At 47.3% G+C, this 144,179-nt stretch overlaps 1 protein-coding gene and 1 long non-coding RNA gene across 4 annotated transcripts in view; one reads left to right on the plus strand and one right to left on the minus strand.

Annotated features, from left to right (window-relative positions):
* Positions 1 to 853: 853 nt before the first annotated feature.
* On the plus strand, positions 854 to 85,025 carry LOC146203680 (extracellular matrix organizing protein FRAS1-like). The gene is made up of 19 exons (XM_084588855.1): positions 854 to 916; positions 1,132 to 1,233; positions 14,180 to 14,342; positions 37,182 to 37,225; positions 37,692 to 37,782; positions 42,685 to 42,860; positions 43,467 to 43,550; positions 44,878 to 45,060; positions 47,628 to 47,742; positions 55,979 to 56,100; positions 56,671 to 56,818; positions 57,141 to 57,319; positions 67,121 to 67,403; positions 67,995 to 68,158; positions 68,989 to 69,095; positions 73,704 to 73,873; positions 76,908 to 77,107; positions 79,867 to 80,013; positions 83,226 to 85,025. Exons 3-19 carry the CDS (start codon positions 14,255 to 14,257, stop codon positions 83,643 to 83,645), a joined length of 2,721 nt encoding a protein of 906 aa, XP_084444981.1. The 5' UTR covers positions 854 to 916; positions 1,132 to 1,233; positions 14,180 to 14,254; the 3' UTR covers positions 83,646 to 85,025.
* A 56,136-nt stretch (positions 85,026 to 141,161) lies between these two features.
* Positions 141,162 to 144,179, minus strand: part of LOC146203681 (uncharacterized) — a 20,251-nt gene continuing 17,233 nt past the window's right edge. The window contains exon 3 of one of the 3 annotated variants that reach the window (XR_014702423.1): positions 141,162 to 141,351. This is a non-coding gene — a long non-coding RNA (uncharacterized LOC146203681). Of the gene's footprint in view, positions 141,449 to 144,125 lie in introns of those variants that run through there. The other 2 variants (XR_014702422.1, XR_014702421.1) reach the window with 2 other exon arrangements.

Raw genomic sequence — 144,179 nt, forward strand, 5'->3', positions numbered from 1 at the left:
GTGAAATTTGGCGGCTTTGAGCATGGTGTGCACACTCTCAGGGCAAATGGCAACTTCGTAAAAGGGTCAGTCGTGCATTTTACTTCAAACTTTATGTTCTGCATCAAGAGCCTGACCTATTCCCCTCACGGTGAGTCTTGTTCCCTCACCTATTGGAGTTGCATAGAAATGTTGCAGATAAACAGAAAATCGTGTACTAAGAAAGGATGCAAACCAAGAGAAAGCAAGCCCGGTCCGCTTTAGAGGCTCCGCGAGCATTTTTTCGGCTTCGCTTACTGTATAATAAACACGCCGGGCCCAGCACGGGACAAAATACGAGCTCGAGGTGTAAATACGTGCGTTCCAACCCAGCCGATCCCCTAGCCCCGGCCACGAAGGCTGGGAAAGGTGGTGCCTCGCCCCTCTCCCCGGCGCTCTTTCTCCTCACCGCTACCTTCTCAACTCGCGAGCCCGCTGAGGCCGTTTCTCTCCTCCGTCGGGGGAGAGGCAGCGCATGCTGGAGCGGCAGCGCAGTCGGGCGTTAGTGAAAAGCGCGCAGGCCCCACGGACCACATTTTGGTGACGCCGTGGTTCCTCACCGTGGCCCCCTGTTAAAACCACCATGCGGTATTCCCTCGCGCTGTCTCGCGCTCTCGCGGCAGCGTCCGGCGGCGGCAGGCTCGAGCCGTCCAGGAGCGGGGGTCCGTTCTTTTCTTTTTTTTTTTTACGAGCTTAGTCACACGGCACCAATCTTCCCCTCTCCGCGTCCTCCTCCTTAATCTCACGTGGGATCGCCGACTGGCGATGGCTGCGCCGCGTAGCAGCCGCCACCCGCAGCACCGACGATCGCCAGTCAGTCAGTCGTCACAGCGCGACCGCCGGGGCTGGACACTCCTCTCCAACCGCTGGGACCGCCGCTGGTGCAGCCCTCCGACAGGTGAGTACAGCACTGAACTGCAATCGGTCGCCTTGACGGGGGGGCCGTTGATTTAGCATGCCTTCCCGACGCGATACCCATTCTTGCATGGAAAGCTTGAAGGCTCGTGAAATCTGCTCTCTGTGAAGATTTTTGGTTCTCACTTAGTGCATGCTGACGCGTGTCGGAGCCTCATGGAACTTGAGACATCTGAACTTCCATGCCGCCACTCGCAGCACCGACGATCGCCGGACGGCAGTCAGTCAGTCCTCCCGACCGCCGGGGCTGGACACTCGTCTCCTACCGCTGCGACCGCCGCTGCTGCAGTCCTCCGACAGGTGAGTACAACTGCAATTGGTCGCCTTGGTGGGGGGACCGTTGATTTAGCATGCCTTCCCGACATGATACCCCTTCTTGTATAGAAAGCTTGAAGTCAAGATAAGCCTCGTGAAATCTACTCTCTGTAAAGATTTTTGTTTTTCACTTAGTGCATGCTGACGCGTGTCGGAGCCTCATGGAACTTGAGACATCTCAAGTTCCATGAGGCTCCGCTAAGGCAAACACTATGACAATTCGCGCGCTGTACAGCGCGCGAATTGTCGTTGTGTTTGCCTTTGATCTTCCTTTCCAAGGCAGTTTTCTAGCTACTTCAACTCCGCATTGTAAAATGGAAACGAGTGCTAACGAAGCATTATCTGGGTTCTGGGAGGAGTTCGCTCCTATAGAGCTGAGAACTCGGAGATAGGCCAATTCGCGAGCGGCATTGGTACATGGTGGTTACCTCACGAAGGCGTGCAATACATCTCTTCAATACAGAACGTAACCCATTTTTCAGGTTTCCATGGGAGAAAGTGTGAAATATCACATCAATGTGCTAAAATTTCGCTTCTGTCATCGCAAGCTCGGACGGCGTCGCTCGCATAAAATGATATCTACAGGCACGCCCGCATGTATACGAACAGAGCTACATGAAAATAAGGAGAGTCTGTCTTCTTATGTCCTGGCAATGCAGACCTTCATGAGTGCCGCTTTAATTGAAACTGAACCGTTGAATAAATTGGCGTGGTGTAGCTGTTCAGTGTCGCGCTATCTAGCGCCGATATGGTAGCATGCGTGCTTGTGATCAATTGCAACCAATGGTACGCTGGTACGCTTTCCGTTAGTCTAAGTGCGCCTTCTTCTGTTCACATCTTATTCGGCTTGTTTCTACGGGGAACGCTGGCATGCGCTGCGATAAAATGCTGGCCTTAGCTAGGCGTGACCTCTGCGCTTCATGTTCGGTCCACGGAAGCAATAAAAAAGAACGCTTATTCTAAATCGTACATGTAACGTATGACGCCGATGACAGACTTCCGAACATACTGCTTGATACCTCATCTATATGACTGAAGAATAGCTTAATGTTTGACGTATGCGATGTCCTTGGTATTAAGCAGGCAGTTACGACAGGCTTACTACTTACGTTTCTACTATTGTCTGTCCATCCGAACGGTTCAAGATGGCGGCAGATCACGTGATCAGTCGCTGCAACAATGACGTCATCGCACTACTTGACCACGAAGTGGCGCGCCACTATATTAAGGTGTGACGTCACCACAGGTAATGTCACACAACGGTTCAAGATGGCGGCATACTAAGTGATCAATCGCTTAAACAATGACGTCATCGCACCATGTGACCAGCAACGGCACGCCACCATATTGATTAAAGTGTGACGTCACACCACTCGCGCTCGCTCGCCAGACCAGCAGTTTCCCCCTAAGCTGTCATTCCGTTATAACTTTAACTAACTTTAGCCAAGGGTTAAGAAATGAAACATTTTAGGTAGGCCAGAGAAACCACTTGTATACAGCTGCCAGCCACCTGGCGCGCCAAAGGGAATTTTTTATTTTGCAATTACCTAATTAGCAGTTAAGCAAATTTTTCTAATTTACTAATTGTTGCATTTAGACAATAAATGGATTTGCGAAGTTAGAGAGCACCTTCTAAAACCCCATCCCATTTATTTCCGATAAATAAAGCGTTAAGTGTATCGTTTTTCCTAGCTCTAAAGAAAGCCCACGAAATACAAAAAATGTCACGTGACTGGCGCATTCGTGTGCCGCGATTGCGCTGCTCTCAACTTGCGTTTCAGTGAACGAAATCAGCTGGGGCCTTTCACGGCCGCAGCTAATTTCGTTCACTCAAACCACAATTGAGAGCGTCATAATCATGGCGCATGAATGCCCTAGTCAAGTGATATTTTTTGTATTTCGCGGGCTTTCTTTACAGCTCGCAAAACGACACACGTGAGGCTTGCTTTATCAGAAATAAATGGAATGGAGGTTTCAGAAGGTCCTCTAATTTCGCAAATCACATTTATGATCCAAAGGCAACAGTTAGTCAATTAGAAAAAAATACCTTAATTACTTATTAGTTATTTACAAAATAAAAAAAACTTCCCTGTGGTGCGCCAGATAACCGGCAGGTATATACAAGTGGTTTCTCTGGCCTACCTAAACGCTTCATTTTTTAACGCTCGTTTAAAGTTAGCTTGGACACCCTATATGTATAAGCCGGCCGGACGGGTACCGATATTGGGCCACTAAAGCCACCATTGCTGTCAAAATTGTGGCCTACCCGTTTGATGCAGAGGGTTCGGAGTGCTAGCAAACGATTTGGTATGATGTGGAACCAAGAATTACCAGTCGAGTTGAGACCCAGCATGTGCGAGGGATTCGCAAGTGACGACCTTTGGTCCTGAAAACCATAATCGAAGACGACCTTCAGAGGGCCGTGGCGACCATAGCAGTGGCCGCAGAGGGACGCCACTTCGTCGCGTTGAAGAAAGCGAAGCAAAATGTAGAAATTGCAAGTGTCATCATTAATGATGTAAAACATTTGAAAAGAAAATACCATTGCCAAACACGAAAAAAATTGCTGACAGTCTTCACTAGAACACCTGCAAAGGTGATGGGATTTTTTTCTTCCCATAACAGGTTTAGTCTTTGTCGGTATGAAGAGGAGGTAAGTCCAATCTCCTGTAATGAGACCATTCTGCATGTGCACTTCATCGTGTGCATTTCGTGTGTGGTATAGAAATAAAGAACGTCATGTACAATCACGCCGATTACATTCATGGTGAGTAACTAAGGGTACATTCAGGTTCCCGCTGGCTCTGCCTCGTGCGTGCAGTTCTTGCGATCTGCAATAGAATAAACTCAGATGAATTCATCTTAATTATAATTACATTACGCAGTTACATGTAGCCCGATCTCTCCCTGCAACTGCACCTGACAATCCATTAGGCAACTGCAGTCCAAACCACTTCATCACTCTGTGCCAATAGGTCTGTGGCAACATCGGACAAGTGCATGCGTTGCCATATTGTGGCTTTTGCTCATAGATTTTTCCTGCCAGTAGCATACTGCTATATATCGCTAGAGACAAGAATCTGAGAAAAAATTTGGTTCATCTCGGCTGTACTTAGTTAGCTTAGCCGAAGCTCAGTTGATGATGATTAGTAATTTTTGTTGGCGATAGTGCATCTCAGCCATGATTTCGCAGGACGAGTGAGTGCCGCCAGCTCTGCGAGACACACCTCAGCTGCGCAACCGCGAGGCGACCGAGCGCTGCCGGTTCTGCGCATCGCGGCGAGTTACGTGGTATGACGTTATGAACATATCCGTGCGAGTGAGCGTCGCCGGCTCCACGCGTCGCACCTGCAGCGGGGAGGCGTGGTATCACGTGATATGACGTTACGGAGAGACCTCCGCGCGAGCGCCGCCGACTGCATGCGTCGTACCTGATGCGGGGAGGCGCAGCGCGTCACGTGGTATGACGTTACAGACATCCGCGCGAGTGAGTGCCGCACCTGCATCAGGGAGGAGCAGCTCGTCACGTGGTATGACGTTACAGGCACCTCCGCGTGAGCGAGCACTCGTCTAACCTGCAGCGGGGAGGCGCGGCTAGTCACATTATAGAGCGTCGCCGGATCTGCGCAATGCACCTCTAGTAGGGAGGCGCGGTATCACGTGGTACGGCGTTGTGGAGACACCTCCGCGCTAGCGCCGCCGACTGCACGCGTCGTACGGTCGTACCTGCAGCGGGGAGGCGCAGCGCGTCACGTGGTATGACGTCACATCCGCGCGAGCGAGAGCCGCCGGCTTCACGCGTCGCACCTGCTGCGGGGAGGCGCGGCGAGTCAAGTGTTATGACGTTACGGAGGCACCTCCTTGCGAGCGCCACCGACTCCATGCGTATAATAAAGCGCCACCGCGAGGCGAGCGAGCGCCATCGGCTTCGCGCATCGCAGCTGTGTATCCGTAAAGTATGACGCCACGGACACATCGCTGCGCCGCTTGATGGTCAAAAGTTTGGCGCCAGATGACCTTCAGGTTGGACATGGAAGTAGAGCTTGCACACTAAAATCCGGCGCCATCGTTTTAATGGAAACGTCATGTGACTCATGATGCCATACGAGCCGACGAATCCACTCTCGGCCAGGTCGCTCGACCTTGTCACGTCATGAAAACTGTGCAATCGAGGAATTTCGTAGAGGAGTTGGCAGGTGGCACGACAATGTTTCGACATCATCCACAAGGTCGCAGCCTCAGCCGAAGATTATCACAAAATGCTTTGGAAGAAAGGCAGTTATGTTGAAAAGAAAAAAAAATATTGAAGGAATTTAAAAACAATTAGTGACGAAAAAAATCCAGAGAGACCAAAGTAGGAACAAACATGGATCCTAATGCTGTCACATTCCGCTCTTAAGGCTTGTTAAGTGTGCTCCAAAGTTTTTGAAGGCTCTCTTGGCAGTCACACTCATGCTTGTGTTGCAATAAAAGAGAGACAAAAGTTCGCCGTGTTTTGAAGTTGACATTTGCAATCGGTCTGTATCGTAAATATAACTCGGAAGATACTTGCGACAGCTTTATTGCTTCCCATTAGCGACTTCTTTTGCTGATCTTCGGTCGCGTGCACTCACCTACCCTCGACGTGCACACTTGGCTACTCGCTTAATCACAATGCCCTTAATTAGGGCCTTTTTAACCTCACGCATACTTAGCATACGCTCGTGAGCTACCAAATTAGATGAAAGAGTACGCGACATCTATATAAACGGCCACTGTAACCAAGCCTTACGAACGTGCCTATGTGATATCATAGGGCTTAGTGAGGTTAGGAGGCCGAATGAGGCATATGCTGTACTGAAGGATGGGCATGTACGGTGTTATCGAGGTTTACCAGACAGGCGACAACTAGGAGTAGGCTTCCTTGCCAGTTAGTATATAGCGGGTAATATAGATAAATTCTATAGTATTAATGAGAGGGTGGCAGGCATCGTTATTAGGCTTAGTAAGCGATATAAACTGAAGGTTGTACAGGCCTATGCACCTACATGTAGTTATGATGACCAGGCAGTTGAAAGCTTCTACGAAGATGTAGAATCGGCAATGCGAAAAGTAAAGACGCAGTATACTGCACTAATGGGCGACTTCAATGCCAAGGTAGGGAAAAAGCAGGCAGGAGACCAGGCAGTAGGTGACTATGGCATTGGTTCTAGGAATAGCAGGGGGGAGTTACTAGTTGAGTTTGCAGAGCGCAATAACTTAAGAATCATGAATACCTTCTCCAGCAAACGGAAGAACCGGAAATGGACATGGAAAAGTCCTAACGGGGAGACTAAAAATGAAATTGACTTCATAATGTGTTCAATCCCCGCCATTATGCAAGATGTAGAGGTAATCGGGAAAGTGCGATGCAGTGACCACAGGATGTTGTGGTCCCGAATTAGCCTAAATCTGAAGAAGTAACGCAACAAATTAGTAAGAAAGAAACCCATAAACGGCTTAGCAGTGAGGGGGAGGGCAGAACAGTATCTCGCTACAGAATAGATATTCAGCTCTAAACGAGGATGGCGACATTACCCTAGAAGCAATGAACAATAATTTCAGAGATATCATTACTGAATGTGCGGTAGAAGTAAGCGGTAGGATAGTTATACTCCGTTTCATACATCAAGTGCAACACTGCCAAAGCTACAGCTTTGTTGGCGCTCTCCGCATCCGCGATGAAAAATAGTGCCTTCTCTTGACGAGAGGAAATGATAGTTGCTTTGTCTTCATGCTTAATGCATCTTACATTTGCCATCAACTTCATGAAAAGCACCTTTTTTTTTTTTAGGGAGAAAGGGTCGGATTCGGTGAATTTGTATGTTTTTTTATGTCGTTTGCGTTCGTGCCGCGTTTTCTCTGCCCCGCAACCTTAATTGCCAGCTGTGCCCTCCACGCTGCGCATCTCTTTTTGAGAAAATGGTTCTTCGGTGCGCATTTTTTCAACAAGATCCGCACTGCGAAGATGTCTAGGCATGCGAAACAAGTTATTGCAAACGTGTATGCTCGGAATAGAGCCCGTTTCTGCAGGAACCATTCAGCCACAGAACGAGCGCGTAGTGATACTCCTCCTGTTTTTTTTTCTTGCGGGCTACTTGCATAGCTTTCGCTGCGTTGCACCTGATGTATGAAACGGAGTATAGAGAGGATACCGGTAAGCTTTTTAAGGAGACGAAAGATATGATTAAGAAACGCCAGAGTATGAAAGCTTCCAATCCAACAGACCGGATTGAATTGGCTGAGATATCAAAGCTAATCAATAAGCGCAAGGTGGCCGATATGAGGAAGTATAACATGGAGAAAATTGAGCATGCTGTAAAGAACGGGGGAAGCCTTAAAGCGGTAAAGAAGAAATTGGGCATAGGCAAAAACGAGATGTATGCGATAAGGGACAAGGAAGGCAACGTCATCACGAATATGGACAAGATAGTCAAAGTAGCCGAGGAGTTCTATACAGATCTCTACAGTAGCCAAAGTAGTCAGGACCGTATGGAGATTGGCGGTAGGGAAAAACAGTCAGACGTCCCACCAGTTACGAAGGACGAGGTCAAGAAAGCATTAGAAACTATGAAAAGGGGGAAATCAGCTGGAGAGGGTCAGATAACTACAGATTTGCTGAAGAACGGGGGGGGATATCGTGTTAGAAAAGCTGGCCACCCTGTATACGCAGTGCCTGATGTTATCGACGGTACCGGAACCATGGAAGAATGCAAACATTATCCTCATTCATAAGAAAGGGGACTCTAAGGATCTTAAAAATTACAGACCAATCAGCTTACTGTCTGTTACGCTTAAGGTATTTACTAAGATAATCGCTAATGGAATCAGGACAACCTTAGGCTGCAATCAAACAAAGGATCAAGCAGGTTTTCGAAAACGGTACTCTACTATCGATCATATTCATACCATCAATCAGGTGACAGAAAAATGCTCGGAATATAACCAGCCCTTATACATAGCATTCATTGATTACGAAAAAGCATTTAACTCAGTTGAAACCTCGGCGTCGTGATGCAGGCATTGCGAAATCAGGGGGTAGACGTGAAAGTGCTGGAAGATATATATAGTAGCTGCACAGCAACCATAGTTCTGCATAAAGAAAGTAACAAAATTCCCATAAAGAAAGGTGTTAGGCAAGGAGGCACAATCTCCCCAGTACCATTCACAGCTTGCTTAGAGGAAGTATTCAGATACCTGGAATGGGAGCAGTTAGGGATAAGGGTAGATGGAGAATACCTCAGTAATCTGCGATTTGCTGATGACATTGCCTTGCTAAGCAACTCGGGGGATGAACTGCAAATGAACTAGCCGGCACCTCAACGCTTGCAAATAATGATTGATGACCTAGACAGGAAAAGTGGAAAGGCAGGCTTGAAAATCAATATGCAGAAGACTAAGGTAATGTTCAACAGCCTCGGAAAGGAACAGCAGTTTACATTAGGTAGCGAAGTACTGGAAGTAGTAGGCGAATATGTCTACTTAGGACAGGTAGTAACCGCAGATCTGGACCATGAAAAAGAAATAAGAAGAATAAGATTGGGATGGAGCGCATTTGGCAAGCACTCACAGATTATGACTAGCAGCTTACCGGTATCGCTAAAGAGGAAAGTATATAACAGTTGCATCTTACTTGTACTCACCTATGGGGCTGAAACGTGGAGGCTAACCAAGAGAGCTCTACTTAAGTTGAGGACAACCCAGAGGGCTATGGAAAGAAAAATGGTAGGGGTAACATTAAGAGATAGGAAGCGTGCAGAGTGGGTCAGAGAAATAACTCAGGTTACCGACATTCTAGTGGAAATTAAGAAGAAGAAATGGGCATGGGCAGGACATGTAGTGCGCAGAGAGGGTAACAAACTGTCTTAGGGTAACAAACTGGATTCCAAGGGAAGGAAAGCGTAGCAGGGGGCGGCAGAAAGTTAGGTGGGCGGATGAGGTTAAGAAGTTCGCAGGGGTCAAGTGGATGCAGCTAGCACAGAACCGGGTTAAGTGGAGAAATATGGGAGAGGCCTTCGCCCTGCAGTGGGTATAGTCAGGCTGATGATGATGATGAACTGGGAATGCGAGGGTTTGATACCCATGTTACCCTGACTTTTCTTTTATATGCGCAGTTCATTTACTTTATTACTTGCATATCCTAATGACGCTTGTAAGATACGCAGTACGATCATCCTCACATATGGCAATAGCAAAATGGTGGTTGCCAGTGGCGGACTTGAGGTGGCTTGGGTTCATCGAGAAACTTTCAGTGCAAAAACCATGACCATAAAATCCCATTTCTTTGCCGATGAAGGTCCAAGGAATGCATTCGCACAGCCCATTTTTGAGAAAGAAGTTAGGTGCAGCGCTGGAGAATAAAAGCCAGGCAGGAATAATTCTCCGCGTCCTCCTTGAACCCACCTGCCATATGCTGCAGTTACAATGGAGGGATTGCCCTGCCGCGGTGGCTTCGTGGCGCTCGACTGCTAATCTCGAGGATGCGGGATCGAATCCCAGTAGCATTTCGATGGCGGCGAAGCGTAAGGCGCCCGTGTACTGTGCGATGTTAAAGAAGCCCGGCTGATAGACATTATCCGGAGCACTCCACTACGACGTATTTTAATGTCTGAGTGGCTTTGAGACTTTAAACCCTATCAGCCGAACAAAACGCACATACCAGGAAGCTATGGTCAGAGATGTATCATTGCAATCCCAGCCTCCGAACGCCTTTCATGGCGTAGAACTCCAAGACGCTGTCTCTCTCCTTCAAACTGCACGGAAGAGGGGAGGGAGGTTGAGAGAGGGAGCAAAGTTTCTATCTCATATTCCTTTTGTGAGTGACAACCTCATTTGTCGTGCCGACATACATGGCCTCATAAATCGGCCAAGTTCGCGCTGCGCTTGAAGAATGTGAAACATATTACCCATCCCCCCCCCCCCCCCCCTCGTTTTTTTTATCTTTCCAACTAACTTTTAATAAAGACAACCGCTGAGCCTAACCAACACTCCGCAGACCTTAAACGGCACTTAATAGATAACTCGCGAGGCAAAGCTGCGTAAGAAAACAAGCACAATGGCGAGCCATAAGTTGGCGCGGCTGGTTGGCGCTACGACGACCGCATTCGAGAGTCTGCGGAACAGATGCGGGCTCCGAAGCGCCCTTAGTGCCAGAAAGGCTTACAGCAGGAAGCACGTGAGCGCGAACATGAAGCCGAACGGCTGGGAAGCGTTGTTTACGTTCCCACGACTACCAACAGCTAGCCGAGGCCTCACCTCATCGCGCTTGCGATGAAGTCGTTGAGGCCGTTCTAGAGGTGTAGGGGCCTGAAGAAGATCGAGATTTTGCTTACACAAACGGCGCTGAAATACTCTGTACAGCTCAGTTTTTGCACGCCGAGAGCATGAACAAAGACAGCATGGCCATTGTGCGTAAAACATTGCGAAGGAAGGAAGAAAACCTGTTTGAAGAAGGGTTCTTCGTTGCATTCGCTGGGCCCGAACGATGTGCTTAATATGAGATACGGAAAGGCTGTCTTAAGTTTTCATTTCCGTTCTCCAAAAGCGCGGCCATCTGCTCGTTCAAGTGGTCGTCTCGAGACTCCCGATGTACAATTATTTAAAGAAAATTGCGTTCTGCTGATGAGCACAATACTTTCTACGACTGAGGGTCATGTCATGAGTTTAAATTTATTTGCTGCTCTACACCTTTGTGGTTCGTCTAGGATTCAGAAAAGTATGAAAAATGGTTAAATAATGAGGCATTAAAATTAATGGATTATTAAGAATGGCGAATTAGGGAACATGTCTGGAAGCGTAACTGCGAAAGCATGGTCTGAATAGAGTAGTAAATTAATAAGTAAATGCTAGTATCGTTGGATACTGTTTGACTTATCAATACATCATTTGAATATTAGGTTGCCTCGCCCCAAGGATAATCCTTTGCACAAAATCGTGCTGCAGATAACATATTGGTACCTTTGACAACTTATATTTGGCTTGGAAAAATACACTGGAAAGCTGACGTAATTCTGTGACTATTCGCGCGATATACTCGCTCTATTTGAGAAAGAAAAATTAATGAATGAATGAGTTTTTCCGTCAAGGCAGAGGGGGATCGAAAAAAAAAGTAGAAAAGCTACGGGGTTCGAGCCCCCTTTGTGCAATAGCAGACAGCGAGTATTTAGAAGAACGGTACTTCTTGATTCAGGAAGACACCAATTATGTAATATTTATTTGAATGTCACTATCGCGTTACAAAAAAAAAAAAAAAAAGTTTTTCAATACTTTGTTGCTTACATTTATTGCAGAAATTTTACAATCATTGAGATGTTTAACTTGTCAGAAGGCAGTACTGAAGCATTTGTTGACCATATGAAGAAGAAGAGAGGTACATTGCAAATTTCAAATGAATGCGTAGGGTGATTACGTACCTTCAGCAACAGATTTGCCATTGTCTTCAGTTGGCGCGCGTAATTTGAAATCGTATTTATATCTTTTCGCTAAATCAAATTAAGATTGCGAACAGAAACGAAGCCTAAATTTCGGAAAAACGGACTCGTTTGTGCGTTTGCTTTTTTATAGTCCATGGTAATGGTAATATGTCGTACGGCCTTTTTCTGCAAATCATGCATCTGGTTCAGGTTAGTGTCTGGCCCATACAAGAAAACGATAGTTTATGTGAGAAAGAAAGAGAGCATTGTGTATATTTAACTTGACTGCAAGCCAGTATGCCAAGTGTTCTCGACAGACTGAGAGTTATATAATTTGCGTGCTAGTCCCATGTCATACATTTACGAAAATATACACCAAGTGTGTTTATATCGCATCCACTATAGCTCTATGATCTTATCACCAAGAATAATATCTGCGCTTAACGTTGCACCTGAGTTTATAGGTGTAAAAACAACTGCTTTTGAGTTTAAACACCAAAAAGAATCGCCCTTGAGTTAAACTCCACTTAAGCCGATTAAGACGTTCGAAAGCACCGTTTGGCATGTTTTTGCTTGGCGGTTTAGCTCTCAGAGACTAGCTGAGAGTTTGACGAATTGTTAAACGTCTTCACTGTACAGCGTGCAATTGGAGATGCACATGTCGTCGGTTCGAATCCCTGATCGCAAACATGCCTCAAACTTGAATATAGCTGTTGGCTGCTAGATGAGAAGCGAATCAGCATGACATTAACCCTAAACGCCTCACAAAGAACGGTTGCGTCATCACTTAATATAAAAGAGGGGAAATCTGGCGCCACATGACGGTTCCGCGCGGCCGTCATTGATGCCGTATATGAGGAAATGGCGCGCCAGAGGTGATAGGGGGGCTGTCACAGGAGAATCTGCTGTGCATACCATCATCCCACTCGCCGCTTAGGTGGCTCGAGAGCGGCTGCTATGGCAACCACTGAGGCTGACGCAAGCAAAATTTTTGCTCAGTTCTGACAGTGGTATGAGTACTATCGCAATCAGTATGAGCTGAACATTACAACGGATCCCGAGACACTGCTTGCGTTGCCACCTGAGGCAAGACTGTCTGGTGCCGAGGGAGGGATCCTCCAGTGTTGGCACCATCGTCGAAAGCTGCAGTCGCACAACAGCGCTCGCCATCTCGTCGATTGGTAGATGTGCGTGCTGAACAACACGAATAAGTGGATTTACCGAGCTCGATTTCGGCGTCAGGCGCCGCTGTAATTCTGATAGGTGGTGCATCGCAACGCTCATAATAGTACGTCGTCGCACTGTCGCGGCGTCTGTCCATGACACTAAAACAATGTGCGTGCGCTTGGTACCAGTCACTGCCTCGAAGGCGCGCTCTCAAGTTCGCATAATTCCAGAAGCTGAACACACCTGGTTCCTATAACAGGTAATATTGGGAGCTTATTTCTGCTCTGCTACTTCTGTTTCGTCGTGCTGGTTGAAAGACCTGCGCGCTGTGCATATTTGACGTCTTTTCGAGACATCAAAATAGCATCCAGTTTGAAGGGTGGGTATTTGATTTTTTTTTTCCCCCGTTTAGACACTGTGGTTGTGTGTAGAGCAGTGGCGTAGAGGTCAAAACTCCGCCTCGCGTGCAATGGGGCTGGGGTTTGAGAACCGGTGCCGCGCAATTCTCCATTAGATTAAATAAATAATCCGGATGTCGATGGAATTTCCCAGTAACCAGGCCTGGGGTTTCGCCTAATACCGGTGACCAACCACAGCCGGAAGCGTACTCCCTCACCAAAATAGGATTCGGCCACTCTACTGTTGTAATTGGCCACCATCTCCTATATGAATATACGTACGAACTCCTGGCCCCCAGTCGACTGCGGAGCAACAGGCGGCGGTCAGATCTGTAACACAGCGAAGGGTTCCAATGATCTCTGGCTCTGGACAGGCCGCTATTGGAAACTGAAGCTGCAACGTTTAAGGTTAGAACCTTATATAGTGAGGTTAGTCTGTACTGTTAGAGGAATTCGCGGACACTGAATGGTATATCATAGGGCTTAATGAGGTTAGGATGACAAATGAAGCATGTACTGCACAAAAGGGCGTTCGCGTATTGTACTGTCGTGGTTTAGCGGAGAGATAGGAACAATAGGCGTGGAATCACTGATCACTAAATATACAGCTGTCTTTTCTAGATGGGTTCTATACAGCATCAGTGAGAGGGTGGTGTGGGTCCTAAGTAAGCTTAATAATAAGCGCTATAAATTGAAGGTTGGACAAGCCTACGCGCCTACATCTAGTCATGATGACCAGTATATAAATTGTATCGTACTGTTTGCACAAGGTCTAGGAATTGCACTATAGCACAAACACGAGAGAGGAAGGGACAAGACAAAGCGCTGACCACTTTGTCCTGTGCCTTTTTCTAGAACAGTGTCGTACCAACTCGCCCATTATTCTGCGCCAAAGGGGTGTCTGCTTACAGCTGCATTTCTCTCTCTTCATTGCAGCGGAGAACCTACAAGAAATTTCCCGATCCAGGGCAGAATACTTTCTTGCCAATAGTGGCTGCGCCCAGAAAAGGAATGGAGAGAACCAAGTCAGCGCAGCTTCAGCGCTCTTCCCTGGTGCTGTGGCTTCTGCTACTGACGGTGGAGTGCGGCCGCTGCTTGCGTGAGTTTGCTTTGTCTTTCCGCACCTCCTCACAGTAGCTTTTGGACATTTGGCTGCAGAGCACAAGGTCGCGGTATCGAAACTCGGCCGTGGTGGCCGCATCTCGGTTGGGGTGAAATGCAAAATACGCCTGTGTGCTATGCGATGTCAGGGAACGTCAGAACTCTTGCCTCCATCATCAAAAGCTATCGAATGAACCCAGTTTTCATGCGAAACTGAACGGAAGAGATTGAACCAAGCCCTATAAGCTGAGCGTGCAAATTGTTTGGAATCGAACTTAGCTAGAGCTGCGGTCCAGCTTCTCAGTGCACAGAGCCCAAAACTCATGCACATTTTTTAACATCTATTACCTCGAAACCAAATAGGCCCGAACATCGTCTGCAAATGAACGTGATGGATGAGACGAGTCGGCGACGTTTCTCACGACCCGTCTTATTCTCTGGAATCACGGTGGAAGGAACAAAAACCAGAGGCGCCTCATATATCCCAGATGCATTGCGAAAAGCGTGCCGAAAGTCATCACTAATCCTATATTGTGGGCCAAACAAGCCCCGGAGAAGTGGAAACTGCCTCGTGTAGGTGTGCATATTTCGGGCGCGGGATGGCTTCACGAACAGTGGCGTCGCGGCCTGTCTAATTATTGTTTCTAGAAATCTTCCATCCATAACTTTGTACCACTTTGGCAAGCAGTTTTTACGGTTACTTTGGTGGCACCGCTAATGTATCAGGCGACCATTTCAATCATTTCATTTTTCTGCTACCTGAACGCCGTCACTTTCAGTGAAGGCCAATTCCCAGCGGCATCTTGATCCGCGGTAACTTTAGGTCTGTGCGCGGCCAGCCGCCATCGTTGAGCTCCCATCACTGACAACCGCTCTTTGACGTGGCCCGGCTGTCCGTTATTGCGTTGCGGTATGCTGCTGTCTACGTAAAAATCTTCGTATTATGAGTTAGAAAGCATAGTTTGGTCCAAAATACATATCACAATCACTCAAAGGGCACCTTTTACTCTCATGCCATGTCGCAGTACTGGCAGCGCGCGAATAGGAATTTTAGAATAGAAGACCCAAGCTCAGGGGCCCCTATTAGAGGGGCGTAAAGCAGCCCCTCCGGTGCGTATTCTCAAGGATTTACAGTAAGAGGCTGGCCGCATACTGAATTTGTTTTTTCTCAAGCTTAATTTACGTCCGCGTAAGCAAAGAAGCAGTAATAAATAAATAAAAAAAACACATTACCTGAAATTCATTTGCCAGTACAGTTTCTTCTTTTTTCTTTCTTTTATTGCGTGTCGACTCAGAACTCTGAACATATCCTGCGCGTGGTCCATGGTGATCAAACAACACTTGCTCTCTAAGCGTAACAGTTGTCCAAATCCAGAAGCAGCCTTAAAATGTGCGGGGCTTTATTGCTAGAATTATATGGTGCGGGCATCATTAGTTTCGTTCATCATTAGTTTGCAGTGAACGCGAGACACAGTGAAGCGGCAACTACGAATCGGTGGTGAGGTGAGCAGGCCTTGCTTCACCGGGCTTTATTCGGACCTTAATCGGCATTTTGGGCCAGGCTTGGGTTAGCGTCGCTCCGAAAGGAGTTATCGTCGCTCCGAAAGGAGTTATCGTTCTGCGTATGCGCACTGACGGCTGTTCCCCTATCCTCTAACCGAGAGTGTCACACTATTCTAAAAGCTCTAATATAGGCAACCTGCTGGACCAAGCGTGCATTGTACAACTTTCAAACTGCCACTGTCACTTTCCCCGTCGGAGTAGGACGGGAAATCTGGGCGTTTGTTTCCGAGCCGACGTGTACACTCAGAAACTGGTACTTTCGTCCCTGTTTTCTGGTTATTACGAAATACACAAGCAACGGCAGAGTCAAACAACTGTTGAGAAGCGTGTCGCCCGGGGTTATATGAATGAACGCATGTTCACTCCCGTTATTATTACGTTCCTTTGTTGTTGTTTTTTTCACATGAGGGTTGTCATTTTGACTACCATCGAGACAATATATTTGCTTTTTCTCCCCCACACACTTACAGACAGATAGAGAGTAAGAGAAAGAAACCCGCTTTTTCTCTCTCTCTCGCTCTCTTACGAAATTCGCTAAATTTTTATGACACTGAGTGCGAGCACGCGTTCCGAAATGCGTCTGCCTTTCTTAGAATATCGTCGGCACAGTTCGATGCGCCACAAGTCAAGGGATAGACTGCTTCAGAGCTATACTTTGCGGATTTATGGTCATCTCTAGGCCTGCTAAAAACGCATTGCTCTGGGTGCACTTTTTTTTTTTTCTTCTCCTTCTTTGGATAGCGCTCTATGTGACGTTGCTACGTGTCATTCATCAGTGGTTCCGTGACAGTTCGACGAACCAAACTGTGTTACTGAGAAGGGCGTATGTAGTTGTTTGATAAAAAGCGGAATAATTTCCTATAACTTTGCCAGTTCATTGAACTACGTTTTGGTGTAATGTATTCCTTCAGCGGCAGCTACTGGGGCAGTATCCTAGAACATTTTTTTTTTCTTTGATCCTTTTTCCTCTTCCATTTGTCAGCCCCGCCATTGATATAGCTGAGTCACTGAGAGCTCGTTGTGATTACAGAACTAATTCAGGTCAATATCAAAAATACAATAAAACGATCCCCTACGCCTTCCTTGACCTCGCCGACTGTTGGCTTCTTTTCTTGCTACATGTCAGCCATTGTATGCTATGGGAGGCACCATTGAACGGAAGCGCGAAAGACTAACTCGGAAAAATAATCGTTGCAAAATACAGCTACCAATTCCTGCTCAAGATCGATACTGTGGAGCGACGACAGCACTGCTGCGTAGAGTGTCACATCGGGAATATTTCATGGCGAGTACTGCACAAAATGCCACGTCAGTACCCAAATCCTTCTCGGGACAACCGCTGTTGCCACGAGCGCTCGTCAAGCAGAGGCCTCAGCCCCAGTTTTAGACAACCAAATGTATTCCAACCAGTGCGCCTAGTTAAGCGCAACGTGTGCTTTTGAGTCGGCCACTCCGAAGGGTCAAACATAACTAATCAAGCTTAAGACCTTTCAGGTGATCTCTCACGAAGGAGTCTGTGGTCTTTCTGTTTTCATCATAACTGTACAGGAGAAGATATCACCTTGCGAGTTGTAATCGGAAAAAAAGAAAAACACTTATCTATTCTCTCTGAGTGCAGGTAGCGTATGCGCTCAAGTAGAAAAAGAAACAAAGGAACAAATTATTGATTGATTGAATTTGTCGTCAATATAAGAGCTTCATTAAGTTACTGAACGCATGTTGCGCAAATGAAACAGAAACAGAACCGTTCGTGGTCACTTTGGGTATATTGGAATTTGAATATATTATAATTTGGTAAAGTAATCAGCGGGCCGTTAGCCTCCGAACATTACTTTTCTTGTCCTACGGATTCTGTTTATTGGAACAGTGGTCCGGATTCTTCGTTCAGCGGCTTTGTCTATGTGGGGGCGGCTCTGTGTTTACGAAGGCCATAAACTACGAGCATTTCGTGATGCGTTCGTGCCCGCGTAAAGCCAGACCGCGATGTGATATCCCCCTCTGGGACCACGGACTTTGAGCGGAAGGGAAAAACCCGCACTAAAGCGTACGGAGGTCACGTAAAGAAGTGAGGATATCCCGCGTGCCGAGCTTGAAAACACGGCGAGAAAAGAAACCCGAGCGCAACCGAGCGAGAGAAGAAGATCGGGAGAAAAGTTTTGTTAGTTGTGTGGTTGGGGCACCTTTAGGGTCATATCGAAAACTGTGGAGCTCGTACGAGTGTGCTCTTCGTAGTGGCTGTCGGCTGGCATTCTTCAGGTTTAATCGGATTCCAGTAGCTTCTTACAACTTCAAAAGATTGCCTGCTGACAAAACTTTCGAGCCGATTTAGGCGGGCGGTAGGTTTCGATTTGGAATTCGCCGGTTGCCAATTAAGCAAAAAAAAAAAAAAATCGAATATTTTGTAGCCGTAGGTTAGATGCGAAAGGCGACCATTAGAGATATCTAGTGAGCGTGAAGACGAACAGTCCACTGCACCCTTCGTGAGCTCTGCTGAGAGTTCTGAAACGAATCACGTAGAACGCTAAAGATCGATTAGCGTGGAGTCTGGGCGTGCGCACATGCAAGTGCCATTTTTGCGTGGAGAATGGTTCCAGTGACCGCCTTTGACAACGGTACTTCTCCCGACTCGTTCTTGTGCCTCGCTAACATTGGTAGCACCTTTCTCTTTCTGACGATGATGTTTGGTTCTAGCATCTTGGCCTAACAGCATCACATCCAGCGGTTTTCTGCCTACCCTAAGATCCACCTTAGCAACTCACTGCCGAGAAGCCGAGCACGAGAAAGCTTGCACTCATTGGAAACCGGCCGGGCAAACCGGGGGGGGGGGGGGGGGGGGGGGCATTTTCTCTCGGTCATTCCGTCGTCCGTCTTCCTTTTCGTTCGGTGCACTTTGAACTACCGAAGAAAAAGAGCGTGAAAGCCGGGCTTTGCGGTGGTTCCGCGAAAGGCGCGAATTGACTGCCGCCAGCCGTTCGACCTACAGGCCGCGCTGAGTCAAGTCATTGAGCCCCAGCGGCCGACGATAACAGTAATCATAAATAGACCACCATCCAGCAGGTCGAACCGACCGAATGCTGCCGGAGCTGGGGGCCTGCAGACCCCCTTCGCGAGACCGCTGAGAGCGGAGGTGCGAGACCAAAGCTACGGGGAGCTGACAGATGACAACGGCGGCTGGAAAGCAAAGGGCGAGGAGGAGGCCTTTTCGCAATCGCTGCCGACCCGTACTTTGTCCCGCGTGCCGCTGTACTCCGGTCTCTCAACAGGCTGGTGGAGGCAGCGAACACGGGGTGATGAACTAAAAACGAGAACGCGTAAAAGATTTCAAGAAAGAGGAGTGAAGAAGGATGATGTAACCGCACGCCGTTGTATACAAGCAGCACGTCGCGTCGCGCAGGGAACTCGGGGAGCGGAGAAACATAAGGCACACGACCGAGCCGCTTATCCTGATTTACGGGGGCGGGGAAATGGTGTCCGTGGGAAGCGGCAATTCGTGACCGATTCTTCTTGAAGCGAGAGAGGAGTGCCGACACGTGCCCGGTGGCGCTCTCAGTACTCTTCGTACTACGAACAAAATTAATTTACAAACACCAAAAGGGACACGATTTGTCACTCGCCAATGGCAGGAAACCACTTCTTTACTTTTTTGTTGTCGGTAAAGGGGCGAGACATAGCGACTCTCAATGTCGCTTTCTCTGGCTCCGTCGAAATGCGTGCAGAGAGAGAGAGAGAAAAAAAGCAGGCGCCTTTAATAAATGAGTGTGAACGTCAACCACGCCTTCTTCTCGCGACTGCGTAAGTCGCGCAGCTACTCGATACAATAACCTTCTTGGGATGCTAACTAAGTACCACTCACGAGCACCTAAAAAGCGCACCGTTTCTGCACATCCGCTGGAAAGAAGTGAGTATTCTCGCTGAACCCTGGCGTTTTAGCCAAGCACGAGACAATAGCGCTGCGCTCAAGTGCGGAGATCGATTCGGAAAGCGATTTGATCCATAAATAGCGACAACCACATATACTTTACTGATCCTCTTCTGATAGCAAGCTGATGCGCCGGGTGACAGCAAAACGAAATTTCGTTTATGAATTAAAAAAATACTGTAGGATCCAATGGTTGCCGTGAAGACCGCAACCGAATAAAGTGTTAGCTCGAAAGGAGGCTTTTCATTGGAGGTTAGTTCGCTCATAAGCGGAGTCATCAACTACTGTTCTCTTACACTTGTAAGCCAAGTTGCCGTGCATCGCATTAAACAGCTACACTGGACGCCTAGTAGATGAAGGGTACAAAAAGCATATCAAATTGTCTTCTCCGCATCTGCTATCCGTGCGAGTGAATATGGCCTGGAGATATTTGTCTGGCGCATGTGGGTCAAAGGTTCCCTGCGATCAGCATATGCGGCACTATAGTGGCGCAAGAAGTGCCTCCTGGGAGCACGCGAAGAGGAGGCACCCTCCGCATAACCTCCGCCAGTCGATGCACGCCGGGAACCACGCCACTTCCGCGCAGCGCCCAGCTCTTACACGCTCATTAACAACACGGCAGGAGTGAAAGAAGTTCTTCTCCGATATCATTGCCCGCGTACATCCTACCGCTCAGCACGCCTTACTTCTTCTCCGCAGGGGAAAGCGTACGATGATGTATGCGTTGTTACCGCGTAGACAGTGACGGTGAGCAATGCCGAAACGGGCACGCCTGACAGACATACGGCCAGAGTCGCCGTTTCTTACGGCTTTTCTCCCGCATCCTCGCAACAAAGGTGACGTGACCTTAATCTGATTTGAAGGAAATTCGTGATCCATCACTCTAGAACGAGACGCACGCGTATTCGAGGCTCTCTCTGAAGACAGCCGTGCTTCTCGCTGGCTATCGGATCGTTACGAACGGCAGTTTTTTTTTTTTCTTTTTTGCCTATTAAACCAGTTTGCCGACGCTATATGGCCTCCAGGGACCTTAACATGGATATCCTTGCCCCTTCGATTGCGCCAGTCGCTCTCACCTATTCCCCGTCGCTGCAAGGGACAAATTTCGAAGCGGTATCTCTACGTGAGATTAAATTCTCCAGGGGCGACACATGTTTCTCCAACTGCTTCTTTCCAATATTGCAGGCTACAGGCAGGAACGGTAGCGTTACATGAACTGCCGCACTCTCAGTGCCGGAATGTTGACCTGTAGGGTTAAAAATGCACTATCGGAGGGAAATGAGGCGAACATATGCACTCGACGTTACGACAGAGAGCGGATACAAAGTAGTGAGATGTACAACAGAATGGACATGCAGGTATCGACAGAGCAAGAGAAGTAGCACGCGCTGGCGATGCTCGTAACTATGTGTACAGGGGATAAACGGGCGACTTTGTACACAGCGCACGGTTGATGCGAGCGGAGATTGCGCTAAATTGGCAGCCGAGGAAGACCCAGACTGCCACTTTTTTTGTGCGTGTGTTCGATCGCCGGACCCGCTCGTCTTCGCGCAGCTGAGAGTTTGGGTGCGCTGTGGCAGAGGAGGAGGGTGCGACGTGTGCCGAAATAAAAGGAATCCCAATAGCTGAGTACCACGGCATACATTTAGAGCAAAAAGAACCTAATAACTACTGCATATACAAGAGAAGCTTTAGTTCCGGTGCTTTTATCTGACCCTGGGGTGGCAAAGGGATTCCTCCCTCGGTAACAAGTAAAAACGTTCACAATTGAACTTCGCATATATATATATATGAATCACCACGAGTTTAAAAACATAACGGCGGATTTATTTCGACCGGGGTCCGGTCATTGTCAAGAATGTGTGTGTGTGTGTGTGTGTGTGTGTGTGTGTGTGTGTGTGTGTGTGTGTGTGTGTGTGTGTGTGTGTGTGTGTGTGTGTGTGTGTGTGTGCGTGTGCGTGCGTGCGTGCGTGCGTGTGCGTGCGTGCGTGCGTGCGTGCGTGCGTGCGTGCGTGCGGTATGTTTATGCAGCATGCTAGCTGAATGAGCAAACCAGCAGAAAAGAAAAACACTTTGCAAAAGGTACGTTATTCGCCCCACATCGTTAATCCTGCCATTTACTTCGTGCAGTTACGGCGTCTCTATAGCCTAAGTCGCTTTGGAACGTTGAACCACATAAAACAAACTGAACCAAATTATTTTGTGCATTTGGAGATTGATTCATTATAAATTCTCATTTGCAACGATATTTTAATACAGGCGTGCAAGTGAAAAGCATGCGCTTGACTATATAATCAAAACACAGCTTACCGTTCTTGTATGTTGGCGCACAATGATATCCGACGTGAGATATGCAATTTTTATTTTTGTCATGTAGTTCCCTAGAGGACATAGAAACAGAGAGTAAGGGCATCAGAAATCCCACAAGCGCGCAAGCAGACCCGTTTGATTCAAGTGAAGACCGATCACGAATCATCCGTAAACAAAAGGCGGAAGTCGTCCTCTTTGTTCGGAGACAGTCCTGCCTCTTGAAGAACGCGTGCGCGTACCAATGATGTATAATGCACATGTCCACGGTAGGTGCTGAACATTTGTATTTGGGGTACCTGTCAGGAGTCCGAAAAATATAGCGACGCCACTGGTATCGAACCTCTTCTTCCTCCACCCGGAGAATGGAGAGAGTGTACGCTGCCTGCGGAAGACGTGGACTTCTCTAGTGGCTTAGGGCGGCATCTGCGAATAGCGAACGTCCGGTAACCGACTAGGAGCTGCAGGGAACGGGGATAAAGTCGGTTGTGACTTCTTGCGGCGAGTAGGCTTGTTGTGAGCTGTTGAGGATTTGAACGAGGGATACAGCGCAGCTTTTCGTGTTAATTCGGTTAGTTTAACATTGGATGAATAATTCTGTGAAAGTGCTTTGCTGAGCATATTCCTGAAGTAGGGCTTCACGGTTGCGTGCCTTTAGAGCGGACGATTGTATCTGGGTAAAGTTTAGAGGAGTGGGGTTGGGAAAATGGCTCGTAGTAGACGTCGACCGGCATCATAGCGGGCATCGCGCTATAGATCCGCGGTACGGCCACTCGTTGGAAGTGTTTACATTGACCAACCGTGGCGGTGGTTGTGTGGCGTTTGAAGCGATGCCTCTTGCGAGCAGCTTATAGCCATGTCAATTCCCGAGTTATGAACGAAGTGCCGAGATGTGGACGCGTTCTGCTGCCGGGTGCGGTTGGTTATGAACAGCCAGTACGAGTGGGCTGACGTTAAAGATGCAGCGACCAATTTTATTGCCCACGTGAAAATAGCAAAACTTAGTTTGAGAAAGAGGCCTGTGTTAGCAACGAAGTCATGAATATGAAGGGCGCATTGCAGAGAAGCCTGCTGCACCGGCGAGCAGCGGTTGGACCATAAAGTGGTATCTGTATGGGGATTGGGGGAGAATTTGAACATTAGGCAGGAAGGACAGGCCGCGAATAAGGGCCAAACTTTTGAACGCGCCTTACCTTAGTGATGATTCCTTAAAAGCGGCGCATCCTCCTTCGGTCAATTTTAAAATACGCTCTGAAGAATGAGCGCATACTCAGGCGTATTTAAAAATCCATCGTTGGAGGGCGCCCCACTGCTAAGGCATCCTCGCTGACGTAAGGAGCCTTAAAAAATTTGGCCCTTAGAGATATGAACGCAGTATTAGAGTTGGGGCTATAGCAGGTATACCTCCGCGACTCCCGCGGCAGGAAGTAATCTGCGACGGCACCATTAACACGGATGGAGAATGTTCGCTTTGAACTAAATGTATTAATCCCTCGACAAAAGGGGAAGGGCGCGCCCATTAAAGGCAGTTTCAAGAATGAATGTACCGAGAGCGCTATATAGGTCTTTAGGCGAGCATCATATTGACGCGTCGGCGAAGGGGTCTAGACGAAATTCGGGTCTGAAATATAGAATACAATTTAGAATACAATTCAGAATATAATACAGGTCAGAATACAATTTAATGATAATGATAATTGATTCACAGAAAGGGAAAGGCGTAGTATCTGTCACACTTGTTTCTGTGGACACCTGAACCGCGCCGTAATGGAAAGAAGGGAGGTAGGAGTGAAAGTGGAAAGAGAAAAAGAGAAGCCTTAGTAGAGGGCTACGGAGTAATTTCGGCCAGCTGAGAAACTTTAACGCGCACTGGCATTGCACAACACACGGACGATTTCGCCTCCATCGAAATGTAACCGCCGGCGGTCGGGTTAGAAATGCCTGAGTAGTCGGACATTTAACCCCTGCGCCACCGCGGTGGGGCAGATTACAATTTGGGAAGGCAGTGGATTCATGTGATAAGAGGCTTTTGTACAGGTTGTGATGGTTGGGGTGAGCGAGGGGTTTGGGTAGGGTAGCAGGCTGTTGGGCGGAATTTGATAGAACTGCCACAGAATTGATGGTTGAGATCGTGGGTCGACCAAAGGTTTTCAATTTATTTGCACGCCGTTAGTATGTAAACTCGCTGTCTGGAAAATGGGGAAATGTACAGAGCCCATTGCATGGAGCCCGTGTATTTTTGTCCAGTTAAGATGGACACATGATGACAGCAAAACCTCTACTGTCACACTCACATCGTTCATTTTCGGCGGTTTAAGTGCCAGCCAGTTGAGTGACGGCAATCAAAAAGTGCAAATAATTTAACTGGCCACTTTTTTGTGAAGTGTTTTGCGTTACAGTGCGATGTTTCTGAGCCAATGCACCTTAGAACTTTCCGCATTTAATGAGTTACTGTGAAGAAAACTCGTTCTGCAGCAAACCAATCGCTTTCATCCGACTTAGTGCTGATGTCATGCATAGCTATAAGCGGTTGTCGTAGAAGTTAATCTATCTATCAATGATACGCCATTAAGCTGTCATATATGTACCACTAGACGCCCCCCCCCCCCCCCCCCCCCCCCCCCCGTTAAGCTGCACTGCAATATTTCAGTCATAATGGTCTCAAGTTTCAGATTTATTTTTCAACAACACCGAGTTGCCAAGGAGGCGACAAAAGGGCAAACAAAAGTTGCCTGACGAAGCGCCCGGGATAACATATAGGTCCAGAAATTCGCTAATTCCAACTTCACTGGTCACCCCAACCCAGAAAAGCTAACCTTAGTCAAAGCGGGATTTTTAAAATATACTTTTTTTTTTTTTTTACTCGATTCGATTCGTTATTACAGACGACTCGCTCCATGAACAGTTTTGTTTCGGGAGCCAAAATGTCCTTATTAACGAGGCATGACTAGTCATACATATGAAGTAACGTATATAGGTGTATATAAAGTAACGTAGGTATATATAAACTTACTTGCGCCGTGCCCGTAAGCTCTTACTATCTCTCTGCAGTGTACAAGGCATAAAGTTGCAGCGACGTGTATAAATTGTAGCTCGAACCTGAACTGGGCTTTCTGCATGGTACGAAAGTAAGAGCTGTTGATACTGCATCACAGATTGTGTTGTGATGCGCATATTCGCATATTCCGACTGTATACACTCAGTGCACCGGGCCGTGTGACGATGCTCCTCTTAGTAATGTCTCGTGATCTCGGGTCAGGTGCCAGCCTTAGCGAAAGCGCGACCGCTGCGTACTGAGGGCTGAAGGCGCCCGTCATTGCCTGAAATATTGCTGCATATTACCCTTAATTTAATTATTGTTTAATCTTACTTTTAACCTGGCCAATAGTTTGTGTAAGCATGCTCTAGATACTTTCTCGTGGTCACTCACTCTATAATAAAGATGTTTACCTACGCTATTGGACACACACACACACACACACACACACACACACACACACACACACACACACACACACACACACACACACACACACACACACACACACGCACACACACACACACACGCACACGCACACGCACGCACGCACGCACGCACGCACGCACGCACGCACGCACGCACGCACGCACGCGCTCGCTCGCTCGCTCGCTCGCTTCAGTGGCGTCGCTAGTAGGATCACTCGCACCCGGTGCTGAGGCGCGGCGTGGCACCGGGTGCGAGTCACTACAATGCGTGAAAGCACGCATTGTAGTTAGGTCTCAAGCAGAGCCTTTCACATGCCACATGCACAGGTGAAAGCCTTGTACTTTGCATTCTCTACATTTAACTTTTCTCCTCTTCTTTCCTCCAAAAGGTGCAAGTTAACTTCCGCATCCAGATTGCAAAGTAACCAACGCACATTGATGCCATTGCAACAGAAAATATTAAGCGCGAAACTACATTTTGTAGCTGGGAGACGGAGGTCATCGCAAGGCTTTTTTGTTTGTTTGTTTGTTTTTATACGGTTTCAGTTGCGTTTTCATTTTAATCATGACTTCACTCTTTTCAGAGAAAAAAAAAGCTTATACCCCGGTCAGACGAGCAAGTTTAGTGTCACTTTCAACGAGTGCACTCGCCTTTAGTGTCATTCGCATCGTGTCACACGATGAACTTTAATGACACTCGCTGCCGAACACACTCAGCGCAAAGTGAGTTTGGGGAACTCACTACACTTTGTCCGGCAGGCGAGTGTGTAGTCTCGACAACAGGGCACTTCATATTACTCATACATTTTTTGAGAATTACAATGTTTTGAAATGTTTATCGTAATTTTATGAGCGTTTCTATTAATAGGCAAGGGATTTAAGCTGTCACCAACTAAAAACAATGCGTACACTTGAATAGCTACCCTCGCTCTAAGTGCTTGCGCTAAGGCGAAGGCGTTCGTCTGCTGCTGCACCTCGATGGTATGCGGTATCTCAAGCTGCATCAAACAAGTTGGAGTTATTTGTAACCCAATCTCTAGAATGTCGTCACTTGACACGGCAGCATTTCGCTCAAGCGCCGGCCGAAGATAGCACCGCTTTTGCTCCCACAAGCCGCCAGCTCCAAGCCAGCACCTTTACGGTGCATCCGGCCCCGCTGTCACCGGCGTCAGAAAAGTGTGCGAGAATTCGTTTTTTCCGTAAATAATAATCCCTGGAGTAAATCAATGTCAGAAATTATTCCTTCTTGGGGATCGTTGACCCGTACCGAGTCGCTAGCAGGAGTAATCGCTGCGATACAAGCAAATTTCTGCTCACTACTTCATAGCCATCGTCCCCGGCGGCGCGGCGCAGCTCACCCTTGTAGTACACGTATGTAAGTACACGCTAGCTACGTACGCTCCTAAGGAGTCGTCGATTTCAATTGCACATTTCTCTCATTATTCTCATTTCTCTCAAGGCAGTGCCACAAGTGAGCCATATATCCTATTAAGCTGGCCATACGAAAGCGCCGCCCACTGATACTTCGATGCCAAACTATAGGCCTAGCGACGACTACGGAGGAGCGCACGGCCAAGCGCTACTTGCCCCGCGCGCTCTGCCGTTCACGGGCGGCATTACAGCGGAAAGCTCGTAGCATCCGGTGCTGTGAACGCTGCGAACTTCTCGCCTACTTTCGTGATGCTGCGGAAACTGGACATTTTTCGACGCTGTGTACAATTACACGCCAAGCAAACGCTGTGAAGACGTGACGATGCTGTCATGCGTGGTGCTGCGCCGCTGGACATCTTAAGCTGCATAGAAGCGCCGTCGGACATGATTTCGTGTGAAAAATGCACGCTACTCTGAATCATACAACTCGTGCACTTTTCGCGCTCGAACACCAGTGTCCGTTCCATACGTAGGCGCTACCGGTTAACGATGCAAATCAAAGTCGCAAAGCTACGTTCGCGATAACCGCAGTTAGTAGCGCAACTATATATAATAAACGAGGTCGGTTTTGCTTGTAAACAGCAGTAACCATGCATGTTGGCGAAAAGCGCGTGCGACATCGCGATGCTTTTTTTTTTTTTTTTTGTGAAAACCATGTACTGAAATGCACAAATAAACTGTTAGCTTAAGGTAATTGTGCTTGCAATAAAATTGAATTTTAAGGTATTTTTGTGAACACTAATTAATTTCCACATAGGGCTGCAGCATCCGCATCGGCACTGCCGTCATTTCAAAATGACACTTGATTTTGCCGTGTGACAGCGAGCACCGAAAGTGTCACTCTTCCTATGTAAGTGCACTTCGTGAAAGTGTCACTAAACTTGCCCGTGTGACTGGGGTATAAGAACCGCATAATGCACCACTTAGCACCCTTGGATACATTCACTCTCAACTCCCTTTCTAAAGCACCTGGCCTTGCTAAAGGTGCCCGCCGCCTCATTATATATTTTTCCAGTCAGCGCGTCGTGATCATACTTGCCATCCCACTGAGCAACACGCATTCCGTGCCATTCGGCGTTTTGGAAGTGTGGGGGTGGATGTGTGACTGGGCCGAGGAGCGAGAAAGGCATAGGAGGTAAATGAACAAGACAAAAGGCATAAGGCTGCCGGAGAGATCTGCCAGTGGTCCTCGCTTGAGAAAGGAGAGTAAACTGCACATATACAAAAAGAGGCGATGCGGCGGCGCGGCGGCCGCCGACGGGAGTCGGCTAACAGGCTCCCGCGCATGGGGTTTCCGATGGGTATCGAGTTCAGGCTGGCGTTTCCAGCGTGGTACACGCACGTGCGCAGGCCCGGTCCAACGTTAGAATGGCGTGGAGTCTCTGGCGCGTCTTCCTGCCCCTTTTCTTTCTCTTTCTTGTATATTTTCTCCTGTCCGCACGAGGCAGCGGAGGTGGCTCAGTTACAGAGCCAGCAGCAGGCCGTGCATTTTCTTTTCCTTCTTCCTTCAGTCGCAACAACAATAGCAGCATAAACTAAGGCATGTGTTTTCAAGCACTCCTCGCAACAGAATAATTCCTTCTGAGAAGTTCACACTTGTCAGTCTGTGTCTGAGCGGCACCAATGCGCGCATTTGTGCCTCTTTACACAATACAGTGAAACTTCAATTGAACGAACTTCAAGGGACCTCATGAAAATGTTAAAATCAAGTTCGCTGAAATGAAATAAGTGCGTGCAAGATTGATTCTATTAGCTTCAAGAAACATCAGATGTCCAAGTCATATTTCAACCCATTTGTGACGGCGCTCATTTGCAAGCAAAGAATGCAGTAACCTCTTGCATTCCTTTCGAAATTAGGCCTGCCGTGTTCTTGAACTAAATCACTGTGTGAATGAACCTCGTCCGGCTCAACGGTCTGCTGGGCAGCAAAGGCCTTCATTTTCTCCAAGCAGATGACTGCTTCAGCAGATTATGGTTAACCAACATGCATACGTACACCTTTCTTGAAGTTAGAAGCTTAGTAGAGCTGATGCTCTCTCTATGACTGGCTATGACTGTCGAGGCAATTAAGCGTGGAAAGCCAGCTATGGATTCGGCTGGCTACAAGCCAATTCAGTTTAAAACTAAATGACGGCCACTTTTCTTCACGCTGTAATGAAAAGTGGTTCTCAACTTAAAAATGTGCCACAAAAAACTCGCTTGTTGAAGTGCTCAATATGACGTGAGAAACGCAGAATGACGTCGCGGAAAATGTTCGTAAAACTCAAAAGAGCAATAACTAATTTCGTTAAAATGAAGGGCGTTTGCATAGCGTTCAATGGAGCTTCGGTGGGGGGATTCAATAAAGTTCGTACAACTGAATACTTCGTTTAAGTGACGTTCGTTCAAGTGATATTCCACTGCAATTTCGCCCCCCGCACCTTCCTCCCTCTCACTGGCCAGCTGCACCCCACTGAGCGCTGCACCCGGTGCGGACTGCACCCCCCGCACCCCCCTCGCGACGCCACTGGGTCAAAGCATATGTGTGTGTGTGTGTGTGTGTGTGTGTGTGTGTGTGTGTGTGTGTGTGTGTGTGTGTGTGTGTGTGTGTGTGTGTGTGTGTGTGTGTGTGTGTGTGTGTGTGTGTGTGTGTGTGTGTGTGTGTGTGTGTGTGTGTGTGTGTGTGTGTGTGTGTGTGTGTGTGTGTGTGTGTGTGTGTGTGTGTGAGAGAGAGAGAGAGAGAGAGCGGGTTGAGAACACTGAATGCCTCCCACTTTGTCACTCCACCCTGTAATCACCTGTTCAACTGAAACCGGCTTGTCTAGAATGGCGTCCCAGTAACAAAAAAAAATTAAATAAAAGTGCCTCTGTAGACGGGGGGTCAGAGCATTTCCGCGCCTGTATATCTGTAGCCTGAATTACTCAAGGACGCCATTCGTCACGATAAAGGTCCAGTCCAGTCGTTACGGATGCCGCTCGGGCGCTCCTCATTCCCTCTCCAGAGAGAAGCGCTGCGTATCTCCCCATTTTCGTCTGTTGGAACTTTGTCATCGTTTTGGAATCCTGCGGCCGCTCGCTGACGATAGTGACGACCTGTCGAATCGATTTTTCTGCGCCTGCGAACTCGCCTTTTCCTTGTCGCGCTTGTTAGGTCGGCTACTTATCAAGCACTCCTGTTCCGTACCAGCCATGCGTTTGTTCTGTCCGGTTGCATCGGTGAACCGAGATGAGAGGTGCAAGCTTAAAAACGTTATCTTATCAAATTCGTTACGTGCGTGCAGTGTGTTAGTGTTTAGTGTTGTAGGCAAGTATGACACTCATCTGCGCACTCATCTGAACTCGCATCAGCACTCATCTGAGTTGCGCTCAGTAAGTAAATCGCAATGTCCTCGACAGTTAGGTAAAGAAAGGGGAAAGAAAGACTGTGAATGCGTGTACAGTCAATGACAGAGCAGAATGGAGCCTGCTTCGGTGGTCTAGAGCTTCTGGCGCGTTACCTATAGCGAAAATAACTGGTTTTTGACGCTTATGCAAACTATTGCCCCTAATCGCGTGCAGCCAGCAGACCTTTTTAGGCACCCTGAACTCCGGATAAGGTGCCTCGATGCTGTGCCGCCGTTCTGACATCGAGGCACCCTAACTCGGGAGCGATATGCGCGCCACTCGTGGCGACGAGCGCGTCCCTAACATGAAGGCTAGAGCAGACGGCGGCGCCCGCAATGCTGTGCCGTGCTGTGCGCGTTGTCACGAATGACCTCTGCTCCACTTTCTCGATCACAATTGCCGCATAAAAACAGCTGCACACACTGCTGTCTTGTAGGCTGCAGAAATACATCAATTCGCCTGATGGAACAAAATATTAATCATCATCAGCCTGATTATACCCATTGCAGGGCGAAGGCCTCTCCCATATTTCTCCACTTAACCCGGTTCTGTGCTAGCTGCATCCACCTGACCCCTGCGAACTTCTTAATCTCATCCGCTCACCTAACTTTCTGCCGCCCCTGCTACGCTTTCCTTCCCTTGGATTCCAGTTTGTTACCCTCAGCGACCATCGGTTATCCTCTCTTACACAAAATATTACAAAATATTGCGGCTTCCCAACGCGGCATTGAGAGACGGAATGACGGCAGCGTTGTATTCGCCTTGTCGGTCGAGAAAAGTAAGTTTAAGCACCATTTTTTTTTTTTTTTTTTTTACGGACATCATGCTGCAGAAGTAGGCACTTGTTGAGGTCTTGAAATGCGCTAATGCGACGTTTCTTCGCGTCTGCCGTGCATGCTGCACATACATGACGTTGGATAAAGGCGCCGTGGATTGTTCATTGCATGCGCGTAGCAAAGTATACTGCTTGTTTGTTTTTATGTTTACCTCTGCAGCGAAGATGGCACCTTCGGCGAGATTCACGATATGCAGCAGCCATTTCGTGGGAAATGCAAAACCTTACGAAGGGCACCTGCCCTATGACCCAAGTATTTTCCCCTCAGCCTACAAAAGGGCGAAATTCTCCCATAGCATGGAACAGCACAAGGCGGACAACACAAACGAGCAGAGACCGTAGTGCGGTGGTCGTACACTGCGAAACATTCAAACGCAAGAACGGCTTAAAAAAAAAAAACGACAACAAAAAACATTTTGGTGGACACAGAGTCGCGCTCATACAGGAGACCTTGCTGGAATCATAGCAAGCGCAAGGAAACATAAAACTGTACCCAGGATCCCTCCTCCCCCCTCTTCCGTCTTACATGCACGGGCTACATTCGGTGACTCCGTATGACTAATCGCGGGATAAAAAAGAAAAAGAAAAAGGTAAGCTGCAACAATCCTGCATCCTGCCCCCTTTCTTTCCGCCATCCGCAGCTCGGTGCTTAAGATATTAGATACCAATTGGCAGTGGCCGGCAACATTCCTTTACTTCCTCTTTGATTATTTTTAATAAACCATTACCACCACCACAAATAACTCGCTTGCAGTTACATCTGATGAAGGAACCGAGTGGGTTCCGAAACGTGTGCAAGTTCTCCTTTTTTTGTTGCCGTTCCTGTCTATCACACTTCGGTAATCCGAGTCGGTGGTTACATTGCATAATGCTAGCAGCGAAACAGTCAGCATGCTAGAAGCCAGCAGATACCTTTAATGTGACGGTTTTCGATGGCGCACTGATGCTTGTCTGCGCAACGCACCGGGCTGTTACGTGGACCTTATCACACGAAATTACCTCATTCACCTCGTGTAGATGGCCTGCTTCAAAAAGCTTCGTTCTTTTTCTGATATTTGCGCCTTGAAATAATTTCACAACCCCATTAACAGATACAAATCCCGCCTCTACAATCAGCGGCACACCTCTAGCAGGCGACATCCCTGCGGAGACGCGGACGGAGCCTCCACGTTAGGGACGAGGAAGCGACCATGCGGGGCGCTGAACGCCGCCTCTAAGGTGGCGGCGCCTTGCGAGTGCAGGGTGCTTATATTTTCGTTATGCGGTGCGACAGAAGAGCTGGAACACCTAATTGTGGTCCACGACCGTACCTCGTAGCTAGACAAATAGCTCTTCACTGACACACAAAATTAAGCTTAGCTCGCAAGAGGCTCAGTAGAGCGTCACTTGTGAACACTTACACTTCAGGGGGGAAATCTGTTGGTAGACTCTGGGGAAGCGAGTTCTGGACCAGCGAGGTGACTGTCAGGGCGCTCGTAAAGTTTCGTGTCACAGGCAACTTAGCAGCAGTACTAGAGCGGGAATGTGGTCCGTGTAAATCTTTCAAACGTTCTACTGAGAACGCTTAAGATCGTTAAAACGAGCATATATATATATATATATATATATATATATATATATATATATATATATATATATATATATATATATATATATATATATATATATAATAGGCCCGACGTTCAGACGATACGTTCCCGCGACTGACCCAGGTATTTCGGAGGCGCGCGTGTACACAACGCAACCGTATACACACCTGCGACAGACAGGAAGTAAGGACTTTCTCCACTACCTTTCGCTTTCGTCTCTCTCCGTGAGGAGCGAATGAGGTGTGTCCGCGACGCTTGTGAACCCTACGACTTACCTGTCGATCTGGAGGCCTTGTCGCGCATTCTGATTCCCGCTGCGCCAATACGCGCTGCCGCACAATCCGAGCCCGGTCACTACTTAGCCGTCCAGTCACGTCGACGACGTGCATGGGGGGCGCCCCTTTGGGGTCCGTACGCCGTTCGTTCAAAGGCCGATTGAAAGCCGTCTCCATTGCCGCTTTGCAGGGCCCTTTTTCTCTACGCACACTCGCGGTGACGCCCATCTTCACGCGCGCACGCAACAAGCTATCTGCTCCGTGGTGCATGCGCGCGCGCTAAACCCGTGAACCCGATCAACTCCCCTGCAGTCTGAATTTTAAGGAGCCTGCGGATGCTACTTTGTCATATGTGTTGTGCTCTTCCGGGGAAGAAATGAATTGGGAGGTGCAAGCGTGGTGGGTGTTCCGAAGTGCGCGCATGTAGTGCACCTCGCGCAAGAGCCCGAAGGAAGCGTCGAGACTCGAAAGGTACTGCGAGATTTGAAAGGAAGGCAGAAGTAATCAAGAAGGTGATGGGGCAGATATGAAGGCATAGTTCGTGGTCGGATTTTAGTTTGTGGATAATTTCTCGTTTTGTCCATCGTTTTGTGGATAATTTCTCGTCCGCATCAGGATGCCAGCGCTCAGTGTCACTGTAACCACACAGAGCTTCCCATCTCATTCTCATTATTCTCATAGATTTTTCACGCACTTAAATAGTAGAGCACAGAACTGTTGCAATGCAATTCGTCTGCAACCAGGTGCATTTTGACTGGCGGCTGCAACGTAAGACCGAAAGTATACTGTAAGACAGGCAAAGGCCACGCAGAAATATAAAGTGAGAGCGTTAGGCGGACAGCTATAGGCCATTATCAGCTAAGGTATACGCGCAAGCTTTGAATCAACAGAGAGGCCAAGGAAAAAAATGATAGAAAGCAAAATGAATGCCGCCCAAGAGCAGATATTTAAACTTGAGAGCACGTCAAAAGCGGAAGCAAAACTTGTAGCTCTTGTCTACACTGCACGAAGCGATTATGTTTGACATGACACTAAATAAATGCACGCACACCGGTGCAAAGTGTCCGCAAATTGCTCGTGATATTAGCGAGTAAGACTGGCGAAGTAGAATAGACTAGTGAAGGGTGCGGTGGTGAAAACTTTATTTCAGTAGAGAGAGAGAAACATAACAAAAGACCAAGAATGAGGCAAAACTTTTTATGTAAATTGTTAATTGGTTTGCAGGAGAAAAGGGGCACAGTATCTGTCACAGTTCTCAGTGGACACTTAAACCGCGCCGTAGCGGATGAGAGGTAGGTGGGACTGAAAGCAGAGAGAAGGAAGTTACGGGAGGCATATACGGAATAGTTTCCACCACACGGGCATCTTTAACGTACACTGACATCGCACAGCACGCGGACGCTGTTGCGCTTCTCCTGCAACGCAGCACGGTCGCCGCAGTCGAGGTTCGTACCACCGCGGTGGGGTGCTATATATATATATATATATATATATATATATATATATATATATATATATATATATATATATATATATATATATATAGTAACGATGAATCTGTTCCATTAGACAGTTCCCTACAGGCCATGGGGGAGTTAACGAGTGTTTTCTAAAAGTGGCCACATACACAACACTACCATTTCACTAGAAGGCTGTGTGGCACAGGATGGCGAATATACGGTAGAGGAATATACGTGTATACCATTTGAAACCTAAGACAACAGATTGAGGAGAGTAGCCACAGGATTGTGACTAGCAGCTTACCGGTATCGCTCAAGAGGAAAGTATACAACAGTTGCATCTTACCTGTACTCACCTATGGGGGGCTGAAACGTGGAGGCTAATCACTTTAATAACTTTAATAACTTTATTTTTTTTTCACCACCACAAAGTACATGGTGGCAGGATGCCTACAGTTTTAAAAGCTGCCTCTTGGGCAGCTTGACAAGGCCACAGGCACCCAGCCGTTTACTTTGGCAGCAAAAATAGCACACAATATTTAGAAAAAGAGAGAGTTCTACTTAAGTTGAGGACAACTCAGAGGGCTACGGAACGAGAAATGGTAGGGGTAACATTAAGAGATAGAAAGCGTGCAGAGTGGGTCAGAGAAATAACTCAAGTTACCGACATTCTAGTGGAAATTAAGAAGAAGAAATGGACATGGGCAGGACATGTAGTGCGAAGAGAGGATAACCAATGGTCGCTGAGGGTAACAAACTGGATTCCAAGGGAAGGAAAGCGTAGCAGGGGGCGGCAGATAATTACATGGGCGGATGAGGTTAAGAAGTTCGCAGGAGTGAAGTGGATGTAGTTAGCGCAGAACCGGGTTGATTGGAGAAATATGGGAGAGGAATTCGCTCTGCAGTGGGTATAGTCAGGCTGATGATGATGATGAGCCATAAGCAACCGGTAAGCTGGAAACTGTAAGCGCGTCTCTGTTCTCTACAGGAGAGTGTCCACGAAGTGGGTACCGAAACTGAACTCTTGACTAAGACATTATTAGCGCTTTCGCATCTGTCGGGATGAATGACATCATAACAGGTAGGAAGACATATTCATGCAGATACCATGTTTCCCGCAACACTGACACTATGAGGCTTTGTCCGGGGCTCTATCGAATATCCCGCGATCTCGGTGGCTTTAATATAAACGCTGCATTGCTATCACTGAAGAGGACCGTTGAAAACATGCTATACCCGTCTCGCAAATGTGTGTGTGTGTGTGTGTGTGTGTGTGTGTGTGTGTGTGTGTGTGTGTGTGTGTGTGTGTGTGTGTGTGTGTGTGTGTGTGTGTGTGTGTGTGTGTGTGTGTGTGTGTGTGTGTTAGCACGAACCATGAGGATTGTGCTGTTTACCTGAACCCTGACAGCCAAAAAGGGGACGTCAAACTGCAACGCCGTTAGAAACGTCTCATGCGACAGGCCGTTGATCGCAAGGCAAAGGCTTGTGTAATTGTCGAACTGGCACTCTCAGTGTATATGATTGTGTTGAGGAAGTCGCAAGTGTGACTTAGCCGTAAAATCTTAACGAAAATTGTCCGTGCCACATTGTTATAAAAAAACACCTCCCCCCCCCCCCCCCCCCTCTCCCTCCGAATTTTTTGTTTCGTGTCAATGAAAAAAAAAATAGAAAAAAGCTCTCTGGAAACCTGCCAGGCAGTAACCAACATCTTCGGAAAAGTAGCCGGGGCAGGCGTGCCACACTAAAGAAATTGTGTGCGAAGTTGCTGCGCACGACGGCTTCACGAGGGCCGACTGGGTGGCATGACGTGACGAGAATGGCGCTTCGCATTCCTCGGTGGCACCCGCTGATTTCCTCGTATTTCGGTGGAGCTTGACCGTCCAAATTAAAATGTACACAGAAGTGGGGAACCAGTCGAGGCTGACGAATAATTTCCTTGGCCGAGTATTACTGAAGTCCTCGAAACGTGCGTCGCCATGTCTTTCGCTTTTCCGCGACCTTTTAGATTATTCGAGCTTTACACGAATCTCAGTACATGGGACTCTTTTTTTTTTTTTTTTTTGTATTAAACCTCTTGTAAAACGCAGCCGCAACGGCTGATATCAAACGCACAAACTCATGCTCAGCAAACGATCACCGGCACCGCTGATCCAGCGTGGATACCGCCTGTACGGTTTCCCCACTGAATGTTTCCTTTTTTGTGTGTGTGTGTGCGTTGCTGCCCGTCAGTGTAGCGCCGTGATTCTAAGTTCCGGTTGTAGGCATCCCAGAGAAATTCCGCCGGCAGCTCGGTCTTTTGTCAGTCCTCGAAGAAACCATTTGCGGCGCCATTGGGAGTCGCACGCAGGCCCGAAGAGCAACGAGATCACGTCCTATACCTCCTTCAGGCAGGCCGGAAGGCATCTATGCATTCGCACCCAGCTAGTAAGGCGAAAGCGTGGGCATACTCAGCTTGGAGGGCAACGTGCACGGAGTGCTGGTACTCAAGTAAACGAAATCAAATCAACACGCAAGAGAGAGAGAGAGAGGGTGATAGGAGTGTTATGGAAGGGATGACATTTCATGCTGGTTGCGCCCAGCATGTCGCCTCTGTGACTTTTATATCCTTTTTTTTTTCTTCGGCTTTGCAGAAGAGAGTCCACGGGTTCACGGCGCAGCGACTTTTGGCCCTACGGTACGTATACTGAAAGTAAGCTTCACACGAATCGTCTGCATAGCTCTTGAGAACGTTGTCACAGCGTCGTCGCTCGCGGTCCCCGAGGGGCTTTCCTGCAACGGCTCGGCACCTGACAGCTTCATGGTTAATGCATGCGAGCTTACACAAGAGGGCGCACGTAGCGTTGTAGCAAGCGGCCAGGTATTCAGCAGCACCAACTTGAGATACGGCGTGTATCTTTCAGCCACTCGACTCAGTGCTCAATGGCTACCTCCTATAGAAAGGGGGAGTGTGCGATGCAAAACACTGAAGCCTTGGCAGTTACCGCTTTCATTTTAGTTTCTTTTTTATAATTGTAGGTTACGGAACAACTTTAACCGCCTTCCTTAGGAAGCGTCCTTTTTCTCAACTTTTTTTCGTTCACGAGTATGGAGTTTTTGCTCTCTCTATACGCTAGCTATATGCTCAGTTTCACGGTTTGCAGAGGGACCAAGCGGTGGCAAGAAAAGCAGTCCTTTCAGACAGCTTGGTACAGGACAATGCCGTGGATACTGAAGCACTGGAAAAAGTTACCGGTAGGTATTGCATCGAAAAGACATGCAAAAATTGGTCGCATCCACTCTTGATAAACAGCATCATACGTGAACCCGCTCTCAATGTTTTTCAGTTAATTTTCTTTCCCGAGATGTGTTTATGGCTCTTGCTTCATTGCATGTATCTATAAGCTTCGCTTTCCGTGTCAGAAGTTTTGTGCGTGTACCTATAAGAAGTCAGCACACTCTTTGATCTCTTTTAACTTTACAAGCGTCTGCGTTCAGGAAGACATAGCTCGCTATGCACAATTTATGCACAACCACTAATAAAAGGTTCAAAACACATGATACGAAGTTTATGCAGGGCCACAGAGCATATCTTTCGAACTCACGGAGTCCTATGGGCATGTTTGCTATGCCCCATGCTCTCAAATACGCACTCAAATGTATACTTGCCCCGCAAGATTGCTTTCTTGTTTGTTAATCTGGCGTATTGCACAAGGCAGATGCTTTCAACTCTGAGAGCACTTCTTTGTCGTTGGGCTAGTACCTATCGCGTACTAGGATCACTGAAAGCGACCTAATTAAATTCTCCCAAGCTTCTCTTTGCAGCCAGCTGTATTCAAAATGGGTAACACCGGAAAAAAAAAAAAAAAAAAAACTATCAGCTAAGCACCTAAGAAGGACTTTCTTTTAAGAATCGCGACGCTCGTGAAATATATGCTTGCAGTCGATACACGCTGAAACCCGTTACAAATTGTAGGTCTGCTCAGTGCGGGGACAAAAACAAAAGGGATTAGCTTTGTTTTTCTGTCACTTCACTTATCTCCCAACAAGGAATCTCAAGATGTAGTTGCTGCAGGTTTCTAGCTCCCTTCGTCATAATTTCGGTCAAGAATAGGGAAAAGAAACAGCTCCGAGCATCGACTTCCTTCGTCACAATTACCTCGCAAACTACTCACGAGAAGCGCATGAAACTATACTGGGTGTTTCGACGAAGGTGAACCAGAATTCTTTAAAAAAAAAAAAAAAAAAAAAAAAAAGCTTTCCGAGGTAGCGAGACGGTTTCATCGACTTTGCGATATCATTGTTGGTTAACATAAAAAAAAAAAAATTATAGATGGATCATGCTAACTAGTTGGTTTACTTACTAAACTCCAAAAGCTTACTTTTTTACCTTTTGCACTTAGGCGTTTGAATGTAATGGATGTTTACAGCCGGCGGTTAGCCATAGCCGTATCACTTTCTAACATTTCGGAAATGCAATTTCCCTTGCTTCTGTGGCTCTACGAATTTATTCACTGCGCGCCCTTTTTGAAAAAAAAAAAAAAAAGACGCACTCTGCGAAGCGGCAGATGGCAGCGGTAAGCGGTAGCGCTAAGCTCTAACTCATCTGTCGCGTGACCTGCCGTGTGTCAGGGCTGCACACTGCAGTGATCGCCACTGCTTGCTGATCCAGCCCAGATAAAGTTTATTGTTAGACTATATATGCAATATTTACAATCTCTACACCAGCCCACAGATGAGAGAGGCCACTTTACAGGTGCCTCACGCAATGACTTTGCTTCGCGGCACGTCGGAGTGCTTTTCGAAGAGGGCGCGTGGTGACGAAATCCGTTGAGCCACAGCGTCGAGTGCAGTTGCGTTTTCGAATTTTAGAAAAAAAAAAAAAAAAAGAAAAAAGGATGTAGCCATTATTAACGGCCTGCTCTATATCTCCAATTACGTTCAAACACATGGTTGTTAAAAAGTTAGCCTGGGTTTCAGTTCAGTTCAGTCGTTCTGTCGTGTCCGACTCTTCGTGACCCTATGGACCATGTCACGCCACGCTTTCCGGTCTCTATCTTCCTAACATCACATAACTTCATCTGCAGTGCCTCGAGGATGCCATCTAACCATCGCGTTCGCTGCGTACCCCTTCTCCGGCGACCCTCAACCTTTCCCAACATCAAATCTTTCTCCAGCGACTCCTCTCTTCTCATCAGATGACCAAAGTAGCTGAGCTTTAACTTTAGAATTTGACCCTCAAATGAGCCGGGGTTTAACTTCGCTTAAACCGATTAAGACGCGCGAAAACACTGCTTGGCATGGCTTGCTTGGCGGTTTAGCATCGAGGCCACAGCAATTTCAGTGAGCGCACGCAAAAGTCCCCGGGTGGTGGAAATTACTCCGTAGCTCTCCACTGTATACGGTACCTATTTCTCTCTTTCAATCTCGTCTCCTTGCTTTCCCTTACGACGCGGTTAAAGTGTCCTGCGAGAAGTGTGAAATATACTGCGCTTTTCATTTCCTATACACCAATTTGCAATTTGCCCATAGTTTGCAAGGCGCTCTGTTCGATGTCAGTGCACGTTAAAGAACACCAGGTGGTCGAGGTTTCCGGAGCCCTCCACTACGGCGTCTCTCATAGCCTCAGTCGCTTTGGGACGTTAAGCTCTATAAACTAAACAAACTATGCTAAAAGTCTTTATTTGTTTTCCGGGAAGAAAAGCGAAATATCTGCCTCGCTCCTCACTGGACACCTGCACTAAGTGCATGCACATACAAACGTTAGACGATTTTGCTAAGCTCTGCGCCTCGGGATTACTTTTTTCGCACTAAAATGCATATCATAAGAATATAGTTAACCAGTTTACTAGTTAGCATGATTAATATGTTTTCTAATGTCAGCCACCGCTACTGTTGCAACTCCGATAGAGCCATCTGAATATATCAAAACTAAATTTTTAAATATTCTTACTCACCTTCCCTGAAACCCGGTATAGTACTTCAGTAGTATATTAGTTGCGTTTTCTTCCCGATGAACAGGCCGCTAGGCATGCGCTGGCTGTCGGACAGATCTGTAAGTTCCTGAATTCAGTAGGGACCATGCTTTGTCCCAGACGTCTGTTATCGCCATCAGCTTTTTTTTTTTTTCCTCGGCTCTCGGAAAAGAGAAAATGAACGAACATCACTTTAAATCTTGTTGTTAGATTTGACAAGCTGCATTGTGATACCGTCACCTGGTACCAATGGGCAACCGGCGCCAAATATGAAAGTACCTCGTAGCCCACGTGACGTCACGCGCTGAATGAAAGTGACTAAAGCATGACAAGCAATGCTAATAACACGGCGCCACATTTCTGTAATTTTAAGCTTCATAAAATAATTTTATTTCCTTTTACGGAAAACTCCGTGTTGCAAGCAGGATTCGAAAACCCAGGGCGCTTGAGCTGTGAGCGAGACAAATTAGCGTCCGGGTCACACAACTTTTATTTTTCTTTATTGCCACCTGGGTCACACAACACACGCTTGTACGATGTGCGAATGTCGTGTGGCCAATAAACATCGCAGAAAAACTCATAACGTAGGTGAAAAAACAACAAAAACAAAATCAAAAATAGAAAACTAAAATACTATAACCAATTGAAAATAGGGAAAATTAACAAAGCTCACGATGAGACCCTCATTATTTCGCCTTGACAGCATGTAAGCAGTTTCAAGTGTGTACTGACATTTTGTGTAACTACTGTAGAAATATTATGTTCTCGTGATTAATTAAAACGGCGCCATCCACCGAACGCGCATTTATTTTTTGAATGAAATTTGGCATTCCACGGTGATTAAGGTAACAATTATAGGCGGCAAACGTATGCACATATCTTATTTGTATACAAGATGATTTTTTTTTCTTTACTGTTTACAGATTCGTGTTTTAAAACTATGAGAGGTACCTTGTAAGGGAAATGTGGGGCCCGTTAGGGTACAAACTAAAAGTGAATCGGTTTGACAGCGATGTTAAGGAAAGCAAAGAGGACGATTTTTTTCTTTGTGTTGCTGACACGAATAAGTGCTGTAATAATTTATGGATGAAATATAATCAGCAAAATACATACAATGTAGAAGGAAGCCAACACGCCGCTAGTAGGATACTAACTTACGACCTTTGAATTTCGCGTCCAGTGCTCTTACCAAAGTCTGGTGTTGTTCCGTCCGGTAACAGCACCGGGCCGAATAGAGTACTAGCAGACAGAGCTTTAACACACGTCGAAAACCTAGATCGAAAACATTTCACCCGCGGGGCTGTATAATGCTTTCGCATTCATGCACGCAAACAGTCTCTCTGGAGAAATTACGAAATACAATTCTGTAGACAGTAAACAAATTAAAGAGCACTGCAGAATCTGCATTGGAGTAATGCGAAAGCACGGATGCTGCTGTTGGTTGCTTCTAGTTGCTTAATTCACTTCTTGTTTACCCACTTTAGTATTTGGTACTTTCAAATTGCGCGCCCATTCCTTCCTATGCCCTTATTGAGTTCTACTTCCAGTTGCGTGACGTCACATTCTTGACGTCACCCTAATTGACTGACTTAATTAACTATTTTAGTCTTTGTTGGTTTCAAATTGCGCACCAACCCCTTCCTCTGCCTTAGCTCAACTTCAGGTTGCTTGACGTCACATCCTTGATGTCATCTTAATTGATTGATTTAAATAACTAGTTTAGTATTTGATACATTCAAATGTGGCGCCAAGCTAGAGACCATTTTCGCCTTTACTTTTTTTGCCTGCAATGAATTACCTAATTAACTTATTGACCTAATTATTTTTGGACTCAACATTACGTAACCCTTTATCGATTGACACCACTCATTAACCTCTACCACTTCTCAATTACTCACAACTGCTGCGGACAACGTTTACTTTTTGCCTGCAATGACCTAATTAACTCATTGGCCTAATTTTTTTTGCAGCAACATTATGTCAGCCTCATTCGATTTACACCACTCATTAACCTCTAGCACTTCTCAATTACCCGCAACTGCTGCGGACACGATTTTGCGGACATGTTCTGCGGACAGAAATCTGTGAACATAGCGCAGTTACGCTTTCGCATTAAAAAAAAAAAAAAAAAAAAGTCACCCGATATATTTATATATATAAATATATATTTTTTTTCTGTCAGACCTCGCTGATAACAAACAGGAGTTGTCCATTCAAGCCAAGATAGCCGAAGACATGGAGAGCGTCCGCATCTATCCCGCGCCCGTGGGGTCTGCCGAGTCAGTTGTCCACGACAGGAAGCTGTCCAGCCGTGCCAAGTCGCTAAGCTCTTCAACCGTCTCTCTTGGCATACCGATCGTAAGTGGCATGCAAGGTGACCTTGCCCTCGCTCATGCTTACGGCTAGGAATTTATTTCTCTGCGGGGAACCCAGCGCTTTCCAACTACAGGCGCCTCTCCATTTAAAGCGAACGTGTGGTCTTAATTTTCGGTCAAAGGCAGAAGGGCGTTATCCGTTCGCGTGACCTAATTGTACAGTTAACGCGGTGTCTGTTTTTAGTGCTCTAACACTAAGGCTTCCACTCAGCCAAAAAGGCGTCCGTCAGTGTCCATCGCCGCAGCCGCGAGCACGCGCACTGTGTCGTCACACAGCTGTGAGACCAATCAGAGAGCGTCGCGTCGTGTAGATGTGGCCATGAGAGGCGACGCTCGCTCGTAGGTGGTATAAAAAAACAGAGACAACGGCGTCTTCGAGGCGAGGCCACGATATACTTGCTTGATCTGTTGAGATATCGGAACAAAGAGAGCGCCGTCGGAAGTACAAACCTCACGAGCGTGGCATATGCTAGCGCACATAGGCTTTCGAACTAACTAAGCAAAATTGAATGTAATTTTTCGAGGCTTCGGTCGAATTATGCAGACTTCATTCGTCGCAGCGTGTGTTTGCGTGTGACCCTCTACGCAGGTGACGTCCCTACTTCACTACTTCGACGTCAGGCGCTACCTGGGGCAGCAGGTGCCAGCTGGATACCCCGTAGTGTGCGTCCCGGTAAATATGCACTCCCCACTTCCCATTGCTGAAATTATCCTTCAGCTTTTACGGACATATTGAAACTAAGCAGCAGACCTGTATAAGCCGCTTAAGCTTATATATTCGCTATTGTACAGGATTTGTATTGGAGTCATTCCAAGCCAACTGATCCAGATTATTATGTTAAAACACGAACAGAAAGAAAGACAAACACACGTTGTGCTGAACAGACAACTGAAGTTTTATTCATGAAGCTGTCTTTATATATACACAAAGGGTGATATAAAGTGGACAACCAGATCCGCTGCGCGACATAAAATGTCACCCTCTCCTTCCCATAAAAGCCCTTTCCTTGGCATGAAGTATTAGGGAAGTGCTGCTTGCGAATCTGGCTGTCCACTTTCTATCACTCTCTGTGTATATAAAGACGCGCTTCATGAATAAAACCTCAGTTGTCAGCTCAGCGCAATGTGTGTTTGTCTTACTATCTGTCCGTGTTTCTAGCGCTGTTTTAACATAATGTCCAACCCACTCGCCCAACAACCCATTTTGATCCAGTCTACGTGCTCCTTCTTCGATTTCCTTGAAAAAAAAAAAAAAAAAAAAAAAAAAGATATGGCCAATCATATTAGCATCACCAACTTTATCCCCGCATAATTTTCGCGAAAACAAGAAAATACTTGTCGTGCCGTGACCACAATTTGAAGTTTGCAAGCGGTAGCAAATCCTAGTCGCCGGGGAAAAATGGTAAGAAATTAAGATTTAAACGCATGTCTACGAAACTTTTCCTGCAGTTGTAACATATTGCGCTTTCTTAGGAGATAAAATGAAAGAAATTTGTTCTAGCTTTCTTTAAATTAAAAAAAAGGACACAAAAAGTTGCATATTTGTAAACTTTTAAAGATGGACGTATTTAAAGATAATCTTTGCGGCGTGATACTATTAGCAAACGTGGTGGGGGACAAAGATTAATAGCGTTAACAATGAGCTGGCTAACTAAATTCTAGTTGATAACTGTCAAGGTAACTATTAGGTTTACTGTAATTAAGCGTTCATGGACGCTTGACTCTAAATATTTTTGTAGCTGACTCTGTTTTAGCCGTATCAGGCTTTGTAATTTCAAAGACTCGGTTCTGCGGTTCACTGTGGCGCAAATAATCCTGTTCGGCCCACAACATCAAACGGAAAACACCAGGCTATGTGTCTCGCGCCGCCGCATCCAAAGCTGACCAGAGCCCTTTTCTGTTCGCTGCTGCACGACTGCTTGCAGGTTACTTGAGAGCCAAGTAATCTGTGACTACTGTCTTGCTGATACATTCTGACCCCTACTAAACTACACGCATAGCCATGCGACCCGCACCACCCGGACTTCATGGTTCTGGGCGCCAGCTGCAAGGGATCCACGAAAAACGGCCCTCCGGATAACCTGTCGTACGCCTGGGAGACTGCTGCTGCGGTCACCAATGGGACGACCACGACGTTCGAGCCCATCTCCCGGGAGACGCCCTTCGCCTCTGTGCGACAGCAGGTGAGCGAAGCGGTCGACCACGTGTTCTTCTAGCGGTGGTGAACTTTCCTTTGCGAGTAACTGATTTTCACGTGCCGCAGCCCGTGAGGCACTCTTTTATTTGGCCCTGTTCGTCCTTTGTGCACTATTTTAATGCGTTGGAATTACAGGCTGTATGTCTAAAAAAAAAAAAAAGAAAAGACCGTCGGTGGTGTTCTCTGAGGTCTTCGAGAAACCATCTGCCACGGTTAGAGAAGGGGGGGGGGGGGGGAGAGTGGAGTGCGCAAAGAGAATATCCTAATGGTAAGGCATACCTTGCTGCATAAGTCGCATTGATTATTTTAGTACGTTTTTTACCAATAAAGTATCTTATTTCTGTACTAAATTTTCTGTATTCTTCATGATCAGAACGCCGTGCAAGTTAAAACAAAAACAGCTGTACCGATAGTCTATCCATACAGTGAGCACAATCGATGTCTCTTGATGGTCGCCAAGAGACCCGATTTAATTGACGCATCTTTTTTTTTTCTTTTTTTTTTTCATCTAAGCAGGACTGTGACCTTGTAGTGACAACCGGGCTTTGTTAGCGAGTGCGCGTAGAGCCCTTTGGCCAGAACTCAGTCCACCAGCATCGAAACATATACAACAGAACTCTCCAATAATGTGCTTGAGTAGCAGGATTTTCACACCGTTCGACAGCGCTGTATAGTGTTCGTTGAAAAAAAAAAAAAAAGAGAGAAAGAGAAAAAGGAAGAAAGCTTGGGAGAACCTTAGCCACCGCCTAAGAGTTGACGTTACAGCGTGCGTGTTTTCTCGACATGTTTGGCGACTGTTGGCGTGATATCAAATCACCGCAACGACGATTAACAGCGCCCTTTCTGCGGAACGAGCTGTGTATGCTGTCGCGTATAACTAGGAAAGGTTTAACTCCCCATAAACCCACGCGAAAGACCGTTTGGCATGGTTTTTTGATTGGCAGTTTGGAAATGAAAGACTGGCACAGAGTTTGGCAAAGTTTTAAACGCCTTTAGATAGTTTGATTTCCGGGGAAAGGAAGATGCAGTATCTGTCTCACTTCTCGGTGAACACCTACGCTTACATTTAACGGCATACAATTAGAGCTACACATATGGTCTGTCCGAACCTCTGTCGCAAACTAGCCTCTAACCAGACTAGCAGATGGATGCTAAATGCGAAGCGAAATGGTATGACGTCACACTGAACGCTGCACAGAGAACGGCCGCATCACAGTCATGATGCGAACTCACACTGATACGAAATCGCGGGCGTGTTTTCGCTGACACGTTTGGAACGACGCCAAGTATTTTTTTTTTTCTTTCCCCCAGGTTAAAGCGGCGCTTTTTTTTCGAATGAACGAGCTGAATACGCTATCAGGAAACAAATCGCTAGAGTCTAAAGGCATGCGCAGTTGACCAAATGACTTCAAACGCTTGCATATGCAGGCATTTCATGCTTAATTTTTCCGTTGTGTTCTTTTTTTTTTTTTTTTTAACATTCGTACTCAACTCCACAAGCGGATCGTTGTCGATGTCTTAATTTTGACTTAGGTCGTGACGACAGTCTGTCCTTGGCTCTTTTAAGAAGCTAAAGGTTATCCTGTGCACTAGCCGCCTTTCAAAACGGAAACTGGATCAATTTCTACATAACTGCATCATTGTTTGCGTATGAGGTTCCCGTTCCGACCTCCTGCGCGCATATTCGTTTTTAGGGAGGTCAATCTGCAGCAGGGCAGCACGTTTGGAAACACCATTGAGCGCGTGTGCGAAACACTGAAGGCCACAAGGTTGCGGTGAGTGCGTTACAACAGCGAAGCACATGCCGAATGATGTGAGATAGGTCGAACAGCTAATATGGAATAACAGTCGCCTAGGCACACCGCTCTGCCAACTAGTTCAACAGCGTATCCGGCCATTTGCGAATATTTAATTGCGTTCTTCCTGAAACAAACTATAGAGGCGAATCGTTATTTTCATATATGAAGCTTGACAACGCATGGGCGTGAGATGCGGCTACTATGGTCACCTGGTCTGAAACCACTTGGGGACTTCTTTATGCCATTTTGATACATTAGAGCACTGCGTTCCGTCATGCGGAAAACACTTGAAAACGCAAAAGGGGGTTTTGCGCCCAAAAGCTGTACGCGGTGGTGCATTTTTTCACTTCGTTTCGATTATAAAACGGCCAACGCGGTCGCAATTTAACCCCGAGGGATTGGTTCCAGTCACCTTGCTCGTGAAACTGTGTCCTTGATCTGGTGTCAACTAAAGCGTACCGTTAGTCGTCAAGGGCACTTGCCGTTTAAGCCATTTTTATCTTAATTTAGCCACGTTCATCTGACGTCGTAGGGGTAATCAATGCTGAAAATGTATTTCCACGGCTGGGCTGTAGCCCTTAGAAACATATTGTTAGTTTTGTATACAGGGGAATTTCAGTTTTACATTTGGAGTGCATTACTGTGTTGTTAGTAGTACTTTTTGTAATCATTTACTTTCACCGGCTGGAAGCACCGGCCATGCGTTTAATTTTTGACAGGGGTCTGGAAGCGAGGCATGTGTACTGTTGCGCAGGTCCTAGACAGCATCTACCTCGTCATCGGATGCGCCGTCAGATGCGTCGTCCACGGAACGGGAAATGGTCACCGCCTGACAGTCAGCGAGCCAGTCGTTATCAGCGATAAAAAAGGTGACTGCGGCACTTTTTGTGGTCTCCATGCACATATTTTGGGTAAAAAATTCAATGTAAATACAGTAGACCATTTAAAATCAACTTGAAGGCATTATAAAATTTCGCCTTAGCAGAATTGTCCCTAAAGAGACATGTGCGTATGCTGGGTGTGCGCCAGGGGCGGATTAGCAGATATGGAGGCCCGGTTCACAAAATTTAAGAGGGACTCTGACCCCACCACCAGAGTTTCTAGGTATAAAAATAAAAGGCACACAGAAGGAAGGGAAAATGTGTACTTGCACTGAGCGCCAGTCCCAAAACTGCAGAAAAGGGAGCGCGAGACCACTGAGAACAATAAACGAAGAGGGGCGGAGTGCATATAATCTGATTTGAAAAAAAAAAAAAAAAATAGTTGTGGTTTAACTCTGGTTAACCCTATAGTTGAATTGCGATAGCAACGGGGGAAGCTTCTTTTGCTTGCTACATTATTCCCCTATCACGCCCTATCAGTGTAAGGTGCTACATTATTGGGGACATTTAAGTTTATCCTTTAGGAGTATGACCCGAGAGCGTAAGTTACCAGCCTTCTTCTTCTGCTGCTCCTTCTCCTCCTCGGCTGTTCAAGGTCAAGCGTGGCTTCCGCAGGGACCACGCGACGGCTCGAAATCTGGCGCAGTACTGCTATCGCAATATTAACTCATATCCTTATGGAGCCTGATTAATGGGAAGCTAAGGCCTTCACTCCCGCTTTTTCTAATTTGGTTGTGTGCCTCTGCCGATTCCCGCTCCAGAGATTCTCTTGCATCCAATTCTTGTTCTTTTAAGTCTTGCCTTATATATAATCTAACTTACCGCTTCACTGTGATGACATAACGCAGGCTTGAAAAAACAAGACCCTGGAACAGATGTACGATACGCGCAGGCTAGAATTTCTGCGCCCGGCATTGGAATTAAGCCTGCGCATGTTCGACGCGCTGAACGCGAACAAAGTGGGGAAGATCTCTGAACGCGGCAGAGGTGTTTTCGAGCCTTTCGAGCGGACTGAACGCATCCGGCCCGGCCCGCTTGCCGAAGTTTCATGTTCAACTCGGCGGTCGGTGGTTGTGTTTTATATATATCTTTTCTGACAGTCTGCTGAACTGCATTCGGTTGTTGGCTTTCGTGAGGCGCAGGTCCCAGCGAACAAACGTTGGCTCGAATTTCCTTTATCAAATTGTGCTTCGGCACGCCGACTTCCCGGCGCCTCGCCATGGTCGCACGCCTTAAGAAGTGAGGCGTTTTATTGCGGCGCGGCCCACACGTCGAGATCCGACTGGCGTCTAGTGCCTGCGCGGTTGGCGCGAAGAGCCGTGGTGCAACGGGCTTCCGTTCATTCTATTTCTTTTCTCCTCTTACATGCCTGTCACCTTTCTCATTTCCACTCTTAGCACATGAATAAATGCTAGCCCGCACTTCAACGCGTGCTGTTTATGGGCTTTCGGGCGAGTGTAAAGATTGTATTTCCGCTGCCGAACTGAGGATGCTTTTGCGATTAAAGATGCGATGCGAAGAGCAGCTTTTTTGAAGTATTAGATAATGCAGTTCATAAGCTCCGTTTCAGTCGTTAAAAATCAAGGAAAATGATGCGACTTTTTTTTTTTTCTTTTTTCAACCGGACCAGGAAATCTGCCAATTTTTTTCAATCCTTGGAGTGCCCCCTTAGACCTGTGGGCCCGGTGCATTTGAACCATTTGAACCCTGGATAATCTATCTCTGGGTGTGTTCATATATATATTACATAAAACAATGACAAAAATATCCTTGCGGAGAGAGGATAAATGTAATAGAGCATTTATAGCTCTTTTGCACGAAGCGAGCTCAAGGCTGAGAGTATGAAACAAGTTTATGTTATCCTGCTTGAAACTATAGCATTAGTCTAATTTTCTTTCTTACCGGCTCGTTTTTCTTGCTGCATTCAACAGCGGCTGCTACTATTTGTGTTCCTTCTCTGATTTTTTCTTTCCATCTTGCTCCGAACGCTTCTGAAATGATGAGCCGGTAACCGTCCATCTGTCAAGCGCCCTCTGCAATGTTGCTGTAACCAACGCCACAAGGAGGCACAATTTAGCCAAGGGTTAAAAAATAAAACATTTTAGGTAGGCCAGAGAAACCAGTTGCATAGATTCAGTGCCAGCCATTTTGCACACCACAGACAATTTTTTGTTTGTAATTAATTAATTCGCAATTAAAATATTTTTTCTAAATTGGTAAATATCGACTTTAGAAAATAAATGTGATCTGCAAAGCTGGACTGCACCTTCAGAAACCCCTATTCCATTTATTTGCGGGAAAAAAAAAAAAAAGAAAGCATCACGTGTATCTTTTTTTCCGAGCTGCAAAGAAAGCCCGCGAGATACAAAAACTATCACGTGACTGGCACATTCGCGCGCCACGAATGGGCTGCCCTCAACCGTGGTTTGAGTGAACGAAATCAGCTGCGGCCGTGGCTTCACGGCCCCGTTGCAGCGGCAGGCAGGTATGTATGTCCATGGTATGTCCGCGATAGTCTCGTCGCCCGGTCAGCCAGTCGGCGCAAGTGACGGTGATCGCTGCAACCGTCGACAGCATATTAGCCTACCGCAAGAACTGGGCCGTTGAGTCGCGGACGCAGCTAATTCCGTTCACTCAAACCACGATTGGGAGTACTACAATAGCGGCGCGTGAATGCGCTAATCACGCGATTGTTTTTGTATTTCGCGGGCTTTTTTGCAACTCGGAAAAAAGATACTCGTGAGGCTTTATTTGTCGGAAATAAATGGAAGAGGGGTTTACGAAGGTGTTCTCCAACTTTGAAAATCACATTTATAGGCTAAAAGCAATATTTATTAAATAAAAATATCTTAATTACTAATTGGTTAATTGCAAAATAAATAGACATTGCCTGTAGTGCGCCAAATGGCTGGCAGCTCTATTCAAAATGGTTTCCCTGGCCTACGTCAAACTTTTATTTTTTAACTCTTGCCTAAAGTTAGCTTGCACATTATGCCTATGCATCAGCACAATTGTGCTGATGCACTGGCTTCACCGCGACAACTATAGAAAGCTTCACCACAGAAACGCGCGCTCCCGTAGAGTGACTTCTTAGCCGTTTTTGGCGAAGGTGTGCGGAAGCCATCCCGACGGGGTGCGCGTCCTTGTGCAGACTAATTCTTTAGTTTTTGTGGCGTGAGCCGTTATACGGGGTGCACTGAGTCGTCGCGCAGATGAAGATCACGAAGTCCGTCCAAGGTTAACTGTCAAATCAGCCAGGAATGAAATATCAATAGTAAGGAGGTGGGTGGTGACAAGAGAAATGAGGGAAGGAAGGGAAGGGGCGAAAAAAATGGAGGGACCCTCTCACTGACAGAAATCTAGAAAGAAGAAAAAAGGAAAAGGGGAACACTTCAACTCCGCATTTAAGGATATGCCGTGATGGCTTCAATGGCTCCCGTCGGCGGCTCTCCTTGCGGGCTCACGTTCGCGCACATGCACTTTGCTACTATTTTGTTCATTTATTGTGTCTCTGTTTATCGCATATGCTCTCTAGAATACAGTCGTAAGCTACCAGCCACGCCGCGGTGGCGGAGTGGTTAGGGCGCTCGACAGCTGATCCCAACGAAGCGCTTGCCGGTGGGAGCACCTCTTAACTGTGCGGTGCCAGTGCACGTTTTAAAGGAACACTGATCCGGTAATTGCGGTAGTATTATAATGCAAGTAGTCTGTAAAAGCGGTGCTTGTGAGTATTCGATTCAAATTTAAAAGCTTTGCATGGAGCCTATAATTTATAAACAATTTTTCAGAAATGCTCTTGGCGATCGCTCGCAACCGATTAGGGCGACATCGCCCCACGCGCCTCCTTCCCTGTGACGTCGGGTAGGCTTTCTGTGTGTGCACGCTCATTAAACGCTCCGAAGTGCCGCTGGTGGGCACCGTGGAGACTCGTTTCCTTAATTTTTTTTTCTTGCGCGCTGGCGTGCACTGACTCCAGGAGAGAGAGGGGGAACGTCATTTTCGATATGTTCCGTGCTACTGAAGCTAGCTTAAGAAATTATTGCTTTGCGCAGAGGATTGATGGAGTACCTATTGGACATCATTTTCGATATGTTCCGTGCTACTGAAGCTAGCTTAAGAAATTATTGCTTTGCGCAGAGGATTGATGGAGTACCTATTGGACATCTGCGTTTTCATTTTTTAGTAAATAGCTTTTCATGGTGCCCTTAAGAACCCCGAACTTTCCGTAACCTTCCTCTACGGCGGCAATTATACCCTGAGCAATTTTGGAACTTTAAACCTTATAAATTAAACCAAACCATAAGTTGCATATGTGAGCGACCACGCGACAAAAAGTCCTGCCTTAACAAAGCGGTACTAACGGTCCTGCATGGCCTAGGAGTAGCGCGCCTTATTCGGAATCCAAGTGCCGCGGAGCGTCCGATTCCCACCTCACAGGAGCTACCCGAGTCGACAGATACTGCCAAATAACACCATGAGGTCTCGTGACGTCACGAAACCCGCCGACCAATCAGTGCTAAGAGTGTTCGTCCTGGAGTTCGTGCTGTCGGTCAACCATGGTAAATAAAAGGGGTACTGAGCACAAAAAGGCACCAATGAGAAGGTAACACAACAGTCGCAGCCGTAAGGCCCGTAGCCTTACTGCTCCGACCCATTCGGGGTCTGTCCAGAAAGCGAGCACATGCAACCATTCCCACCATGAACACTCTGCGCTTGTCGCACCAGTGGCGTCGCTAGGGTCACCCGGTGCGGAGGCGCGGCGCGGCACACCCCTCTCCCCTCCCGTGCCCGGGTGCCCGCACCGAATCGCAACTTCGATTCTACCTCCTTTGCCCTGGAGGTTGGCTTTGAAGTCAAATTCACTCTGCATTCAACCACGCAGTGCGAGTGAAGTAGTTTTTTTTTTCTTTTTAACACTAGGACGCAGCGATCGTGACCAACGACTGGTAATTAAGCAAAACATCACATCAAAAGCACATATTTCCGAAAAATGCGGTTGGTGTCTCCATTAACCCTTTCTAATTTTAACAATGACTTTGCCTTTCTCAGAGCAAAAAAAAAAAAAAAAAAAAAAAAAGGTAAGAGCCGCATAATGCACTGCGTGAACACCCTTGGGTACATTCACTCTCAATTCAAACCACCTGGCCTTGCTAAAGGTGTCCTTATTATTATTAATATTTTTTTTTTCTAGTCGGCGCGTGGTGAGCAACAGGCACCCCGTGCCTTTCGGCGTTTTGAAAGTGCGAGGCATGCGTGAATGGGCCGAGGAGCGAGAAAAGCACAGGAGATAAATGAAAAAGACAGACTGCCCGAGAGAAACTGCCAGCAGTCGCATACATGAGGCGATGCGGCGGCGCCGAGGGTTTCGGGTTTCTCAGCCGAAACGGCCGAGCAGCGATGTAGTCCTTCGTAGTCACGGGGACGAGGCGACGACAGCATAAAGCCCACAGCAAGGTCCGGGCATCGGGCACCGTGCATTTCCTTTTTTTTTTTTTTTAGGTTTTTAGGTTAGAGTTCGGTGAAGGTGGGCCGTCCGCTGGGGCCACGAGTGTTTACGCTGAGCTCGGAGGCTGTTTATGAGCTGCTAGCCTTGCCAGCGGACCTCTGATACCTCCCTTGTGCTATGGCTTCTGCATTTAGATCCATAGCTGTTGGAAGTGATGCCTTGCCTGTTTTCTTGACACACCTGACCCAGAAGAAAGAGAGCAAACCACAACTTGAAGCTTGCGGCGACAGGGAAAACAAGATGTTCGCGACCTTCTACGCACGGCCGGATGGGGGCGCGTGCGTCGCGCAACTGGGCGGCAAAAAAAAACGCCGCTCGGCTGCTGACCATGCGGGAGTGAAATCGCCGGCGCGGGCGTCGGGCGTGCGACGCGTTTTCGCGTGCAAAAAACGCTCCATGCGGGCCACGCTTAACACGCTCCCGCGCAGGTGTTTGCGAACGGGTATCTGGTAAATGCTTGTGTTTCCAGGGTACACGCACGTACACAGGCCCGGCTCAACGTCAAAATTGCGTGGAGTCTCTGGCCTAAACTAAGGCATGCGTTTTTATCCACTCATAACAGAATAATTCGTTCTACGAGATCACATTTGCCAGTCAGTGGCACCGATGCGCGCCTTTTCGCGTCATTCTGCAATAATTCATTTCGCCCCCCACCCCTTCCTTCCTTCCTTCTTCTCTTTGAGCGCTGCACCCGGTGCGAATCTCACCCCCCGCACCCCCCTTGCGACGCCACTGTGTCGTGCTAGGAGTGTTCGTGTTAGAGCGACCCCCCTCCCCAGCGTATAGGGCACGTTAACGCCAGGTAGTCGCCTCTGCCAAGCCACCCGCTCACGCCAATTAATGCTCAACTCACCCTAATTCAAGCATTTTTTTTTTTTTTTTCGTAGTGCCGCGCGGACGTCTCTCGACCTTGGTTCGTGGTCGCTGCAAGAGTTTGTTTTAACCGAAGCATAGCGAAACGACTTGTCTTAGGCGGATTGTTTTTACACTGCGTTTCTATGAGGAGCAAACCAAATGGCCTAACATTTTCGGTCTTGGCCGAGGTTGCCCTAACGGCAGTCTACTGCACAACACTGTGGTCGATGGAGCTTGACAGCTATAGCAGTCGCGTCGACGCGCGCCGTACTCACCTGTTCTTGGGTGTTGACAACTAACTTACGGATAAAGTGCCCCTTTCTATATTTTCTTTTTCTTAGCGTCGAATGTTTATTGTGCTTTTTACTTGTTTTGTTTCCTTGTATTTTTTTTATGAGCGATGTTGGATCTTTCCGTGCACGCTATCAGCTGGTTATAGGAATCTCGGTCATCTGCTCCCAAACCGCCATGCTATATGCACGGTAGCCTTGTAACTCAGTGGGAACCCCACGTTGCATGATAAATTTCATAAAAACTTCAGAATATCGATTAGGAGGTCTTTGTCTGCCCCGCCGGGGTGGTGCAGTGGTAAGACGCCCGACTACTGTGCCGGAGTTCCCGGGTTCGAACCCGACCGCGGCGGCTGCGTTTCGATGGAGGCGAAACGAAGTGGCGTCCGTGTGCTGTGCGATGTCAGCGCACGTTAAAGATCCCCAGGTGGTCGAAATTACTCCGTAGCCCTCCACTATGGCTCCTCTTTCTCTCTTTCCACTTTCATTCCCACCTCCCTCCCTTCCCTTACGGCGCGGTTCGGGTGTCCACAGAGCAAGTGTGACAGTTACTGCGCCTTTCCCTTCCTGTGAACCAATTTATTTATAGGAGGTCTTTGTCTCTCTTTTTGGCCCACGATTTTTCTGTGCGATGCACGAGGGGCGTTCATATATTGGTTCCAATAAATTGGAAGGAGTGTTGCGAAAGCGTTTCAGTAACACTGCAGTGAGGAACACTTTGCTAGTCGGCCAGTTTCAGCTCTTTTCTCACTCGTATATGATACGCCCTGCGGAAAGGAACGTGATGTAGCCTTTGTAGCGAACGTTTTGCAGAGTCAGAATAGTTAATGTTATGCGGCACATAGGGAAGCATGAACCTGTTGTTTGATATTTTTTATAGGCTTAGTGACACCGTATCAAATTATTGCATATAAACATCGCTGTAGAAGGATTCCCCAACATATTTAGTTTTATTCAAGGAGGATGGCATTATCCAGATAACAGTTTATGTTGTTGTCATTTTTGGTTTTTCTCCTGTGATTTCAACCTTACGCAGCAATCATGCTTGGTGCACTTCTATAGCTAAGAGGAAGCAGTATCGTGGAGAAAGCTCCAGACAAATACATACCCGAATACAGTTCTAGTCAACCATATGGCCAGAAATACGATCAGATCTATGTTCATTTTGTAAGGAAAGGGGATCACTAGATCACATAATATGGGAATGCGCGAAGTCACCAGGCAGGGCTAAAAATATAACTAAAGACACCTGGGAGACCCCTCTGCGAAGCTCAGACCCAAGGGCCCAAAGAGAAATTGTTCGACTGGCCGAAGATGCCGGCCTGCAACTACCGGCCTGCAACTAAGGTGACTGTCCCACCTTCCAGGTCTAACCCACGAAGAGCGGGATAGTCACTCTGTTGGACAAATAAAAGTTCTCTCTCTCTCTGGCTTTCATTGGCCGTCCTGTGCTCAGTTTATAGCTCTGGCAGTCTTGAAAACGCCCGTATTTTTTCTGATAATCATCGTATACGTATACACTGCACGTCTTCCCCGCTGCTGTACTAATGCACTTTCCTGGATTTGTGCGCAGGTCTGTGTCCTGGTGAAAAAGAACAAAGGCACGACGTCACTGCAATTATAGAATACAACAATGGAACCGATCTCGGCATGCAATCTGACCAGCTGCTCATCACCGTCGAGATAAAGCATAGGGTACGTATAAGGACCTCTCTCTCTCACACAACCCACAGTCGAGATGCATATATAGGTGACGTCGACATGCAGTTTGGGCAATCAGCTAATTAAATGAGCTTCTTTCACAGCCGGGAGCATCCTGCAACCGCATCTCTTCTGGCGCTATTTCAGAAAGGTTTTGTTCTCCCTCTGCTCATTTCGGCGCTAGGGGACGCCGCGGGACTTTCTTGCGTCTTTTTTTTTTTTTTTTTTGCCTGTTTGTTTCGTCTAACAGCTAGCAGCGAGTCCGCGTAAATGGTGATTGCACGATTCTTGAACGCGCACTTGAAAAAACGGGGATACTTTAAGCCCTATTCTGCAACTGTAAAGCTTCAAAGGCTCCCAGTCTGTACACTAGTGATAAGTACACATACCCTAACGATGTGAAAAGAGAGGTTATTATAGGCCTTAGTATGTATGCCAGCTATTGACGCCACGCCAAAGGCACAGTCTGTCCTCGAAATTATAGTGCTATCCACAGATTGTGGTGCCTTGCAATTTTGCGTGCATTGCTCTTTTTTTTTTTTTCTTCCAATTTTCCGGAAATAGGACTCCATGCTACCTCTGGTATCTACGCATCCGTTACCTAGTGCCGAACAACTTTTCGGAAATGTCGTCTCCCAGAAGCAACACGTGTGCTCCAACGTAGCATCCCCCGGAGGCCGTGACGTCGCTCTTTTCATGCCCTCCTCATCAGGTACGCAGTCACTGTGATGTCGTCTGTCCGAATAGAGTCCCGTAAAGTACTCTGTTCACGTCTGATATGGTATCAGGGCAGCGCCCAAAATGTACACGAGCTCGTTTCCCCATACTCAAGGGCCAACACTTTGTTTGAATATACTCATGAAGCCGCCTTACATTTCCTATCATTCTCTTCTATCTTTCTCCTTTAAACTCCTCATTCCCCTTCCCCAGTGCAGGGTAGCAAACCGGAAGCTTTCCTGGTTAACCTCTCTGCCTTCTCTCTCTCTCTCTCTACTCATGAAGCCGAGGGTCGCGCGCAATGCGCTTCTTTTCAGACGCTCCAGGCACGGGAGAAGCGAGGCCATTCGAGAGCGATCCAAAGATGCGCGGCTCTCGGACCGTGTCCCTTTACCGTCATCTCGACATGGACAAGTGCCTGTGGAGATTTTCGGCCGCCATATCACTCAAGGACGCAGTTGGAATCTGTGGTGGTGTCCTCCTCGAAGATTTCAAGGTACGCGCAGGATTTCATAGGAATCATTGATAAAAATATAAAAAAAGGTTTAAACATAGACGCGGAGTAGTACGGGGTAGGCTGTCAGCGCTCTATCTTCGACGCGAGAGCTTAACTGCCATTCCTATAGACCAAGCTGGGACACGTTAAAATGGCAGGGCAGTACGAAGAGGACGTTAGTGGCAAACTTGAAAAGGAAACAAGAGGTTGTGGACTGACAGGTCACTCAAAAGCATATTATTGCCTTCGTCGTGAAGCGTATAGGTTTCTCGGCTAGATCTCTGCGCACATGAAGAATGAGTACCTGCGAACTACACAAGTGACAGACCTTTTTGAAGTAATCGGCAGTTGCTGGTTTTCGTGCCCATACAGCAGGCACCCACATCATTTTGCGATATTTATAAATAGGAACACGGTTAATGCACCAGCTGAGCTACGGCGGCTGCAATTCAACCGTCTAATTTTGTAGGTGTTTATGTTGCGTGTAACCGATCCTTAGAAGTGCTCACTAGCACTACCCTCGTTCACAGTGGCGGACGTAGTACAGTGCGGAGCAATTCAGCGACATCTAAAGCAAGGCTCTAGGTTTGAGTTATGCGTCCCGTGCGCATGCGCGGCAAATCAAAGATACTTGCATTGCTTCTTTGTGCAGCCCCCGCTTTGCGAGTGCCTTTAGTGCTGCTAGGGCCTCGCGGCCTGTATTTTTGAGGCCGTGTCGACGGTGACCAGGGCGTCACAATGTTGCCGTGTTTCTCGAGTGTGACGAGACTACCAGGCAAGCGCGAGTGATAACGGATTAACGCGCGTTCCTGCATACGCACCACCCGCCACCTCTGTGCTTTTGCGTGAAGGAAATGAAATTCCCATATCTGTACGGATATGCCAAAATGTGGTATCCCTTGTAGCTGATAACCCAGCGCAAAGACACACCATCCAACAATATGCCTACAACGCATGGTGCGTGGTGGTAACCTTAGACGGACCAGACGAAAACACACAAAAAACAAACTAGGACGAATTCTCGCACTGTTAGCCTGATTCGTGTTTCAAACGCGTGATCATCCGCTATCACTAGCACTGCTTGCACTTGCTTGCCTAGCCGCTTCGTGATTCGCGCGAAACGCGTTGGTTTTCCGGCCGCTGTTGCATATCATTGAGCATGTACCCATGTACTAACTGGTAGCATGAAGCGGAAACACCGAGCGGAAATGAGGCCGATAACCCACGAGCAGGCACCGCTTTATTTTGGCCGCGCACGCGTAACTCAAGCCCAGGGCATAACGTTAGATGTCGCTGACTTGCTCCGCGAAGTAGATGAGCCTTACCGCGGAACACAGTCGGCGCGCTCCAAACAAGGCTGCTCACCATGCACTGTATACATCTTACATTACCGCTAGTGTCGCGATATCTAACGGAAAGAGTTGAAGCTACGCGATAACCCTCCTATACGAAACAAAAGTGCTGCTAACAACTGGTTGTAAGTGCGCAGCAAAGCACAGAAATAAATTGAATAAGCAAAAAAGATACCGCATGCTTACAGTGCCAATCAGATCGATTGGTGCATAGCGCTAAAAAGACAAGGACACAGCGAGACACACAGGACGGGCGCTAACTTACAACTGAATTTTTATTGCAAGACCAGGCAATATAAGCACTTTCTTGACAAAGAAGAGGGGGAGACATAAAAGCGTTAAAATATAGGAAGCAATCAAACAGCGTTATCGTCAAACACATTCACAGATTAGCAGACAGGTATTGCATTTCTTTGTCAGATAAAACCACTGAGGCAGCACTGATGCACATATCTTTTTGCAATGAAATATTGAACGCCTCTATGATTTCCCTTGTAAGCTGATCTTTGTGGCAATCAATGACGTCCGACCTTTTAAAATCGGGATAACAACTGGGACATTTCTTGGTTTTTCCATCTATTTCATTTTCATTAATGTGGCAAGCAAGATGCCCTTTGACACCATTCCTGACATCATTATTATGTTCGCGTAACCTGTCATTAAGGCATCTGCCGGTCTGCCCTATATATTTCCGGCCGCATTTCAGTGGTATAGAATAAATTACATTATTTTTACAGGAGACATATTGGTTCTTATGATTCTTTCCACATTTTTTGGCTTTATTGGCACGAGGGTTCACGCGGTTACATAGGTTTGATAATTTGTCAGGAGCGGAGAACACCACCCGCACTTTGGCTCGGCTCATTGTCCTCTTTAGATTGTGGGAAAGGGTGTGGCAACATGGGATAACTGTGACTTTCTGTTGGTTTTTCTTTTCATTCTGTGGAATAAGTTCATTAGGATCAGCCTTTCCCAAATGAGATAGTGTATGCTTCAGCAATTTCTGGGCGACGGATACCAGAAGATAGGGCGTGTAACCTGCTTCTTTTAGCCTATTGCACTGTTTAAGAAAACTAAACTCAGTATGGTGTGTACAAGTCTTTTTGAGCGCGTTGGAGAGGCATAGATTAGCAATGGCACGTTTCACCGTTTTTGAATGAGCAGAATGGAACGGAAGGACCGGTTTTTTGCTTCGTGGTTCATAGGACCAGCAGGTGTGACGTGCTTGTAGGTGCAGTTTTATGTCCAGAAATTGAATAGAAGGATCATCAGGCATCTCATGAGTAATGGTTAAGGGAGATAAGGCGATGTTAAAGCATTTTAAGATTTGTTGTGCGGTGGCGTGGCCGTCCGGTCGGCCTACACTCGTCAAAACCAAATAGTCGTCTACGTAACGAAAAATTTTTATGACAGGAAAACCATCCAGAATCTGATCTAACTGTCTGTCCACTGATGCCAGAAAAATATCGCTTAAAATTGGTGCGATGCAAGAGCCTATAGGAACTCCCGTTTTTTGAAGATAAACGGTACTATTCCAGGAACAAAACGTTGAGGAAAGGTACATCGATAACAGTTCTAGGAACCCTTGCACCGACACCCCTGAGGCGTTTTGGAAAACTGTGGCGCCATGATGGTCAATGCACTCTTCAACGCATGAAAGTAGCTTGTCTTGGGGTGTAGAATAATACAAGTCTTTGACGTCAATAGAAAAGGCACTTAACCCACCACTTCGAGTTTTAAGAAAATTAACTACATCTAAGGAACTTTTTGTCTGATACGGGTCTTCAATTTTAAGCATCATCAATTGGGTCTTGAGAAAGTTCGATATCGATTTTTGCCATGACCCCTTTTCAGATACAATTACTCGAAGAGGGCATTCAACCTTATGGGTTTTAGCGGCGAAGAACATATTCAGTGTATCGTTGTCACTTTTTTCTATACTCTTTTGAAGACCACTTAGGTTCAACTTGGAGCATAACTGCATCGCTGTTTTTTTCACAGACGCTATAGAGACATTTTTTCTATCAAAGACAGAATTTATGGCCGAAGAGGCTTTGGAGTCAAACGTGGCTTTTGGTAGGACGGCAAATCGAACCATCACCAACTCGCCCACGCTTCCACTCTTGCCAATCAGATATGTTGTTGTGTTTTTGTTACTGTAATTCGTACTGCGCCACGCAAAATTGGTTTTGAAAAGAAGGAAGGTGCACTATTAACTATCTCTCTTACACCTCGCCATTTCGTAAGAGAAAAGAGGGACATACATCGAAGCAGAAGAGATGGTGTATGCATCGCTCATCAGCTGGGCCATGTGTCCTATAGGTTCAGTATACTGCGACCTGGTGCTCACCAAAAGGAGCGAAGGAGGCTGAGCTCAACGTACAACTTTTAGAAAAGCGACTGATGGTTCCTCCTGACACGAGTGCGGCTACCATATTCTACCTACTTGTTTTTGAGTTCCTGGCCGTTTAGAGAAGACAAAAAATTGATCGTGATATGCTCCTACCTGACATTAAAGTGTGTCGTGAAGAGTAATGAAAAAGCATTCTGCGTACTTTTATGTCAGTGTTAAGAATAAACTATAGCGGTTAGGCAGGCGCACGGTTTTTAATGACTGGAATAATGCATTTCTCGTGAAGCTATGCCAGGCGTAAATTTTAGACATATTTTTTTCCCCGGTGACGTAGATGAGGCTTCGCCCCCGGAACGCAAAACAGTAAACATATTTTATTTATTTGAAAGAGTAATTAGTAGCGCAGTTATAGCCACCGCAATCAACAGATTGTTGTGTTTCTCTCATTTCGTTCCCTCGCAGAGGTTTTCCCCTTTCCTGCCTGGTGTTCGTCTACCCCCAGGCAAACCAAATTCCCCTTCCTTCCTCCTCCGCGTTTTCACTAGGCGTGGATCTGTAGGAAGGCCTTTTAGGAACGGCGCAGCGCCACAACGGCCTCAGGGCAGGAACACCGCGTGCGGTGGAGAGACAGACCAGTGGATGTCGTCTTAGCTATTCACATGACCGTTGTTAGGTTTGGGGGTCGCGAGTGCCGGGGTAGCGTACCGCTGCGGCGCGCGGCCCCTCGGTAGCGTTGGCCTGGCGGCTCCGTGGACGGCGGACGGCATCAAAGGTGCCAGCAAAGACGAGGCGTCTTTTAACGAAACAACCTTTACTGTAACATCAGGAAGAAACGGGCAGTGAAGCTGACCCGGAGAGATTACAGACACTCTCACACAGCTGGTGTCTAGCGTCGTGCCAACGGCGCGTCAAAGTAGTCTCTCTCTCAGCGGAGTCGGCCGCTGCTTTTTATAGTTTTTCCAGTTCACAGGGAAAGGGTAAACCCTCACAGGAAAGGGAGAGCCAAACATGTTGGTTCACGACGAATGACTCAATCGCAGGTGTTCCGACCTCATCTCCTCCACCTCCTGGAGACAGGAGAGGGCGACGCACTTTCCCTCGATCTCCAGGCTTGGCCAGCTTTTGCACACACACGCACGCACACACATTTGGCGCGTGGCAGGAACACGCTGAGACTTGTCGGCGGGAGGATGCGTTGCGCGGCCGATGAACGGCGTCGAAATGGCCGATCCGCTCGCGGTTCTGCCTGTTGCTGTGCGGTGGCCGCGTCAGCTGTCCCACTTCTCGGTGGAGAAACGTAACAGACTGCCCCGCCGGGGAAGGGAGATCCCGAAGGGCAGGGGACTGCATCCGCTGTCCGGAGGGATCGGGATGTTGCTGCTAGCCGGGTTCATCCGACTCTGTTTCTCTTGAGCCAGTCATCCTGAAGAATTCCTTGGCAAGTCCGGGTTTCGAAGGCACTCTGCAACTTGTCTTCAGGAGAGATTTCTGACAACCTACAGCATCACAACCACGCTAAAAACTCAACCGGTCAGCCAGCAAGCACGGCACAAACTTCGCTAAGTTTTGCCAGACTATTTCCCTCTTATGCCCCCATCTACATTAAAGGGCAGCTTAGCAGCACTTGGAACGCGTCCACAAATTTGAAAATCGCATTTTCAAAACAGCACTTCAAACAAAAATAATGCAATGCAATCTGTTCAAAATCCTATGCCAGGAAGAAAAACACCAACAAGTGAAAACGGGCTTCTTCTCACGTTAGGAGCTTCGACTTAAGCCATCGGCATTACCGTTGAGATCACCCTTTTCACTAAAGCTTCGGCTGTCCGTTTCACGGAACAACCGCATCTTCCTGTTTCTGTGCGAAGAAACACATGAGCATGAATCACTCACATTTCGGAACAACCTATCCCTCTCCTTACGTGTTGCGCACCAGTCACGCATTTTCTGGGCACGGGCGCATTTGTGCCTTTGGGATAGTCGCTTTCTCTTTCGCGATAGCTTACACTTGCTCCATTCTTTCTCGCGCCTGCCTTTACGCTTTTTTCTACGGCAGCACTGAAACACAGGCTTTCTGCTTTCTTTTTGCAACCGTTTGAGTTTGCTCTCCTTACGATGGCAGCATTCTTTATCGCGCCTGCCCTTTCGCGTTTTTCGTCGGCAGCACGGGAATACTAGCCTTCCGCTTTCTTTCTGCAATCGTTTGCTCTCTTTACGATGGCAGCATTCTTTCTCGCGCCTGCCTTTCCGCGTTTTTCGGTGGCAGCACTTGAATACTCTAGTACTACTTTCTTTCAGCGCGAGCTCTGGCAAGCTAGCGGTTACCGGAGCTAGTAGGACACCGGTGTCGTCTGAGTGGTCAAAGTGCGGTGCCGCGTATGCATCGTGGCCAGCAGCGCATGACTCACCTCCAGACATGTCCGAACAACAACTGATCACGCCAGCCCTCAAGCTAGGCATTTCCTCTGGCACCGCCGCGGCTGCATCGCATGACTCACTTTCAGTCAAATCCGAACAACCGCTTATGCCAGCCCTCAAGCTAGGCATTTCCTCTGGCTCGCCACTCACGTTACACGGGTCCTCCGATGAGCCGCATTGCTCAGCGCTAACCGGTGCACGATCAAGCTCATTCGACAGCTGGGGCGCTTCGGATTGCGTGAGAGCCATATGTGCCACGTCCGCGTTCGCACCGGAGTTGCTTTCGCGAATACAACCTAGCGTGGTATTGGGGCACGAACGATTCTGACTTTGCTCTGGTCGTTCACTGTCGCCTTCGCAAGTCTCGCTCTCTACAGCGGACGCGCGCTCCTCGTCGGTCTGCCCTGGCTGATCACAACTCGCGGGCTGCGCAGTTTCCCTGATCGGCACTTCGTTTTTCTGCGTGCCCTGCTCTACGACACAGCTGATTTCGGAAACCGAAATTTTCTCCTCTCCTAGCTCGTTTTTAGCTCCGTCGCGCTCTACACAAGCTTCTGCTTTCGACTCGAGAGGCGGTTCAGTTACTACCAGTTCCCCACACTCATTTGATGGAACTGTATCTCCTACAGCTACTTGGGTCGGCATGCAGTTCACCTCGCTTAACGGCGTCCCTTCGGACTTCTCGCCGATTAAGCCTGTGCTAACCGTCTCAGCTGGTGGCTCGACCAAGGTAACACAATACTCCTCTGTTCGAGGCTCGGTCGGCTCGCTACTGCGGTCACCTTGCTCGGCCGCTTCCCCAAGCTGTTTCTCACACTCCGGTGCAAGTTCGATTTTCTCCGGAACTTCCGCACTGTCTAGCCATTCGCTTACAGCGGCTTTCAACTGATAGGCCAAATCAAAGTATGCCTCGTTACAATGTTTCTCGCTCTCATATCTCTTCCGAAGATCCTGAGGCGTTATCTGATATCGTATCAGCAATGACTCTTTTAGTTCATCGTAATTTTTCAAGCGGTCGCCAACCAATCGCTTGATTTCTTCCGACGCTTCAGCGGAAAGAAGAGCTACCAACTTCTGCGCCCAACTATCTCGCTCGAAGCGTTTACTTCTGCAGACATTCTCGAAGTCTGCCAAATACTCGGCCACATCCTCGGCAATGAGGAACGGTGACGGACCATCTCGCGGTATTGAACCGTTACACTGAATGGCATTGCAAGCTTTAATCCTTTCCACGCTCATTCTATGTGCTGAAATCTCCAGCTGCATCAGTTTCCTACGTTCACGTTCACGCTCCTCTTTCTCTAGCCTTTCCTTACGTTCTTCAATGATCTCAAGGCATTCCAAAAGCTCGTCATCTTCAGCTTTCAACTCAAGAATAGCCTTTAACACTTCTGGTTTTCTGAGTTTGTCTGACAAATCCAGACCCAACTCCTCCGCAAGCTCCAGCAATTTCGGTTTGCGCAACGACTTCAAATCCAAACCCATGGCTGTTCCGAGTGCTGCCTTCTCTACTGCCCACTATTGCCTTGCTGCAATTAACCCAGCAACAACGACAACACAATTACCAGCTCTGTTCTCTACTTAACAAAAGCCTGGCAAAACTCAGTAGAAGAAAGTCCCGCACTCACCAAACCTCGCAGCCAAGAATCCAACGCAGTCGTTCCGCTGCAGGCAACCAGTCATCACACAGGGCTCGTTGCACTGCTCCCGCCTTTCCCGCTGAGCTGCTTTGATTCACGAGTCACGCCTCGGAAATCTCCGCTCTTCCCACCAGATGTTGCACTTCGGTCAGGCCTGGCTCGTTTCACCGACCACGGTCACTGCTTGGTCGTCCTCGTCTCTCCGCTGTTCACCAGTTGTTGGACGACGGTATCGTCTGGCTTGTCCCTCCAACCACGGTTCCGGCTTGGTCGTCGTCGTCCCACCGCTGTTCACCAATTGTTGGACGACGGTATCGCCTGGCTCGTCCCTCCAACCACGGTTACGGCTTAGTCGTCGTCGTCCCACCGCTGTTCACCAATTGTTACATTTGGGGATCGCGAGTGCCGGGGTAGCGTACCGCTGCGGCGCGCGGCCCCTCGGTAGCGTTGGCCTGGCAGCTCCGTGGACGGCGGACGGCATCAAAGGTGCCAGCAAAGACGAGGCGTCTTCTAACGAAACAACCTTTACTGCAACATCATGAAGAAACGGGCAGTGAAGCTGACCCGGAGAGAATACCGACACACTCACACAGCTGGTGTCTAGCGTCGTAACAACGGCGCGTCACAGTGGTCTCTCTCTCAGCGGAGTCGGCCGCTGCTTTTTATAGTTTTTCCAGTTCACAGGGAAAGGGTAAACCCTCACAGGAAAGGGAGAGCCAAACATGTTGGTTCACGACGAATGACTCAATCGCAGGTGTTCCGACCTCATCTCCTCCACCTCCTGGAGACAGGAGAGGGCGACGCACTTTCCCTCGATCTCCAGGCTTGGCCAGCTTTTGCACACACACGCACGCACACACATTTGGCGCGTGGCAGGAACACGCTGAGACTTGTCGGCGGGAGGATGCGTTGCGCGGCCGATGAACGGCGTCGAAATGGCCGATCCGCTCGCGGTTCTGCCTGTTGCTGTGCGGTGGCCGCGTCAGCTGTCCCACTTCTCGGTGGAGAAACGTAACACCGTCTAAGGTCGGCGGCCAGAGTAGAGAGTAAGAAATTTAGCTTTCGAAGGGGAACGTGAGAGAACTTTGGTTTGCATTTTTGCTGCTTTCTGGAGTGCGCGCCGCTGTAATATTTGGGGAGACTATCTCCGATACCTGATCGAGGCTTCGGACTTGTTTGTTTAAAAAGCCACGCCCTGGTCAGTGGCGTAGAGGACCCAGCTCCGTAAGACGAAAACTGTGGCGTCAGAAATGACATTTATGATGCATGAGCAACACAAGAGAATTAATTAAGTTCCTTTATCAACAGCGTCTCCTAGCGCTTTCATTTGTCAATACTCTAGAGTAGTGAAAAGGTATATGCTGAGGAACTTCAGTGGTTGCAGGCGACCTTTCGAGCCGGCCGTCGCACCAGCGTTCATGGGGAGCGTTGTCTGGCAGGCAGCCCGTCTGGCCGGGACGCGCAAAATATGGGTCCAGTCCTGGGGGTCGTAGTCCGCTGATCCAGGGTTTCACCTGGCACATGCATCTTCATGTTTGCGGCTCCAGGCACAGGCGACGGTCGCATATCAGAGACGGCGGCAGCCGCCGGACGGAGGAGGCAGTAGGCCCGCCTTCATGAAATCTGAGGGTCAGAGAGAGAGAAAAAAAAGAAGAAATGTGTGCTCGGAGGCAAAAGTTGGCGGATCCTCTGCAGAATCTGGATGTGCAGGACACGTATTCTACGGAATCTTTTTCGCATACTTGGGCTTTAGAGGACAAGGCAGCTAGCTTTAAAACTACGACAGAAACATGATGCCGAATATGTTCGTAATATAGTAATGCTATCGTTAAGTTGATTTTGTTACCTGTGACATAAGGCTGGTTGATTAATTTCTGTCCTTTCTTTTTTCTGCTGTTTCTTTGTTCTTCCCTCTTTCCTCCTATATTTTTCTTTTGGTAGCCTCGAAGCGTTAGCACGTGATCAGAGGTCACACACAAGAGTCACTGCCAATGTTTCTGACACAGCCCGTGTTCTGAGCGTCGCTTGTTGCATGCAGGAAACCGAGTCACACCGACGCTTTGTAACTGTTCAACTACCGCTGTACGTGACTTTGGCGTTCCCGGAGATTGCCACAGCCTCTGGAGGAGCGATGCCTCGCTGGATGAGCTTAGAGCACCGCTCGCAGCTAAAGCTCACATTTGCCTATGAGCCAGCACTGTGGTCGGAGCGACCGCTCGGGATCCTAGCCGCGCCCAAGGCCAAGGTCCTGGTGACCAGGATGTCCCTGAGCCGTGACGGGAAACTCACCGTGCACCTTCTCACAAAGGCGCTCTTTCACGGTGAGCGCCGAATCCGGTGTTCGCCGGCCATTTTTTCCTACTAAGGGTTCGGGTCATTTCTTCACCCCCTGCAATAGAGAGGGAAGTGGAAGAGGGAGATGAGGAAGTGCGACCTATTGTAAAAGGGTTCGCGAAGGCTCCAATTTTGACAAATAAACCAGTGCCATCCGAAGAGCGGTAAGCGATAATGGCGCATTGAAACAATCAATGCCCTCGTACGCTGGCAGAGAAATGGACGCATATTATAGAGAAAGAGATTCTCTATGCGCATATTCCCTGGCTGACAGATAACGGCTTCTACGGGGTCTGGTCTTATGTGCCTGGCGGCGACCTCTTTCGATGAGTCGTTCAGTTTTTCCAAGATAAAGAAGCAGAGCGCTTTAGCTTCGCCTTTTACACTCTTTTTTTTATAGTCTGAAGCGAAAGTGCGAGCCTCAGACGATAGCCTCCAAGCCACCTTTGGTGACTGGCGAGCGCTTGAAAACAGCGGATTTGTGGTTGTTCTTGCGTCCTGCGCTTATTGTCAGCAGCTCAAAGGCGACGCAGCCTGCCACTGCAAAATTCCGCACCTTTGCTGCTCGTCTCGCGCAGGGATGCTGTCGCTCAGCCACTCGACCAAGAATGACGTCGGCGGCCGGTTCCTGCGACCGGCGGCGGGAAAGGCGGGCCACTATTCGCTATCTTTGGTGTGGGCCGAGCCATCGTTCGACGCTCCCTCCCAACTCTGGAAAGCCGTGTCCACATATAGACTCAAGGTACTGTTCAAACCTTATACATACCTCAGTGTAGAACTTGGCCCGCGAACGATATTGCTCTTGCAGACGTATATGTCTCAGAACTAGAAGGTTTTCTGCTGGCAAATTCATTTGAAACACTCACCCGAAGGAATTTCCTCTACAGTGCGAGTGTTTGCTATTTCAATTTACCTTTTCCTACGGTTGAGCACGAAGGTTGGAACCACACATTTATAAATTTGGTAGGCGAGCTGATGCCATTGTATGCACTTTCAGATCCGTCATCACGTCTAAAATTGTGTATATGCGCATCTTAACTGTACTGCGCAGTAGCGTAAGGATCCCGTGTCGAGGCTGTCACTGTCCTTGGCAGTGAGCGAAAATCATGATTGATCGACGAGGTAATGATGTTACAACTGCTTGACCACGCTGGAATTTCGAACACCCCACAGCGCTCACTATAAACGTGACGTCATACGGAGAGTGTAAGCGATTAACGCATGCCATGTAACACGAATTGAAGGTTGCCGCATGTCTCAAATAATCACTTTATTGAGTAAATTAGTTTTCTTATGGAAAAGGTTTAGATGGGGATTCGAACCCATGACCTTTCAGGCCTTTGATGACCTTTGGGACCCATGAGCTTTGAGAAAGGCTACCGGCTACACCACGCAAGGCACTATTGCATGGCTTGAGAACGCGTGGCGGTTAATGTGTATGTCTTGTGGTCTTTTACTGGCATCTTATGCGACTGTGTGCGTATGTTTAAGGCCGCTATCGCGTCATGCTCTCAAGCGGAGCATAAGTGTTGCGCTAATTGTTTTTTTTGTTTTTTTACTATTCTCACGCAGGATTACTCGGGTCCTCACGTGCTGGAGCTTATACCATGCGTCGCCGCCCCTGCTCAGCAGTACAGAACTCCTCCGGGTGACTTCTGCACATCCGTCGACCCGCTGAGGTGCTTTCCTACGTAACGCACGCGACGGTTGCTTGCCTGTCATTGTTCTTGCACAATTTGCTGCGCCTTCCTTCGCCGGCACTGAGGTCCTGTAGCCCAATTGCTGATCGTCAAACGAAGGAAGCGCAAATTACCGCGACGATGACCTTTACTCCAACCGTAAGAGTGAGAAACGCTCGCGCTGCACGTGGAAAAACACCACGAGTCAAAAACCGGCTTGCCACTGACCACGATGCCTTAACTATGGTAGTGGTGCAGATGTCTTCATAAACTGTCCTTCCTGTCTGCCCCATTAGTCTCTTACATAAGATACAGAGCTCCACGGTGTGAGACAATATGAGATGTGGGCCATGCGTTCTCAATCAGAAGCCGTTCGAGGCGGTGGCTGAGATGGGCTATTGGGCAATGTATCGGCCCTGCATGTCTTCCTTAGCTACGCACCGTCATAGAAGGTATGTCGGGCAAACACAACCGATCTTTGTCGGTTGCGGTTTGCCCATTGTGCAAAGAAGCCTTTGTTCAGGTTAGTCAGTTGTATGTGTGGTCCCTGAAGCCATTTTAACACACTCTTATACTTCTGTCACACGGGCAAGTCCCAACTCCCTCGAACTTCTTTTCCATAACGGACCATGGAGGGAGTTCAGCGCTAAAGGAGTTGTCGCCGTGTCACACGGCTAAGAACCAGCTTCTCCGAAACACCGTCGGGGTCCCATTAGGTGCTGTTCGTTTTGTGTATGCATATAAAAAATCAAGTTAAAAACATGTAAAATAATTTTTAGTGGCTTTCTTTTCAACAGTTTGAATTGACTTAAAAATATAAATGTATCTTCATTCATGTGAAAGGAATATGCCCTGTTACTTTTACTAGCACAGCGGATTTGTCCATTCGGCTGGCCACAATGGTCTTGCAAAATTCTTGCGTGCATGCTTGGATATTTGCGCGTTTACTTTTTTTCATGCTCTGTGTTGTGCTACAGTATTAAAATTAGTTATAAACTCAAAATTAATGCATATGCGTTTTTTTTTTTTTTAACACCTGCACTGAAGCTCACAGGGAACCAGAGTACTCCCTTTATCTGCTAGAGGGAGATGATTAGAACTCCTTACGCTAGGAACTTCCTTAAACTTCTTTTCCTAAAGGACTGCCGTGTGACACGGTGCGCATCTCCATTGGGATAAAGACTACCTTGGTTGAAGGGAGTTAAAAGAAGTTCAGCCCTGCCCGTGTGACAGCAGTATTAGGTGCGAGTGCGGCCACAAGTCGAAGACTTCCTCCTTTCTCTTCAGGAGGGGTGGAGTGGTAATGGCGCACAGTGGTACCACAGCGCCTGCATCCCGTCTTGCCCTTGAAAAGGAAGGCGGGACACTACGCTTCTGTCAGCCTCTGGTGATGGATCTTGCTTTGCGAAACTAGCACGCAGCATGATATGCATTCACTTTATGAAAAAAAATAATAATAATAATAAAAATAGACAGAGTCACTGAGGCTGCTTACGTGTTGGAATTCGAAAGCACTACTCATTGTAGTTGCAAATGCGCCGCTTGAGCGGAGACAACGAAACGAGACGGCTTAGTTAGCCGAGCGCTGCTGTCTTCTCACGTCTTGCCGCATCCTTGCGATGTTGTGCTTTTCTACGCCGTCTTTCTGCCTCATCGCATTTGAGAGGCCTGCCGCTTGGAGTCTTGCTTGTAGACGGTTGGAGTGGCACGTGCCCAGTACAGGGTGCCTCGGTGTGACCAGTAGCGTGCAATATGCCATCTGTACTCTTTCTGCCTCTCTGTTGGCGCCCTCTTCATTCATGTTCCTCCTCTGACGGCATCCTCTGTGCTAGGCCACTTGACGTGGTGAGGTTAATAATTATATGTGCATATGTCGTCGGCTCGAATCCTTATCGCAAACTATCCTGCAATGTATAGTAGATGCGTATTAAATGGAAAGCGAAATGATATGACACCACCTGGAACGTTGTGCGAAGATCGCTTGCGTCACAATGTTTATGCGGAAGACGGGGATATCTGGCGTCACATTGAGGATCGTTATTGACACCCCCACTCGCCGTCATCTTTATGAGTACCAAAACACGCACACACACATTCACACACACACACACACACACGCACTCTCTCTCTCTCTTTCTGTGACATGATAATAACAAGTAATGCACTGATCGGAAATGAAGTCACCAACGTCAAAAACACATTGGACTTCAAGAGAAAAAAAAAAAAAAAAACTTTAAGCCTATCTCTCGTACTTTGGGAAGTGAGCAGTGGAAAATGCAGTGCCTGCTTTTCCTTCGCTGCTGCTCTTAACAGGCGCCGATGAAATAAGTGTGCATCCCTTCAGTTCACCGAAGAATTCCCCCCCCCCCCCCCCCCCCCCCCGCAGGCCGCAAAGTCGGGTAAAACAGGTTTTCTCTAAACTTTACTAGGAGCGCCCAGTTCCCGCCGCACAATTATAGGAATCATGGCTGTCCATAAGGTCGAGCCGCATCGACCATTCCTTCCCATCGCCAAAACAGTAACCAAATCTGGCAGAAGTGGTGCAATCTATGAACCGGTATGACGACGTTACGTTTCGCATGTGTCCGGCTGTTATGTTCTCCCACTCTTTCTGCGCCAATTTCCTCCTCGTAAGATCACCCTCTTCTCCTGCGTCCCCTTCCACTGCCTGCTCGCCACCGTCTCAGAGGTTTCGGTTATTAGTGTTCCTCTACGTATGTTATGTTACCAGCGCCATCACGGGTTGCGCGAACGTACAGCTGGTTTTTTGACAACATCGTGTGAGTGCCAATTTCTCGGTGCAGCTACGTCGAAGCGAAGCAGAGCGGACATCGGGAGAGGGAAACGAACATGCGCATCGGTCATGCTGATGGTTCATGTGCTATAAGTTGTCCTGCTTCGTGCGCAGCAATACCCGTGAAGCAAGCCGACGATAGGCAAGAGTTCCTTCGCATTAATCTGAACAGCCCACCATCTGGCGCTGCATTCAGCCCCAGAAATTGTGGGTATGCTCTCTATCTCTCCCGCAATGCTTTCTCCTCTTCTTTTTTCGACACAGCAGCGCCGGGTAGTCGACACTCGCGCGGCATCGTTAAAAAATCAGAACAATTGTACTGCCGACAGACAAAGGTGATATAAATCACGGGACCTTCGGCTAAACTGTATCGTAGCTAAACGTTCTTGGCGATTTTGATAAGCAGGAACGCGACGGACTGAAAGGAGAAAACTGCCATGTCTGCAGGTAAAATACATTGCACCTTCGGCTGGCTGTTTTGAAACTAGGGTACATAGAGTGCGTACTAGGGTACAAATCGAGAACGAAGCCGCAGTTAGGCTTTCTGGGCAAGCAACGGTGCCAACCGATTCTTATGAATTCGTGCGTAATTAACACTAATGGAGCTGAGTGCATGACGTCGTAGGGATCATGTAGGTGCAGGAGCATTAACAACGGTTTAACCAGGTAAATCATGCCGTCATAAAGATCGGTCCATGTCATTTTCTGGAGTGCCGGGAGGGATCTGCGCGTTCGCTATCCCCTTCTATCCGACTTAATTGAAGCTGTAGTCATATATGCACCACTTTCATTCCCGACGCTAATTCTTCTATAATATAGTTGCTGTGATAAAATGTGATTTGTTTTTTTTTTTCTTTTTTTTGTTGTTTTTTTTTTCTTTTTTTTTTTTTGGGGGGGGGGGGTGATAAGATTCACCTCGTGACATGGGCGTCGGCAGGGGAGGGCAAAAAAAGTTCCGCGAGCACTGCAGACTCTGCAGAAATGCGAAATCCTGAGCGTTGCTGCAAATGGTATGTCGCGCGCCTCTTGTAGAACACAACCAGCGTCCCGTTGAACTTTGGCGTTCTAGATTGGTTTACAGGACAGGAAAAGCGCAGTATCTGTCACTCGCAGAATCTCGCTGATACGCAGGTGGTCGAAATTACTCCGGAGCAGCTCTCCACTACGGTATACCCCTCTCTATTTCTGCTTTCACTCCCACCTTCCCTTCCCTTCTCTTACAGCGCGGTTCATGTGCCCACTGCACAAGTATGGCAGATACGGCGCCTCTCCTTTCACGTGAACGACATCAGCGCACGAATGCGACGCACAGATCACGCGCACAGCTCCCGTGCACAGATTTTCGCTCCATGAGCCTACAAAAACTTTCGCCTAAAAAGGCAATTTCCCCCTCTTCACTTCGATTGTTTCAACCCCCCCACCCCTCCCGCTGCGATGCAACGGGTTTGACGTATGTTTGTTGCGACGAAGCAGAACGCACCGGCGTGGACAAGCCTCTCCGTTTTGCGCTTCCTCCGGATTGGAGGAGCCACTGTTTGCCGCGGAAAGTCACTGAAAATTTTCAAATGGGATTTTGTTACTGTTAACTGACATGCTAGCTGTAAAAAGGTTCTGAAAACAGAGCGAAAATATAGACAAGGACGACACAGATGTAGACGGGAAGTTACTACCAACTAGCCCAAACCAAACATCTGTCGCTGTAAAAAGATTTTACCGTTTTGTTTATTAGGTTTTGCGGTCCGTAACTGAATAATTTCCGTTATAGAGCCGTAGATATAGGTACCGATTCACACATGACTCTGTGTCTGTCGCAGGCTCGAGTTGTCCTTGCGGGCGCCCCAGCCAATCTACACCACCGACGGCGCTGTGTACAGCTTGCCCACCAAGTTCGAGCTGCTCAACAGCATAGAAGAGTTCCTAGCGGATCCCAGGGACCCACGCTCTTCCGTTCGTGACGTCGATGAGAGGCGCATATTTTTCAAGGGTGCGTGCTGATACTGACCTCACTTGCTTAAGACACACCTTGCTAATTTCTGGCGCTTCCAGGAATTTGTGGCAATTTTTTTAATTGTCCCTTATTGTAGCCAGACACTCTGGGAAGTCGTGGCCATCGATAGCATGAAACGACGTCGTCATTAGCAATGTCATACGACCCACCGAAACTTCCGCGATTGCATTTTTTTTTTTTTCAGAATATTTTTTCTACAGCTCTGCTTCAAATACAGCTTATGTCTAAACTTGTGACAGAGTTCTTGAACACCGTCAGACGTTTTTTTTTTTTTTTTCATTAGCAGGAACATAAATTTGCTTTTACGCCTCTCTTAATCCAGCCTTAGTCATAATGCCAACTCAGGTTGCACGAGAAACCGAATCATGCAGTGTCAGTCACTGTATTTCGCTTTTGTGCTCGGCGAAGGTAATTAAAAAAGACGGATAGGCGGATCCCCATTTGCCTTTCCCAAGTAGCACTCAATGTCGGGCCCCTAACTAGTGCTACATGGACAAATGGAGCAAGGACAACCTCTTTAATACTTACGTGGGACCCGTGTGGGGAATGGCCAAGTCCAAATTGGCCTTGCCTCTGTTGGTCCTAGATGATCCTTACATCGACGTTGCTAGGGGTAACTCAGTCCACATGCTTTCATCCAGACCACGTCGGTCCCTTATTGAGTACTTGCTAGTCTAGATGCAACGTAAATGTGGACTCTATGCAGGAAAAACCTTGCCAAGCCCAGCGACCGCTGTCCACACACAAACGCCGTGGGTCCGACATCGGCTGTGGCGGCAATTAAGAAGGCTACCGCTTGCTGCACATATCGACACCTTGCCAGTTACTTTAGGGCAGATGCATGGGCTCTGTCATGGAAACAGTGTGCTACACAAAACTGCCAAATGTGCCACAGAATTGGCGTAAACACATGCTGGATGCCGAATAGACCACCAATGGTGGCTAACAGACAGGCTGAATTCCAAGGCAAGGCAAGGGCAGCAAATGGTAGCAAGAAGGCAAGCGTAGGCCTATCCGATCATGCACCTGCTTGTGATTCCCCCCCCCCCCCCCCCTTCCCCAAGCAGCTGGGTGGACTGAGGCAGTTTCGGCTGCCAGGCTTTGTCCAGTTGCAATTCCTGTGGTGGGTCCCGGTGATACCATTCCGATTGGGTATGGTCGAAGCCCACCTTCTTGTGGTGCGAACCCCAGCGGCTCCAGTGTAACTGTGATGGTTAGTTGCGCACGTACGGTCCGGTGAATGCGTGGAAGCAGACTTTAACCCATGCTAATGTTGGAACCACGAAATTCCGACCTGCAAGGCAGCGAAAAAGGAAACGTCACGCAGGGGCGTATATCCCGATTACCGGCGGGGCGGTTTCTGGTAATAGAGATAACAGGTCCGCGCCGGAGGATTTAAAGGTATATTGAACAAATGTCGAAGAATATTGAGAAAACACCACAACTGCATTCTTAAGACATGATTACACTAGTACAGACACATAATTCTTTATTTTTGACGTTTACTGAGTGGCCGCAGGGCCCCAGGCAGCGCGCTCCCGACTGATGTGACGTCACTGAGACGGCTGTGTGAGATTGAATATAAAATTACAGTACATTTGGACGTTATACGCGTTAATCATCTAAACCACGCATACACTTAGCTCGGTACGGCTTGGTTGAAGCGAGGTAGTTATATAGGTATCTATGGGCGTACGTGGTCTTTCACAAAACTTGAATAGCCAGATTGGAGCAAACGGGACAAACGCTAATATCGCGCCATACCATTTAAGACGAAGCTTAAGTGTCCCCAAATTCCTTAAAATTTATTTTCCCTTTCGGGCGGCGCAAAACACTTTCTCTTTCGGCGTCGTAATTATTTATCGGTATTATTGGTTTTAAAGCCTTTTGCACGTACGCGTGGTGTAGGTGAGCAACTTTGTTGTCATTAATTTATAAGCCTCAAGAACCAGCAACCCTCCCAACTTAATGCGCCACTTTGTGATGTGGGTATCAGCTATTTGCAGGTGACACAAGTGCACCCTGACTGCGCACGGGCTTATCGAAAAGACTACGGGGGTGGTACGAGTGTGCAGCGCGAATGTATCGGCGCCAAGTGTGGCTTAATTGAAAGCGAAGACTTTTTTTCTTAAACATGCCATGGCACAACTGGCCTCGCAATACTTTTGCACGCTACCAAGTTTGCCGGGTGAGCCGTCGCAGTTGTCCTCCAGTGTTTCGGCATTCGATCTTCTAAGTTCGTCGAGCGAGCCATCGCCGTCGGCGCAGCCTTTAAAACAAACATACCGTGCCGGAATCGGCGCGCTGAAAAAGTTTGAACTGTACGGCGCAAAACTGAGAAACGAGTTGAGAGCTAACGCTGTAAAAGTACCGAGTGAAAAATCATTCTCCGGCGTTTGCGAAGCACAATTAGCAGTGCGAAAGAAGATTGCATAAGTGAATATGAAGTATTCTGCGAAAGGGGGAAGCAAAAGACCAGATCTTTAGTTTATCTTGGCAGTGCAAACATTGTATAGTCAAGTACAATGCGCATTCCTCGCGGTCATTGGCCTACTTGACATCGAAATGAAACGCGAATCATTGCTCGCTATAACCGTTAGACTTTGTCACTGGCATGACCTCACTCGTGGGCCATTGTCGTTGGCCGTAGCACAGCCGTGACACATAAAAACTGATTTGGGGAAACCTTCCCCCGTATTACTATGGCTGACAGGATCCAAATACCGCACTCTTGACGCCATTAAGAGAGTTTCTAGAAAGCACATCTTATGTCACGCACTTCTGCGATAACCCTTGCAAGTTTTGTCTCAAGAAAAACGTTCTGACGGGACGTGTAATCGCAATGAGGGCAGCCCTCATGTTGTACTTTTCCTTGGATTCTTCTTTACTCACTTAAGATTTCATCGCGGGCATATTTCAGATCATCGCGGCTATGTTTCGCAGTCTTGAAATTGGGAGCTATGTGGTTTAATTTTTTTCCCCTTCTGCTCTGTGCCTTCTTGGGGCGCAGGGGAGACGCTGTTCGGACGCGTCCTGTGGAAGCCTCTTGCGGAGCTGGGCGCCAGCTTGCGCATCGACCAGGTCTACCTGTGCAGCGGGAAGCGTGGCTTCAAGCCCGCCTTCAAACCAACGGCCCACGGGATTGCTGGAGGGCCCACATTCGGTTGCGTTCAGCCTCGCCCAGAGCTCGAACACCGCTTCGTTATCTTGGTGAGAAGGAAAAAGCAGGTTCTGCAAAAGTTGCGCAGTTTACGCGGATTTTCCTGGGGTCACCGCTCGCATTTTGCTCGGCATCGAAAAAACACACCGTCAAAGGTGCTTGCCAATAAGCTTCGTACTAGGCCTCTTTAGCAGCCATCATGGCCCAGCCTCCGCAGGAGTGAGGATTGAGGTTCTCCCACCGTCGATAAATTTGGATGCAGAAGAAGTCGCAAAGCACGGCACAGAAGCGAACCAGTTACGTGGGCTGAATGTTTTCGACAGAGGCCTGTAGTACTTCATCATCAGCAGCAGCCTGTCTGCGTCCGCTGAGGGCAGGGCAAATGCCTCTCCTTTACTGCTGAAATTAAGCCTGTGCCAGCTGCATCCATCTGATACCTGCAAACTTCTTAATCTCATCCATCCAGCGAATTTTGTGCCGCTCCCTGCTGCACTTGCCTTCCATTGGGATTCAGTTTGCCCCCTTAGCGAATGTCCATTATCTCGCCTTCGCATTACATGCCTATGTCCATTTCTTCCCGATTTCGATTAGAATGTCACTAGCTCGCGTTCGCTCCTCGGCGCACTCTGCACGCTTTCTGTATCTTAACGCTACGTCTGTTATTTTACTTTCCATGGATAGTCCCATTGCCCTCAGTTTAAGATGAACCCTTTCCTCTGGCCTCCATGTTTCTTTCCGATAGACGAGTACGTTGCCTTAGTGAATACCATGTAGGTAACTGACAGTAAGCTGGTTGTCTGTAGTTTCTCAAATAATTTATCTCCCCTTTCTTTAGCGTCCGGATGATTAGCGTTCTTCCAATATTCTAGTACGCTTGAGGTCGTAATGAATCTTCTAGCACAATCTCCCCACTGTACACAAATGATCTGCCATTATATCTAATCCTCACTGGCTATTTTTCACTTTTGCGTTACTTATAAGACTTTCTTTATTTCATCTTTCGTCAGCAGCGCGATATCCAATTGCTCTGCGCTATCGCTCTCTCATTATCACCCTGATTACTTCGGCTACTGAATATACCTGCACAGACTTCCCCGGCTACTTCAACTGCCTCCTGCATATTGCTAATACCATTGTCCTTCTTGTCGCTTTGTGCGTGCATCTGATTTTTGCTTACGCCTAATTTTCACTTGACCGCTTTTAGGCTACTCCATTTCTTTTTTGAGCACGCTCGATTCTTTTCTTGAGTTAGAGGTTTTTATGCGTCGGCGTTTGTTAATTGTAGTACTTATTTTGCAGCAAAGAGACTTCGTTTACATCTTATTCATTTTTATTCATGTATACAGCGGCAGGTTCGAGCAATGAAGCATTATTTGTGTTGATGGAGCTGTTTACGAATTCAGACCTAGCACGGAGCTCCGAGCGTTTTATTGCAACTAAGAATAATTTCCCTTGGCAACGCAATTATTATGTGCAGATCATTATCTTCTTCATATTTATTTTGTTAGTTTTATGTCTGTTACCGGATCGAACACGACAACTACGTACACGAACGACACGAGCCAAAGCAAAAAAAAAAAAAAAAGACTAAGAACATAGTCATTGTAAGGCGAAATCACGGAGAGAAAAAAAAAAAAAAACTTTTTTGTTAACTACTTTGCCACCCACGAAGACACACGTTTTTTTTTATTATTATTTCAAGCCTTGATATCAAGAGAATCGGATAAGAGTCATTCATGGTAGTGTATACAACCTGAGATATGTAATTTTGCGAATCCTTTATAAACGAAATAAAAACTGATCATTTGGCGTTACTTTGTCCGCCTTAACAGTTAAGCCTTAAGTAACAGCCGACGCTTACACTCGATAATCACCTGACTCTAAAGTTTCACTATCTTGATGCATTTGCCAACCTTAGCAATCTTGGACATGCACTCGCCAGGTGGCGTGGCTCTGTGGTGGTTATAGTGCGTAACGCAACGTGGGCTTAGGTTCAATAGTCTGTTACGCAATATTTGCAGCCTCTATACTTGTCCATTTGTGTCCCCTAACTCCGTACTTGATCCACGGCGAATGAGTACAATCCGCGCTTACAAGCACTTACACGCGCTGATTATGTCTGATGCTTTACCAGGCGTAAAAGCTGCAGCCTCATCACTCGTTTTCATTCGCAAATACAGTTATTATCGTCGTGTTTACCTTAGCAGCCATTAATGGGTTCAGTGTCACCTGTGCTGTCGGGAGAAAAAGATCGATCATTTCTAATCAATAAAGTGCCTGTCTGCGCTGTCTATGTCGCCTTCTTCGGGAACGTCTTTCGCATCGCGGCTTTTGCGAACCCGTTTAAACAGACCTCCTCCCTTCTCACCTTTCCTTGTGGGAACAAGAAACGAGAGCAACATATATATATATATATATATATATATATATATATATATATATATATATATATATATATATATATATATATATATATATATATATGTTGCTATGTTCAAATTGAGATAGTAGGTAGTGTCATGTCAGCAAGCGCGCCTACAGCCAGTCAGCCTAGGAGAAGCAGCTGAAGCGCAGCGCAAGTATGACCGTAAAAACTTCGTGATCATTATGATCGCGTTTGGCATGACCTGTTGCTGTGGGAGACGTTGAAAACTAAAATGCTGTTTGGTCCGCAGCTGTGAATAGTCTGCGTAGTGCATAATTTTACATTTGCATCTATAAAGGGACTATATTTTGTAAAATGCGGTCTGAATATATTCGAATATTCGACGATTGTTAATCGACGCTCGTCGCCCGTTTTACTAAACAGGACCGCAGCAACCCCGACAACGTTCAGGCGTCGGTTGCAGGCGTGCCTTTTAAGGCTCAGCTAGCCGACGACGATGCTGAAACTAGTCGACTGCGAGACTACGCTGGTGTTGATGGTTTCTCCATGCTGGTCGACCCTTTGTTCGAGGTGAGCCAAAATTTCCTCTCGAGTGCACTCTCGATATTCGTTTGTAGTGGTATTTTCCTTGGGGCACTTTGGATAGCCAACACATTAGTGCCAGTCTGAAACTTCCACCCTGTAGAGTAAGAAGAAGAAAGCTCGTGCTCGCTGCCAATAACGCTGACCTACCGTAGAAGGAGGGTTATAGTACAGGTCTCCCCTGTCTGCTTTTGCTGTTTACAGCTCGATCATATAATTGTTTCTGGATCTGACCCCTGCACAATGTGTAATGAGTGCGCGGTCGCAACAATTTCTTTCTTTTTTTTTTTTGCATTTTTCGAGCTCATTTTTGTCTGATATGCTTCATTTCACGTGATTGTTTATCTTTTCCTTTTTTTTTACATCGTCCTCCAAATATCAGAGGCTTGTTATCGTCCGTACATTCATTAATACTCCATCTGCCACTCTCCCTCGAGCCCGGATATATTGTATTCGTGCTGAAGGGACAGATCGAACATTCCCTTTAATATTATATGCAAACGTATAGGACTATTCTTTGCATTTATCGAACTCGCGTTCATTCCAAGCCAACTGATCCAGTCTGTGCGCACTCAACCATGTTTAGTTTAATATATATATATATGTGTGTGTGTGTGTGTGTGTGTGTGTGTGTGTGTGTGTGTGTGTGTGTGTGTGTGTGTGTGTGTGTGTGTGTGTGTGTGTGTGTGTGTGTGTGTGTGTGTGTGTGTGTGTGTGTGTGTGTGTGTGTGTGTGTGTGTCATTGTGTAATTATTACAAAAATAAAAATTATGCCACCTTATTTTTGGCGAAACATTGTTTTCGTGTCGGGGCCGCTATCTGAACTCTGCAAGCGTTGTAATGATTAAAAAAATTTTTTATAACCTTGCCGTTCAGTCGTTGTACTGTACTTTTTTTTTTTTTTTGTGCGCAAACTTGCCATAAGGCATATTGTATAAACTCATGTAAATGGTTTTCCGTGAGGAACCGGAGCAGGCTCCCGCTCTTAGCGTTGTCGGTGAGCCATTTAGAAAAGTCCTCTTCCCTTGTTGTGGTTAGTCCCACTTCGCGCAGAACCTGTGTCCTTGATGCCCTTGTCCCTGCACAAGTCCATTGGAGGTGGCGAACATCCACTTCTGCAGCTCGTGTGGAACACTCTTGCGATTCCCATCGGCATTTTACCGACGGGGTAAGGGCCGCCCCAGCTCTTATCCTTCTAAGGGAAACCTCCTCCAATCTGGTTAAGTTACGAGGGAGTGAGAATGTACACGGGGGAATGAGGGCACGTGTACTTTTCCTTAAAGAGGATGCTAAAATGGAAACAGGAAGCTAGGCAAGAAAGGGAAAGAGACGAGCCTTTGTCACTTTGGTAAGGCGTATGTGGTTCGGAGTAGGGGTACGCTTGGGTGAAGAGGGAAATTGAATGAGGTAGCAGCCATTCTCCATAGGACGGGGACAAAAGCCCTTCCCTTTCCCGCCTATGCTGTTGAGAAAGGCGTGGTGTTAACGGTCCATTAAAATTCGCCTAACACTGCCTGGTCCGTGGTCCGCGGACCGAGAAGAGTTATCAGCCCCTGCTCCAGTCCGCGGACCTGGCGCGGACTTCATAAAGTAAAAGTTGGAGGTCACGAGACACTTGGTCCGAGGACCAAAACAGGCCGTGGTCCGTCGTCTAGATACACCTTTATGGACTCTTGGTTTTAGTCTCCACTCATTAAATTAATAAGGCGTAAATTTTGAGTTATCGTTTGTTTTATTTCTACCTAAGGTTACCGTGGAGGCAGTCCTCCGTAGGATTGGGTGAAATAGGTGCCCCTTCCAGGCCGCGAAAATCGGGCCCCTACACCTACCGGTCAGTGGCAGAGTTTATTGCTTCTTCACTGCAGTCTACTCGCGGGGCACAGCGAAGCGCACGCGCACCTAGACGAACGCGTTTGAACCAGAGGTATTCATTCAGACTTTTGATTTTTGGAGGTATAACGGAAGTTTTCGTGAGCAGTGCTGATTGAGAGCATGGACGCTTGCAAGGAAAGGTGTCTTATATATTCCAACTGGAAACTGGAAGGGAACTTATTTTCCAACTGAAAATCCAAAGTAGCTCTCCGAATCCGCGAAGGAGCACGATATCCGCCTTGGTCCAATGGGAGATCAGAATCCGTATCCAAATCTCCCACGGAAACACGCTTGTCAGTTTCGCGGCGGAATAAAATTCACTTAAGATTGCCACTTGGAATAGGCTATCAGTTTAAAGCCGCGAGGTGTCAGTGCAGGAAAAATTTGAGTAACCGCAGTGGGAAGAAATTGGATTGCCACGATGGCATCAAGAATTGGGGGTGGGTAGCGTTTCGGAACTGCCTGCATGACCTTTACGCTAGCACGTAATATTATTGTGTGATTTGCGCACCAACGTGCCAATAAATTTGGTTCGCAAAGTTGGAGAGCACCTTCCGAAATCCCTATTCTATATATCTGCGATAAAGAAAGTCTCATGCCTATCTTCCCCCCCCCCCCCCCCCCAAAGAAAGCTCGCGAAAAATAAAAATAAAATATTACGTGACATTCGCGCGCCACGACTGTGCTGCTCTCAGTCGTGGTTTGAGTGGACAAAATTGTTGCAGCGGCAGGCCGGTGACTGCGGTTGTTTCTTCGTTCGCGTCAGCCTGTCGGCGCACGTGACAGTGCAAGTTAATTCGAGCGCTCGCTGCAACCATCGCCAACACATCAGCCTTCCGCGGGAACTGGGCCGTCGAGTCACGGCCGCAGCTAATTTCGTTCACTCAAAGCACGGTTGGTGGATCACCACAATCGCGGGGCGCGAATGCGCTAGTCACGTGCTAATTTTTGTATTTCGCGGGCTTTTTTCGAAGAGGGGTAAAAAGATACTTGTGAGGCTTTCTTTATCGCAAATAAATGGAATGGGGGTTTCTGAATGTGCTCTTCAACTTTGCGAATCTCATGTATTGGCTAAAGTTAATATTTAGTAATTTAGAAAAGATATCTTGACTAATTAATTGCAAAACAAAAAAAATGCCTAAGAAGCGCCATATGGCTGTAGCTCTATGCAAAGTGCTGCGCTGGCCTACTTCAAATGCTTGAGTTTTTAACCCTTGGCTAAAATTAGCCGGGACACCCTGTATATCGCAGTTACTTTACAACACTGACATGTGAGGGAAAAAATACCTGAGTTGAATTTAAATTTGCTCTGCCTCGTGTCTCCGCAGACGGCGCATGGGGGCCAGTGGTACCTGCAGGTGCTCTACACGGTCGTGCCGCACGCCAGGAGCAGCGGGAGGCGTCGCCGGACTCTCTTCCCAAACAACGATACGGTGGCGACCGAGGTGCACGCGTTCCTCATCAGCCGTGGGACCCGCGTGACCAGCGTTGCCTACGCGCGTGCGATGCTGGCGACTGCGGCCTCGGCGCTCATCGTACTCATTCTCGGCAGCTGGATCGCGCACCGGCACCACAAATCAAAGGCGCGAGTAGTACGAGTCCACAGTCCGCGCAGTCGCCGCTGCTACACCGCAGTGTGCAGGTACAACAGGGACCATCATCGCTGTTCGCTGGCTGTGTGGAGAGTGAGAGTGAAGCCGTCGAAGCCCAAGTCGGATCCGATCCGTCCAGATGTGACAGAGGTGTAAGGCCACTCGGCTGGGGACACCTCTCACGGCAAACGATTGAAGCGTACGCCTGTCAGCTTATTTTCATTCCGGGTGCCTCGAACAGGCTGGAAATGCAGTCCAGTCCCTCTCTGGCGGGACATCAGTGCGAGTTGTCCGTCCACGTTCGCCATGGTGGCTGCTGCGGACGGTCCAAAGCAAGCGACGAAAAAAGCCGCGTTCGATCACACTCGCCGAGTAGGGAGCGAAAAATGAGACTACTGGCGCTGATCGCGCGAGAATGACTACGTGCCAAAGAAGAAATGGAACCGTGCTCCCCGCGCAATGCAGTGCTGGTATAGCAAAAAACTGAGCCAAAATGCCTTACAAAACTTGGAATGTGTCAGATTGGAAGCGCCCGTACAGCCTTGGTCAAAACTGAAAAGTCCTGAAGCCAAAGAATTTTCATTTCAGCCGCAAAATGGAGCCGACAGGCCTGTCATTGAAGTCCAAAGGTCATTTAAAATGCCAGGAAATGCTTTCTTGTGACAGTAATAAACCATCTCATTGCATTCACGGCCCTTTGACCTTTATTGGCGCCCTAACGGCTTCATTTTGCGGCTGAGACAAAAAATGGGAAGGGTTCAACGCTATTGAACCGAATGTGGGGCGATAGCATTAGCAGCGGGTGACCGAGTGTTCTTCTTCTTCTTCTTCTTTGTCGTCTCCTCTTCTCCTTCTTCTTCGCCTTCTTTGTCGTCTCTTGTTGTTGTTCTTGTCCTCCTCCTCCTCCTCCTCCTCCTCCTCCTCCTCCTCCTCCTCCTCCTCCTCCTCCTCCTCCTCCTCCTCCTCATTCTTCTTATTCTTCTTGTTCTTCTTCTTTTGCTTCTCGTAGCTACGCCTCTTCACGGCGTAGCTGCGGCCACCCTAGGTCTCGCTTTGGCTTTCGCAACAAAATCCTTTGGCTTCAAGACTTTTGACCACAGGTACCAAAGTCACTCTTCCTGAAAAATTGAAAAGAGCAGAAATGAACATTATTTCTTTTTCACTTGAAAACACTAAATCTCGGCCATTTCTTTCTCTGGAAACCCTGCTTCACGCTAAAGGCGACTGTGATCGACACTGAACTTATGCTAGACCAAAGATGAGCGGCGGATTTGCTTGCATACTATGTTACTCTTTCTGTGAAATTATCCCCGTCGACAGGGGCCACAATGATGGCTACTGTACCCAGGTAATTAATATATCGCGCATACACAACTACCTTATTCTATTGTTTAACAAGCAAACTGGTGTCTGTGCCTGATCGATGAACTGGACTGCTGGTCTGCTTCTGAACCAACGTGCAAGTCAGGAGCTAACCCCAGCTATGAAGTGTGATCGTCTTATGTATTCCTCTTCAATAAAGATATTTTCTATGGGTCATGCAACCATGTTTCCAACAGTCCTGCTCGCGTTCAAAAACGTTGCTCACAGGAGCATTAAGAAAAGTGCTGTCGTGGGGGAAAATGGCCAATGACAAAGGAATGCTACTGGCTTTGAACGGTGGGGAAATGAAATGAACTCTTCATTTATTTACTGGTACCCGCAAGGCCTAAGGAGTTCTGTGGGATGTGGCTTACAAAAAATTATGACGTTAAAAGAACAAAAACGAAAAATACAAGCGTTGTGGTTCCCGGTTATGCATTTATAGCTAAAATAGCAATCATGCAGTTGTATGCATGTGCAAGATGAAAATATCGTTGGTAATCCAAATCAGTAATACTTTGTTATGAGTTGAGTATACAACTTTAGCTGAATTAGTACGGAATCGCAGGTTGTCTTGAATGCTGGCTGCCTATCCGGGAAGGTGTTTCCAATATGCTGATGTGCGGGGAATGAAGGAGTGCGAACAAGCTTTGGTTTGTCATGACGCTTTGCCGACTTTGTGAGCATGATCGAGCCGGGGTGAAATGAGAGGCGGAGTAGAAATGAGTTCATCCCGTAGAATGGAGCAATTGTAAAAAAAAAAAAAAAAAAAAAAAAAAGAAAAAAAGAAAAGTAAGCAAATCGTGAGAATTTTAGACTGGAAGCTAAAGGTGTTTTTCATGGCGATGGCACGGTGCTATTGTAGGGAATGTAGGATGAAGCGGGCGAAGTTGTTTTCCCCGAGCTCGAGCGCATTAGCGGAGCTGGGGTTCCAAATTGCGAATGCGTATTCGAGTTTGGTGCGGACAAGCGTTATGTATAGTATTAGCTTTAGAAAGCTAGGGGCGGTGTAGTAGTTGCGGCGCAGGTAGCGTAACGTGCTGTTAGCGTTGTTAATTACAGTATTGATATGGTGCGACCAAGTAAGAGAGGAAGTTATATGGATGCCAGGGTAGCGATATGATACATGTGACTGCCTCAGGTATCATGTTATTTAGATGATTTGTATCAGTAGCAGATGGTGTGCGGAAACACGTATAACTTGGCATTTCGAAGAATTAAGTTGTATTAGCCATAATTTACACCGCTTGGACGTAGAAGCGAGTTTTTGTACAACACAGACGTCGTTACGGTCGGTAATTTCAATAACGAAGTTACCAGCGAATAGGTATATATTAAAGCATACGCAATTACGTAAGTCGTGAATGTAAAGCAGAGACAAAAGATTGTCTAAAATCGATCTCGAAGGCATGCCAGATTCGACAGGACTTGACTGAAGGGGAAGATACTATATAGCATAAGAACACTCAAAAGCCAACATTGGTAAAATGTTCCTTTCGGATGTTCTACTAATGTTTTTTAATGTGACCAACGTTAGACTACATTCAGGTAAATTATGTAATACATAACATTACTGTAATGTTCGGTGCTACCTGGGATGTTTGGCTATAAATCAAACAAGCCAGAAGCATCGTAGTTATTGAGTTTATAACATCGTCTTTCGGGTAGCTTCTTGTTTAGGTAAGATGAGAATCTTTACCAGCCGACTACTTTTACGTCGCGGATGGATACTTTGTTGTGGTTCTGAATGTGAAATATATTGCGCACCAGTGTACAGTACATAGTCTAGTGAATCCTGCTTTCCGTGAACCCGGTGCATGCAGTATAACTGGAGGGTACTAAATGAACAATCAGTAGGCCTCGGAAAGGCGGCTTCTTGAGAATTAGCATGTGTTTTTAGCGAGTGCATTTGCACATGTTAGCACAAAGGTGGCAGAGCGGAGTTTTAAAGGGACAGAACACTGGCCAAAATATGTCATGAGATTATGGTGGCAATGAAAAGATCTTGCCTCGTACAGTACAGATTGAGCACTACAACAGACACCTTTAGCAGTTCGGGTTGAGTGCTGCTGTCTGCGTTAGTGAAGTTGCGGAATCCCTCCCACCGACAGTGCTCCCGCACTGATTGGTCCCAACACGGCGGGCATGCGCTGAAGATGGATGAATGCACTCAGGAGCGTCACCTTTGAAACGAGGTGGGGATATATCATCACCATGTTCAACCTTTCTTTTTTATTATTTTTTAACTTATAGACAGTCTGTTAAATTTAACGAATTTCCTTTTAGTCCCGGGTTATCTTTAAATACCAGTGTTTAATTTCGATTCGGCTTCCATTAGTCCCCTCCCTGCTATTTATCCACCAATCGTCCAAACTTCTTTTGCTTACTTCTACCGCCGATTCGTTGACGCTTCCTTTGTTACCTCTAACCCGCAGTGTTTCGGCTAGAGTGACTATGTCCGTATCGACATCTGGATGGATACTGCCGCAGCCCAGTATACGCCCTGTGCATCGCCTGTAGGGGCGCCACTGAAAGCCACCCACCTGCGGCTGCGAGAAGCACATGCGGGGACATTCCCCAGCTAAAGCCTCATTGCTGCAGCAAGCGTGGCAAAAGTTCGCACATGTGATTTGCCGTTTGTGCGGGTACGTGGTGATTATTTCCACGGCGACAGCGTTCGAAAATGAACTGAATTGCTCCAAAGTCATGGAGGAAGGAAATAACTTAGGAGAGGCCCTTGCCATTCCCAATGCATTGGAGAAAGTGTGGCGAAAGTAACGTAAAAATTTAGGGTTAGCCAAGTCGGGCCATTAGCAACGGCATCGCTGTTGCTATGAAAACTCGGGCCACTTCCTTTGAAAATTTTGTGCCATGAAATTACCCAACTTGTATCACCCAGGCTGAAATTAAAAGCTGAGAAACTACCAAAAATAAATTTTCACTTGTTACTTATTTCATGTTCCTCCTGCAGATCATCTTGAAGCTGTTGTAATATTGAGGGTAGGTATGCTGGGTCCTTCGGGTCATTTTACCAGTCGTCCTTAACAAAATGCTGGCTGCAGACTGCTGTTTATGTTGGCTTCCACTAACTCCCTACTAAATTTGAAAGCAAACAACCGTGCGTCCAGCAAGCTGCAAAAGCTATCAGTAACGAAATGAGTACCGGTATTTTTAAATATCACAACTGTTAAATAACTTTCCAGCCAAAAGCTTCCCATTTGAATACAAAATGGAAGGTTGATTAAGGTTAACCTAACTAAACGCCCCATTCGGGACACATAGCATCCAACCATCGTAAAAGTGCTGCACGTGCGGCAATGTATGCGTGTTAGAAACAGCATTATTGCACAAATAAGAGAACTGCAGCATGCTCATTCGGCAAGCGCACGAACCTAATGATATTGGGACGCTGGGCGTTAAGGTTGCAAGAATACACCTTTTCTGCGGTTTATTAGTCTGGTCGGCTTCACCAAGATGCAGACTGCTTGTTCCGCCACCTTGTCGATCCTCCCAGCTCTACGGCCTGTGACATTAACGCATGCGTCCTGTCTTTATCGGCTTTTCCCCACATAGCCGACGAACAGCGCTTGTACTCCGCGCTCCGGTGTATCATCGACCGTCTGACTACAGGCCAGTCTCATCCTGCCCTCTCCACGTTCGTACTCAAAGGGGACGCACTATACCGTCGCAATATGCGACCTGATGGCGCTCAGCTCTTGCTCATCGTTCCGAAACATCTGCGCTTCACCATCCTGGAACAATTTCATGATGCTCCCACTGCTGGACATCTTGGCGTGTCCCGCACGAATTACAGCGTGCGCCGACGTTTATAATGGCCGGGTCTCTGTCGCTCAGTTCAGCATTATGTGGCCTCATATGAGCTGTGCCAGCGTTGGAAAAGAAAAAAAAAAAAAAACATCCGTATTGCCATCCGGACACCTGCAGCCAATCTCCATCCCGACTGACCCGTTTTTCCGTGTTGGTGTTGATTTGCTTGGACCCTTCCTGGTCTCTGCGTCGGGAAACAAATGGATCGCCGTAGCGACCGACTATGCTACGCGGCCATTACCCGCGCGATCCCGACTAGCTGCGCTACAGACGTCGCTCATTTCATCCTCCACGACGTGATACTACAACACGGTGCCCCTCGTGAACTACTCACGGATCGTGGTCGCTGCTTCCTCTCCAGAGTGATTGACGAGTTACTTCGTGGGTGCATCGTCCGCCACAAATTTACCACCGCCCATCACCCTCAGACCAATGGCCTCACAAAACGCTTCAACCGTACGCTCACAGATATGTTATCAATGTACGTCTCCGGCGACCATCGGGTTTGGGACATTAATCTACCCTTTATAACATTCGCCTATACCTCTTCTCGTCATGATACCGCTGGCTACTCTCCCTGTTATCTGCTCTTTGGACGACACCCATTACTCCCCTTTGATACATCGCTACCCACTATACTGACGCCGCCACTAGTACTTACGCTCGTGATGCCATCTCCCGCGCTAATGATGCTCAACGCATTGCTCGTGACAGGCTCTTTGCCTCCCAAGGCTCCCAGCAATCCCGTCAGTCGCCACCGCGATGTGCGCTACGTCCCACGCTCTCTCGTTCTGCTCTAGCTCCCATCCGCCAGGTGGGCTTGTGCGAAAAACGTCTACCACGCTACACAGGCCCCTACCGTATCCTGAGCCGAGTCACCGACGTCACATACGAAATCGAACCTTTCAACCCGAAGTCTTCCGCAGCACGAGCTTCCGACATTGTGCATATGACACGACTGAAGCCTTATTATTCACGCCCTGCTTGGTTTACCTAGAACGCACCGGGACTGTGCTTCTGCGGCGGGGATAATGTTATATGGTGCACCATGCTGGCATTCAGCAAGTGAAGAACTGTGGACGAAGACGACGCTCAGTGTTGAGTTGTGCGGTTAAGCGGTGCCCATCGATTTCAGAGTGGTGCTGCCCATCGGTGCGTGATTTCCACTCGTAACAATATTCTATAACTGAAAATTTAAGATCCAGTTGCGCAAAATCTAGAATGAGTGGCATGCACACACTAGCAATGCTTCACGGCTCGCGCGTCTACTGTGCAAACACAGATGCGCACAAAAAGTTCACAAACCATCCTATGTCATGCGTGAAACGGCGCGGTTCATGTTGCGATTCATGTTGCCACTAAAAATTAATATAATTACTTTTGATACCTCGCAAATGGCCTTGGCTTCGACCATATATATATAAGTAGTCGGAAATATTGGTACAATGGGCTCCTCGGGTCATTTGAGTTTTAGCCATTCACGAAATGCTGCAGCTGCAGATTCGGCTGTTTTTGGTAGGCTCCCAGGGCCTTCCATCTTTATTATATTAACAAGAAAGCAAATAAAAAAAATACAAATAATCGACAAATATGTCACGAATGAATTCAGGCGAATTATTTTGCCAATTAGAAACGAGACACTAAAGCAAGGGGAGATTAAGTTAATGTCACAATCATAACATATTTTCCTCGTCAAAATCAAACAATCACAACGCTGTTAAAACGTTCAAGAATGTGACAACTTCATGCCAGCTAGACACCGTAATATTTGCGTAAACGAAAAAGCTGCATGCACGCCATTCCTCAAATACACGCAGCGAACGACACTCCGCAGCTAGCCGAGATACTGCGGCAGCTGTGCCAAATTTAGAACGATCGAGTATATATCGTGCGTACAGTAGCAACGCTTCCCGGCTCACGCGCAGGTAAACACACATACAAGTGCATAAAGAATTCAGAAACGATCTAATGACCCGCGTGAGACATGATCCTATCCGCGCTATGTTCACTTTGACAAAAATTGCTGTGCATATGATGCGACCTCGTAGTGGCAAGTAGCGCGCAACTGTCGCATACAAGTGAAGAAAAAAAAAAAGCAGTCAAAACGAACTGATGCTGCTTGAGGGGCAACACAATGGGGCAATTAACATTTTATACCAGCACCGTAACAGCGGTGGAGTAAATAATTACAAAAGTAACGAGACGTGAGTAGCACTTTATTCATCACACAGCGACAATCCACTGTTGTATTCGCTCCTGTTTTTGTAAGGCCGGCCAGGAAACTTGAAGAAAAGCATTCCGGGAAGTTCCGGGACACATATAGAAAATGAAAAACTAGGTTTCAGAAGGAAACCTTCTATGACAACTCAAGCGGCAGTGGCCTTCTTTTTGATTCTAGATCAGGATGTCTTAGAACTCGAAGCTACAGAAGGAAGTTTAATCAAGAAGATGAAACTTTTGCTATGCGCGGAATTGTTTCTCGGCATCTACCGCACATAGCACACGTTTCAACCTCCCCTCCGGTCGAAAATATTTTCTTCCCCGGTGACTGTGAGACGTCGCCCCTAGAACGCAAGGCCGCAAAATGTTTTTGAAAGAGCAATTAATAACGCAGTTACAGCCACCGCAATCACCAGATTCTGTCGTGTTTCTCTCCTCCTGTTCCCTCGCAAAGGTTTTTCACTCTCCTGCCCGGTCGTCTAGCCTCCGCAAGACAAATTCCCCTTCCTTCTCCGCGTTTGGCGGGAGGTGGGGCGTGGTACTTTGTGTGCGCGAAAAAAAAAAACGGGCGAGGGAGCGCGCGCCACTGCCTTCATTGCATTCAGTCCGGCCATGGCGAGGGAAAAACGCGCAGCGAGCGGTGGACGCAATTAGTGGTGTACGCCCATCCTTCACCTGTCAGTCAGCGAGACGGACCAATGGATGTCGTTTGATACTATGACGTCATCTTTGCAGCTCCTGTAGAACGGGGAAGCTGGTTTCTCGAAGGGGAGGATGAGAGATTTGATTTGTATTTTTGCTGCTTTGCGGCGCGCGTATCGCTGTAGCATTTTGCACAGACTATCTCCGGTATCTGATCGAAGCACTAGGCTCCTTTGCTTAAAAGGTCATTCCCTGGATAGTGGCCCTTTAAGGAGCACGATCCCTCCCCTGTACAGAGCGGGGTAGGAGGTCTGCAGGAGGACACTCCTAGGAGGCCTGTACCCCACCACGGCCAGACTCAAGTACAGGGTCGAAAGGACATCCCCTGGTGATTGTAAGACCAAAGATGGAGTGTTGGCAGCAGCATCGTGCGCGTCACGACAGGAAACAGGTCAGAAAAGCACCCAGGTAATAAGGCAGCCAGAAAGAAAAAGAAAGAGAAAAAAGGATACCTGGATTAAATGGAATCACAGGACATAATTAGGCAGTAAAGAAAAAGAAATTAACTCTAAATTAATATGAATATAATTGGAGCACGAAACTCGAAAAAAAAAAATATATGGCAGGAACCAGGACAGAAATAGACAGAGAGAGAAAAAAAGGACATATGTAACCTTTCAAATGAGATATATAGAGAAATAAAACTGGCTGCACATAATTTAAAGAATACGAAAAAGTAAGAAGAAATAGATCAAACCAAATAAAAAAGTCAGCGGCAATAGTCAGTGCTGCTTATGTAACGCACCATTTGAATTAAAATTGCACAAGCGGCAGGATTTCTAAGAGTCTGGTAAAAAGACGTTGTAATATCAGATGAGCGCAAACACTTTAGGCGAGAAACAAAAGGAGCAGTAAGGGAATTCAGTCTTGGAAGTAGTGACGGACGTCAGTATTCATCTTTCCACAGGAACAAAGTGAAGAGGAGGATAGATGTACTTTTTTTAAAATAAAAAGGAAATCTGCCATGCCCTGTAATTAGAATTGTAAGCAGATTACGGGGAGGGCAAATTCTTGGTATATTAAAAATGTCAGGTATCCAATTAAATAACTCTGTTCCACCATTATTTTCGCGCCAAAATGTGTTCCACAAAACAAGGGAAGAATGGTACAAGTGTAAACGGACACAACGTCGTGAAATAGTATAAGGGTGTAAGCGTCCGTACTGGCCTGCGCTACCAGCTGCTTGGTCGGCCAACTCATTACCATAAATTGCAGAGTGGCCCCGGACATAAAATAAAAGGAATGGAGTAAGAGGCGATAAGCGCGATAGGTTCTTTTTAATGGTAGTAATTGTGGGGTTAAACGAATTTACTGAAGAAATGGCAGAGAGCAGGGACAGAGAATCTACATAGAAACGAATAGGCTTATTGAGTGGATAATCAACAGCAAAATGAAAGGCTACAAGTTCCGCGTCACGTGCACTGGAAGGTGGCTGTAAAGAAAGGCGACAAACAAATAATATATTTTGGGTTGAGGTAAGCACAACGAAAGCGGCGCCCGTGGAGTGATGCGTGAATGATATGCAATGCGCGTTGAGAAGAACAGAACATGGCTTCCTGATAGGTGAGTTTAAGAAAATGAAATTTAAACTTCTGTGAGGGATGATCAGTCCAGGGATTAAACACAGGCATGTGCTTCAGAAGGGTTGTATGTAATATTACCCTATACTATAGGTTGCCGGAGTTTAAAAAGCTTCAACTCAGCACTTAAATGGACTAGATGAATAGGCAATGGAAGGACATTTGCAAGAACATGAAGTGCAGCTGTACGCGTGGTTGCGTAGGCGCCAGTAAGAGCAAGGAGTGGTATTCTATGTAGTGATAGACCATAGGACACGATCTCTTAGTCGAGAAAGAGGACAGTGATACCACCATGCTGAGGCAGCATATGTAATCGAAGGAAGAATGATTTGATGATAAAGTTGGCGCAAATGAGAAGGTGAAACGCGAAAGTGTGTAAATAAAACCAATTAAGGAGCCTAGTGGTAGAGGTCAATGTTTTAGTTTGCAAGTGATTAACCTGGGGAATGAAAGAAAAGTACAAATAAAAAACAACCCCTAATAATGTAATATTCGGTTCGCACTAATGACTACGAGATCCAAGACGGATGGTGGGCTTACGCTTATGTAATTCTGAAACTCCATTATGAAATAAAACATAAGAACATTTTTATGCGTTTAACTGAACACGATTTCCGATGCACCAATACTGGACTAAAATTAGGACGCATGGATCCCCTTGTAGACAACTCGCGACTTGTCTTACCAGGTAAAGGAATAATTATGTCGTCAGCATATGTCTGAATGTGGATTGGTGAAGAGACAGATATATTTATGAGGTCGTAGAGGACAATGTTCCACAGTAATAGGGAAAGAGACGAACTTTTTGGACTACCAAGAGAAGGAACCGAAATAGAACAAGAAGGAGATTGATATATGATATGCCGATCATGTAAGAAGGAAGCTAAAAGGGAATACATATTTTTTGGACACCGATGCTGTCTTAGAAAACGTAAGATTAAAGAGTGTCAAACACTATCAAATGCGCGCCTTTAAATTCCAGAGAAATTAAAGCCACAGGGTGTTTCTGTTGTTTGTAATCCTGCAATAATTCCCGCAGTTGATAAAGGGCCTGTACAGAATTCCGACCGTGAGGGAAGCATACTGATTCCTATGAAGTAAGTTATTTGTTGATAAAAAGTAATACAGGCAACCATAAAGCAAACGCTCGAGTCTTTACCAAATGAAGAATTAATGCATATCGGCCGGTATGAACTCGGAAGGTCTGGAGGTCTGTTTGGCTTGGGAATAAATATAACCCTGCCAATTTTCCATGAATGAGGGAAGTGACCCAAAAACAGAGAATTGAAAATAGAGGAAAAGAGGGGGGGGGGGGTGAGAATGAAACAAGGCAACGGCAAGACGAAGTGAGGTAAGATCGGCGCCAGCGGACGACGTTATATCCATCGAATTAATTACAGCTTCAATTTCTTCAAGGGTGAAAGGTGGATCCTGGACAGAGTTATTATAAGGCTGCTCAATAATATCCCTAATTTGAATATGGAAAGCTACATCTAAAGAAGAATCGTCCACGGCGGCATGCGTGCTTACCAGCAGCTTTATGGTGTCGTGAAACATCTCTGTATAAGTACTGTCAGGTATATATCTCAGCATAGGAATTATTGAAGGAGACCTTAGCTTTCCAAACGCATGCTTGTATATGGCTTGCCAAAAAGAAATTTCCTTGTAGCATTGGAGCAAAGTTCCTTTATATAACTGTCATGTGTGCGCCTGATGTTAGCTCGATAGACAGCGAGAGCCTAATAATAAATTGAGCGGTGGTAAGTTCTCTGTGGAGAATAGGAAATGCGCTGAAAACGGCGTCAAAGAGCTCGCACACGGGAACGCTCAATGCGCAAATCAGCGGTCCACCAAACAGACTCCTCAGGAAATGTAGATTTAACAGAAAGCAAATGTTTGTTATAGGGTTTCATAAAGACCCGAATAAATTGTGACAGGACGCTATCAAGGGCAGGCGCTGAATAAATCTGATGATTGTAAAAATGCTGAAACCAAGTCACAGAAATTAACTGGGATATTAAGCGACATGAACTGGCTCTAGTAGGCCTCTTAAACTGGTTAAGAATGTTGAAAAATGAAGGAATAAGGAATAAATCTGTGCTTCAGTGTCCACGCGCCAGTTAGCTTCACGTGCCTCGGGTTCCAGTCGCCAGGCTGAGATTTCTGCTCGCAGCAGTGCCTCGACCAGCTTCGCTCGGGTCGCTCCAATGCCCTTGAGTCTGGCCACTGGACACGCAGGTCGTTCTGCAGCTTCCAGAACCGACCGACAAAAGGCAACACACAACACGAGCAAGCACCCGCTGTCATCCTTCAAACACCAGACAAATTCATAATTCAATGCAAATTGACTAGGTTGTTGTTGTTCTCTTCCTTGTTCCCGCTGCAACAAGAGTCAAGTGTAGGATGCAGTGCACAAAGTCGAAACACTTCCTAACTTCATTGACCGTGAGAACAATTAATAATCAGCAATAATAATGAAAACAGACCCTAGAAATCATTTGGGCCGTGAATACAACTGAGGAAACAAGGAGGCCATTCAATTTTGCCTCTTCCATTGAAATTACGGCCGTCCGTTTCTCTGAACAACTTTTTCCTCTGTGCGAACAGGCGAGTGCTCGCTTTACTTGACGACCGATCTTTTACGCACCAGTCGCGTATTTTCTCTGCATTTGTGCCGCTGGGATGGTTGCTTCTTTTCCTTTCGCGATCGTTCGCGTTTTCTCACCTTTCGATGACAGCATTCTTTCATGCACCTGCCTTTCCTCTCTTTTTGACGGCGGCGCTTGAATGCTCGTTTTCTTTTTTCTTTTGGTGCCAGCTCTCGAAAGCCGGCGGCTCTGCCGGCGGTAACCAGAGTGAGTATGGCGCCGGCGTCGGTCTGAGTGCGGCATGGAGGAAGGTCCTCCATGGAGTGCGGCCTGCATCGCGGCCAGCAGCGCATGACTCACCTCCAGGCGCATCCGAACAAGGCTCGCTCACGCCAGCCCCGAGCTAGACATTGCCACTCCGGTTACCTTTGCCGGTGTGTCGCATCGCTCAGCGCTAACCGGCGCACGATCGAGTTCCTTCGGCGGCTGGGGAGCTTAGGATCGCGTGAGAGTCTATGCATGCCTCGTCATCGCTGTTGCTTTCGTGAATACAACTGGTCGCGTCAGGGCCCGTAAAATCGTGACTCCTCTCCTGTCGCTCGCTGCCGACTTCGCAAGTGCGCCTCTCTAAAGCGGACGCGCACTCAGTCTGCCCTGGCTGATCAAAATTCGTGGGTTGCGCAGTTTCCATTATCGGCACTTCGTTTTTCTTCGTGTCATGATCTGCGACAACGGTGATCTCGGAAGTTGCCAATTTGTCGTCTCCGCCACGTTCTGCAACTGCTTTTCAGTCGACAAGTGGTTCATTTAGAAGTTAATGTGAGATGCCCACTCTCATTTGGTGGAACCGGATGTAACCCGATACTCTTCTGTTCGAGGCTGGGTTGGCTCGCTGCGGCGGTCACATTGATCGGCCACTTCCCCAAGCTTGCCTCGATGTAGCGCGTATCGAGGCACCCTAGGCAACATGGCGGCGTTTCAAGGTCGTTCGGCCAAGCGGCGGCCGCTCGCCTCGGCACACATTCGTCGTCACCGCTCCATGGTGTCACGCGTTCATGGAAAACGAAAGGCCAACGAAGCTTATGCTATATCTCATGATGCCCGCACAACCAAATTTTAGCGATAAAACGTACTATATTTTCAGATTGCTTCCGGATTTACCGAGCTGCTAGGCTTAGCGAGTTCGCCTCCTTTGGTTGTCATGGGGACCAGACGGCGGAAAGCGCGGAAGGTTCAAATGAGGTTTGCCCAAGTTTGCCAGACTCAGCCTGGATTGACAATTGGCCGATTTCGTTTTGTCTGACGAAAACGGTTTATATAACCGGTAGTCTTAAGATAATTTTTGCACAATAATAGTACTTTTTGATGAATAAGATAGCGTTGTTGGCTTTTATGTATTAAAATGCTTTTCCTTGGCTACCATCGTGGCGCTGCAATCGACGAACGCAAGCCCGGCTCCACTGCACCGCTGCGTCGGGAAAACCCCTATTCTAAAACTCGCCGCTCGGCTAGCACGTTGCGCTGCCGCCAGCTATTTCCTTGGGGGCCCCAAGCCTTGGGTCCCCCTATTCTAAAACTCTCTACTCTCTGGTGCAAGTTCAATTTGCTCCGAGACTCTTCGACTCTAGCCATTCGGGGAGTCTACTCTATCAGACTCATCTACATTCTGTCTGGCCATTCGGTTAAAGCTGCTTTCAACTGATACTCCAAATCAAAGTAGGAGTTGGTACGTTTTTTCTCACTACCTGTCGTCAAGGTCTGACGGTGACAGCCGATATCTGAATAGTAATGAATCTTTCAGTTCATCGTAGTTATCCAAGCCTTCGTCTAGCAGGCACTTGATTTCTTCCGCCGCTTCAGTGGAGAGAAGGGCTACCAACTTTTGTGCCGAAGTATTTCGCTCGATGTGCTTCTTCCTGAAGACACGCTCGAAATCTACTAGGTACTGTGCCATAACTTCGGCGATCACGAACGGTTCCGGAATGCCTCGCTGTCCAGAACCATTAGCCTGAATAATGGCAGTTATAGCTTCATGCCTTTCCAATCTGATCGGATATGCCAACACCTCCAGCTGTATTAAGGCGAAAGCCTTTATAGCTTCATCCTTGTTGTCAGCAAAAGTGTCACGCTTTTGCGGCGGCTCTGTTTGGTCGAGACGAGATGACGTTATGGAGGTCTCTACCAATTACAAAGATACACCATATTTTGCGCGAATGCGTGCCCTATATGGCTATATGCCAATCAGTGATTAATTACTAATTAATGACTAGTTAACTAACAATTACTAATTAGTGGTAGTTGCGCAGTAAATCATTATTAATTTCTGACTTACTGAACACTGTTTTTATAACTACTACTTGCTGATTACTAATTAATTAACAGTGACAGTTCCTTAATGAGCTAATTAATTACTAATTAATGCCGCGCATCCCAGACTGCAGTATATGCGCGAATGCGTTCCTTATAAGTCATATGTCAGTCAATGCTTAATTACTAATTAATAACTACTTAACATATTGATAATTGGTAATTATTGTTTAATTAGTTGAATAATTAATGTCTAATTAGGTAATTTTTATTTGCTCACAAATCAATTATGCATCTACAGCTACACCCAAAACTTTTCTCTGAGTTATCTTAAAGGGCCACTGTCCAGGGAAGGCCCTTTTAAGAAAAGGAGCCCAGTGTTTCGATCAGGTACCGGAGATAGTCTGTGCGAAATTCTACAGCGACACGCGCGCCGCAAAGCATCGAAAATACAATTCAAAGCTCCCTCATGCTCTCCTTTGAGAAGCCAGCTTCACCGTTTCCTGCGCTGGCCCGACGGGCCCCGATAATGGCGTACGTACCGCGAACGACGTCCATTGGTCCGTCTCGCTGACTGACGGGAGAAGGATGGGTGTCTACCGCTCACTGCGCGCTTTTCCCTCGCCACGGCCAGACTGAATCCAGCGGCGCGCGCTCCCTCGACCGTTTTTTTTTTTTTTTCGCGCTCGCGGAGAGCCACGCCCCACCTCCCGCCAAACGCGGAGGAGGAAGGGGAATTTTTATTGCGGAGGCTAGACGACCTCGGGCAGGAGAGTGAAAAACCTTTGTGAGGGAACGGAAGGAGAGAGGCAGGATAGAATCGGGTGATTGCGGTGGCTGTAACTGCGTTATTAGTTACTCTTTTCAAAAATATTTTGCGGCCTTGCGTTCTAGGGGCGAAGTCTCACAGTCAGCGGGGAAGAAAATATTTTCGACCGGAGAGTGGACAGTGGGCCTTTAAGCTGAGTCAGAGAAAGTCTGGCGTTTGAGGGAAGCATCAGGTACTCAACGCGCCGATGTGCTTGGCGCCGACCGATCCGCAGCTTTCACCCAGCGTTGCGAGGTCACCGGTTCCCGTCAGTTGCACGGTCCCGCCTGGTACATCCGACCGCTTCCTACCACTGTAGCACCACGGTCCCGCCTGGGTCATTCCAACGCTGCTAACCAATGTTGTGCCACGGCCAGGCCTGGGTCATCCCACTGCTGACACCAATTCCGCCGCTGCAGCTGGGCCTCGGCTTAACACAGTATCGTCCGCAAAAGGCAGCGTCCATTTTTCCGGCAGACCTGCCCGTGAGAAGGGAAACGGTAAGCCTATACCAGAGTCGAGTAGCAGCTGTTCGACTTCGATGTGTACAGCATGTGCATGAGCGGGATAGGGGACATCCGTCCCTTCGGCCCCGTCGGACAGCGACTGGTTTCGACGTGCTGCCATTGAGGTTGGCCACCACTCTATTGCCGGTGTACAGGCAGTCCAGCAGGTTCGTCCACTCCTGTGGCACACCCATCTCCTTATTTCGACGACGTAACAAACGTTTATGGGGGACACTGTCGTATGCCTTTGCTACGTCCAGAAAGCATCCGACAAGTCTCATGACTCTTGCCGTGCGATTTCCATGCACTGGGTCAGGGTGAATAAGTTGCCGTCCACTCGTCGGTGGTGTCGGAATCCGGACTGTATTTCAATGATGTGACCGCGTGCTTCAGCTCAGGCGATCTTCCATTTCTTCAGTATGTGGGTGAAAAGGTGGTACAGCACACTCGTTACTGTTTGGTTTGGTTTGTGGGGTTTAACATCCCAAAGCGACTCAGGCTATGAGAGACGCCGTAGTGGAAGACTCCGGAAATTTTGACCACATGGGGTTCTTTAACGTGCACTGAAATCGCACAGCACACGGGTGCCTTGCTTTTCGCCTCCATCGAAAAGCGGCCGCCGGAGCCGGGATTCGATCCCGCTTCCTTGAGAACAGTAGTCGAGCGCCATAAACACTGCGCCACCCCGGCGGGACTCATTACTGTGATCGGCTTGTAGTCTCGGAGAAGGCCTCTGTCGTCTCCCTTCTTTGGCACGAGAGACACTCGCCCTCGAAGCCAATTGGCAGGTGTAGCATCAGCTGAGATGATGTCAGTATATATTCTGGCGAGTTGGCCTCGTGTCTGTGTTTCCAAACATTTGACCAAGCTCGCGGCAACTTCGTCGAGGCCTTGTGCCGTGCGTGTCCCGATATGAGCAATAGCCCGTTTCAAAGCTAGTGTATGGTGGCTAGAAAGGTTAGGTGACGCGAGCTGGCCGCGAGCGCCGCTCCTACATTTCATGCCTCTCGTAGGTGGCGCTGCTCTCAGCACTTCGATGCATGCTCGGCTCGCGCTGGGGCACAGCCGGTCTCGAGGGAGAGCGCGCGCTCCCCCTCGAGACGGGCCGTGGCTGGGGTAAACTTTGGTGCGATTGCAGTGCAGCCATACCAACAAAATGTTAAAATTATTGTTACCACTTGAAATATTTTAACCAGGTAAGCAAAATAGGCAAGTCAGGAGTGACGTCGACTGCTAGTATGCTCTTTGGCACCGTGAAAGCGGGCGATGCGGCTGTGCCGGTTGTTTTGCTTGTCGTGCTACTAAATGCTGCTTAAATGAAGAAGTTTTGGTCTGAAGATGCATTACATCATTTCCCGACGGGCACAGTGGTCGAAGTTATAAAGCTAAATATTTTAGTTTGGTGTCGTGAGTTTTAAAAAAGCCAAAGCGACTCGGGCTGAGGGGCGTTGCAGTCGAAGATTACAGAGAATGCAGATATGACAAGCGATTATTTAACGTGCGGTTACGTCGCACAGTACGCAGGCATCAGGCTAATTTCTATTCTTTGTTGTCTGCGAATTTCCGGTGCGTCTAAAGTGGGAAAGCGCAATTTTTAGCCAGATGATAGCCAGAACGTGCAACATGCGATGTGAAACGGTATTATAAGTACAGAAGGAACAAATTGCAGTTTTATTCACAAAAACCTCTCATGGATAAGCAAAGTTTTGTTTATTGCACTTAAGGGCAAGAATGCTGGAAAGAAAAGTGAAATATCACAATGTTGAGGTTGCTGTTGATGGCCTCAAATATACATGTAATACAGGTAGAATAAACACAATTTCCAGACACAACTGCTCACAACCAAATAGCAAATTAAACAACCCACCTCAGTTTCAACAGTTTCATTCTCCCTTGCCTTTCTTTTGAAAATGAATTCTGCGTCTTCAGGTGTAGTCTGCTAAGAACATAGAACTTGATCACTTTGTCACATATTTAATATGTCCGTGACAACCAACCAGCTGCAGTTTGGGCATTTGGAGAATGGATACCGAGTCAATAAGGCTGTCTCTTCGGATTTCACGCGCACTAAAACAGCGAGTAAAGGTGTTTTCATGGGATGTCACAGGGGCGTTTAGATTGGTTGATGGAAACATAAGACCGCCTATGTCAACTGCACTGGTAATTAACTAGAATAGCAGCTTGAGCATATGTTGGTTATGCATCTTGAGGTAACAGCGCGGAACGTGGACGGGAGCACAAGATTAGAAGACGACACAACGAGCGCTGACTTTCAACTGGTAATTAAGACACGCTCAGTTCCGTTCTTGAGACTGAGGAGTTGTCTGCATCAGTCTTCACATTTGGTGCCAGCGATGCATTTCTTCGCCACATATCCAGCGATATAAAATATCAGCCTTGAATAACTGGCCTGAGTGATGACAGATGTGTGTTCGATGCCACAGTCTTTGAGAACTTCATTTGCCTCACTCAGGTCTCGCACATAAGAAGCTGGTCATGGATGATGCTGTCACTAATCTTTTTTTTTAGCAATTGACTGGCCTTTTGCCTGACATTAATGCTTCATTATTTTTTTTTAGTTATTGATTGGCATTTTGCGTGACAACCGTGCTTTCATTATTATGTTTTAGCAATTGACTGGCCTTTTGCCTGACAACAATGCTTTCATTAATTTTTTTAGCAATTGACTGGCCTTTGCCTGACAACGATGCTTTCATTAATTTTTTTTAACAATTGACTGGCCTTTTGCCTGACAACAATGCTTTCATTAATTTTTTTTTAGCAATTCACTGGCCTTTTGCCTGACAACGATGCTCTCATTATTTTTTTAACAATTGACTGGCCTTTTGCCTGACAACAATGCTTTCATTAATTTTTTTTTAGCAATTCACTGGCCTTTTGCCTGACAACGATGCTCTCATTAATTTTTTTTAGCAATTCACTGGCCTTTTGCCTGACAACGATGCTCTCATTGTTTTTTAACGATTGACTGGCCTTTTGCCTCACAACAATGCTTTTATTAATTTTTTTAGCAATTGACTGGCCTTTGCCTGACAACGATGCTCTCACTAATTTTTTTTAGCAATTGACTGGCCTTTAGCCTGACAACGATGCTTTCATTAATTTTTTTTAGCAATTGACTGGCCTTTTGCCTGACAACGATGCTTTCATTAATTTTTTTGTTTAGCAATTGAAGGTAATTTTGCCTGACAACGATTCTTTCATTTTTTTTTTTAGCGGGGGGTTTCTAAACGCAAGAGAAACAGAAAAGTATGCACATGTACTACATACTCCCACTAGCACCTCGGCAAGAAAAACTACATAGGCACCAAACAAAACAGGATAACCTGAGCTAGGGCAAAGCCGATTGAAAAATAGCACCACAGCTCAAGCAGCATCTACAGGCAAACAAGAACGAACGAACCGGCGTGCGCCGGAGAGAATGCATCGAAGAGCTGACAGCAGCGCCACAGCGGCGACCAGTGGCGGCGGCATGAACCGAAGGCGCGTTTTCTCCAAGCGGCGGAATGCGCGGTCGCGCCACCTCTCCCTTCTAGCCACCATAGCTAGTGGTGTCACCTGCCATGCCACTTTCATTGGTGGACTGCTGAGTTCAGGGCGCTTCGTTGTGCGGTTACCGCACGGTTCACATGTCGGCTGGTCGTAAACCTTTTCCAGGTGGTGCGTCAGCAGTTGGGAGAGGTCGGTGGCTGGCAATCCTGTAGCCTCGTCCCTGATGTCATATTGCGGTGCCTTGTGGTCTAGCACCTGTACGTACTTCCAAAACCGCTGGCTCCCGTCGTGAGCGCCATCTGGCGGCCTCAAGGCAAGCTTCCACGTGTCGGGACCAATGAAGCGCTTTTGCACTACCGGTGGGAGGAATCCCGCAACTTCAGTAACTAACGCAAACGGCAATAGGCAACACGGTCTGCTAAAGGTGTCTAATATGTCAAAGAAAAGGGGCTTTACAATTTCAATCGCCATCGAAAATCGCATAAAAACAACTTGAGGCGCTGCCATACGCAGAAAACCTATTACCATCATTGTGGTACCCGACGTGACTACACCTCAATAAAATGTCACTGATTTTCTTAAATACACACTGTTCTTTTTCTTGTAGGAGTGGTTGTCATATTTTATTATATTTTGTGCTCTCTCCAGTGCTTCCTTAAATAAAAAGCGTCCCTATTTTCGCATAGCGAGGCATGCTGTCAGAATTTGTCACTAGATGGCGCCACAGTGTTTTGAATTCCGCGGATGAAGCGATTATAGTACCCACTGAAACCTTTATCGACGAGGTATGCGTTACTGTGCCGTAACAGCCTTGAGTGCGGAAACTGAAAAGGACGTAACTCTACGCTAAAAGTGTCTAACTGCTGCTGGCGAGTGCAATTTATATTCATTTTCGACTCGTCTTATTTCGTTATCAATTACCAGTCGTCATCCGGCAGTCGCTGCTCACAGTTTCCAGCATCGGGCTACATAAAAACGGGCGCATGCATTGATCAAAAATTCTCGGTGAAATCTTTCTACGGCGTTTCTACCAAAACCGCTATGTGTCACAACCCCCCCCCCCCCCCTTTACGGTCAACAGAGGCGCGGGATCCCCTCTACGGTTACCCGTCGTTCCTCTATGAGGTTTGAGAACACATTTAAAAGTTAGGCCGGTCAACCCGTGAAGTACAGTCGTGAGCAAAGGTGGTATGCAACACTTAGCCGGTGGTAGAGCTCGGCAAAACTACATTTAAACGCCATCTATACTCCGTTTCATACATCAAGTGCAACACTACCAAAGCTACAGCTCTTGTTCGCGCTCTCCGCATCCGCGATAAAAAATAGTGCCTGCTCTTGACGAGAGAAAATAATAGTTGCTTTGTCTGCAACCTTAATACATTTTACATTTGCCATCAACTTCATAAAAAGCACCTTTTTTAGGGAAAAAAGGTCGGATTCGGCTAATTTGTATGTTTTTTTATGTCGTTTTTGTTTGTGCCGCGTTTTGCCGCCCCGCAACCTTGCCAGCTATGCCACCAGATGGCGCTGGCTGTGTCCTCCGCGCTGCGCATCTCTTTTTGAGAAAATGGTTATTTGGTGCGCATTTTTTCTATAAGATCCGCTCTGTGAAGATGTCTAAGCATGCGAAGCATGTTATTGCAAACGTGTATGCTCGGAATAGAGCCCGTTTCGGCAGAAACCACTCGCCTACAGAACGAGCGCGTAGTGATACGCCTCCTGATTTTTTTCTTGCGGTCTACTTGCATAGCTTTCGCTGCGTTGCAACTGATGTATGAAACGGAGTATAGCGACAGTCATAGGGACAGCGCCAAGGACACACGCATGCCGATAAAATGAGGCATTGCTATGATGGTCTGAATCCCTGGTAACTATTGATACATGCCATTGCAATGCAGTTTTCCAGAGCTCCGCCATCTGCTAAGTGTTGTATACCACTTTTGCTCACGACTGTACGTGTGTCGGTGTGTGATTGAGCAATAAGGGCAAGAAGGTGACTTTCGTTTGCTAACAATTGAATATGTATAGGTATAGTCCAAATTACACTGCACAAAAATAAAAATGCAATAAAAAATAAAACGCCATGATACGATAGCGATAAAAGACGACTCGGTAAATGACAAGCGGAAAATCCGACAATGAACAAAATGCTGCGATAAAAGAAGAGTATAAAGATAACAAAGCAAGTATTCCTGATATAATAAGTAGGGGCAAGAGTTACACAGAAAACACAGCGTAAAGTTACTAAGTCAGATCAAGGTTTAACCAAGGGCGAAAACAATATTCAATTAACCGAGAGTCTGCGGCAAAAAGAATTCTCACGGTTGTTAGATGAGGCGTTGAAGTCGCAGAATGGATCGGTAGCGGCGGCCGTACAAGAGGAAAAACGATGTGTTGATCGCGGGCTCGGTGGAAAACAAGACGCTTTCCCAGAGCGGCTGCGAGAGAGGCCCGGAAGACTGAATCTTCCCAGAGCGCACCACCGCGGGCTTGCTGCGGTATGCCTTTTAAGGCGAAAGCCTTTAATGCACCATACTGTCGTCCGCAAACGTGTCCGTGTTTCGGGTGCATGCCTTATATGGGCATATGCCAGTCACCATTGAATCGATACTTAATCAGTAAGAATCGGATGATATCGGAACATGATTTAAGGCATTTTCAAGATAATGTCATGACAATTTACGACTAATAATAAAATAATTAAGCAGATGCCCATAGGAACCCATGCATTTAGAGGTCATCTAACTATGACTGACTATCACGTACTAGTTAAGGGGTGTTTAACTAACCAGACCTTACCTTGTACCCAGAAAGTGCAAGTCATAGACGTTTCGAGACGACCATAACCGTCACGTGGTACGTCATATCTGGTCATGTCTAATAGCTGGAAGTTATAATGACGTCACATCCGGTCATGGCGTCATGACTGGTGATGACGTCACGCCTGCCGTGCCAGGAGCAGGGAGTAGAAGGGCCTCATAAATCGGTGGAAAATAAAGTTTTAATCAATCAATCACGAATATACGAAGCTGACCCTACCGGGCGTTCGATCCAGGCGTCCGTGTGGCGCCTTTTATTTGGAGCTTTCTCGAACGCCGCACCACAGGGCATATGACGCAGTACAGCAGGCATCAGCGGCGTTTAAAATTGATTCACAGCAAAGAAAAGGCGCAATACGTATCTGTCACGATTCTAGTAAATCACAAATGGTCTCGCAGTCAATGCCTAAGCAGTGCGGCGGGGAAGGCTTCCACCTCGAAGCACTTTAGTGAGCCAAAGTGCCCCCCAAATTTTTATACTCGGCTGGCTGTGCTGTGGCTGCGTCAAGGACGCGCGGTCGCTGCCCCGAACGTCATGTCGAAGCGTGCTCGGAGGAGCGGGGAGATCCCGTAAGTTCCGCTCTATATGTGAGACAGGAGATCCCGTAAATTCCAATCTATGAGTGAGGCAGCTTGTGACACTGCCCCCACTGAAGAATATTTTCTCGGAATATTCTAGACATCCACAAGCGCCGAGAACGACGTTATTGCGCCCCGCAGAGGGGTGCAGTAGATTGGGTCCATCCGATGCGCTGAAGATCGTTCACCACTCACTGCGGTTCATGACGCGCACGATATACGCACTGATCAGAACCCGCACAGCACCACAACACACTATTTCGGCAGTCATATGTCCTGAGCACATATGACAAGTCACTGATAATCGATAACAATCAAGAAAGCACAAAAATACAGGCACATCATGTACGATTTCATTACACCAATCAAACCACAATGCAACTAAGCAGTAATGTAAGCTGAACGATTATTCCAGCCGGCTCATATAATCTGCTCTTTCCTTAGTTGGCATTTCTTTAGCATGTTGATGTGGAATATTTTTGTGACATTGCCCAAATCCACTTCATAGCCAACATTGCCCCTGCGGCCGATGACCGAAAAAGGCCCCTTTCATTGCATGAGGAGCTTATTGTGCTCTGTGGGAAGAATAAGAACCTGCTCTACCGGTTTGAGTGTGCGTTTGCGGCTCGTGATGTCGTAGTAGCGGCGGTAACGCTCTCCTGCGCGCTCCAGCTCTTCGTGGGCAAGTTTACAGGTGTTCTCCAGTCTGTCCCATAGAGCAAGAACGTACTCGTACGTAGTTCGCAACTCGTCATGAATGGTTGCATTAGTCTAAAGCTCTCTAAGTACAGCTAGAGGTCCACGCACATTTCGCCCATATAAGAGTTCGAATGGGGAAAAGCCGAGGCTTTCTTGGTGTACTTCCCTGTATGCGAACACGAGTGGAGCCAGGTAGCGATCCCAATCGGTCGGCCTTTCTTGACACATGCGCTTCAGCATTTGTTTAAGCGTGTCGTTAAACCGTTCGACTAGACCGTTCGCTATCGGGTGGTAGGGAGAGGTATGCAGCTGTTTTACTGACAACAAATGGCTAACCTCTTTCACTACTTCGGAAGTAAAATTAGTGCCCCTGTAACTCAGGACCTCTCTGGGCACTCGTACACGGGAAAACATTTCAACAAGAGCTTTGGCTACCCTTTCGGTCTCAATGCTAGGAAGCGCGACTGCATCAGGATACCGGCATAGTCCACCATGGTCAGGATGTAATGATTGCCTTGAGCGGACTTGGGTTGAGTGGGACAGCAATGTCGATCGCCACCCTCTTAAAAAGGGTCTCAATGACGGGCACTCGGACCAAAGGCGCTCGTGTGGTGTGACCCTTCGGAGTTGTGCGTTGAAAGAGGTCGCAAGGGGCAATGAACCGCTTAGCGTCAGCCTGCATCGCGGGCCAGAAGAATTCTGTCTGAAGCTTCAGTAAAGTTTTCTTCGCGCCTTGGTGGCCTCCCCTCAATCCATCATGTGCCAGCTTGAGAATAGCTGATCTGTGCTTTTGGGGCACAACCACTTGAGTGTACTCCCACCGGACTCGGTGACGTAATTACTCTGAAGGACGCCGTTATGAAAAACTGGTGACTACCCTTTCCATTGTTCGCTTGCGGCAGGCCCACGCGATCGAAGCATGAGCGTAAGGTCGCGTCATTCCCTTCCTCTTGAACCAAACTTTTCACGGCATACACTAGGGATTTCCTAGCTTGCAGGACTTTAAGCTTTTTCAGCGATTTATCCTTGCATGCCTGCGCTCTACCGGGCAAGCTTCAATGGCATCCGAAATGGGTGCGGTGCTCTCGGTGTCAGGCGCTAACTCCCCAACTTTTACTTCAGTGGACTTCGTAGTCTCGCTTTCTTTTGTCTTGTGCCATTCTGGATCGGGGTCGTCTGCTGGCCTAGCCCCTTCCACATTTCCCAGCACCAAATCATGCAAGGGATTCTCCGCGCACTTAGCGAGAAGTCCTCCCTTAAAATACGGGGTGTCGACATCGACCCGGCCCCCAGTCATGCCGACGACGACAGGTAAGCATTCCCTGGCTGCGCATTCTTTACTGGTGAAATCAGCGTTGATAACGGGGATGTTCCCTCCGTCTTTAAGTCCTATGTATCCGTTCTCAATGCATACTGCAGCGGACTCCCAGTTTTCTTCTCTCATTTTTGGTGCCCCATTTGCCCAGCATCATCTCCAGCTTGGATGACTTGGCTTGCCTCATTTGGGGCATTTCTTGGGCGGTCCCGATCCGTCGGAGGTGGCGGCCCGGCAGTTTTCGGGGCGGTGTCCCGTGCGTGAACAAACAAAACATTTATTTTCATCGCGGCTCTTCTCGTCCGATGATTGAACCAAAGTTTCCTTTCTCTCGGTATAGTCTTGGAGATGGCGTTTTCTGCCTTATTCTTCGGGGTGCTTCGCCTTTCGAAGTTCGACTAGCCATGGGCCTCCACATACTTTTCTGCCCTTGCCACCGTTTTCGTGAAGGATGTGTCCTTCTTTTCTTTCAAAAACATTTGTAGCGGAGTGGCGCAGTTAGACAGTAACTGTTCCCTTAGAATCAGGTCAGATATCTGCGTACTCTTTCTCTGTGTCCGACAGCTCTATCCATCTGTCTACGAAGTCCTGTAGGCGCGTCACGAACTGTGAACACGTTTCCTCGTTCCGGGGGTCAGATCTGAATTTTTCTCTGATCTATTCCGCTGTCGTACCGAAACGAATCATGAGTGCCTGCCGGAGCTTATTGCAGTCCAAGCACTCGGACGCAGACATGCGACTAAAAACGCTGAGCGCTTCGCCGCTTAAACACATACTAAGGGCTGTAGCCCAGTGGTTGTGAGGTCAACTCTGACTCTCAACTACAGGCTCGAAACGCATGAAGTAAGCGTAAAGTTCGTCCTGCATGCCCTCATTAAAAACCGGCAGCAGCTTGTGTGGGCCTATGCATTCGGGCCGAGCAACTTGACCCTCCCCCGTTTCTGACTTTCTCAGTTAGCGTCAGTTGTCGGACTATTCGGTAGGTCCCGTTGGAACATCAGTAACTCCTTTTCTTTCTCGCATCTCCGCCATCCGTAACTTCTTTTCTTTCTCCGTCCCCACCATCCGAAGTTTCATTTTTCCGCCGCGCACGTTCTTCATTGAGTGCCTCTGAGGTTTGTGCATATGTCGGCGCACTCACTCATGAGTGCACTCATATCGCCTCACTCACACTCACGCACAGGTCGTGTCCATGGGAGCGGTCGTGAGAGTGTGAGTGAGTGGCCATGAATGGGAGAGGCCATGAGTGTGAGAGGGTGGCTGTGAATAGGACCGGGCATGAGTGTGAGTGTGAGTGAGCGGCCGCGAATGGGAGCAGCCATGAGGGTGAATACGAGTGAGTGGATGCGAGTGTGAAAAACAACTCTTTCTCAGAGCGGCCGCAAGAGAGGCCCGGAAGACTTACTATATAGGCTTTGCCAGAGTTCCGCGTTCCTTTTCTTTCGCCGCCAAGCAACCGTGTAGCGCCGTGAAGCCAACCCTACGAGCATCCCGGCTGCATTGCATCATCCATCGTGCGTACGGCGTGCCGCGCTGTGTTCCAGGTGTGGGGACGATGATTTATTTCGATAAGGACAGCGAAAGTACTTCCTTGTCGTCAGATTTCCGGTCTGGCTGATTGGCTCCGGAAAAGAAGGCATGCAGCTTTGCTGCTCAACTTGGTTGCTTATACTTGGTTGCTTCGCGCTGAATCTTCCTGGAGCGCATTGCCACGGGCGGCGGGCGTGCTGCGGTATGCCTTTTTATACTCGCTGTGGCCGCGTCAAGGACGCGCGGCAGCTGCCCCGAACGTCATGTTGAAGCGTGCTCGGAGGAGCGGGGAGATCCCGTGAGTTCTGCTCTATATGTGAGTCAGGAGATCCCGTAACTTCCACTCTATAGGTGAGGCAGCTTGTGACACTATGAAATCAAACACTTTAGACAGCAATGTTTCCATTGCGGCGAAAAAATATCGATTTCTTAATTCCAGTGCTCGGTTACTTTAATAAAACAATTAGCAACATGATCATGCCCTCTTTTATTTTTCATCGTTTCTGTCGCAAGCAAAAAATTTTCATGGGTGCACTCTGCTTAGGTGCTGTGACGCGAAAGCATTGCGAGTAATGGGGATGGAACTTGCTTCCCAGAACTAGAGGAGGAAGGGCGCTCGCCATGGGGGGTGTAAAAGAAGGAAGGCACACCAACCGATTGCCGTTCTTTACTGAGGTCGAAATCCCAACATAGCGCTCATATACTGCTCCTCGAGCCCCATGCTCTCGCGCTTTCTCCTTTCCGTCTTCTGAAGCCTCAGGCGCCAATCTTCAATACACTCTGGGCCCCGAGGTTATTATTAATGGACGTTGAACTGGCCTAACTATAGTTCCGATCCTTGCGGTAATCGAATTCGGCATGTGCGCACTATCACGTCCTTGCTCTTTATACATTCTACAATAACATCAGACTGCCAAAAGAGTTTTGGCGTATTGTCCTCATGAACAATTACATCACCAGCATTGAGGTTGTGCGCGTTGTGCACTTGGCGAGCATGCAAACTGGGAAGAGCAAGAAGGTACTCATGGTGCCACCGTTTCCAGAGATGAATCATCACCGGCTGCCTGTTGACTCACAGATTTAGAACATTCGTTTGTTGTGATTTATCACTACTTTCTGGCGTAGACAAATGACGACATCCCAGCAAGAAATGTGACGGAGTTAACACACCTTTGCTTTGTTGTGATTTATCACTACTTTCTGGCGTAGACAAATGACGACATCCCAGCAAGAAATGTGACGGAGTTAACACACCTTTGCTCATTGGGTGTGGAGTAAATGAATGTGATTGGTCTTGAATTGACAACAGCCCCAGTTTCAGATATTACTGTGCCCAGATGCTGTGTATCAAAATATCATTTTTCAAGCGTTTTCCGCAGGCACATCTTTACGACTCTTATCAATGTTTCGCAAAACCCTCCTCATGAGGAAGCTCTCTCGGCAATAAATTTCCCTGTTATGCTATATGACTAGCACAGTAGTCACATGTTGCTATCTAACAGAAATGTGACGTTTTGCTAGATCCCTAGCTGTCCTTTTGAACGTTGCCGCATTATCGGAATAGGCGACCGGGTTCCCCGTCTAGCACAAAATCTCCTGAAAGCCATGAGGAAGGACTCTGCCGTAAGGTCGAGGACAAGCTCAAGATGAATTGCCCTCACCGCGGCACAAGTATACACAATGCGATGTACACTTTCCTTGTGCGACTGTCTTTAGCGAAAATTGGTCCGGTAAAGTCAACATCTATCACTTCGAAAGGTCGAGCGTTCTGTACTCTTTCACATGGAAGAGGTGCAGCCGGAGCAGTAGCTGCTTTTAGCCGAAAGTGCGCACACACCACACGCTTTGCCAGGACACGTTTGGCACACTGACGGGCTCATGTCACCCAGAACCTTCCTCGCAGCTCGGTCAGTGTGTCGCTTACACCGCCATGAAGAACCGCGATGTGCATAAAGCACCGCAAGGCGTGTTAACTTGTCACTATAGACAGGAACACAGGCGCTTTTTCGCTGGACGTCGTTGCAGCATTCTGGAGCCGGGTCCTCATTCTGAGCACACCGTTGTCATCAATGAAAGGGTGAATATCTCGTATTTTCGAGAATGGGTCAAGACTTCTTGTGAGCTGGAAAAGGTCCGTAGCAAAAGCGTCTTTCTGAATTTGCTTGAACCAAATGATCTCGGCCTCTCGCAGTTCTTGCTCATCAAGGGGACCAGTACGACGAGGGACCATGGAACGATAGTTATTGATGTAGCGTGCTATCCACGCTGTCACTCGAATAGTTGAGCTCCAAGTGCTGAACCGGGCAGCTGGAAAAAGTGGCTCACCAGAGTCATCACGTCGCGCTTCAGCTCAGATATAACGACATATCATCAGTGCATCCTACATTACTGTCTGGTCAAGTGTCGCGAGAGCATGACAACCATTCAGGACCTCTCTACTAGGAGTCGTTTTCTACCAAATCTTTCGCGGATATTCTTCGGGTTAAAAGATCCGCAGGGTTTTCATAACCAGGGCAGTAACTCCTGTATTTAGGTGATTCGATTGCATACAAACTGTTTCCATTTAGTTGCCACACCATTTATCCAACAAAGTGCGACTGAAGAATCAGTCCATAATTACTCTTCGAGGTGCTCGTACCCTCTCGTCAGTGTCTCTCGTAAAAACTTTACTAGACGAAAGCAGAAGTTGGATGCCACAGCACAACCCACATCTTCTGTGCGAAGGCATGCGACAGCACCGTACACACTCGAACTTGCATCAGAAAGGACGTGCAACTGGTAGGTGGGAGTTTGGACCAAAATCTGCGTCAATTCGCATCTAGAGAACGCGTGGAGGTCATTAAAATCGACATACCATTCATCCTAAACTTCTCGTAACGCTTCAGGCATGTTGCCCTCCCATGCAGTGCCAAGCATCCAAGGTCTTTGGAATAGAATCTTTATCCTGATGAAGAACGGGGATAACCATCCCCAACGGATCGAAAAGGCGGGTACCGTATAGTATGTAAAACGTAACGCTTCGTGTCCTCTTTGCGAGCCAGCAGTTGAAGCACTGCATCGACATTTAAATGGAGCCGGTCAGAAGTGGTGTGCCAGAAGAGGCCCCAGCAGGGGAATCTGGTGATGCATCTTATTGGATGTGTTCTTGCAGTGCGGAATCATTTGTAGCCCACTTTTGTACACCTTCATGCCAGCGGTGCTGATGATACTGTTTGCCTATTTGTATAAATTAAGTGCTTCCTCGGAACTTAAAACACCAGTGACGATGTCATCAATGTAGAAGCAAGTCGAGAGGATAACCGCTGTACTTTGTAAAGAGGCCTCAACGTGCTGAAAATGATGTTGCGCTCAAAAGTAACGGGCTTGCAGTCATCCCGAAGGGTACGTGCACGTCATTCTGTACTCCTGAATGGCTGGAAAAGGGCGGCCTCGAAGTGGTGCGTGCTGACACCATAAGAAGCGCAGAGCGTCTCGGTCACGTTGCTGAATAGCGATTTGCGGAAAAGCCTTTTGCACATACGCTGTGAGGCCTATCGGATCCAGTCGGAAATTCACAAGCATCATCATCATATCATTATTAAGTTCAACACTATAGCCAAATGGGCGAGTTGGTGGAACATATTGGATGGAAAAAACAGCGCAAAAGACGAACACCACAGCAAAGAAACACAAGACGAGCGCTAAAGTTAAGGTTGGGCCCTTTCTCCAGGTGATCGTTCAGTGATGAACGTTCAGTGGTACGAGTGCGACGACGCATCGAAGACTACGCGCAGCCATGTTGTGGTCGAGGATTCTCGAATAACAGCCATGTGAGGCATGTAATAAATCTTCGCTCGGAGATATTACTCGCGCGGGACTTTTTCTGCATGCCCGGCCACTTCATAATGCCTTATTGCTGCGAGAGAAAGAGAGAGAGACCCTTTAATGAAAAACAGAGATTATAGACAGCGTTTAAATTTCGCTGACATGCTATTCTGTGTAGGAATGGGAATCGGGGAAGGAAAGATTTAAAAAGAATAGTGAGGAGATTAAAAGAAATGAAGGGGGAGATATAATGCGGCCATTAAATGCGTTGTAAGGTGAATCGTGGAGTAATGATATAAAATGAAATGAAATGCATAGTCCGATAAATGTGCTTATAGAGTTCAGAGCGTGAAAAATGCCTGAGGGTAACATTCAAGGTGAACTTAGAGTTTGTCCAATTTCTTTTAAATGCGTAAATAAAAAGTTCATTGCGAGTCTCTGTTGCGTAGGGCAGGCTAAGGGACCTAAAACAATGTCCATTGTTGAAGGCACTGGGGAGAGCTTTTCCATGCTATGTTCTTAGAACGCACGCTCATAAACGGTATGGCAAGTCATTTGTATATGCAGAGTTTGGACGAAGTCGGTGGTATCTAGTTGGCGAGAAAATTTCGGAAGGAGTCTTGATCATATATATGTGGGTCAATCGAGTAAAGAAATTGATAGTGATTTGTCGGCAAGCTCCAAAGTCGATACTTTGCTTCGGCAGCAGTTTTTTTAGCCAGTTGGAATGCATCAGATTTCGTGAAGAAGATCCGAATGTTTCTTTGATGTTGGTGTTCTTTACGAGCCGCTTCATCAGCTTTTTCATTGACTTTAATGCCACAGTAGGCTGGTATCCACTGAAATATTAGACAGTGGCCTGCGGCAATAGCCAAATGATGCAGATACCCGATGCCAAGGGAAACAGGCTGATGATTGGTTTTCTTCTGCAGGTTATACAGGATTTGCAGAGATGCTATGGTATCCGTGAAGATAACCCATCGTCCGAGTGTCTGGCGCAGGATATAGGAGGATAAAGAAACAGCTTCTTTAATGCCATGGAGCTCAGCTGTCGTAGATGACGTCTTCCGCTGCAGCCGGTGAGACAGGGCATGGTTTGTTGAGGGCACATAAAGGCCACGGGAAGAAGTGTCTTGAATAGTTGAACCGTCGGTGAATATGTGGATGTACTGTGTATATTCCTTGGCCAAGTAGGCGAGAGCGGCTTGCAGAAGTGCTGACTGTGGCATGCAGCTCTTCGCATCCACGCCAGGAACAGACATATTCAGCTTTAGAGACGATATAGTTTCCATGGGGAAAAGGTGAGTGGTAGTAGATTTTGTGGTTGAGTAATAGTAGTAGTAATAGTAATTGCCGAAGCAAGTCAGTGCCAGCGCCAAGGCGTTGAACCAGGCAGTATAGTCGTCTGAGCACCACCGAACGATTGTCAGAGATGTTACATACAAGGTCTTCCACAGAAGAGCGACTTCATACCGCCCTTTCCGGAGATGGATGTTCTCGGTGAATTTTTCTAAAACTACGCTGTCTTGGCAGGCGTTCGTCGGAAGGTCACATATGTCAATACTATCCAGCTCCCAGGAACGCTGGAGTGTGTTCGAAACTTCGGCATCGATAGAGCTCGTTCGAAGCACGCACTGTCCCTACTTGATAGAAAATGGCTCCATGACATGAAACAGGACCTTGCAACGTCCAACCGAGCCTTGTATTAATGGCCGCGAGGCTATTTGCCTGGTCATGGGCAAATATTTCGTTTAAAACGAACTTGGACAGTTGATCTGCCCCGATAAGCAAATCGATTTCTTTGCTGTCATCAGGCCGGGAAAACCCATTGCGTCAGCAAGATATTTCTTCGCACCAACCAACTGTTTAACAAACACGTGTGTACTAGAAACTTCAGCCAGTGCGTCGCAAATAAACGGAACTTCTACGGCCTTGATTTCGTGTTTGATGTTGTCATTTTGGCTTCGCAGATGTAGGTGCACCAAATTGAGCTTGCGTGTCGGTGATTCCGTAGCTGTCCCGAACGTTCTGAGAAAGGATAGTCTTTACGGGCCTTAGTCCTAATTTCCGTGGGACGTGATGAAAGTCCCTTGGCTGCTGTCACGAAATCGGCGCACATTTTTATCAAGCCGATGAAGCGCGAGGCCCGTGCGGCGCCGCATGGAGAGAAAAGCCTCCTTCCCCGCGCGAGAGAGCGCGTAGCTTTGTACGCGTTGCCGTCACCCTCTTTCCATTGCCCGGGGATGACGGTGGTGCATCGGTCTGGAATGTGCCAGACCTTTCGAGAACATTCTATGGGACCTAACCAATGACGACGCGCGGCTTGACGGGAGGAGAAGGGAGCGCTCTAACCAGCGAAGCTAAGTGCGTGTGCGTGCTAGCTTTGGCGCGTGCTAACAGACAGACGTGGCGCGCCCTATTTAAAGAGACCGCGCCGCTTGTGTAGTCAGTCAGTCAGTCAGTCAGTCAGTCAGTGGTTGCGGCGTGTCCGCCAGTGCTTCTACTGGACTCCCGGGGATCACCCGCTGCTGGCAAGCCCACGGACATGCGATGGAGCGGCGCTCGTTTTGCATGGCGGCCACATCGTGACTCTCGAGGCATCGGACTGCAACAGTGCCCGGTGAACAATTTGGTGTTTGTTTATGTGTCTCTCTCGTGTTTGATCTGTGTTGTAAAGCCTCTGTGTTATTGAATACCTCTGTAGTTGCATGCTTAGCGTTTGTTTTTCTCTGAACCTCTCGTCTGTGCAATTTTAGTGTTCGTGCATTCCTCTGTATCATCTCTTGCTGTGTATAAAGTTTGTTTTGTTTGTTACTTCTGACTCCTACCCTTACTCTGGCTTGAACCGGCGACAGCTGGGCACCAAACGACCGCCCCCTTCTGTCACTACAAGGTTGTTGAATTCCGGCTGATCTTGCCACGCAGGATGAGGGCATCTCCTTTGCGACCGGAACAGCTACCCCCACTCACTCTAAGGGTGTCAGGGAGTGCGCGCACCGTTAAGGGCGCATCGTTAATAATACCCTCTAATTATTAACGGGTGACAATTACTCTGGCTTCCGCGACAGGACGTTTGGTGCACTCAAGCTCAGAGGACGGAGAACGAGTTGGAAGAGTTACGAAGAGGTCGTAAACTGTGCAACAGCAGAGCGATAGAGAGAGGTACCGCGCTGAAGTGGTTGTGAAGGTCCCTTGAGTATTGCTATGTGTTAGCATTAGACAGTTCAGATTGGAGATGAATCTCAAGGAGATTATTGCGTTGGGCCTAGAGAAAGGTCTTAAAGGAGCTGAACTGCGGGAATGGGTGGACCGAAAAGAAAGGGAGGTTCTAGAACAGGCTAAGAAGGAAAGAGAAGAGGCTGAGAAAGAAAGAGAGAGGCAACGAGAAGAAAGAGAGAGAGAGATTGGCAGAGGAAACAAGCAGAGGCATAGAGACAAGAAGAAGAAAGAGAAAAAGAATGGCTCAGGAAGAGAGCCGAAAGAGAAAAAGAATGGCTCAGGAAACGAGCAGAAAAAGAGAAAGAATGGCTCAGGAAGCAGGCAGAAAAAAAAATTCTTAAAAGAGAGAGATATCCTTCTCAAAAAGCTGGCTGAAGTTCGGCGTTCGAAAGGTATCACCGAGCCTCCGGAGGTTACCTTTCCTTATATTAGGAGGTACAGTGAAACGTGTGATTCATTGACAGCCACAGGTGCTGTAGAAACTAGCTCCAGCAGCCAGAATGAGGTTGTGGAACAGCATGTTCCTGCAACAGAAATTTCAGAAGAAGACTTTACTGGAGCTAAAATTTCTCGGGAAAATGAGATTGTGCCCTCCGAGACGACAGGTTGCATAGAAGCTGCAAAGGCAGTTGTCGAGCCAGAAGGCTCATGCATGTGCTCTTCGCCTCAAGAGGAAGGTCAGAATTCTATCTCCACGTCAGATTGCACCATGACTGAGTGCAAGAGTGACTTAAAGGAAGAGCTGTCAAATAACAGCGAGCCCGAAAGCTCAGATAGAGCTGAAACTGAAGACAGCATTCTTCCAGGAATTCAAGAGCAGAATTCGAGCGACGGCTCTACTACCAAGGAGGTTCTTCGCACTGAGAAAGATGAGAAACCCCCTCTCACCGAGAAAGATGAGGAAGACTTTTTCTCAGAGGAGAACGGCAGCGCATATCCTAGGCTGATAAATTCAGACAGGGAAGAAATCGAGGGCTGCACTGCGATGAAAGAATTCAAAGAAAACTTTGAGGAACAAGAAGTAAAAAAATGTGAGGAGAATGAACTCCCAGTAGAAAAGGAGCCCTGCTCTAAGGCGTTACGACAGAAGGTCGTAAAGAAAAGGAAGAAAATTTTACGAGATGCCCCGTCAAGACCACAATGTCCTGAATATGCAAGTGAATCCAGAGCAAACCTGCCTCGGCCAGCAGTGCGAAAAAAGAAGTCGAAAATGAAGAGAAAAGAATCTAAGCCTGCCAAGGCAAGTGAAGTCGAGCAAGAAAGCTCACGAATACAAACAAGGAAGAAGTTCATGAAGGACTGGAAGCGCAAGCGCAAAGAATGTATCACTAGCCGGGAAGGAATGGGACTGCCTTATAGAAGCGGTCCCAGGCATGTTAGCGCTAGTTATGGCCAAGCTTCCAAATGTGCTAGCTGCTTCCTTGAAGCATTTAGACAAGAGGCCTCTGTCGGAGGAACTGCTGCTGGGCGCTTGGCAGGACAAGGGGAAGGGCATCCAGGCAGTGCGCGCTCTTTGCCGTTATTTGAGCGCCAGTGGACTTGATTCACGTTTGTAAAGCAAGCTGCTGTGTCTGTATATATATTTCATATGCCTTCTCCCACATCGTCACCCATCATGACCTTCTTTCTTCTCTCCTTCCCCTTCCCCAGTGCAGAGTAGCAGGCCAGATTTGAATTATTCGGGCCAACCTCTCTGCCTTTTCCTATCAATAAATCCATCTATCTATCTGGCCAAGCTTCCGATCGGAAAGCAGAAATCAAGAGTACAGGGAGGAGCGAGATAAAATCGCGAATGAGAAGTATCATTAGAACCAGAAAAGGAGCCAGGACACGCGTGAGAAAGAAGCGCCAGTGCTTCGTAAGAAAGAGAACTGCGCGCTAGGTAGTTTGAGAAGAGCTCACCTGTTCGAAGGAAGAGCCATAAGCCGTTTTTGGAAATATAGGCGAAAGCATGCCTTGGGTTTGTGCGCTTCATATTTGAATAACTGTGTGTTTCTGTGTTGTTGATTCCTATGTGTATCCGACGACAGTGTGTTGCTATGTTTGTGAACATCATGGCATTGATGTGTGAATTTTGTAATGTGTTATTGCAGTTTGTCAAATTTGTGCAATGTGTGTGATGTGGACATTTGCCCCATATAATTTGTGAGCGCATGCATGTGCGCCCGATGTTCGTGGGTATTGTGAATATTGTGGGACAATATTCTTTAAGGGAGGGGCAGTGTCCATGAAATCGGCGCACATTTTTATCAAGCCGGTGCAGCGCGAGGCCCGTGCGGCGCCGCATGGAGAAAAAAGCATCCTTCCAAGCGCGAGAGAGCGCGTAGCTTTGTACGCGTTGCCGTCACCCTCTTTCCCATTGCCCGGGGATCACGGTGGTTCATCGGTCTGGAATGTGCCAGACCTTTCGAGAACATTCTATGGGGCCTAACCAATGACGACGCGCGGCTCGACGGGAGGAGAAGGGAGCGCTCTACCCAGCGAAGAGCTTTGGCGCCTGCTAACAGACAGACGCGGCGCGCCCTATTTAAAGAGACCGCGCCGCTTGTGTAGTCAGTCAGTCAGTGGTTGCGGCGTGTTCGCCAGTGCTTCGACTGGACTCCCGGGGATTACCCGCTGCTGGCAAGCCCACGGAACTGCGAGGGAGCGGCGTTCGTCTTGCATGGCGGCCACATCGTGACTCTCGAGGCGTCGGACTGCAACAGTGCCCGGTGAACAATTTGGTGTTTGTTTATGTGACTCTCTCGTGTTTGATCTGTGTTGTAAATCCTCTGTGTTATTGGATACCTCTGTAGTTGCATGCTTAGCGTTTGTTATTCTGTAAACCTCTCATCTGTGCAATTTTAGTGTTTGTGTGTTCCTCTGTATCGTCTCTTGCTGCGCATAAAGTTTGTTTTGTTTGTTACTTCTGACTCCGACCCTTACTCTGGCTTGACCCGGCGACAGCTGGGCACCAAACGGCCAGCCCCTTCTGTCACTACAAGGTAGTTGAATTCCGGCTGAGCTTGCCACGCAGGACGAGGGCATCTCCTTTGCGACTGGAACAGCTACCCCCACTCACTCTAAGGGTGTCGGGAGTGTGCGCACCGTTAAGGGCGCATCGTTAATAATACCCTCTAATTATTAACGGGTGACAGCTGCCGTTATAAAAAATGCCTCTGATGTACATGGAGTGGCCCTCTGTGATCAACCATGCTCTAAACGTTTGCAACAGTACTTGTATGCACGTAACTTGTTGCATCATTAGACGAGGCATGCAAGTTGATGCCGTTTGCAGTGGTAGCTGTTTGCCGTGAAGAATCAGTATAATTGCAGATTGAAGTCGCATGCCTCCCTTCGCACTGCAAATAGCAAATGTTACGACGACAGTCTTTAGACCGATGCCCTGTATTTGTACATCTAGAACAACGGCCGGATCAGGCTAAGAGGCTTCTCCGCTCTGGTAGACTCATGTCGAAAGTGCGAGATTGCGTTCCGTGCGACGTCGAACGGCAGAAGAAACACTCACCGCTTAGACCTGATGTGGCGTTGTGTAGCGCAGAAGTCGAAAGCAAGGCGCTCCGACGCCAGCCGCGTTGTTTCGTCGTTACCGCTGCGTGTAATCACGACCAGTGAGCCATGGCCCACTTCTTTACTATTAGATCACCCAATTGATACAGATTGTTCTCGAGCTTCCACCTCGATGCGTAGATGCTCCAGCAACCGTTGCAGCTCCGCTTCTGCCGACTGCTTTTCAGCGTCACTTGGTTGGATGCTTCGTCGCTTGTAGGAGTCTATCACGACTTCACTCGGTATTGCTTTTACAAGAATCTCTACCAGCATGGCAGAGTAAGATAACTCAGGCACACCGAGCGCATGCAACCCCCTGATGTTGATGGTGAGACTTGACGGGCTTAAGTGTCCAGAGGTTGGCCAAGTACCGCTGAATAATAATCTGTTGATTTCCGAAGCGGGTCTGTAATATGCTGATGGCGTCGCCGTATGAGGTTTCTGACATTTGAATGCCGTCGATTGCTTGTGCGCACCATTCCACTGAGCAGACTTCTCATGTAATGGAAACGATTTATGTTGGTCAGGTCTGGGTTAGTATGGACGGCATGGTGGTACATGTCCCTTGCCAGTGGAACACGTTGCCGTCGCGGAGCAAGTTGAGCTTTGGCAAGCGAGACCCAAATCGGTCTGGTTTTTCAGCAGCACCGATCGCAGTAGGTTTTTCAGCAGCACCGATCGCAAACTGTCTGCCGTCGGGATCTCACTAGCATCGTTGGTAGTATGACCAGGAGCACGCACAGCAAGAGGCGGCGCCTGCAAACCTTCAATATGGTGGAGTCGATCAAGCCAAAATTTCTATAGCTGAGTCTTCTTACTGTAAAACTGATGCAAATTCTCCTCCCACCTTCTCGTTCGAAAGAAATGTATCTAGCTGTTCGTTGGGGGATGGCCGATCGCAGTAGGTTGACTGTCTGCCGTCGGGATCTCACTAGCATCGTTGGTAGTATGACCAGGAGCATGCACAGCAAGAGGTGGCGCCTGCAAACCTTCAATATGGTAACGGAGTCGAGCCAAAATTTCTGCAGCTGAGTCTTCTTACTGTAAAACTGATGCAAATTCTCCTCCCACCTCCTCGTTCGAAAGAAATGTCTCTAGCTGTTCGTTGGGGGATCGCAGGCCCTCGTTGCATACTCTGAGGCGCTCCTGGAAGTGTCTGAAGGCGAGCAGGGTGCCAGTGCTCGATTCGATGAGTTGAGCCACTTCATTCCTCAGACGTGTGTGTAAAGCACGCTGGACGGTACGCTTGGCTTTGACGTGTCCCATATGGAGTCAGAAAGACGGCTGGTGTCAGATGGGCGCTCCTCTTCTCTTGGAGGTTCGCTGGAAGAGCTCCTGGTAGCCTTCCTGGAGGGTCGATGCGTTGTTACTGGTAACTTATAAGGCAGGATAGATGGCGGAGCTCACGGAGCCTCCCGGGTTTCGGCACCAGCCGATGCTAGCCGTTTTTTAAGGAGGTTGAAATCCCAACATGGCGCTCACACTGCGCTGTTGTTGTTTTTGATGTTGTTGTCCAAATAACATATGGCACATACCCAAAGAGGGGGATCGGCTAATAATTTGGCAGCAAAGAACGTTTTTGAGTATGCTTACATGTAAAAAAATGATTGTAGGCATAGAGGAAAAGAAAAGACAATGTGAAATATTTGAAATAAAAGTTAAAGGTCATATAACGCACACGGGAGATTGACACTGGAATTTGTAGAACAAACGATGTTGAAAAATTTAGCAAGGCAAAGGATTTGATTCCAGTAAAAAATTTTGCATGGCCGTAAAAACAGACCTGTGACTGTGTCCAAGGATGGTGGCAAGGATGTAAAAAAAAAATGATTGCAGGTGATAGAGGAAAAGGAAAGACAATGTGAAATAATTGAAATAAAAAATTAAAAGCCATAACGCATACGGGATATTGACACTGAAATTTGTAGAACAAGTGATGTTGAAAAATTTAGCAAGGCAAGCGATTTGATTCCAGTAAAATATTTTGCATGGTGGTAAAGACAGACCTGTCACTGTGTCCAAGAATGGTGGCGTCAAATGATAATATTGGGCTACTTTAACTGAGGCCAAGCTGTTGCAATGACCTTTCCATCAATTGCCTTCTCAATTAACGTAGTGAAGCGGCGGCAAAACAATAAAAAGTGATCTAATGATATACTGTTCACCGCAAAATGCGCAGGCTGGAGAAAATGCCAAACCAGACCTGTGAAGATAGAAATTTAGAGTTGGGAGCAGAGAAACCTCAAGTTGCCGTGAATGGCATAATTTCCTACTCCAATGATATTTGAGATGCAGGTAGTCGCCAGATCTCAAAAGATGTCCAGTTTGCATGTTTAATAAAGTTTTTCTCCGAAACCTCGCTGCGGTGATATACGCCGTCGCCAGAAGGATAGATAATACGGGCCCATTGAGTGACTTTTTCCAGGCTATCAGCATATTCATTTAAAGTAACATTGCTGTGGCCTGGTACCCATATCACGTGTACAAGTTTCAAATGTCGAGGGATCAGAGAGAAGAAGGTTTTTACAATTGCAGAATCCACTGACGAAGAGAGGGATGAACACAAGGGTAGAGAGTCAGTAATTACTAATTACGGCCACTACAGAAAAATAGGAGTGTATAGTTTCCGTAGAGCGAGTACCACCGCCAGAAAGTCCGCTTGAAAATTGGGGTGAAATCCGGAAGACGAACAGAAAAAGACTAGTCTAGTTGCGGACAATATATACCTACACCTGCCTTTTCGTTACACTGAAATGTGTCGGTTTCTATTGTTAAGCTAGCAGAAAGGCTTCCTAAATGATTTTCTAATAGAATTAAGGGTGATAAATGTTTAGCATTATTGGGGAAAATGTCGTGAAAGACAATTTCAACAGAAGAACCGCTAGTTTACATGGGAAGAATGCTAAGAAGGGAAACATTTAAATGGCCTAGCAAATTTTGGATCATAACTACCTGCGGGGTGTGAAATCTAAGCCAATAGACACCGAAAAAGGAAGTCGATTGGCAGCAAAAAATAGACATAGCTTGATGAAACTCTGATTCATATACCCTTAGGTACGTCTGAAGAGTTAGAAATTGTAATCTACATAGCAAAGGAGGAGTTCGGGCTTCAAGGTAGAGCACATTGTTTGCGACAAATTTTGAAAGCACAAGACGCAAACGAAGTGCTTCCCGTGCTTCCTGCTGCAAGAGAACAAACGGGCAAATTTTATTAGCTGGTGAACCAGAAAACAACACTAATCCGAACTCTAAAATTGGACGGACATAAATTAAATAAACGTATAAAAGCGCAGCTCTCCGCATTCCAGACCGGGGTGACTTATTCGGCGCAACATGCCCCCAGCCCGAGCCCCTTTCGTGGCGACATAGTTAATGTGAGGCTGCCATGAAAGATTATCATCATAAATGACCCCTAGATACTTTAAAGATCTAATTTGAGGAATCATTTGTTGCTGATGCTTTAAAGACAGACTAACGGGATCTTTTATATTAAAAACAAGGACAGCGCTTTTGTTCACATTTAACGTAGGACGCAAGCCACACAACCAATTCTCAATTAAGTTTAGGTACGTTTGCAAGCGGAGATAAAGGGATTAAATATTTGATGCAGCCGCAAAAAAAAAAAGAAAAAAAAAAAGAAAAGAAACGCGATATCATCTGCATTTACGTGAGTTCGGACATCATGATTAACTGGAATTGAGCTGATTAGTATGTTGAAAAGCACAGGTGAGAGGACTGCTCCTTGCGGAACTTCCCTGATTTGCTTGTATCTGCCAGAACGAACACAATTTAATGCACAGAAAAACTCTTGGTTTTGAAGGAATGCCGATATCCATGTTATTAAATAATGTGAAAACTGAAGAGAATTTAATTTTTGCAACAGAATGCTATGGTCAGCGGTATCATAGGCTATGGCTTTATCTAACGTTATCAAAGCAGCGTGCATTTTTTGGCGCCGTGCTAAAAGAACTCGACTCCCAAGGTCATCATGCGCATTCCAGATGGAACATTTTTTAAGGAAACCAATTTGGCAAGGGCTAAGTGTATTTTCTCGGTTCACGAAGTCCGAAATACGCATAAGTATGACTCTTTCAATTAATTTTACAATGTTTTATGTTAATGAAATTGGCCTAATATTATTTTTGGAAAAGGCACCGCCTATGTTCTTAAGTAACGGAATCACTTTGGCAAGTTTCCATTCTGGGTGTACCCAAGCATGTTTCATGGAATAATTTACTAGCTCAAGAGTCAGATGACTTCTCTAAAAGAATCGTTATCATTTTTGAAGTTACGTTATCAGGACCAGGAGTAGCGGCTGGTAATCTCATTACTATAGAAGAAAGCTCAGAAATGGTAATTTGAGGATCATAATTTACTTGATTCATTGGCGCTACAGACATCGAACATGAAGGAAGTGCAGACGAGAAACGCTTCTCCAGTCCTTTAGCAATTGTTTCAATATTGTCTACTGCTTCATGGGGAGTCTAAATAATCGAAGGTAGATTTTGTGATGTCGGAATCTTTTTCCGCAACCGTAAAAAACCGTAAAAAGCACTTCGGTTGCCAGATTTAGAATTGAACTCGAGAAATGTTTAACGTCATACTCGTCTTTCGCTTTTGCAACTGTACGCTTAAAAGTAGCTGCGATGAACTTATAATCACGCCAGTTTTATCGGGCAAGTTCTCGAGGCGACTCGCGGAGAGGGGAGCAAGGGTCTGTCTTAAGGTGCACTGCTCTAATTACAAAACGAACGAAAACACATCAATTCAACCACAACAACTGACAAAGACATGAAGCATGAAAACTACCAGGACGCATCACATATTCATCTTAACTTCTGTGAATGGTGTACTGTCTGATTTTTCTGTTAACGAAGCACATACTAAAAGCAACGACACGCACATGGTGCTCACGTGTATGTGTCATATATCGTCCCGCGCCTGTGTTCCCGGGAAAAAAAAAAAAAAAAAGCAACTATAGTGCATATTGTCACCAACACACGTAGCAAGCAGCACAAAAACCGAGCTGGCCCTTTTTAATCAAGCGAAACTCGAGCGAGACGAGGATGACGCTCAGCCACGCGCCAAGACATTCGGCCACTTGGTGGCACTAGAAGATGGACAGCGGTGTGTCATTGCCCCCCTTCCAAGAGGCATCGACCCGATGCCGCAAACGTAAGGGAACAATAGAAAAGCGGGGAAAGTTATACGGGAGTCTCTGGCTCTGGTTTGGACCCTAAAATTGTTTAACGATTGTAATAAGGCTTCATTCTGGCGACGTGAACTACTTCAGACTTCGGATGCCGAGAGGAGCGGACAGTGCCTTGTGGTAACACCTCGTAGTTCACCGCGCTGAGGCGACGGAGCACCTCGTAGGGTCCAAAGTAACGGCGCAGAAGCTTTTCAGAGCGCCCTCGCAACCGTATTGGGCTCCAAACCCAGACTTGATCGCCGGGTGTGTAAGTCACCTCTCGGTGTCGCAGGTTGTAGCGCTGGGCGTCGTGTACTTGTTGGTGCCGAATTCGCTGTCGGGCAAGTTGGCGTGCGGCTTCTGCGTCACGAATAAATTGGTCAGCCCCCACGACAGTGGAGGGAGCAGAATCCGGAAGAAGCATGGCATCCAGCAAAGTCGAAGGTTCGCGTCCATGGACCAAATGAAAAGGAGTGAAGCGTGTGGTTTCCTGAAGCGCAGTGTTGTATGCGAACGTGATGTACGGCAGAATTCGGTCCCAGTTCCCATGATCGTCGTCTACATACATAGAAATCATGTCGGCAATTGTCTTGTTAAGCTGCTCAGTTAGTCCATTAGTTTGAGGATGATAGGCAGTTGTTTTGCGGTGGGTGGTGCCACTGAGTCGAAGGACCTCGCTCGTGAGTGCCGACGTAAACGAGGTTCCCCTGTCAGTTAAGACGACTGTTGGGGCGCCGTGACGGAGTACAATGTTATGAATGAAGAAATGCGCAACTTCCTCTGCGGTACCACGGGGAATGGCCTTGGTCTCACAGTAGCGGCTGAGGTAATCAGTGGCAACCGCTATATACCTGTTACCCATTGAGGACTTCGGGAATGGGCCCAGTAAGTCCATGCCTACCTGTTGAAATGGGAATTTCGGCGGATCGATAGGCTGCAGGAGGCCAGCTGGTTTATTGGGTGGTGTCTTCCGCCGCTGGCACTCACGGCAGGTACGGACGTAGCGGTGCACAACGGCAGCTAGCTTGGGCCAGTAGTACTTTCGGCGTATACGTGCCAATGTACGAGAAAAACCGAGATGGCCAGAAGAAAGGTCGTCGTGGCACGCACGAAGAACTTCGTCATGAAGCGTGGTGGGTACTACTAGCAGATAAACAGTTTCTGTTGGACCGTAGTTCTTCTTGTAGAGCACACCATCGCGCAAGCAAAATGACGACAGTCCGCGCCTGAAGAGCTGAGGAGGAGATGACCCGGTTCCTTCGAGGTATTCGATGAGGGGCAAAAGTTCAGAATCGGCCCGCTGCTTTCGGGCTAACGTGGACGACGTGATAACACCGAGGAAAGCGGTATCGTCGTCGCAGCCGCCCGCGTGGCAGGGAGTAGGGGCGCGGGACAGACAGTCAGCATCGCTGTGTTTCTTGCCGGACTTGTGCCCGATAGTAACGTCAAATTCTTGCAACCTAAGGCTCCATCGAGCAAGCCGACCCGATGGATCTTTCAGGTTTGCCAGCCAACACAGTGAGTGATGGTCGCTCACGACACGAAACGGACGACCGTACAAGTACGGACGAAATTTCATGACTGCCCACACAACAGCGAGGCACTCCTTTTCCGTAGTTGAATAGTTAACTTCAGAACGGGACAAAGTGCGACTGGCGTAAGCAATGACGCGTTCTGCACCGTCCTGCCACTGAACAAGGACCGCACCGAGGCCAATGTTACTGGCATCCGTGTGCAGTTCCGTGTCAGCCTCTTCATCGAAGTGGCCAAGTATAGGTGTACATTGGAGACGGGACTTGAGTTCCGCGAAGGCTTGTTGCTGGTCGGGGCCCCAAACGAACGGTTCGGCGTCTTTTGTCAGGCGGGTCAGAGGCTCAGCGATCTTGGAGAAATTGTGAACAAAGCGACGATAGTACGCGCAGAGGCCGAGAAATCGACGCAAGCTTCGTTTATCTTCTGGTTTGGGGAATGAAGCGACAGCGGCCGTCTTTTCTGGGTCTGGGCTAACACCTCGAGCGCTGACAATGTGGCCGAGAAATTTCAGCTCATTAAAAGCGAAGTGGCATTTTTCGGGTTTTAGAGAGAGACCAGAAGATCGGATGGCCTCGAAAACAGCGCGCAAACGTTTCAGGTGCTCGTCGAACGTGTCCGAGAAAATTACAACGTCGTCGAGATATACGAGGCATGACTGCCACTTCAGGCCAGAGAGTACGGTGTCCATCATTCGTTGAAATGTGGCAGGGGCCGAGCACAGGCCAAACGGAAGCACTTTAAACTCATACAAACCGTCCGGCGTAATAAAAGCGGTCTTCTCACGATCTCGCTCGTCAACCTCTATTTGCCAATATCCACTGCGGATGTCAAGTGACGAAAAGTAAGTGGCATGGCGAAGGCGATCGAGGGAGTCGTCTATGCGCGGCAGGGGGTACACATCCTTTTTCGTGAGGTTGTTGAGGCGTCTATAATCAACGCAGAACCTTAAGGTTCCATCCTTCTTCGCGACAAGGACAACAGGCGAAGTCCACGGGCTCGTCGACGGCTGGATAACGTCGTCCTGGAGCATTTCTGTTACTTGGCGGCGGATGGCGTCACGTTCTTTTGAAGACACCCGGTAAGGACGCTGGCATAGTGGACGTTGGTCGTCGGCAACTATAATTCGGTGCTTCGTTAGTGGCGTCTGTCGGACTTTGGAGGTTGATGGAAAACAATCGCGGAACGAATTGATAAGATTCTCTATGCAGCGTTTCTCACTGGGCAAGAGGGTCGGGTTCACATGTCTGAAAAGCTGTAGGCGTCACATTGTCGGGGTCTGACGTGTTAGATAAAGCGTACTGGCCTGTACATTCTCCAAGTTCTTCAAAACAAGCGACCGTCGTGTTCGCCGTCAAATGTTGGGGTTCACATGTGAAGTTTGTCACTAGCACGTTGGCTTGGCCACGGACAAGTTCGACAAGGCCCCGAGCTACACAAACTTGTCGAGTGAGAGGCAGTGACATGTTAGCTTCGGCAATGCCACGCGTGTCGGTGCTGTGATCACATTTGACTGTGACGAACTTGCTCGCTCTCGGAGGGATTGTTATGTGGTCGTCAGAGACGCGCAACATCGTTTTCCGTAAGTCCGTGTTGCTGTCAACGGCTCGCTTGGTTGAAAACGATACTGTGAGCTGCTCCCGAAGGTCTATAACAGCACCATACTCTTGCAGAAAATCCATGCCTAGAATCAGATCTTTACAGCAGTCTTTTAATACGGCAAAGGTGCCAGTGAAAGTAAGACCGCAGATCTCTATGCGGCAAGTGCACATGCCAATCGGCGTCATGACATGGCCACCGGCAGTGCGCATCATTGGCCCAGACCAAGGCGTCAGAACCTTACGGAGTGTCGTGGCTAGCTGGCTGCTCATGACGGAAAAATCGGCGCCGGGATCCACAAGTGCGGTCACATCCCAACTGTCGGCAGTTACAAAAATTTCCCCAGAAACAATGCGTTCGCAGCACGTCGGTAAGTTCGTCGGATCGGGTCGTCGCCGCTCGGGCCGTCGCGTCAAATCGTCGGGTGGAGGCTGTTTATTCTGAGCCGTAGCGGCGGCCTCCCACCCGGAGGTCGCCGTGTTTAGTTTTCCCGGTGAGGGGACGTGCCTCTGAATTGCCCAGAGGAGGAGTATCGACTGGGTGACCCAGAACGCCTGGGGGTGACGATCGCGGCTGCCGTTGTTGTGACGTCGGGTGCATCTCGTTAGCAGCCAGGTATTCCTCAATCTCCTGTGGTCTTTCTCCATAGCGAGGTCGAGGCGCGTTCGGTGGAAATCCTCTGAAGCCTATTCTCCGGTATGGGCAATTGCGTAGAATGTGGCCAGGCTCGCCGCAGTGATAACAGAGCGGTCGTCTGTTGGGTGTGCGCCACAAGTGCGCCTTGCTGATGGCGGGACGCTGATTTTGCTGTGGCTCGACGGGGCACAGATCTTGTTGCTGCTCGACGGGACGCAGGTAGCGAGGCGGTGGTCCGGCAACGGGGTGGAATGAATGTGGCTCGGGGGCAGGTCGACGTAGGACATCACTATACGTCATAATGCATGGCTCTGATTGTGGTGCTGGTGGTGGCTGCACCGTTCGCCGGATTTCATCACGAATGACGTCTCCGGTAGAATAATTCACTGCAGGTGGTGCATTCAAGTGGAGCTTCTGCAGTTCTTCGCGAACGATGCTCCTCACAAGCTCACGCAATGCCTCGTCCCTAGCTGCTGGCACGGACGCGCAGTAGGGTGTGGCCGCTACGCTTGCCTGACGGCCGTATTGGGTACAGCGTTCCTGCAGTGAACGTTCCATGCTCGTAGCTTCTCTCGCGAAATCTGCGACAGTTCTTGGAGGGTCACGAATGAGGCCAGCGAACAACTGTTCCTTCACCCCGCGCACGAGGTGCCGTACTTTCGTTGCCTCGGGCATGGTAGTGTCGGCCCGATTGAAAAGTCGCGTCATGTCCTCGACAAACATGGCCACGCTCTCATTTGACTGCTGAGACCTCGAACGGATTGCTATCTCTGCGTTTTCTTTGCGCGTACTCGAGCTGAACGTTGTGAGCAACTCACGGCGAAAGACGGCCCAGTTAACGAAGGACGTCTCGTGGTTCTCAAACCACGTCTTGGCCGAGTCTTGCAGCGCGAAGTACACATTCATTAGCTTCCGCTCGTCGTCCCATTGGTTGAATGCGGCCACACGGTCAAAAGTGGCCAACCAGTCTTCGACATCCTCGAACCGGTCGCCGTGGAATGATGGCGGTGATCGAGGTGCGAGAAGGACGCAGGGTGGGGCGTTGCTGGAATGCTGACTTGTCTGGCTGCTCGTCGTGGATGTCATGGTTCGTAGCGGGGTGGACAGTGGTTCAAACTCAGGTTGTAGGCCTCGGAGGCGACGGCTGGCTTTATGGACAGGAGTCGCGTCCACGCGTTGATGAGCAGTGTCACTGACGTCTTCAGGGGCAACGTACATGGGATCTTATCCTGCACAATCCACCAAATGTCACCAACACACGTAGCAAGCAGCACAAAAACCGAGCTGGCCCTTTTTAATCAAGCGAAACTCGAGCGAGACGAGGATGACGCTCAGCCACGCGCCAAGACATTCGGCCACTTGGTGGCACTAGAAGTAGAAGATGGGCAGCGGTGTGTCAATATAGTTAAAAATGTACGATATGTGTCGACCTTTTTTTCTGCATGCCCTCTCGGTTAGTGTAAATAAGCAGCCTTGCAGTTGGCTTCGTCGTCATGCATGTTTTTACTACACATGCATGATTCTACGTTAGCCCTTTTACTTGCTGCTATTTTGGGTAGCAAACCGGCAGGAACTTACCCAGAATCTCTATTTGAAGTAAGAGCTTAATTGTTATGGCATGCACATAGAGTAGTTTGATACTAGGGAAACCGATACAGTGAAACACTTTGGAAGAGCTGTTGTTGAGCTCTGCTGCTCCTGGGACAACTGGGGAATACTCTCCTCGGTTTGCACGTTAAATTTCACGGTTTTAGCAGAAATACGTAGGCGCCGCAGTCTCGTTTCGGTTTCGGCGAAGTTAGTTTCGGTAAATTACTTATGATACAAGTTAGTTTATAAAAAGTAGTCACAAATAATATTTTTAATCAGTCTAGCAAGATTTTGTTGTTTAAAACTGCATCATCATAATTATCATAAAACAAGCAAGAAACGTTAGAGATGAGGCATCGAGGCAATTGACCTTGCTAGTACTATAGTCACTGTACTATAGTAGTACATATCACTGACCTAAAAGGTGGCCGTGAAACATTTGCAGCCAAAATGATGCTAGCCTTATGCTAACCCGTGTGCTAGCCGTACGTAACATGGTAGAATGTTCAAGAGGAATGGTTATGAAATCTATCCGATCTATCCACGTATTTATCAGCGCCACTTAGGGTACCTAAATATAGAGGGGTTTTAAGGGTGCCTCGATGCGCGCCCTCTCCTTGCCCTCTCCACTTAAGGCTGGATGGATGGATGGATGGAATGGGATGGAATATAGGAGCGTCCCCTTTGGAACGGGGTGGTAGCAGTAGCTATCATGCTCATTTTTCTCCATATATCTTAATTATTGATTTAGAATGGTTAACTAAAGCATCATTCTATTTATTAAATTTTGCTCCTACATTATTAACATTATGTCACTTTTCTGCTTTTAAGCCACCAATCTTCCAGCCGTTTTTTGCTAGTTTCCACCGCCGGTTTATTCACCCGGCCACTGTTATCTCTAAACCCCAGAGCTTCAGGAACAGTGATTGCGCCTGCATCAACTTCCGGATGGATACCATTGCATTCGAGTATAATATGGTCAATTGTTTCACTGGAGTTTCCACATACTGCACATGCGTCATCTCCATTGTTAAACTTCTTTTTGTAGCTTCGTGTTCTAAGGCACCCTGATCTAGCTTCAAAAAGTAGGGCACTGCCTCTTGAGTTGTCAAAGAAATCTTCCTTCCTGATCTGCATTTTCACTTTCGGTATAATTCCACGCTCTGTTTTTTTTCCATCGAATTTATCCAATTTTTACCTTCTGTGTTTTTCACCTGTTGCTTAATGCTCTTTATTTCTCCGTCCTTGTTACTAGCATACTTACTAGTTAGTTGCCTAGTTCTTTTCCTCCATTGTGAGTCAACGCTTTTTGGGTACAGGTATTTAAATACCTTAGCTGCCCATCTGTTACTGTTCAATTTCCTCAGGCGTTCCTCATAATATTTTACTCTGAGCTTCCCGTACTTCGAAAGATGCCCAGCCCATATCTCCCTGTACCGCCTCATTTGTAGTTTTGCCGTGGGCACCTAGTGCTAATCGTCCAACGAATCACCGATTTGTTTCTAATGTTGACTGTACCTCTGATTTTAGGCACAAAACCGCATTTCCGAAAGTAAGTCCGGGCACCATAATTCCTTTCCAAATACCCCTCGATACCTCATACCTATTGTATCCCCACAATGCCTTATGCTTCATTATCCCGGCATTCCTTCGCCCTTTGGCCTTAAGTGATCGCTCATGCTTTTTAATGTATGCCAATCCTTCGTTTACCCATACCCCCAAATATTTATATTCTGCTACTCTAGGTATTTCAAGGCCTTGTATTTTAAGACCCTGATCAGTTGAGCCGTTGAAAATCATCACACCCGACTTAACTGCGCTGAAACTGAAGCCTAGAGCGTCCCTTTCATCTGCGCAATATTTAACTAGAGTTTGCAATTCTTCCAGACTCTCAGCTACCACCACAATATCGTCTGCATACATCAAACAGGGGAGGCGCTGCTCTACCGCCTTTCCACCTAATCTATATGACAGGTTAAAACCTAGGTTACTGTCTTGTATCCTCCGTTCCAGGTTTATCATATGAAGCATGAACAGCACCGGCGATAGAGGACAGCCTTGTCTTAATCCTTTGCATACTTTGACATCCTCCGTACTTCTTATCCCTTCCCACGTAATTTCTACTTTGTTATCCCGGTATATTTCCTGTAGGAACTCTATTATCTCATAACCGACACCTTCTTCTTTTAATATGCTCCACAGGAGTTCCCTGCTTACGTTGTCGTACGCCCCGTTTATGTCCAGGAAGGCCAAATACAAAGGTCTATTTTCCACTCTAGATATTTCGATGCATTGGGTAAGCACGAACAGGCTATCATCTAAGCGCCTACCATTTCTAAAGCCGTTCTGAAGTTCTCCGAGTATCTTGTTAACCCATGCTTGCACCTTTAATTTCACCGCCTGCATGGCTAACCTGTACATTACAGATGTTATGGTAATCGGCCTGTAGGATTTTATGTGCATCCTTTCTCCTTTCCCTTTATAAATCAAATTCATTTTACTCTGCCGCCAGCTGTCCGGAATTTGCTTATTCGTTATGACTGTTTCCAAAGCTTTTAACAACGTTTCTTTACTTTTTGGACCGAGTTCATTAATCAGCTTGATCGGAATTCCATCTATTCCTGTAGATGTGTTTTTAGGAATATTTCTTTCTGCCTTTTTCCAGTTTAGATTGGTCAGTTCTAAGGTGCTTTGTATTCTGCTACCTTGTGTTGCTTCCTGATTTGCGGAGATTACCCTATCGTCGTTCTTAAATGACTTGGATATAACTGATGTAATGTAGTTCACTGCGTTGTCTCCCTTTAAACAATTTCCCTCGTTATCTTGAATCCGATCTTGCTTTCTTTGATTCTTCTTCCCTAGCCAGCTTATATGGTTCCAGAATTTTCTTGCTCCGCCTCTAGAGGCATCGTGTATATCAGCCATCCAGCGATCGGTGGACTGTCTTATTTTACTTTGGACGAGGGCCTGCACTTGAAGTTTCTTTTGTCGATATGATTCCCATTTTTGGTCGATTTCCTCCTGAGAAGCCTGTGCTTTCTTTGCCATTCGGTGTTCCCTTGAAGCAGCCCGTCGTTGTTCAATAGCTTCCCTGTTTTCCTTATTCCACCAGCTCCGTGGCTTCCTCTTTCCATTCCAGCGGTTTGCTACTTTAACCTCCTGAATTTTACTCCTTATGAGTAGTTCTACCTGTTCATAATCCCAGTCTTCCATGGGACTTTTCTCTATTGCTTCCTCTATGTCTGCTGATATCTGTGCTATTTGATCGTCGTTTAATTTTGCGTTTACGTTTTGTCTAGGTTCCATTTCTCTTTTAATCAAGGGCCCCATCTGCAGACTAATACGTTTATGATCACTTCCCAGACTACACTCCCCTTCTTCGTCTATTTCTATTTTTGTGACCTTGCTATAAATTTCCTGCGACATTAGACAATAGTCAATGGTCGTCTGCCTGTTGCGGAATTCCCACGTGTTTTGGCCTTCACATTTTGTTTCTCTATTTACTATAACTAGATCGTGTCGCTCGCAGAAATCTAGCATTAGCTTCCCGTTACAATCCGTGTATCCATCCAGATCGTCGATGTGGCCGTTCATGTCCCCCAGCAGAATAATATTGGCCCCGTTTCCAAACTGGCTTATATCGTCACTGAGACATTCAACAAGATCCCTGTTTTCTTGCCTGCATTGATGCCCTGTTCCTAAATAAACTACCCCTAGCCATGTCCTTATGCCGGCAATGGTTCCTGAAACCCAGATATGTTCTTTACAAGATGATTTAATTCTTTGCCAATTTGTTCCCTGGTGTATCAACATACCTACCCCTCCACCCTTTCTTTCCGTTCTCGTTCTGTTGCACCCTTCCCAGACGTAGCCTTCTATAAACGGCGGATCTTCTAGATCCCTGAGATGAGTCTCGCAAAGAGCGTACACATCTATTTTGTCATCCTTCAACTGCTGTTCTATCTCTAGCCATTTCGCTCTTTTTCTACCTCCTTGCATGTTTATGTAGCTGATCCTAGCGTTAAATTTCTTTTTTGTACTTTTCTTTCTCGACCTACTCTGCCATTTTTGGGGGCTCAGCCTCCATTATTACACTTTCTTCTGCTTCACTTCTAACTACCTCTGTGCAAGGAGTCCTCGCGGATACCCTAAAAAAGCTACAGCCCTGCCTGCCAAGCGCCAGCCGATCTCTGCTCCGACCCTTCTGTTAAAATGAATGCCATCTCGCTGAAAAGCCCTACCAAAACCTGCTTTATGTACCTTCCTGTTTACCTCAACCACTTCGAAACGCTTCTCCAGGCTTAACTTTCTTATGTCCTGATTAACTGTCACCACGTCCTTTTCCATCTTTCCGTTCAATCCTAGCACCTCTGGTACTGTGCATACAACTATCTGCGTCTGCTGTGCTATCTCCCTGATCTCGTTAACTCCCTTAGCTAAACTTTCCACCACTCCTGCAGCGTCACCATTTAGGACATCGTTTAGACCCGCGGCTACTATTACCACACTGCGCTCTGCGGAATTCTTCAACAGCCTATTTTTACTCTCTTTTAGCACAGCCCTCATTGTTCTCACTGGGAAGGCTCCAGCCAACACTCTCTTATCACCCCTTACACGTTCCAAGATATCTCGCTTGCACCTGTTCATGTTAGAATCTCCGGCGATAAGCACCTGGGCCTTCTCTCTCCCTCTCCCAACTGTTGGCTCCTGCTTTCGGTTATCTGTGTCCTTATCTCTGGGATTTTCATTCTTCCTTACTTCTTCCTTTTTTTCCGGCGTCTTAGCTGCTTCTAAATAACTCTGACGGTTCGGATCCGCCTGACCTACTTTGCTTATGCCTTCCATCCCAGTGCTGGCCCCAGCCACGTGGCCCGCATTGGAATGTTCGTCCTTGTTGGTTCCAAGGACAAAGTCGGCCCCTTTCTTTTCAATTTGAGTAAGCTGAGGCTTCCACTAGGACTATAGCGCCACCAACGGCGATCGTGTAATGCAAGCATGAATGCAAGTTTCGCTTGTGGCTTTTGCAAGGCCCATCGCTTTTGTGTATGCTAGCCTGCTAGGATGACTGGTTCAAACATGAAGTTAATACAAAGACTCTAGAGGGAAAGCTGCCCGTTCAGCCAATGCATTCGAGTGGTGACCGCGTGACTGCCGCCATTATAGTGAACTAGAATAGCCATAGAGTTGCTTACTCTTACCTAGAGGGAAAGCTGTGCTGCCGTCTATGGGCGTTTACATGGAGTTTCCAGACGGCCAGTTCAGCCACCATGGGCGCTCAAAGCATCATGGGCCGGAGAGCTACCGAGTGCAGAACTACAACTTTTGGCCAAAACTAATGCAAAGATAAACGTTGTTCTACCATGAATAATGTCCTAAGACTGAATATTGTGACTATAAATTATAAAAAGAGAGAGAAACAAAATGCCAGTGTGAGATTTATCCAATATAAGCGATGGCCCTTTCTCCTATTGGCTTAGTTTTGAGCAGCACAAATACCAATATTTCACACTTAATAGGCAAACTTTGAAATAGAAAAATGTTATGAAAATAATTATCGTTGTGCCATCACTTAAGGAAGTTTTTAGTGGCATTTCGGGAAACAGAAACCATATATTGGCGACGTCTGCTTTTGCGCCTTCGCTACTATGGCTTTCGCGGTCTATGTACGCACCTTCAGATGATGATGAAAACGAAAAAAAAACATTGTAGTAACGCCACTCCACGTACTAGAGAAAAACCGACTGTCCCGCAACAAGTAGCACACCGGCCCATGATTCTTAGCGCGCCCATGGTGGCTGAAGTGCAGCGCCCTCAGCTTTCCCTCTAGTTAGTGTAAGGAACTCTATGAGAATAGCCGCCATTAATACACTGTTCGTTGGTTGCCAGATGAATTTTACTTGCTAAATCTGGCACATGAAGATGGTTTGAAACTGGCAACTTAGATCGTGGGAAGATGGCGGCGTGCAGTTAACCATTGTGCAGTTAACCGACGGTCCCGACGGCCACTGTTGAGTAGGTGCTGTAAACAACGGCAGAATCGTCGCGTGTGGAGCATTTCTCGCGTTATGTTGCGTCGTGTACCTACTGTAACATCACATAGGTGCCCTGCTTCTTCTGAGTTATTATCGCAAGGCCGGCTATCCCTGCGATTGTTTTGCGCTTCGCATGCATTTCGTCCGTCGAGCGCACATGCATCTCCTCTGTGCCCGATCACCTGAAAACACGTCAGAAATTTGCTCTAGCGCAAATTTATATATATATATATATATATTATATACCGGGTGTCCCAGCTAACTTGAACCAAGGGGTACAAAATATAATATATTTGAGGTAGGTCAGTGAAACCAATTGCATTCAACTGCCAGCCTCCTTGCGCACTACAGGCAATTTTTTGTTTTGCAATTACTTAATTAGCTAATTATGTTAATTTTTTTAATTTAATAAATATCGACTTTAGACCAAAAATGTGAATTGGAAAGTTGCAGAGCACCTTCAAAAACCCCCATTTCATTAATTGCAATAAAGAAAGTCTCACGTGTATCTTTTTTTCCGGGCTCAGAAGAAAGCCCGCGAAATACAAATAATACGTGGCTAGTGCATTTGTGCGCCGCGATTGTGTTGCTCTCAGCCGTGGTTTGAGCGAACGAAATTAGCTGCGGCCGTGTCTTCTCGGCCCCGTTAAAGCGGCAGGCCAAAATGCCTGCGATGACTTCTTCGCCCGCGTCAGACAGCTGGCCCACGTGACGGTGCAGTAGCAGCGAGAGCGGCGAGCCGACACCACCGAGATTCCAACAAGGCCTCCTTCTCTCCCCTCACCGAACGTCACGACGAACGGATGAGCGATAAGGTATCAGCCACTGTATCTGCGCATACATGCTTGGGTAAAGGGGCGAGATGACATCATGTGACTCGACTAAAATTAGCGCTGCACCTTCATTTGCCGATTCTTTATCGTCATCCGCCTGTCGTGATGTAGGCTGCTGCGGTGTGCAGGTCTGGCCAAAATCGCGGTGGCGACGGGCGAGCTCGAGCTCGCTCGAACCATCTCCAACATTTCGGCCTGCCGTTGCAACGGGACCATCGGGTCACGGCCGCAGCTGATTTCGTTCGCTGCGCCCCAGGGTGCAGCACAGGATACGCAAGAACAAAAAACGCGCGAGAGTTGTCGCTATTCAAGGTGCCTGCTTATCCTGAGCGCAGATCCACGGGGGAGACGAACCTACATCGAGGCGACAAGCCGCTAACCGCAGCGTCAGGTGCAGCGTCAAGGGATGAAAACTCCCTGATGACCAGCCTAACAGCAAGCTTGCAAAATCAAACTGAGTACAAATCAAGAACAGCATATAGTACTCGCTGCCAAGGCAAGGCAACCAAAGATGGTGCTTCATGCGTCAGTTGAAAGTACTTAAGAAAAGCGCTTTTTAAGCGGCAGTTACGCCTGAAAAGGCGTCAAGGAACGAACAGCCAAAATACTGGTTCGCGATGTCGCGGTCCCGTTTCCAAGAAGCTGCAAGCGTGTTCCCGAAAAAACAAACGGCTTTTATCAAAGCTATACTCCGTTTCATACATCAGGTGCAACGCAGCGAAAGCTACGCAAGTAGTCCACAAGAAAAAAAAAAAAAAGGCGTACCACTACGCGCTCGTTTTGTGGCCGAGTGGTTCCTGTGGAAACGGGCTCTATTCCGAGCATATACGTTTGCAATAACTTGCTTCGCATACCTAGACATCTTCGCAGTGCGGATCTTAGAGAAAAATGCGCACCAATGAACCATTTTCTCAAAAAGAGATGCGCAGCGCGGAGGGCACAGCCAGCGCCATCTAGTAACACAGCTGGCAAGGTTGCGGGGCAGCGAAAACGCGACACGAACGAAAACGACATAAAAAACATACAAATTCACCGAATCTGATCCTTTCTCCCCAAAAAAGGTGATCTTTGTGAAGTTAATGGCAAATGTAAGATGTATTAAGCTTGCAGACAAAATAACTATTATTTCTTCTCGTCAAGAGCAGGCACTATTTTTCATCGCGGATGCGGAGAGCGCAAACAAGAGCTGTAGCTTTGGCAGCGTTGCACTTCATGTATGAAACGGAGTATAGACAAGCTCGCAGTGGATCTTCAGGAAATGAAAACTAAGTGCGCTGCAACAGCTGAGGAAATACTTTCTCGGAAAATAAGCTCCTTATCACCAAAGCAGCAGCTGGCTATAAGGCAGTGCTTCGAAGCATCCTAGAGAAAAAGCCCACGGGGCATGAAGTACGATAAGGAGTGGATGCTTGAATGCATATTGCTTAAAATGAGGGGCCCTAAACTGTACCGGTATATGAGGCGGCAGAACATCTTGACACTCCCAAGTGAAACAACGCTGCGTAAATACACTGCCCAGTACAGGAGCGGCTACGGATTTAATGAAAAAATGCTGAATGTGTTGAAAAAGAAGGTTGCCCACCTCGATGTGTTCCACCGACACGGTGGGATAATAATAGATGAAATGAAGCTAGCAGAACACTTAACAGTGACAACAGGTGCGAAGATAGAAGGCTTTGTTGACCTTGGCCCATATACGCCCGAAAAAGTAAAAACATTGCCATGCAATCATGGTCTTGTTGTGATGTTTGTACCACTCGTTGGCAGCTGGACTCAAGTTCTTGGTGTTTTCGGGAGTAACGAGAATGTGAAAGGTGACCTGCTGGCCAAAATTGTAATCGAGTCCACAGCTCTTGCAGAAAAGGCTGGCCTCTTAGTGGACTAAGTCACATGTGATGCAGCGGCCTGGAACCGGAAAATGTGGCGCATGTTTAATATTCGAGCTTCCTTGAAAGAAGTGGTCTGCAAGAAACCGCATCCTGTTGACAGCAGCCGTTTCTTATATTTTTTTTTCAGATTTCCCACACCTTGTCAAAAATATTCGAAACAGGCGTCTTGTCACAACTTTTGACACCCCCGATGGAACGGTATCAATGCAATTTGCTCGAAAAGCTTTCGAACTGGAGAGAAATGCTGTAACAATGAAAGCAATGCCTGGCATAACTAGCGTGCACATTAGCCCCAACAACTTCGAAAAAATGCGGGCGAGTTATGCATTCCAATTGTTCGGGCATGGTCCTTTGCGAGCTTTTTTTCTTTACCGCACTCAGCTAGAGCAGAGCTGCGGTAAACTTGAAGCTACAGAAAAGTTTTTCATAAGAATGAAGTCCTTGATTGCTGTGATGACTGGCAGATATACAGCTGAAGCTCTCAGGCCTGCTTCTGATGGTGTGAAGTTAATAAAGGAAACCCTAGGTTTCCTAGACACCTGGGAGCGCCACACTGATAAAGAAATATTTCTGAGCGAATCTACCGCGGAAGGCCTAAGAGTCACGCTAACAAGTACTCTTGAGCTCCTTCAGTACTTGCACGATCAAGTTGGCTACAGCTACCTGTTGACATCACGACTGAGCCAGGACAAAGTGAACTTCTTTGGATTAGTCAGGCTTTCGTCTGGCTGCAACTCCCACCCAACACCACAACAGTTTGTTATCACTGTTCACTGCCTTTCTTATTACAACTTGGCACACAGCGTTGCAGGTAGAAATGCAGAGAGCGACATATTAAGTTCTCTTCTTGACGCGGGGGACAAAGAGGAAACTGCAAAGCAGCAACTGATTAAGAAAGTGAAGGTTTGCACCGAAAAAGAGGTACCGTCGGCTTCATGTGGCAGTGCAGCTATGCAACATGACTATAACATCCAAAGAAGTGACTCAAGGTTGATCTATCACATCTTGGGTACGTGGCAAAAAAGTGCATGCTACTGACCAAATGTCCCGCATGTATCGATTGCCTCTTATTGCCAGCAGAGCAAGGGCGCCGCATGCATGCTGCAGAATTTGTTAAGCATATTGACGAAGGAGGCTTGCTCTACCCCTCGGTGTAACTGTTCCGTTTCATCACCAGGCTGGAGGACATTTTTACTAATTGCTTTAGTGCGTGCAAAGTTCATTCTGAAAGTGTCATGGACATTTTACACGATTCATTGTGCTGCTCCTTTAAATGTGGGATGCAATGCACATGCTGAGGGTATTACTCCTCGCATAGTCAGTTTTTATGTTACTACGCGGCTTCATTTTTTTATCAAAGGACTCAACAAGTCAAACATGCTGTCGAAGCGAAAGGCAGCGCAGCACCTTAAGCTAAGCAGATTGAATTAGCTGTATTTGTACACTGTTATTTTTTTTTATTACGCAAGCTTGCCATAAGGCATATTATAAAAACCTGTGTAAATTATTTTCTGTAAAGAACCTGAGGAGGCTCCTGCTCTTATTATTGTCGGTGAACCATTTGGAGAAGTCCTCTTCCCTTTTTGCGGTTAGTCCCACTTCCTGCAGAATCTTTATCCTTGATGCCTTTGTCCCTGCACAAGTCCACAGCAGGTGGCGAACATCCACTTGTACACTGTTTGCTTCGTGCATTGGAGCTTTCAAGTTGACTTGAGTGAAAATTACAAATACCTGCATTAAAATCGCATGAAGCAGTTTTTCTAGTTTTTTGCATCAATCGCTTTTATGGTGTATACCATATCTGTTGACTGAAGTGCATTCTCGTATCAGCATGGAATCATTAGTTTTACACACCTAATGAATTTGTGTCTTGGTTGATAATGAAAACTGAAAACGGTATATATATATATATCTCAACCCAAAAACCCAAATGAACTGAAATCTGTGTTCCTGTAATGTAGCATCTTGTCATTTTTTGCCACCTTTGTATGTTATGAATATTCTTTACTCATATGCAAGCTGTACCTAATTCACTTTTCATGAATACATACTTTTGTGAATGCCTTCTTAAAAATGAACTGTCAGCCAAAACCAAAGTTTATGTCGCTGTATATATGTGCTCCTTTTTATTACAACATTGTTCTTTGCAGTGCATTTGCAGCGTTCAATGCTTCCTTGTCTGTTATTAGTACCCAATCTTCCTCTGACTTCGACACTTGTATTTACTGTTTTTTTTTTGAAGGAAATGCTTTCAGTGTACACATCTCTGTTATCAATTTATAAGCGTATAATTTGTTGTGTACAAGCCGTACATTTGTTTTGGAAAGCGAGGGAAATACTTTCAGTGTACATACCTTTTATCTAAGTAATATGTGCCGGGTTGTCGGCGTGTACTGTTGCTGCTTTGTAGGGGACGAGGACTTGTCAAGCTGCTATCGCAGCTTTTTGCCTCGCCTCCCCCATCTTTGATGGAAATAAATGGAAATATATATATATATATATATATTAATCGCGTATATCCCGTGAGAAATGGCCCCACGAATAACTCTTACTTTGCGATATTTAGTGTCTCGAAATATGTCGGAACTGCGACAGTTTGTAATACTTAAATAAAAAAAAAACGTTTACAGTGCGCTCAATAGCCTTCGTCTGTTATTGCTTGCTATGGCGGGATCGACATTGTACACTCAATTCAGTAAACATCCGCGCATGTCAAATATCTTCAAATATTAAAGACAAATAGCAAGCGCGAAACAGAAACTACGTTAAGAGCGCAGCTACATAACAAAGCGCGCTTTCCAGTCTCGTGTGCTGGCGTCACACGCTGCGAAGGCGAGTCCAGCGTTCAAGAGTGGCCGATCGCAGCGCCGCCGCTGCAGGGGACACGGCGACACGGCATGCGTCAGGCTGAAAGGCGCGGTCGCGCCACTGGAAAATATTCTAGTTCACTGTACCAGTGGGAAGCGCGTTTCCCTGCTCAGCTTTCCCTCTAGAGTTCGTGTATTAACTCTATGGGTTCAAAGATTCAAAGCGGCTGCTTTTCAATGCATTGACAGTCCTTTATTTTTCGCCGTGCCAACAGAAGGCATGCTCTGCATAAACAAGCACGTTTTCGGCTTGTCATGAGTGAGTAGGAACTTGCATATTGGCAGTGGTTAAATTACATTGTGTACGGCGGACGAAAGAAATCGTCAACTTTTCCGTTGTAGTTCTAGTTCAGTCAACAGAAGTGCGAGTTTTCGAAATATGCCATAGATTTAACCATGAAGTTTGCCGCTGACGCAGAATACGCTCTGTGAATATTCATATTAATTTAAACAGCGCGAACATGAATTAATTCGTGTTCGCGCTAATAATGTTAGTAATGAATATGTACCAACTCGTCCAACAGAGTATCTTGGTAAGATGATCTGTGAAGTCGGAAAACAGAATGCATCGTACTGCTGAGGTGAGTTTAGCAAACAGCTGATGGAAAAGAAGATCCTTTGTGTGCGATGTATCCTCTGTAGCTACACTGATTGTAGTTCACGACGAGTGAATAAACATCTGTAAACTGCATCCATATCTAATAAGCGCAGTATTGTTGTGTGATGGCGCGATTCGCAGCTAGTGGTGAATATCTGCACGAACCGCCACGTGTCTCTAAAAGCGCACTATTCTCTCCTGTACATACCTCCGTGTTCGATGGCATGTAAAGATAATACCTAGTGCGATTCCTGAACGGTAACCTCATATGAGGCACCGGCTTCTTTCGACATTCTCTCCGATATGTGTACTTGCATATATTACGCGCTCTCGCTCTTGTGTATCGTGACACTGGACTTTTAATTTTGAAATTAAGCAATTGACATTGCTGCAGGTTGTGGTCGAGACGCTTATTCTTGGGCTGCTTATGATATTTAAAGAGAGGTTGCCGAAGAGTTGTCGTTGCACACTGACCAGTGACTATGCGTGTCTAAAACTGTAATGAAAATAATGATAAAATTTCAATTCACTCACGCACAGTAATCTTAACGGCCATTTTGTCTTGTTTTATTAGCGATATCATCATTTTATGCATATGCCGGTGCCTGTGGTAACTACCAGAGCATCACCAGATTGTTGCTATGGTTATGTCCGCAAACATTAATGTAAACTTGGGGCAGATCCATGACCACTTCATCGGCTGCCAATTAGTTGTATTGGCAATTGGGGACAAAAAGAGCAGCGAATATTCATAAAATGTACCCAAGCATATGGAAGCTTAACTGAAACTTCATTTGTTAGCACAACTGATTGCACAGCAGTTTGTGCAAACCACATTGAGAATTGGGTACACAAAAAAACATCGGTGAGCTATAACAGCTCTGAACACCACACAAGCTTGCTTGAAGCAGTTGTTTGTGCACACATAGTTCTTACTACTGGGCAGATGAGAAAATATGCCTTTTATTGCGAAGCAATACTACACCAGGTCTAACCG

Source organism: Amblyomma maculatum, chromosome 1 (assembly GCF_055883805.1).
Source record: "Amblyomma maculatum isolate TAMU_Amacu chromosome 1, ASM5588380v1, whole genome shotgun sequence".
NCBI classification, from domain to species: domain Eukaryota; kingdom Metazoa; phylum Arthropoda; class Arachnida; order Ixodida; family Ixodidae; genus Amblyomma; species Amblyomma maculatum.

Bases quoted from the DNA above. Each gene is read 5' to 3' on its own strand.
- LOC146203680 (XM_084588855.1), top strand. From the start codon at position 14,255: ATGGAGAGAACCAAGTCAGCGCAGCTTCAGCGCTCTTCCCTGGTGCTG. The intron at 47,743-55,978 runs GTGACTGCGGCA...ATTTGTGCGCAG, and splicing joins CGTTATCAGCGATAAAAAAG to GTCTGTGTCCTGGTGAAAAA. The intron at 57,320-67,120 runs GTACGCGCAGGA...TGTTGCATGCAG, and splicing joins TCCTCCTCGAAGATTTCAAG to GAAACCGAGTCACACCGACG.